Genomic DNA, 144,179 nt, shown 5'->3' with positions numbered 1-144,179 from the left:
TTCTAACACTATCAACATAGTGACACTGAATTCATGTCTTCGTTAAATAGAGCACTATAACAGATTTCTGAATCAGTCCACTCAATCTAGTTTTATGGAAAGGGTCAAATTGTGTTACCCCTCTCCTTATATCAAATCACATTTTATTTGTCACATGCGTCGAATACAACAATTAGACCTTACCGTGAAATGCTTACTTATAAGCCCTTAATCAACAATGCAGTTAAGAAAAATATTGACTAAATTCTTTTTTTTTTTAAGAAAAAAAAAGACCAACATAAAATAACAATAACGAGGCTACATACAGGGGGTACCAGTACCAAGTCAATGTCCAGGGGTACAGGTTAGTCAAGGTAATTGAGGTAATATGTGCAGTAACAGTCCAAAGTTTGGACACACCTAATTAAAGGGTTTTTCTTTATTTTTACTATTTTCTACATTGTAGAATAATAGTGAGATATCAAAACTATGAAATAACACATACATATGGAATCATGTACTAACCAAAAAAGTGTTAGACAAATCAAAGTATATTTGAGATTTTAGATTCTTCAAAGTTGCCACCCTTTGCCTTGATGACAGCTTTGCACACTGTTGGCATTCTCTCAACCAGCATCATGAGGAATGCTTTTTCAACAGTCTTGAAGGAGTTCCCACATATGCTGAGCACTTGCTGGATGCTTTTCCTTCACTCTGCGGTCCAACTCATCCGAACCATATCAATTGGGTTGAGGTCAGGTAATTGTGGAGGCCAGGTCATCTGATGCAGCACTCCAACACTCCCCTTGGTCAAATAGCCCTTATACAGCCTGTAGGTGTGTTGGGTCATGTGTTGGGTCATTGTCCTGTTGAAAAACAAATGATGGTCCCACTAAGCACAAACCAGATGGGATGGCGTATTGCTGCAGAATGCTGTGGTAGCCATGCTGGTTAAGTGTGCCTTGAATTTTAAATAAATCACAGACAGTGTCACCAGAAAAGCACCCCCACGCCATCACACCTCCTCCTCCTCCATGCTTCATGGTGGGAACCACACATGCAGAGATCATTCGTTCACCTACTCTGCATCTCACAAAGGTAAGGCAGTTGGAACCAAAAATCTCATATTTGGACTCATCAGACCAAAGGGCAGATTTCCACCCATCCATTGCTTGTGTTTCTTGTTCCAAGCAAGTCTCCTCTTATTATTGGTGTCCTGTAGAATGTAGAAAATAGTAAAAATAAAGAAAAACCCTGAAATGAGTAGGTGTGTCCAAACTTTTGACTGGTACTGTACATGTAGGTAGGGGTAAAGTGACTATGCACAGATGATAAACAGCGAGTAGCTGCAGCATAAAAAAACTTAGGTTAGCTATTTGATTAGCTGTTCAGCAGTCTTATGGCTTCTTGGTGACAGAGGGCAGTATTTTCACATCCGGATTAAATGCGTGCCCAAATTCAACTGCCTGCTACTCATCCCCAGAAGATAAGATATGCATATTATTAGTTTGGATAGAAAACACTCTGTAGTTTCTAAAACTGTTTGAATCATGTCTGTGAGTATAACATAACTTATTTAGCAGGTGAAACCCAGAGGACAAACCATTCAGATTTTTTTTATTTTTAGGTCACTCTCTTTTCAATTTGTTTTCATTGGGAATCCAGATTTCTAAGGGACCTTCTTGCAGTTCCTACCGCTTCCACTGGATGTCACCAGTCTTTAGAAATTGGTTGAGGTTTTTCCTTTGAGTAATGAAGAAGTAGCCCTGTTCAGAACGGGGGTCACTTGTAGTGTACTGTTAGATAGAGGCGCATGACCAGAAAGCTAGCTACAGTTTGTTTTCCTCCTGTATTGAACACAGATCATCCCGTCTTCAATTTTATAGATTATTTACGTTAAAAATACCTACAATTGTATTACAAAAGTAGTTTGAAATGTTTTGGTAAAGTCTACAGGTAACTTTTGAGATATTTTGTGGTCACGTTGCGCAAGTTGGAACCGGTGTTTTTCTGGATCAAACGCACCGAATAAATGGACATTTTGGATATATATCGACGGAATTAATCGAACAAAATGACCATTTGTGATGTTTATGGGACATATTGGAGTGCCAACAAAAGAAGCTCATCAAAGGCATGAATTATATTTTTATTTCTGCATTTTGTGTCGCGCCTGCAGGGTTGAAATATGCTTTTCTCTCTTTGTTTACAGAGGTGCTATCTTGCATGTGTGATTTAATGAAAGTTAAATTTTTATAGTAATTTCTTTGAATTTGTCGCTCAGCATTTTCCCTGGCTTTTGGCCAGGTGGGACGCTAGCATCCCACATATCCCAGAGAGGATTTAAGAAGCCTTTTGGACCTAGACATGGAGCGATAGCAGAGAGAACAGTCTATGACTAGAGTGGCTGGAGTCTTTGGCACTTTTTAGGACCTTCCTCTGACACTGCCTGGTATAGAGGTCCTGGATGGCAGGAAGCTTGGCCCCGGTGATGTACTGGGCCGTACGCACTACCCTCTGTAGTGCCTGGTGGTCGGAGGCCGACCAGTTGCCATACCAGGCAGTGATGCAACCGGTCAGGATTCTCTCAATGGTGCAGCTGTATAACTTTTTGAGGATCTGAGGACCCATGTCAAATCTTTTCAGTCTTCAGATGGGGAATAGGTGTTGTCGTTCACTCGTCATGACTGTCTTGGTGTGTTTGGACCGTGATAGTTTGTTGTTAATGTGGACAGCAAGGAACTTGAAGCTCTCAATCTGCTCCACTACAGCCCCGTTGATGAGAATGGGGACGTGCTCAGCCCTCCTTTTCCTGTAGTCTACAATCATCTACTTTGTCTTGGTCACGTTGAGGGAGAGGCTGTTGTCCTGGCACCACATTTCCAAGTCTCTGACCTTCTCACTATGGGCTCTCTCATCGTTGTTGGTGATCAGGCCTACCACCGTTGTGTCATTGGCAAACTTAATGATGGTGTTGGAGTCATGCCTGGCCACGCAGTCATGGGTGAAAAAGGATTCAGCAGGGGACTAAGCACGCACCCCTGAGGGGCCCCAGTGTTGAGGATCAGCATGGCAGATGTGTTGTTGCCAACCCTTACCACCTGGGGGTGGCCAATCAGGAAGTCCAAGATCCAGTTTGCGAGGGAGGTGTTTAGTCCCTAGGTCCTTAGCTTAGTGATGAGCTTTGAGGTCACTATGGTGTTGAATGCTGAGATGTAGTCAATGAACACCATTCTCACGTCAGTGTTCCTTTTGTCCAAGTGTGAAAGGGCAGTTGATGTGAGCCATGACCAGCCTTTCAAAGCACTTCATAGCTACAGATGTGAGTGCTATGGGGCAGTAGTCATTTAGACAGATTACCTTGGTGTTCCTGGGCAACAGGGACTATGGCGGTCTACTTAAAACATGTAGGTATTACAGACTTGGTCAGAGACAAGAAAATGTCAGTGAAATCAAATTGTATTGGTCACATACACATGGTCAGCAGATGTTATTGCGAATGTAGTGAAATGCTTGGAGTTCACATCCTGGTAATCCGTCTGGCCCTGCGGCCTTGGCAACGTTGACCTGTTTAAAGGTCTTACTCATATCGGCTATGGTGAGCGTGATCACACAGTCGTCCGGAGCAGCTGGTGCGCTCATGCATGCTTCAATGTTGCTTGTCATAATCTAAACTGCATCCTTCTCCTTAAACATTTATCATAACTGCAGTTCTGTATTTCCTAAGCCTCGTCTTTGTGACAGTGTTAGGGCTGGTTCCAGCAGGGTCTATGTTTCAAGGTTATAATTGAAAAAATCTGCCATAATACAATGGCAAGGTCAGGGGCCATGAAACCCATGAAATAGTGATGATGCTCATTGCCATTGTTGCAAATTTGGGAATAACCAACCGCGATGAGGCATCGCTAGCTGTGAACAAGCGTTGCGATACTGTTGCATGTAGGATGATCATTTAGACATTTCAATACATTATTTTAACAACTCCAAACCAATTGAATGTGGCGCAGGAACTGACACGCTGCATTTTTCTATTACAGTTTTTCTCAATTGCTAAAACACTAAAACCCATTGGCTGAACAAAGTTCTCAGTTGCCTGGACTCATTTAGCTAATTATGCAGTATGTTGTCAATACCTTAAACCATTTCACATGATAAAACACAATTTTCAGATCTCACTTAGACTTTTCAGCAAAACTCTAAACACATTCTGCACTCTAATACACATGCACAGGGCCATACAATTCATCCATTGTACAGTATACAGCCTACAATGCACTGTACTACAGTATCCATTCTCAGACTTTCTCCTTCCCACCTTCAACAACCTGTTTGCTCTCTGAACTGGCTTATACTGGTTGTGTCGCATCATTTGAAACAGGTTAAATACATTTTGAGTGGGTGTGTTCAATCAATGACTTATGTTCTCTATTTGTATTTGATTGTTGCCACTTGTGTTTACCAGTATGGATGACAAGTGCATTAGAGTGCAGAATGTGTTTTGAGAATTAGAATGTGTTTAGTTTTGCTGAAAAGTCTAAGTGAGATCTGAAAATTGTGTTTTACCATGTGAAATGGTTTAAGGTATTGACAACAGACTGCACAATTAGCTAAATGAGTCCAGGCAACTGAGAAATGTGTTCAGCCAATGGGTTTTAGTGTTTTAGCAATTGAGAAAAACTAACAGTACTGACTGCTCAATAGATTTTGACTGGTTGCAGGTTCATATCAACAAAGAACAAGAATTACAGTATCACAGAGACAAAGGACAAGATTGTGAGATGCAGGGTACAGTACTGTAAAATAGGGGTACAAGGAGGAGGAAGAACAAAAAACAAATTGCAAAGAGCAAAGCAGAGTAGTAATTTCTGATCAATTTTGAGCTACTATGATAAAACATGTTTTCGTTCATCAAAAGACAATGATGGAAAAATATGCATTTTTTTTTAGATTAAAAATGTACTTCTCCCTGAGAATTGTATGTTTTGAACAATGTGTTTACTATTTTTCGGTGTATTGTTTACTGACTGCTTGAGAGTGTTTATCATTTTGATCACTTTGTTTATGATTTGAGAGCAGTGTTTGATTTTGAACACAGGTAAAACTGTTTTGAGGTGAATGTTTCATTTTGCTAGAGGAGTCAGAGGTTATGTAAATAGTGCTTGAAGATGAGGTTTTGTGTTTAATGTTTTCAGGAAATGGAGCAAGGTTTCAGAAATGGTGTTTTAGCAATTGAGAAAAACTGTAATAAAGACACCTGCTGGTAACTCTTACAAGTTTTCATAACAATCGGAGATCTGTAATTTTGGATGCCGATTTAAATTATTATTATTTTTTTTACACCTAATCTTATTTTACTAGGAAAATCAGTTAAGAACACATTCTTATTTTCAATGACGGCCTAGGAACGGTGGGTTAACTGCCTTGTTCAGAGGCAGAACGACAGATTTTGACCTTGTCAGCTCAGCGATTCAATCTGGCAATTTTACGGTTAACTAGTCCAACGCTCTAACCACCTGCCTCACAAGGAGCCCGCCTGTTACTCGAATGCAGTAAGAAGCCAAGGTAAGTTACTAGCTAGCATTAAACTTAATCAATCATAATCACTAGTTAACTACACATGGTTGATGATATTACTAGTTTATCTAGCGTGTCCTGCGTTGCATATAATCGATGCAGTGCGTATTCGTGAAAAGGGACTGTCGTTGCTCCAACATGTACCTAACCATAAACACCAATGCCTTTCTTAAAATCAATACACAGAAGTATATATTTTTAAATCTGCATATTTAGCTAAAAGAAATTCAGGTTGGCAGGCAATATTAACTAGGTAAAATTGTCACTTCTCTTGCGTTCATTGCACTGCAGAGTCAGGGTATATGCAACAGTTTGGGCCGCCTGGCTCATTGCGAACTAATTTGCCAGAATTTTACGTAATTATGACATAACATTGAAGGTTGTGCAATGTAACAGGAATATGTAGACTGATGGAGGCCACCCGTTAGATGAAATACGGAACAGTTCCGTATTTCACTGAAAGAATAACCTAAGGCTCACATTTCTGTGTGTTATTATGTTATAATTAAGTCTATGATTTGATAGAGCAGTCTGACTGAGCGGTTGTAGGCACCAGCAGGCTCATAAGCATTCATTCAAACAGCACTTTAGTGCGTTTTGTCAGCAGGTCTGCTGTTTATGACTTCAAGCCTATCAACTCCCGAGATTAGGCTGGTGTAATGATGTGATGTGAAATGGCTAGCTAGTTAGCAGGGTGCGAGCTAATAGCGTTTCAAACGTCACTCACTCTGAGACTTGGAGTAGTTGTTCCCCTTGCTCTGCATGGGTAACGCTGCTTCGAGAGTGGCTGTTGTCGTTGTGTTCCTGGTTTGAGCCCAGGTAGGAGCGAGGAGAGGGACGGAAGCTATACTGTTACACTGGCAATACTAAAGTGCCTATAAGAACATCCAATAGTCAAAGGTATATGAAATACAAATGGTATAGAGAGAAATAGTCCTATAATTCCTATAATAACTACAACCTAAAACTTCTTAACTGGGAATATTGAAGACTCATATTAAAAGGAACCACCAGCTTTCATATGTTCTCATGTTCTGAGCAAGGAACTTAAACGTTAGCTTTCTTACATGGCACATATTGCACTTTTACTTCTCCAACACTTTGTTTTTGCATTCTTTAAACCAAATTCAACATGTTTCATTTATTTGAGGCTAAAATGATTTGATTGATGTATTATATTAAGTTAAAATAAGTGTTCATTCAGTATTGTTGTAATTGTCATTGTTACAAATACATTTTTAAAAATCGGCCGATTAATCGGTATCTGCTTTTTTTTTTTGTCCTCAAATAATCGGTATCGTATCGGCATTGAAAAATCATAATCGGTCGACCTCTAATGTCTACTGTGTATTCATGTGCTATTTGAGTGACCTAAAAATGACAATAATATCTATGGGCTTAAAAAATAAAATAAAAAACATTAGCTGACATGGGCTAGTTGATCCAGAAGTTATAAACAGTTCTCTAAGGTTTGCAATGACTAACATGACAAAAGGAATTGATTACGCACTACCCAATTTCGAAATTGCACCTTGTTCTACTACTACAACTTTCAAGAGTAAGTTTAAAGCCAGACTGAGTTCCTTTAAAAAAAAGTATAAACAATTTGGAAACCATTGTCCTAAATATCTGTCGACTTGGTGTGACTCTTATGATTAAAGAGGCTCCATGCAACACTTTTATTTTGACCCATAAGAGTAGAAGTAAAATGGCTCTATTCTCAGCACAACCAATTTTCTACTCTGAGACGCTTTGTGGATACGGGCCATGACTACGACAAGAGGGCCCCAGGTCTCCTAAAAATAGACTAGACAAGGGCAGGATGGGATGGAGATGGGGATGGATGCTAGAACAAAGCCCTTTCATCAGAACTTTTAACAGACTATTGGTCACAATGCCAAAAACAAACTGCTTTAAGACCATAGGCTGAATAAGAACTACATGCACTGAGAATACTTGTGGCATCATGATGTGTGTCATTATCGAGAGAGATCACACAAACATTTCAGCATCAACAGCCTGTAACAATCAGTATTGATATACAGGATTCCATTTCAAAGGAAACATTTTTAAAGTCTCAAATTAAATTAAATCAAAGGCAATTGCCTGTCTGTCTTTTAAAAGGGCCACCTACTGAAATGAAAAGGTCCGGTGTGGCTCAATTGGTAAGAGCATGGTGCTTGCAATGCCAGGGTTGTGGGTTTGATTCCCACGGGGGACCAGTACAAAAAAAGTATGAAACTGTATGAACTCACTACTGTGAGAGTTACACACACTACTGGATAAGAGTGTCTCCTAAATTACTCACATGTAAATGATTCAGTGAGTATTATAACATTGTAACATGTCCACCAAATCCCACTAGATGGCAGACTTCACCAGTGAATCCAAACAGGCACAGTCATTCTGAAAGTCCCAAGAAGTCACTCTGGCAACAGAATGACACGTTGTGTTATTTGATACTATTGATTACAGGGGTCATTACAGCTGGTCAAGTTGTGGGTTCAAATAGATTGAGGGAGACAAAGGCAGGGAGGAGGAAAATAAACAACAATAAATAACAGATATGTCATACCCTATATCAGCTGAGAGAAGGAGCATAGAAAGAGACAGATTAGGATAATGTGATTTGTGTGGCCGTGCGTAATTGGCGACTCCGACCACGGTAAAGGAGGTGCAGTGCTTCTTAGGGTTTGCCAATTACTACTGGAGGTTTAGCCGGGGTTTTGGCCAGGTGGCAGCTCCCAGTACCTCACTGCTGAAGGGTAGGCCGGTGGTCAGCAGAGGCAAGCAGAGCTTTTAGACATCTGAAGGCGCTGCTTACCCGAAATTATGACGTGGGGGACCGGGAGTTGCTGGCTGTGGTAAAAGCTCTGAAGGTGTGGAGACATTGGCTTGAGGGGGCTAAACACCCTTTTCTCATCTGGACTGACCACCGCAATCTGGAGTACATCCGGGCAGCGAGGAGACTGAATCCTGGCAAGGTGGGCCAATTTTTTTTAACCAGATTTTGTTTCACCATCTCTTATAGACCAGGTTCCCGTAACACTAAGGTCGACGCACTGTCCATACGTCCGGCCTCATGTCTGGTGGCACCGGTGGTATGGGAGGTGGGCCGGAAGTACGTGCTGCTTGGTGTTCGTGACAAATTGATCCGGTGGGCCCACACGCTACCCTCCTCGGGTCATCCGGAAATTGAGAGGACGTTGCAGGGAGTCTTAGGGGAAGGTACTGGTGGCCCACTTTAGCTAAGGACGTGAGGTTTTATGTCTCCTCCAGTTCAGTGTGCGCTCAGAGTAAGGCTCCTAGACACCTGCCTAGAGGGAAGTAAGACACCTGCCTAGAGGGCAGCCCCCTTCCATTCCACAACAGCCTTGGTCACATCTGTCGGTGGACTTCCTCACCGACCTTCCCTCGTCTCAGGGGAACACCACGATCCTGGTCGTTTTCGAAGTCCTGCCGTCTCCTTTCGTTTCCGGTCTCCCTACGGCCCTGCAGACTGCGGAGGCCGTGTTTACCCACGTCTTCCGGCACTACGGGGTGCCTGAGGACATAGTTTCTGATCGGGGTCCCCAGTTCATGTCCCGGGTTTGGAGGGCGTTCATGGAGCATCTGGGGGTCTCAATCAGCCTGACCTCAGGTTATTACCCCGAGAGCAATGGGCAGGTAGAGAGAGGGAACCAGGATGTGGGTAGGTTTCTGCGGTCGTATTGCAAGGACCGGCCAGGAGAATGGGCGAGGTACGTCCCATGGGCGGAGGTGGCCCAAAACTCACTCTGCCACTTCTCCATGAACCTGTTGCCTTTCCAGTGCGTGTTGGGCTACCAGCTGGTCCTGGCACCTTGGCATCAGAGCCAAACCGAGGCTCCTGCGGTGGAGGAATGGGTGCAGCGCTCAAAGGAGACCTGGAGAGCCATCCAGGAATTGCTCAAATGGGCTTGTGGGCAGCAGAAGGTGAGCGCTGACCGCCACCGCAGTGAGGCCCCGTGTTCGTACCGGGGGATCGATCCGAAACCTGCCCCTCCGTCTGCCCTGCCGGAAGCTGGGGCTGGCCGCGGTGTGTGGGGCCATTTAAAGTCCCGAGGAGGATAAACGAGGTGTGTTATAGGTTACAGCTCCCTTCTCACTATCGTATTAACCCCTCGTTTCATGTGTCTCTCCTCAGGACGGTGGTAACCAGTCCCCTGCAGGAAGGTAAGGTGCCAGAGGTCCCTCGGGCCCCTCTGGACATCGAGGGGCCCCCGGCATACACGGTACGTTCCATCCTGGACTCTAGACGCCGGGTGAGGAGCCTGCAGTACCTCGTGGATTGAGAGGGGTACAGTCCGGAGGAGAGGTGCTGGGTACCGGTGGAGGACATCTTGGATCCATCACTGCTGAGTGATTTCCACCGCCTCCATCCGGATCGCCCTCTGGGTCGTCCTCGAGGCCATTGTCGGCTCGCTGCGGGAGCCGCGCATCGGGGGGGGGGGGGGGGGGGGGGGGGGTGGGGGGGTACTGTCACGACTTCCACCGAAGGTGGCTCCTCTCCCTGTTCAGGCGGCGCTTGGCGGTCGTCGTCACCGGTCTACTAGCTACTAGCTGTCTTGATTGTTTTCACCTGTTGCTTATTTTAGTTCATCAATGGTCTATTTAAACTTACAGTGCCCGCCGGGCTTATTCCTACTGTCAGCGGTGAAGTTGTTTTTCTCCTGCGTAATTTGTTGTATGTTATTTCCTGGTTTTTGGAGACATACCTGATTTATGGTCATTGCCTGTTGGCTAGACCAAGCGAAATAAACGCATCCATTGGAAGTATTGCTCTCTGCGCCTGACTCTACACCCACCACTCCTAGAATTCCGTGACACTTATTGATCATGATTTAAAAGGCAAAACTGATTGCAGCACTCCTACTCTACTCCTTCTTAGTGACTAGAACCCATATCCCAATGCTGTGGAAACACATTCTGCCATTCCCAATGCCTTGAGGGTAGCTGCAGCTGAACTAATTATGTTCCTCCATTTCCTGTTTTAATTAGAGGGCTACTGAGGGCTGGTTCAACATTGTCCTCTAACAAAAAATAAGACCATCAGCTGATTGATCAGCCAGTCTATAGAGCGAAGAGTTTCTCCAGATAGATACCCCATCAGCTTGATCTGTAGACATTTGTACACACACACGCACGCACGCACGCATCTGCCAGTCTAAAGGGAGAACCTCCCTAGGTACCCCCAGAAATTGAGCCCATCAGCCTACAGTACTAAGCCCAGTAGTCTACATTTACATTTTAGTATGTACCTTCATTCAACTAAGGTAGGTACTGTAAAACAACCACAATTCACCATAATTGCAAGTAAAACCTTCAAAATAGCCGCTATCTGCCAACTCATATCCTGGACTGGCTGGTCTCTGCACTGCTGCACTAGGGTTGGGAGGGAGAATGGATTCTCTCTAAACATTGATGCGAGGCTATGTCCCAAATGGCACCCTATTCACTATATGATGCACTGCTTTTGACCAGAGCCCTATCAGCACTGGTCAAAAGATCTGCACAATATAGGGACTAGGTTGCCATTTGGGACAAACCCTGAACATTGAGTCTGACTGCAGACCTCGCTAAGTCACAACAACAGACCAGTCCAGCTCCAAGGCTACTGAGAAGGTACAGCTCCCCTCATTATATCTAATCACCTCTTCCTCCTACAGGGTCATTATACTGGGATCTGATGTTGGACAATTCTGCATCTGACGGTGTTCTTTGCTATGCTGGTCCCAGATCAGTTTGTGCTGTCTCTTGTCTGGCAATGACAATGACCTCAGGACCAAAACAAATATGGGTCAATATTCACAAAGGATCTCAGAGAGTGCTGATTGTCATCAGGTACTCCATGTCAATATAATCTTTTTTTTTTTACCCCTTTTTCTCCCCAATTTCGTGGTATCCAATTGTTGCTACTATCTTGTCTCATCGCTACAACTCCCGTACGGGCTCGGGAGAGACGAAGGTTGAATGTCATGCGTCCTCCGATACACAACCCAACCAGCCGCACTGCTTCTTAACACAGCACGCATCCAACCCGGCTACACCGTGCACCTGGCAACCTTGGTTAGCGCGCACTGCGCCCGGCCCGCCACAGGAGTCGCTGGTGCGCGATGAGCCAAGGACATCCCTACTGACCAAGCCCTCCCTAACCCGGACGACGCTAGGCCAAATGTGCGTCGCCCCACGGACCGGCCGGTTACGACAGAGCCTGGGCGCGAACCCAGGGACTCTGATGGCACTGCAGTACAGCGCCCTTAACCACTGCGCCACCCGGGAGGCCATGTCAATATAATCTTATTGAAAAGGGAAAACCACTTGTAGATTAGAGCTGCTATTCAAATCAAAATCATATCACATTTTATTGTTCACATACACATGGTTAACAGATGTTATTGCGAGTGTAGTGAAATGCTTGTGCTTCGACAGTGCAGTAATATCTAACAAGTAATCTAACAAATTCACAAATACTACCTTGTACACACAATGTAAGGGGATGGAATAAGAATATGTACATAAAAATATATGGATGAGCGATGACTGAGCAGCATAGGCAAGACGCAATAGATGGTATAAGGTACAGTATATACAGTGGGGCAAAAAAGTATTTAGTCAGCCACCAATTGTGCAAGTTCTCCCACTTAAAAAGATGAGAGGCCTGTAATTTTCATCATAGGTACACTTCAACTATGACAGACAAAATGAGAAAAAAAAATCCAGATGTATCGTGGAAAATAAGTATTTGGTCAATAACAAAAGTTTATCTCAATACTTTGTTATATACCCTTTGTTGGAAATAACAGAGGTCAAATGTTTTCTGTAAGTCTTCACAAGGTTTTCACACACTGTTGCTGGTATTTTGGCCCATTCCTCCATGCAGATCTCCTCTAGAGCAGTGATGTTTTGGGGCTGTTGCTGGGCAACACGGACTTTCAACTCGCTCCAAAGATTTTCTATGGGGTTGAGATCTGGAGACTGGCTAGGCCACTCCAGGACCTTGAAATGCTTCTTACGAAGCCACTCCTTCGTTGCCCGGGCGGTGTGTTTGGGATCATTGTCATGCTGAAAGACAGAGCCACGTTTCATCTTCAATGCCCTTGCTGATGGAAGGATGTTTTCACAAAAAATCTCACGATACATGGCCCCATTCATTCTTTCCTTTACACGGATCAGTCGTCCTGGTCACTTTGCAGAAAAACAGCCCAAAAGCATGATGTTTCCACCCCCATGCTTCACAGTAGGTATGGTGTTCTTTGGATGCAAGTCAGCATTCTTTGTCCTCCAAACACGACGAGTTGAGTTTTTACCAAAAAGTTATATTTTGGTTTCATCTGACCATATGACATTCTCCCAATTTTCTTCTGGATCATCCAAATGCTGTCTAGCAAATTTCAGACGGGCCTGGACATGTACTGGCTTAAGCAGGGGGACACGTCTGGCACTGCAGGATTTGAGTCCCTGGCGGCGTAGTGTGTTACTGATGGTAGGCTTTGTTACTTTGGTCCTAGCTCTCTGCAGGTCATTCACTACGTCCCCCCGTGTGGTTCTGGGATTTTTGCTCACCGTTCTTGTGATCATTTTTTGCCCCACTGTACATATGAGATGAGTAATGCAAGATATGTAAACATTCTTAAAGTGACAAGTGATCCATTTATTAAAGTGGCCAATGATTTCAAGTCTGCATGTAGGCAGCAGCCTCTCTGCGTTATTGATGGCTGTTTAATAGTCTGACGGCCTTGAGATAGAAGTTGTTTTTCAGTCTCTAGTCCCCAGCTTGGATGCATCTGTATTGACCTCGCCTTCTGGATGATAGCGGGGTGAACAGGCAGTGGCTCGGGCTGTTAATGTCCTTGACGATCTTTTTGGCCTTCCTATGACATCGAGTTCTGTATTCTGAGACACTTTGTGATCACGGGCACCGGGTAGTTCTTTGCTACTAGGCCCTTTGAAATCATAATATAATCATTATAACAATATGCGATGAGAGCCTATAGAGTGTCTAGTCCCTCTTACCTTGAGCTGCACTAGGTGTACATCCAGGTGTTTGTTGACTGAGTCCTGGTGGACAGAGTGGGAGAGATCCCGGACCCTGTCAGTGGTGGCCCTCAGCCACGTCTCAATCTCAGGCAGGTGCAGCACCACCTTCCAGTCCGCCCCTGTGTGCAGGGGAGGGGGCTTCTGGTTCTGATACCTCCGGGCCGGGTCCCTCTCCTGGGCCAGCCCTTCTCTACAGAGACCACCCTGGCTGAGGCTGGGGCCTGCCTCCTCCTCCTCAAAGCTGGGCGTGACGGAGGTGATCATGGGTGAGGCAGCCTCTCTGGCCATGGGAGACACCGCAACGTTCATGGTGAATAACAGCTAGATTCTATAGTTGATCGGGCCGTTCTCAAATCAGCTGCAGAGAGACAGAGAGGGAAAGAGGGATGAAGGGAAGGAGGACAGGGCGGAAAGAAGGACAGAAACATTCATTAATAACTGTACAGCTGCCAGAGAATATTTTATTTATACAGAGGGAAGCCAACTGGGTATTTTCGGGTGCAACACTATAAATAGTCCCATTCATGCTCGTCTGGGGAAGAAATGAGTCGTTGTTCTACAGAGACGACTAATATTAGCAGAGCTACAGTGGCTTGAGGAAAGTATTCAACCCCTTGACATTTTTTATATTTTGTTGCCTTACAACCTGGAATTAAAATAGATTTTGGGGGGGTTGTATCATTTCATTTGCACAACATGCCTACCACTTTGAAGATGCAACCAGAAATACAACAAGAAATAAGACAAACAACAGAAAACTTGAGCTTACATAACTATTCACCCCCCCCAAAGTCAATACTTTGTAGAGCCACCTTTCACAGCAATTACAGCTGCAAGTCTCTTGGGGTATGTCTCTATAAGCTTGGCACATCTAGCCACTGGGATTTTTGACCTTTCTTCATGGCAAAACTGCTCAGCTCCTTCAACTAGGATGGGTTCCACTGGTGTACAGCAATCTTTAAGTCATACCACAGATTCTCAATTGGATTGAAGTCTGGGCCTTGACTAGGCCATTCCAAAACATTTAAATGTTTTCCATTAAACCATTTGAGTGTTGCTATAGCAGTATGCTTAGGGTCATTGTCCTGCTGGAAGGTGAACCTCTGTCCCTGTCTCAAATCTCTGGAAGACTGAAACAGGTTTGCCTCAAGAATGTCCCTGTATTTAGTGCCATTCCTTCAATTCCAACCAGTTTCCCAATCCCTGCTGATGAAAACATCCCCACAGCAGGATGCTGCCACCACCATGGGATGGTGTTTTCGGGGTGATGGGAAGTGTTGGGTTTGCGCCAGACATAGCTTTATCCTTGATGGCCAAAAAGCTCAATTTAAGTCTCATCTGACAAGGGTACCTTCTTTCATATGTTTGGGGAGTTTCCCACATGCCTTTTGGCGAACACCATGTGTTTGCTTATTTTTTCTTTAAGCAATGGCTTTTTTTCTGGCCACTCTTCCATAAAGCCCAGCTCTGTGGAGTGTACGGCTTAAAGTGGTTCTATGGACAGATACTCCAATCTCCGCTGTGGAGCTTTGCAGCTCCTTCAGGGTTACCATTGGTCTCTTTGTTGCCTCAGATTAATGCCCTCCTTGCAGCCCTCTCTTGGCAGGTTTGTTGTCGTGCCATGTTCTTTACATTTTCTAATAATGGATTTAATGGTGCTCAAAGTTACGGATATATTTTTTTATAACCCAACCCCGATCTGTACTTCTCCACAATTTCGTCCTTGACCTGTTTGGAGAGCTCCTTGGTCTTCATGGTGCCCCTTGCTTAGTGGTGTTACAGACTCTGGGGCCTTTCAGAACAGGTGTATATCTACTGAGATCATGTGACACATATTGCAGACAGGTGGACTTTATTTAACGAATTGTGACTTCTGAAGGTAATTGGTTGCACCAGATCTTATTTAGGGGCTTCATAGCAAAGGGGGTGAATACATATGCACGCACCACTTTTCCCTTATTTATTTTTTTAAACAAGTATTTTTTTTTACTTCACTTCACCAATTTTGACTAGTTTGTGTATGTCCATTACATGAAATCCAAATAAAAACCATTTGTCATTGGGTTATTGTGTGTAGATTGATGAGGGGGGAAACAACAATTGAATCAATTTTATAATGTGGCTGTAACGTAACAAAATGTGGAAAAAGTCAGGGGGTCTGAATACTTTCCGAAGGCACTGTAAATTAGACCCAACAACGTCCACAAAATACCACCGACATGAACTGCTTAAACCAGACAGCATTCTCTGTCTGCACACACTTTTACTTTTTTAATTTGGCTATGACAGTCTATTTAAAATCAGTCTTACAGTATTTAAATCTGAAGACAGTATGGTTTGAAGTGACTGTAATGCATTAGAAGAGTATTGGGCAGTTCAGAATAACATCAGGCAATCACTTTGTATGATATTCTGTATAGAAAAGAACATCACTAACCACGTTACCATCCAGCCATGTCATGTGGATTAATTACCTGATGCATGAAAAAAGTAACGGCACTGGGCTGATGGAAAACATGAAATGCCGGTACAATTTTATAAATGACTACAGACTATTTGTTTGTTCGACATGGATCTTTTTGTGTCCGTAAAATTAATTATGTGAGAAATGGTGGTTGAAACGCCTTTATGCGCAAATATTTATATAATAACTATTAAATCGAAGTAAATTTGGAGTCACGCTGTGTGGTCCTCCTACTATGACTCGAGAAACGATGCAGTTTATTAGGCTCCAGATTAAATAAATGATGATGAACTTCACAGGGTGGTGAAAGTGCAAGGTGATGGGCTTGATGCTCCTTTCCCATAAATATCGAAGGCCTTATTCTGTGAACATGATGATCGATGCTTGGCTGAAGTTTGACAAATACAAACAATATCGCTCTCATCCATAATAATTTCATAATATAGGTAGCCTACCCGCGAGATGTTGGCTAGGGGGCATGTGCCAAGACCAAACTGAGCACATTTTCTATATAACGCAACAGTTTGCGACAAAACCCTCAATAAAGTTGAAAATGCCATGGAAACTCATTTAACTTCTATTTCTAATTTGATACTGTACATGGGAATTTAACCACAGGAAAGTTATTTTTATGTGCACTGTCATCACGCGCAACATTGCATATGCAAAAAGTAAGCTTGACAGAAAAAACATCTCTGGTGTGAAAATGCGCATATTCTTTTATGCAGATTTTAGAATATTCATATTAAAATCTATCCCAAATTGGATGGAAACCTAGCTACTACTAACCAGTGGTGTAAAGTACTTAAGTAAAAAATACTTTAAAGTACTACTTAAGCAGTTTTTTGGGGTATTTGGCAAGTTTTACTTCACTATATTCCTAAAAAAATAATGGACTTTATACTCCGTACATTTTCCCTGACACCCAAAAGTAGTCGTTACATTTTGAATGCTTAGTATGACAGGAAAACGGTCCAATTCATGCACTTAAAGAGAAAAGTCCTGGTCATCCCTACTGCATCTGATCTGGCGGACTCCCTAAACACAAATGCTTTGTTTGGGAGTGTTGGAGTGTGCCCCTGGGTATCCGTAAATATTTCAAGAATCGTGCTATCTGGTTTGCTTAAAAAAAAGGAATTTTGAAAGATTCATACTTATATTTTTGATACTTAAGTATATTTAAAACCAAATACTTTTTTACTTTTACTAAAGTAGGATTTTACTGGGTGACTTTCTATTAAGGTTTATTTTATTCAAGTATGACATTTGAGTCATGACAGGACTGACGGTAAAGTCATGACAGAACTGATGGAAACATGTTTTGGTAGACTGTTGGTCAAATGAATCATGTGAGAAATGGCGGTGGAAACACATGCGCTAATATTAATAACCATTAAAGTTAACTTGGAGTTACGCTATGACATGTTGTGTGGTCCTCCCACTATGACTCATCAGGAAAACATGCAGTTTATTAGGCTACAGATGAAATCAATTATGATGAACTTCACAGGGTGGTGAAAGTTAGCTCCTTTCCCATAATTATCAAAGGTCTTATTTTGGTAACATGATAATTGACACCTGGCTGCCATTTGACAAATAACAATAATCTATCTACTTTGTCTATATTAACAGTTCGCAGATACAGTGTGAGTAGACAACAGCCTACATGATGATTTTATTATGGACATTATTTGTATTTTTGTCAAAAGGCAGCCAAGCATCAATCATCGTGTCATCAGAATAAGGAGAATCAAACTTATCACCACAATGTGAAGTTCATCATAATTTATTTAAAATCAGTAGCCTAATAAACTGCATGCTTTCCCGGGAGGACCACACAACATGTCATGGCGTGACTCCAAGTTTACTTTAATATTGTAACGACCTGACTAGATCATAAAGGAACAATTGTCCAGACAGAGGGTTGAGTTTACGAATTGACGGTTTATTACCCAACTTTACACAGGCTACTGTTTGGCCGTAGCCCACGCCAAATAAACAAAAGATACCCCACAAGCCAACCGTAACCTTCTCTTGTGAAGGCCAGACGTAAGAGAGAGAACAAAGGCTAAACCTGGTCTTAACTTCCAATGCTCCATCCCCCTGCCCAACCCCCATCCACGCCAGTCCGCCAACTGCAAGGATGCCCGGCATCAGAACATTCCAGGCATTCCCGTGATTGGCAGCTAGCAGGTTGATTGGCATGTCGGACCCCGCGAACACTGGGTACTGGTAAGTACAACACAACCACCTACTAGCCTAACACATAACACACAGCTGTCTGTGCGGGTCGCTACAATATGATGGTTATTATATAAGTATTTGCACATAAAAGCGTTTCCACCGACATGTCTTGCATAATAAAATTTTACCAACACAAAAAGATCCCACCTTTGGAAAGTTACACAAAGGCTCTCAAGGGGTGGTCACAAGAGTGCTCAGGGAGGTGTGTGGGGGTTTCCATCGGTGCGACCACGGTGGAGAGTCCAGTCTCCACCATGCGCATCCACTCAGAATATGCTGATTTGGCTCTCGCCTTCTGTAAGAAGAGGTCGAATAAATTACCACCCCATCGATGGGGGGATTGTGCAATACATCTCCTGGTAGACGCTGCACTTCCCAGGAGTCACGTGTATCCTCTGTCACAGATGGCGGCTATGGAAACATATGTCTCAGAATCAGATACATTCGGCCCTGCACTTCACCTGCCTCCTCGAGTTTCTTTTTTGTGAAGAAGAAGGATGTGGGTTTGCGCCCGTGTATTGACTATCGAGGGATCAATCAGATCACAGTGAGGTATAGCTACAAGCTGCCTCTCATCGCCAGTGCGATCGAGTAAATGCACGGGGCGCGCTTCTTCATAAAATTGGATCTCAGGAGCGCTCACTGCGTATCAGGGAGGGGGATGAGTGGAAGACTGCATTTAGTACCACCTCAAGGCACTATGAGTACCTCATCATGCCGTACGGGTTGATGAATGCTCCATCAGTCTTCCAGGCCTTTGTTGACAAGATTTTCCGGGACCTGCACGGGCCGAGTATGTGTCCCTGGTGCGCAGGGTGCTTGGTCGACTGTTGGAGCTTGACTTGTACGTCAAGGCTAAGAAATGTCTGTTCTTCCAACAGTCCGTCTCCTTCCTAGGGTACTGCATTTCCACTTCAGGGGTGGAGATGGAGAGTGACCGCATTTCAGCCGTGTGTAATTGGCCGAATCCCACCGCGGTAAAGGAAGTGCAGCGGTTTTTAGGGTTTGCCAACTACTACCGGAGGTTTATCCAGCGTTTTGGTCAGGTAGCAGCCCCATTACCTCACTCGGCTCCCATGCCGGCTCATCCGGATCCCTCTTTGGCGTTCATAGTGGAGGTGGACGTGTCCGAGGCTGGGATAGGAGCTATGCTCTCTCAGCGCTCTCTCAGCGCTCGGGCACACCACCAAAGTTCCGCCCCTGTGCTTTCTTTTCGAAGAAGCTCAGCCCGGCGGAGCGGAACTATGATGTGGGGGACCGGGAGCTGTTGGCTGTTGTCAAGGCTCTGAAGGTATGGAGACATTGGATTGAGGGGGATAAACACCCTGTTCTCATCTGGACTGACCACCGCAATCTGGAGTATATCTGGGCGGCGAGGAGACTGAACCCTCGCCAGGCAAGGTGGGCCATTTTTTTTACACGTTTTGTTTTCACTCTATCCTACAGACCAGGTTCCCAGAACGCTAAGGCAGACGCACTGTCCCAGGTGCATGACACAGAGGAGCTGTCCATAGATCACACTCCCATACTTCCAGCCTCTTGCCTGATGGCACCGGTGGTGTGGGAGCTGGACGCAGACATCGGGTGGGCGTTACGCACAGAGCCCACTCCCCCCCAGTGTCCAGCTGGGCGCCTGTACGTTCCGTCTGCTGCCTGCGACCGGTTGATCTATTGGGCCCACACGTCACCCTCCTCTGGTCACCCTGGCATCGGTCGGACGGTGCTTTGCCTTGGTAGGAAATAATGGTGGTCCACCTTGGCCAAGGACGTGAGGGTTTATGTTTCCTCCTGCTCAGTGTGCACCCAGTGCAAGGCTCCCAGGCACCTGCCCAGAGGGAAGTTACAACCCCTACTCGTTCCACAACGGCCATGGTCGCACCTGTCGGTGGACTTCCTGACGGATCTTCCTCCCTCACAGGGCAACACCACGATCCTGGTCGTTGTGGATTGCTTTTCTAAGTTTTGCCGTCTACTTCCTTTGTCCGGTCTCCCTACGGCCCTACAGACTGCAGAGGCCCTGTTTACACATATCTTCCGGCACTACAGGGTAACTGAGGACATAGTTTCTGATCGGGGTCCCCAGTTCACGTCCAGGGTCTGGAGAGCGTTCATGGTACGTCTGGGGGTCTCGGTCAGTCTCACCTCAGGCTTTCACCCCGAAAGTAACGGGCAGGTGGAGAGAGTAAACCAGGATGTGGGTAAGTTTCTGCGGTCATATTGCCAGGACCGGCCGGGGAGTGGGCGGCATTCATCCCCTGGGCAGAGATGGCCCAAAACTCACTCCGCCACACCTCCACTAACTTCTTTCCTTTCCAGTGCGTACTGGGGTATCAGCTGGTTCTGGCACCATGGCATCAGAGCCAGATCGAAGCACCTGCAGTGGACGAATGGTTTAAGCGCTCGAAGGAGACCTGGGACGCCGCCCATGTGCACCTACAACGAGCCATGAGGCGGCAAAAGGCGAGCGCCGACCACCACCGTAGCGAGACCTCGGTGTTCGCACCAAGGGACCGGGTCTGGCTCTCGACCCAAAACCTGCCCCTCCGCCTGACCTGCCGGAAGCTGGGCCCGCGGCCATTCAAAGTCCTGAGGAGACTGAACGAGGTATGAAACAGATTACAGGTTCCCCAGATTACTGTATTAATCCCTCGTTCCATGTGTCTTTCCTCAGGCCGGTGGTGGCTGGTCCACTCCAGGAGTCTGAGGTGCAGGAGGTTCCTCTGCCCCCTCTGGACATCGAAGGGGCTCCGGCGTATGCTGTTCGAGCCATCCTGGACTCGAGGCGTCGGGCGAGGGGCCTTCAGTACCTCGTGGAGTGGGAGGGGTACGGTCCAGAGGAGAGATGCTGGGTGCCAGTGGAGGACGTTTTGGACCCTTCGTTGCTGCGGGAGTTCCACCGTCTCCACCCGGCCCTGTGCCTCGTTCTCCGGGTTGTCCCCGAGGTCGGTGTCGGCGCGCTGCTGGAGCCGAGCATCAAGGGGGTGGGGGGAGTACTGTCACGACTTCTGCTAAAGTCGGTCCCTCTCCTTGTTCGGGCGGTGTTCGGCGGTTGACGTCACCGGCCTTCTAGCCACCGCCAATCCACTTTTCATTTTCCATTTGTTTTGTCTTAGTCTTACACACCTGGTTTCACTCACCCAATTACCTGTTTATTATTTAACCCTCTGTTCCCCATGTTTGTTTGTGAGTGATTGTTCTTTGTAAATCGGTCCGTTATTGTGGGCTCGTATATTTTCCTTGTATTTTTGTCTATTGAGTAAAGTACGTTGATTACTCATTTCTGCTGTCCTGCGCCTGACTCTCTACACCAGCTACACACAGGACCCCATTACAGTCAGGGTATATGCAACAGTTTGTGTCGCCTGGCTTGTTGAGAACTGTGTGAAGACCATTTCTTTCTAACAACGACCGTAATTAATTTGCCAGAATTTCATGTAATTATGACAGAACCTTGAAGGTTGTGCAATGTAACAGCAGTATTAAGATTTACGGTTGCAACCCTTTCGATAAAATACAGAACAGTTCCGTATTTCACTGAAAGAATAATGTTTTGTTTTCGAAATGATAGTTTCTGGATTTTACCATATTAAATGACCCAAGGCTCGTATTTCTGTGTGTTTATTATATTATAATTAACTCTATGATTTGATATTTGATAGAGCAGTCTGACTGAGCAGTGGTAGGCAGCAGCAAGCTCTTAAGCATTCATTCAAACTGCACTTTCCTGCGTTTGCCAGCAGCTTTTCGCAATGCTTGAAGCACAGCTCTGTTAATTTTATTTGTTCACCTTTATTTAACCAGGTAGGCTAGTTGAGAACAAGTTCTCATTTGCAACTGCGAACTGGCCAAGATAAAGCAAAGCAGTTTGACACATACAACAACACAGAATTACACATGGAATAAACAAAACATACAGTCAATAATACAGTAGAAAAATCTATATACAGCATGTGCAAATGAGGTAGGATAAGAGAGGTAAGGCAATAAATGGGCCATGGTGGCGAAGTAATTACAATATAGCAATTTAACACTGGAATGGTAGAATGTGCAAAAGATGAATGTGCAAGTAGAGATACTGGGGTGCAAAGGAGAAAGATAAATACATAAATACAGTATGGGGATCAGGTAGATTGGATGGACTAATTTACAGATGAGCTATGTACAGGTGCAGTGATCTGTGAGCTGCTCTGACAGCTGGTGCTTAAAGTTAGTTACGGAGATATGAGTCTCCAGCTTCAGTGATTTTTGCAGTTCGTTCCAGTCATTGGCAGCAGAGAACTGGAAGGAAAGGCGGCTGAAAGAAGAATTGGCTTTGGGGATGGCCAGTAAGATATTCCTGCTGGAGTGCATGCTACCGGTGGGTGCTGCTATGGTGACCAGTGAGCTGAGAAGGCGGGGCTTTACCTAGCAGAGACTTGTAAATGACCTGGAGCCAGTGGGTTTGGTGACGAGTATGAAGCGAGGGCCAGCCAACGAGAGCATACAGGTCGCAGTGGTGGGTAGTATATGGGGCTTTGGTGACAAAACGGACAGCACTGTGATAGACTGCATCCAGTTTGTTGAGTAGAGTGTTGCAGGCTATTTTGTAAATGACATCGCCGAAGTCGAGAATGTTTATGACTTCAAGCCTATCAACTCCTGAGATTAGGCTGGCAATACTATAGTGCCTATAAGAACATCCAATAGTCAAAGGTCTATGAAATACAAATGGTATAGAGGGAAATAGTCCTATAATAACTACAACCTAAAACCTCTTACCTGGTAATATTGAAGGAAAGGATATTAAAAGGAATATCAAGCTTTAAAACCTCTTCATCCTACCCCCTCCTTTTTCGAACATTCTGTTAAAAATCGCGCAACTTTTCAGCGTCCTGCTACTCATGCTAGGAATATAGTATATGCATATGATTAGTATGTGTGGATAGAAAACACTCTGAAGTTTCTAAAACTGGTTAAATCACGGCTGTGACTATAACAGATTGTGTGTTTCATCGAAAAGCGCAAGAAAAACTGCTCACTGGAAGCTAAAAATAATATCCATGCGTCACTTTCATGGATTGTTAAAAAGGCACAAAATTAATTATGGACCTGCATGCAATTCCTACAGATTCCACACGATGTCGCCATTGTCGTCATTATCCGGGGAGTTTTTTGTTGGTAAATCCAACTAACTGGATTCCATTTCTTCCGGTCTCCGCCAGGATGTTTTGAAGTGCACATTTTCAGCCATTGATTTGAAGACGAGGAGCTATTGAATACACATCGCCCTGTAATCATTTTGATAGATTATAAACGTTTACTAATACCTAAAGTTGGATTACAAAAGTATTTCGAAGTGTTTTGTGAAAGTTTATCGTCGACTTTTTTAATTTTAAAAAATGACGCTGCGTTTTAAAACGATGTTTTTTTCTGATTTACACAGCTTCCATAGATGGCTATTTTGGGTATATATGGACCGATTTAATCGAAAAAAAGACCCAATAGTGATGTTTATGGGGCATATAGGAGTGCCAAGAAAGAAGCTCGTCAAAGGTAATGAATGTTTTATATTTTATTTCTGCATTTTGTGTAGCGCCGGCTACGCTAAATCTTTGTTTACGTCGCATTCAGGCATTTTGGGGTGTTGCATGCTATCAGATAATAGCTTCTCATGCTTTCGCCGAAAAGCATTTTAAAAATCTGACTTGTTGGCTAGATTCACAACGAGTGTAGCTTTAATTCAATACCCTGCATGTGTATTTTGATGAACGTTTGAGTTTTAACGAGTACATTTAGCATTTAGCATTTAGCGTAGTGCATTTGCATTTCCAGGTGCCTACTTGAGACATCTGCGTCTCAAGTAGGAGCAAGAAGTTTTTAATATGTCCCCTTGTTTGGAGCAAGGAACTTAAATGTTAGCTTTCTTACTTTCTTCTCCAACACTTTTGCATTATTTAAACCAAATTGAACATGTTTCATTATTTATTTGAGGCTAAATTGATTTTATTGATGTATTATATTAAGTTAAAATAAGTGTTCATTCAGTATTGTTGTAATTGTCATTATTACAAATAAATAAATAAAAATGGCCGATTAATCGGCATCGGTTTTGTTTGGTCCTCCAATAATCGGTTGAAAAATCATAATCTGTCGACCTCTAATCCAGACACCCATTCCTCACACACACCTTCAACACTGACTCAATATCCAGACACCCATTCCTCACACACCTTCAACACTGACTCAATATCCAGACACCCATTCCTCACACACACCTTCAACACTGACTCAATATCCAGACACCCATTCCTCACACACCTTCAACACTGACTCAATATCCAGACACCCATTCCTCACACACCTTCAACACTGACTCAATATCCAGACACCCATTCCTCGCACACCTTCAACACTGACTCAATATCCAGACACCCATTCCTCACACACACCTTCAACACTGACTCAATATCCAGACACCCATTCCTCGCACACCTTCAACACTGACTCAATATCCAGACACCCATTCCTCACACACACCTTCAACACTGACTCAATATCCAGACACCCATTCCTCACACACCTTCAACACTGACTCAATATCCAGACACCCATTCCTCACACACCTTCAACACTGACTCAATATCCAGACACCCATTCCTCACACACCTTCAACACTGACTCAATATCCAGACACCCATTCCTCACACACCTTCAACACTGACTCAATATCCAGACACCCATTCCTCACACACCTTCAACACTGACTCAATATCCAGACACCCATTCCTCACACACCTTCAACACTGACTCAATATCCAGACACCCATTCCTCACACACCTTCAACACTGACTCAATATCCAGACACCCATTCCTCACACACACCTTCAACACTGACTCAATATCCAGACACCCATTCCTTTTCTTTTACATGGAACATATTGCACTTTTGCTTTCTTCTCCAACACTGTGTTTTTGCATTATTTAAACCAAATTGAACATGTTTCATTATTTATTTGAGACTAAATAGATTTTATTTATGTATCATATTAAGTATTAATAAAAGTGTTCATTGTTCATTCAGTATTGTTGTAATTTTCATAATTACAAATATATATAAACAAAAATCATCCGATTAATTGGTATCTGCTTTTTTTGGTCGTCCAATAATCGGTATCGGTTTCAAAAAATCATAATCGGTCGACCTCTAGTCGGGACCCCTAGGTTTTGGCCTTTCTAGGGAGTTTTTTCTAGCCACCGTGCTTCTACACCTGCATTGCTTGCTGTTTGGGGTTTTAGGCTGGGTTTCTGTACAGCATTTTGAGATATCAGCTGATGTAATAAGGGCTATATAAATACATTTGATATGATTTGATTAATCCATCTGGTGCTTCATCCTCACCCTCTCTCTCCTGTAACCAAAGCTGGTTTCCCAAACCACATCCTAGATGTCCTGCAGTGGTTCTTCAACAGATAATACTGTACATGTGATATGGTAATACTGGAATTGATGAGTTATTTTCTCTGCTTCCCGAAGCAAAGACATGCTATCTAAAGGAAAGCTTAGTTGGGAACCGGTGTGCCCTTTAAGCATTTCTGATTCCTCCATGTTGACATTGTTTTGGAATCCTGAGGATAAAGCATTGAAGAACCTGTAATATTATGGCTTCAGGCCTCCGTCTATAAAGCTTGGTGAATCAGAGGCAGAGAAAATGTCACTCTCTTACATCCCATTAAACCCTTCTAAAGCTCAGCAATATGACTCAGTGGAAGCTGATATTCCTGCAGTGGTCTAATGCGCCTAGTCTCCCTTTGAATTAGGACAGGCTTAACAACCCAATATGTTTTACCATACAGTAGACACTAAATGATATCACCCTGAACAATCTGCTCCTTGCTTTACATTAAACATATTACCTTGTATTACAAAACCAATGAAACTTAACAGAGTTCTGTGATTTGAGATATTTACTCATTCACACCGACCCCTTAAGAAGTTAGAACCATAGGCCTGGACTTAGAATGAGATTCATTCTACTTCTATGGCTGGTACATTGAATGAAGAGATGCAGTAGAAAATAAATCACATTAAGCCAACCCCTTCCCCATGGCTTTTGTGGGTTAGCCTTCCTGTTGCAGCTATTAACAATGTTGCCTCTACACTCCAGTACAGCAGAGCAGTGTGAGTGGAAACACAACATTCGCTGATAGAGTGATGAGGCAGTGAAGTATGTCATTGGAAATCAATGGCTTGGATGAGGCATTGCATCCTGCTGCTTTATTATGACACTATGACAGTGAGAGGCCTCCATCTACCAATGAGAAGTCATGATTCCCTGACTGATGGCTCCATCTACCAATGAGAAGTGGCCCACACAATGACATTTAACTAAATTCTGCATCTGTATTACCTCCTGACCTTTCTGGCTCATCTGGGCTCATTCTGGAGATGATAAAGCCTTTATTAACTGCTGCTACAAATAGTTCACACACACACACACACACCTTGTAAATATAATCAATTCCACCCACCAGGAGCACATTCTCAAGGTTTGTCTGAATGTTTCTTCCCAGTAAATGCTGAGCAGGTGGGGAGGGCACGCCTTAATATCTTCTTCATCATGGCTTTGGCCTGGCTAGCCTCCCTCAGTGTCAGAAGTAGTGCACTAAATAGGGAACAGCGTGCCATTTGCAGCTATGCCGTTCCAAGTTAAACTCTCTCCTGACAAAATAATTACAGGCCAACGATAATGGATCACCTACTACAGATGAAGTCCACAGACAATATCCCCCAGCATTCCTGATCCCGATCCCTCGGCCCAAAAAAGGAAATCCCATGATGCTAAGTAGCGAAGCCGAGCCAAGGCTAGGGAAATAGAAGCCAATTGATAAGAGTAAATCCAATCAACCTGTGCATCTGTTTGTCTGACTGACAGTCAGCCTTCCACAGCCATGTGATTGTGTGTGTGTGAGAGAGTGGGAGAAGCGCTGTAAGTCCAAGCCACTCCCATTTGAAATCTCCATGAGGTGTGTTGTTGTAGGGGTAGCCTATGGTAGATATTGACTGTTAAAGAGAGCGTGGAAGAAGTAAATGGAGCACCGACACATCTATTCTCTAATCATTGGCCAGGCGCCTAGATCCCGCCTGCCTACAGGACCTCATCTTTTAAGTTGTATTATCATCTTACTAGGGTTGCAAAGGGAGGGTATATTACTGGAAACTTTCTAAGTTTACCAGTAAACTACCAGAATGTGTGTCTTTTAAGGATTTTATGTCATCTATAAGAAGACATCTAGTGGCCCTTTTGGGCACTTAAGGTGCCTAATGAGCTCTGGCCCTGTGTGGCCTTTTCACATGTAAAATATATAAAATAAAATGATTTTAAAATTTACAAAAATAGAATGACAAAGATGCAAAACATGATCCTAAATATAAATTATCAACTTCGTGAATACCATTGATGTTTAATATGGTTTCAGCAGGAAATATCCTTTATAATGTTTTGCGTCAAACTGGTGGCAGTTGTGAAAAATGTAAATAGTTGGAAGAGTTGCAGAGTTCGTTGAAAATAATGCCACTGTTGATTTGATGCTTTTTTTCATTAATTAGGTTGTTTTAGGATGAGAAAAGGGACCACTTTGACTCTGTCCCAGTGAGTCATGTGGATGTCTATGAGCCAAGACTTGCATCATCATGTGCATCGTCACCATCATGTGCATCATGTTCACCACCACTATCATCATCACCACCACCACCACCACCATGCGTGGTTTGCTGAATGAGGCCTTGTCTATTACAGAGCTATTACATCACTCTTGGCTGTATGCGGCTAATGACCCTCCTCAGCCTCTTAAATGGCCCATAAACACTGATCTAGCATCAGATTACCCTACCACCAATCTAAATCTTAACCATTAAAGACTGAAAACAACATCTGGCCTTAGATCAGCATCTAAAGGCAACTTCATCTTGATACTATGTAGTAGGATACCTGATGCCAGCCATACATTTTGAAACAAAGGAAAACATAGATAGAACCAGTGTGAGCACTGCAGCATAGAAGCCTTCAGGGCAATCAGTGGGCACGGTCAGTAAAAATAATGGCTTATCCTCATTATTAGGAAAATACAAAAGGCTTCTGTTTATGGTGACATCATGCTTATTTCCCCACACATATTGAACAAACTACTTTCATAGAGATTATGCTTTTGCAGGCTACGAGTCATCCAAAACGAACAATCTTTGTGTGTGTGTGTGTGTGTGAGAGAGCTGGGACCAAAGTAACAAAGCCTACCATCAGTAACACACTACGCCGCGAGGAACTCAAATCCTGCAGTGCCAGACGTGTCCCCCTGCTTAAGCCAGTACATGTCCAGGCCCATCTGAAGTTTGCTAGAGAGCATTTGGATGATCCAGAAGAAGATTGGGAGAATGTTATATGGTCAGATGAAACCAAAATATAACTTTTTGGAAAAAACTGCGTCATGTTTGGAGGACAAAGAATGCTGAGTTGCATCCAAAGAACACCATACCTACTGTGAAGCATGGGGGTGGAAACATCATGCTTTGGGGCTGTTTTTCTGCAAAGGGACCAGGACGACGGATCCGTGTAAAGGAAAGAATGAGTGGGGCCGTGTATCGTGAGATTTTGAGTGAAAACCTCCTTCCATCAGCAAGGGCATTGGATATGAAACATGGCTGGGTCTTTCAGCATGACAATGATCCCAAACACACCGCCCGGGCAACGAAGGAGTGGCTTCGTAAGAAGCATTTCAAGGTCCTGGAGTGGCCTAGCCAGTCTCCAGATCTCAACCCCATAGAGAATCTTTGGAGGGAGTTGAAAGTCCGTATTGCCCTGCAACAGCCACAAAACATCACTGCTCTAGAGGAGATCTGCATGGAGGAATGGGCCAAAATACCAGCAACAGTGTGTGAAAACCTTGTGAAGACTTACAGAAAACGTTTGACCTCTGTCATTGCCAATAAAGGGTATATAACAAAGTATTAAGATAAACTTTTGTTATTGACCAAATACTTATTTTCCACCATAATTTGCAAATAAATTCATTAAAAATCCTACAATAGGATTTTCTGGAATTTTTTTTCTAATTTTATCTGTCATGGTTGAAGTTTGCCTATGATGAAAATTACAGGCCTCTCTCATCTTTTTAAGTGGGAGAACTTTCACAATTGGTGGCTGACTAAATACTTTTTTTGCCCCCCTGTACCTAGTAAATAAAGATTAAATAAAAATTAATTTAAAAAAGCATTGTAAGACATTGCCCAGTTTCAGTGATGATGAATATCTTCAGAAAATATCTACACAGTCAAGCATCTCATTTCAGTCTCTCTCTCAAACAGCCGTTTCCAAACTATGCCAAGGCTATGTCATATGACAACACAGCCATAACATATTCATCTATTCTATTTGTATTTATTTAGCCAGGATAGTTGAATCAGTAACACCTGTCACTGTTTTCCTAAACCAAAGCACCATGGTGGGAGTTGAATCACCCATGCATCTGATGACTTCAATAACAGCAGAGTGCTTTACAGTAAAACCTGTAACATTTTTATTTTATTTATTTCACCTTTATTTAACCAGGTAGGCAAGTTGAGAACAAGTTCTCATTTACAACTGCGACCTGGCCAAGATAAAGCAAAGCAGTTCGACACATACAACGACACAGAGTTACACATGGAGTAAAACAAACATACAGTCAATAAGACAGTATAAACAAGTCTATATACGATGTGAGCAAATGAGGTGAGATAAGGGAGGTAAAGGCAAAAAGGCCATGGTGGCAAAGTAAATACAATATAGCAAGTAAAACACTGGAATGGTAGATTTGCAATGGGAGAATGTGCAAAGTAGAAATAAAAATAATGGGGTGCAAAGGAGCAAAATAAATAAAAAAATTAAATACAGTAGGCTAAATTATAGGTGGGCTATGTACAGGTGCAGTAATTTGTGAGCTGCTCTGACAGTTGGTGCTTAAAGCTAGTGAGGGAGTGTTTCCAGTTTCAGAGATTTTTGTAGTTCGTTCCAGTCATTGGCAGCAGAGAACTGGAAGGAGAGGCGGCCAAAGAAAGAATTGGTTTTGCGGGTGACTAGAGAGATATACCTGCTGGAGCGTGTGCTACAGGTGGGAGATGCAATGGTGACCAGCGAGCTGAGATAAGGGGGGACTTTACCTAGCAGGGTCTTGTAGATGACATGGAGCCAGTGGGTTTGGCGACGAGTATGAAGCGAGGGCCAGCCAACGAGAGCGTACAGGTCGCAATGGTGGGTAGTATATGGGGCTTTGGTGACAAAACGGATTGCACTGTGATAGACTGCATCCAATTTGTTGAGTAGGGTATTGGAGGCTATTTTGTAAATGACATCGCCAAAGTCGAGGATTGGTAGGATGGTCAGTTTTACAAGGGTATGTTTGGCAGCATGAGTGAAGGATGCTTTGTTGCGAAATAGGAAGCCAATTCTAGATTTAACTTTGGATTGGAGATGTTTGATATGGGTCTGGAAGGAGAGTTTACAGTCTAACCAGACACCTAAGTATTTGTAGTTGTCCACGTATTCTAAGTCAGAGCCGTCCAGAGTAGTAATGTTGGACAGGCGGGTAGGTACAGGTAGCGATCGGTTGAAGAGCATGCATTTAGTTTTACTTGTATTTAAGAGCAATTGGAGGCCACGGAAGGAGAGTTGTATGGCATTGAGGCTTGCCTGGAGGGTTGTTAACACAGTGTCCAAAGAAGGGCCAGAAGTATACAGAATGGTGTCTGCGTAGAGGTGGATCAGAGACTCACCAGCAGCAAGAGCGACCTCATTGATGTATACAGAGAAGAGAGTCGGTCCAATAATTTAACCTGTGGCACCCCCATAGAGACTGCCAGAGGTCCGGACAGCAGACCCTCCGATTTGACACACTGAACTCTATCAGAGAAGTAGTTGGTGAACCAGGCGAGGCAATCATTTGAGAAACCAAGGCTGTCGAGTCTGCCGATGAGGATGTGGTGATTGACAGAGTCGAAAGCCTTGGCCAGATCAATGAATACGGCTGCACAGTAATGTTTCTTATCGATGGCGGTTAAGATATAATTTAGGACCTTGAGCGTGGCTGAGGTGCACCCATGACCAGCTCTGAAACCAGATTGCATAGCAGAGAAGGTATGGTGAGATTCGAAATGGTCGGTAATCTGTTTGTTGACTTGGCTTTCGAAGACCTTAGAAAGGCATGGTAGGATAGATATAGGTCTGTAGCAGTTTGGGTCAAGAGTGTCACCCCCTTTGAAGAGGGGGATGACCGCAGCTGCTTTCCAATCTTTGGGAATCTCAGACGACACGAAAGAAAGGTTGAACAGGCTAGTAATAGGGGTGGCAACAATTTTGGCAGATAATTTTAGAAAGAAATGGTCCAGATTGTCTAGCCCGGCTGATTTGTAGGGGTCCAGATTTTGCAGCTCATTCAGAACATCAGCTGAGCAGATTTGGGAGAAGGAGAAATGGGGAAGGCTTGGGCGAGTTGTTGTGGGGGGTGCAGTGCTGTTGACCGGGGTAGGAGTAGCCAGATGGAAAGCATGGCCAGCCGTAGAAAAATGCTTATTGAAATTCTCAATTATGGTGGATTTATCAGTGGTGACAGTGTTTCCTATCTTCAGTGCAGTGGGCAGCTGGGAGGAGGTGTTCTTATTCTCCATGGACTTTACAGTGTCCCAGAACTTTTTTGAGTAAGTGTTGCAGGAAGCAAATTTCTGCTTGAAAAAGCTAGCCTTGGCTTTTCTAACTGCCTGTGTATAATGGTTTCTAGCTTCCCTGAACAGCTGCATATCACGGGGGCTGTTCGATGCTAATGCAGAACGCCATAGGATGTTTTTGTGTTGGTTAAGGGCAGTCAGGTCTGGAGAGAACCAAGGGCTATATCTGTTCCTGGTTCTAAATTTATTGAATGGGGCATGTTTATTTAAGATGGTTAGGAAGGCATTTAAAAAAAATATCCAGGCATCCTCTACTGACGGGATGAGATCAATATCCTTCCAGGATACCCCGGCCAGGTCGATTAGAAAGGCCTGCTCGCTGAAGTGTTTCAGGGAGCGTTTTACAGTGATGAGTGGAGGTCATTTGTCCGCTGACCCATTACGGATGCAGGCAATGAGGCAGTGATCGCTGAGATCTTGGTTGAAAACAGCAGAGGTGTATTTAGAGGGCAAGTTGGTTAGGATGATATCTATGAGGGTGACCGTGTTTAAGACTTTGGGGAGGTACCTGGTAGGTTCATTGATAATTTGTGTGAGGTTGAGGGCATCACGTTTAGATTGTAGGATGGCTGGGGTGTTAAGCATGTTCCAGTTTAGGCCGCCTAGCAGCACAAGCTCTGAAGATAGATGGGGGGCAATCAGTTCACATATGGTGTCCAGAGCACAGCTGGGGGCAGAGGGTGGTCTATAGCAGGCGGCAACGGTGAGAGACTTGTTTTTAGAGAGGTGGATTTTTAAAAGTAGAAGTTCAAATTGTTTGGGTACAGACCTGGATAGTAGGACAAAACCCTGCAGGCTATCTTTGCAGTAGATTGCAACACCGCCCCCTTTGGCAGTTCTATCTTGTCTGAAAATGTTGTAGTTTGGAATTAAAATGTCTGAATTTTTGGTGGTCTTCCTAAGCCAGGATTCAGACACAGCTAGAACATCCGGGTTGGCAGAGTGTGCTAAAGCAGTGAATAGAACAAACTTAGGGAGGAGGCTTCTCATGTTAACATGCATGAAACCAAGGCTATTACGGTTACAGAAGTCGTCAAAAGAGAGCGCCTGGGGAATAGGAGTGGAGCTAGGCACTGCAGGGCCTGGATTCACCTCTACATCGCCAGATGAACAGAGTAGAAGTAGAATAAGGGTGCGGCTAAAAGCAATAAGAATTGGTCGTTTAGAACGTCTGGAACAGAGAGTAAAAGGAGGTTTCTGGGGGCGATAAAATAGCATCAAGGTATAATGTACAGACAAAGGTAAGGTAGGATGTGAATACAGTGGAGGTAAACCTAGGTATTGAGTGATGAAGAGAGAGATATTGTCTCTAGAAACATCATTGAAACCAGGAGATGTCATTGCATGTGTGGGTGGTGGAACTAATAGGTTGGATAAGGTATAATGAGCAGGACTAGAGGCTCTACAGTGAAATAAGCCAATAAACACTAACCAGAACAGCAATGGACAAGGCATATTGACATTAAGGAGAGGCATGCTCAGTCGAGTGATCAAAAGGGTCCAGTGAGTGGAGAGGTCGGTTGGGGGTCACGGCGATTCAGACAGCTAAATCGGTAGCAAGCTAGCATAGGAGCAAGCTAGCATAGGATGGAGGTCTGTTATTAGCCAACTCTTGCGTTCCGTCAGTAGATTAGTGGGTTTCCGTGTGGTAGAGGGGATTAATCCAAATCACACAACAACAACAAAAATAAAAACAATAGATATAGTTATAGAGGCCCAAGAAGAAAAATAAATAAATAAAAATAAAATAGAAATTGTCCGATTGTCTATTCAGATAGCAGCCGATAAGATAGCCAACGGCTCGCAGGCCGCAGATGGGCGCCCAGGCAACGTTGCGCCGGAGGAGCCAGCCGGACAATTCCCTCGGGTAGACAACGTCGGCAGTCCAGCCGTGAAGGCCCGGTGGGGCGCCGCGTAGGCAGCAAAACGGGTCCGGATAGTTGACTGCAGCCCAGGAGTGACTGATGGAACTCTTCAGCTGGCTAGCTCCGGAACAATTGATGTTAGCTCCGGAATCGACGAAAGCCGATAGTCACACGGACAGCAGCTAGTCAGCTGCGAGATCCAGGCATGGACGTCCAGAGCCAGCGGCCGAAATCCAGGGACATGGAGAGAAAAATTGGTCCGATATGTTCCGCTCCGAGCTGCGCTGCGCTGCACCGCGCCGTACAAAAACTGGCGATAGATTCTCGAGCCAAAGGACAGCCGATGACCACAAACCGTGGTCAGCTGAGTACCAACGATTAGCCAGTAAATAAGCTAACTAGCTTCTGAACTAGCCCCTGAACCAGCTTCAAAGTAGCTTCTGGACCAGCTTCTGGCTAGCTCCCGGCTAGCTTCTGGCTAATTTCTGGCTAGCCTCTCGGAGGATCACAGATCTGAGGTAAATAATACTTTTTTATATACATATAAATTGGTGAAGCGGATTGCAGGAGAGTGTTCTGAAGATGAGTTTTTGGAAAATTAAAAATGTATGTGAAAAAAAAGTTATATATATATATATATATATGGGACACGACAGGACGAGGACAAAAATACATCTGAACTGCTATGCCATCTTGGGAGAAGAACATTGACATCAACCACATTTAAAAATCTATTTCCAGCCCAGCCATGATTCCCAATAGCCTGGCTATAGCATCATTTTTTTGATTTGGGGCTTCTTCCCAGAGCACTGCCCTGAGATGTATGGATCATGGTGGGTAAGGCAAGCCTTATTCTAAAAAAAAAATCTTCATCAACCTACAGTCGTGGCCAAAAGTTGAGAACGATACAAATATTAATTTTCACAAAATTTGCTGCTTCATTGTCTAAAATTTGCTGCTTCATATTTTTGTCAGATGTTACTATGGAATACTGAAGTATAATTACCAGCATTTCAAAAGTGTCACAGGCTTTTATTGACAATTACATGAAGTTGATGCAAAGAGTCAATATTTGCAGTGTTGACCCTTCTTTTTCAAGACCTCTGCAATCTGCCCTGGCATGCTGTCAATTAACTTCTGGGCCACATCCTGACTGATGGCATTTCATCTGACCATATGACATTCTCCCAATCTTCTTCTGGATCATCCAAATGCTCTCTAGCAAACTTCAGATGGGCCTGGACATGTACTGGCACTGCAGGATTTGTGTCCCTGGCGGCGTAGTGTGTTACTGATGGTAGGCTTTGTTACTTTGGTCCCAGCTCTCTGCAGGTCATTCACTAGGTCCCCCCGTGTGATTCTGGGATTTTTGCTCACCATTCTTGTGATCATTTTGACCCCACGGGGTGAGATCTTGCATGGAGCCCCAGATCGAAGGAGATTATCAGTGGTCTTGTATGTCTTCCATTTCCTAATAATTGCTCCCACAGTTGATTTCTTCAAACCAAGCTGCTTACCTATTGCAGATTCAGTCTTCCCTGCCTGGTGCAGGTCTACAATTTTGTTTCTGGTGTCCTTTGACAGCTCTTTGGTCTTGGCCATAGTGGAGTTTGGAGTGTGACTGTTTGAGGTTGTGGACAGGTGTCTTTTATACTGATAACAAGTTCAAACAGGTGCCATTAATACAGGTAACGAGTGGAGGACAGAGGAGCCTCTTAAAGAAGAAGTTACAGGTCTGTGAGAGCCAGAAATCTTGCTTGTTTGTAGGTGACCAAAAACTTATTTTCCACCATTTTTTGCAAATAAATTCATTAAAAATCCTACAATGTGATTTTCTGGATTTTTTTTGCCCCACTGTATATGCAAATTGCCGTCATACAAACCGAGGCAGCAGACTTTGTGAAAATTAATATTTGTGTCATTCTCAAAACTTTTGGCCACGACTGTACACACAACACCCCATAATGACAAAGCGAATACAGGTTTTTATAAATGTTTGTTGTGAGCCTTGAAATTGAGCAAAACATGATGTCACCTTTTGCACACACTGCTTCAAAAGTGGATACTCTGTGTCTGACACGAGGCTCCAGAAATGGGAAACACCTGATCTTAGTTCACCTTGCAATGTGTCATTTGCCTGCAGCTCCACTATCGCACTCTCTATTCCAGCACGGTCAGGACAGAGGGCTGTGATGACTGGGGTCAGAGATGACACTGGCACATGAAAGAGGTTCTCAATGAAGTTGAAAAAGTGCTTGTACTCCATGATACCACTGAATCTTGACTCAAACTTCAACTCTTCCAACACACGCACAAATGCATCAGAGCTAAATGTTGCAGTTTGTCTGGGTTGGATGTGGTGACTGCTCTGAGTTTTGGGAAATTAACAAAATGTCAGGTATGAACAGTGTGGTGACTTTATTTGGAAATGCTGTGACCAGACGCAGCATTTTGCACTGAATTTGAACTTTCCCTTGGAGCTGGAGATTCACCGTGTTCAGGTGGCAGGGACTTAAAAAAGAAAGCTTTAATATTCCTTGTGGATCATCCATTTCTGGCTCCTCTCTCCCCTGGCTTGCAATAAATTCACGGATTTGACTACTTGCTGCATCACATTCTAAGTCACAGTCTGAGTGTAGCCACAAGTGCTTCCTGAGGAATGATACAATGAAACGTAACACATTTGCCAATATCCTCTTTTTCTCATCAGGCCTATGAGTCCCGTCTCCTTCCCTCGCATGTTTGGGGCGCCGTCAGTGGACACAGATCCCAGATTTGACCAGTCAATATTATTATCAGCAAAAAAAAGTAACAAGGGCTTTCAGAATATCCTTTCCTCGTGTTTGTCCCTGAAGGGGCAGTAAACATAAGTTCCTCTCTGAACGACTCATTTTGAGGGAAACGGACCCAAACACATAATTGGGCAATGTCCCTTACATCAGTGCTTTCATCAAGTACAATACTAAAAGCAAGGCGCCACGGATATGTCAGTAATCAGTTGCTAACCGATGTCCTCGCTGATGTCTTCTACTGTATGTGTCTTGTTATGGTCGAGTCTGAGAGTTGCAGTCCCTTAATTTGCTTTAAAAGATCTTCCTTGTTTGTAAAATTGGCTGAGGCCAAAAAACATTCTTTGACAATCTCTACGTCTGTGATGGTCTTCTTGTTACTCGCGAGTATCCAAGCAATCTCATGTGTTGCCTCTGTCGTTTTCTCTGCAACACTGCTAGATCTGTCCATCATTTGTTGTTGTCCTTCGAGCTGTCTTTTGAGTTGCGCTATTTTGTTGTCTCTGAGGTTGCTTTGAGGTGGATATGTTTTGTCAAAGTGGGCATGGTGTGACTGGAAATGTTGCTCTCAATTGACTGTCTTCTGGCAAATTAGACAAAGTGAGCTAGTCCCATTATGCAGTACAAAAAAATATTTTTCTGTCCATTTCTCTTGGAACTATCTGTGTTCTTCTTGAATTGACCGTATCCTTCTCTTAGCCACCAGAGCCACGTTTGCTAGCTGCATTTCCCCCGCGCCATCTTCCTGATTTTCCTGGTTCTCCAGTGGTTGTTGGTTCATACTGTAGCTGTCACATTGTTCTGCAGCTCTTCCCCCTCATTTTCATTGTCAATAGATTTAGACTGCAAAATTAGCTAGTAGCAAACTGACATGTGTCAGTCGCTGTAGCTGAGCAGTTTGCCTTCTATTTCGGCCTTTCTGTTCAACAGCTGCGCTATACTGCCATCTATCTGCCGTCCAGAGAACAATCGATATATTCAATGAAGTGATTCAGCCCTGCATTAAACACCTTGAATTGAAACTGTATCATTATTAAGAATGGAAAATCCCAGCGAGCTGCAAATTAAGGGCTCATGCGGCCTGCGGGCCACGCAATGAGTACCCCTGGTATAGGCCAACAGCTAAACACAGAAGAATTTGTTCAATGTCAATTATTTAGTGTAAAACACTAGCAACTTGAATTAGTTTCATTGGTTACTATAAAGTTTGTGATTTTAGCTATTATTCTTCCATTCCATAAAACCAAACTTTCTATTTCCTTATAAGTCAATATAATTGGTTGTGCTGATGAAAAGTAATATATTGAAATAGGAAAGAAGGGTCATGAAAGCTAGAAATGGGAAAGGTCCTCTCTGTGACCTTCATCACACTCTAGTTCTGGCAGCAGCAGCAGTTCTGCCGGAAGCAGTGTTCTCCCCCACAATGGTTCAGGTTGAGTAGTTCCAGCTGTCTCTCTCTCTCTCTTTCTCCCCCTCTCCTCATATCCTCTCTCTCCCTACAGTGGGACAGATAGATCTCCTCTGATCAGGGCTGAGGTATCATGGTCATAGTATGACAAATTTCTCTGTATGCACAGTGGTATCTAGTTACTGTTAAGACAATGATAGGTAGAGATGATACAATTGGCTAACAATGTGCTAGCAAAGGAAGGCTTTAACCTTGAGTGCACTCTCCCTCTCTCTCTGACATCATTAACGCTTGTGAATGGATGCTTGTCTTTTTATGTGGCACAACATTGTTTTCTCTGGCTTGGCATTACTGAATGAGCCAGCCCGCTTTTAAAATGCATGCTTACATCTATTTTTCATAATACTGTATTTGGTTGAATAGCAACCTCTTTCAGTAATAGGAAGTCTCTCCTAACAAAGTAAAATATTGGAATGTTCTGTCGGGAGGCTAAAGTTCAAGAGGGTTCTCAGGAACAACATTTGGTTCTGGATTGCCAAGATTAGTTTAGAATCAATGTGGATAATTGAAGTCATGCTACACCAGCATTCAACTGAACAGTGTAAACCCCTTCAGCCTCCCAGCAGGCCTCAGCTCAGCAGAGGGAGCCTGGCAGGCTGGGGAGAGGAGAGGGAAGGAGTGGAGGAGGAGGGAGGGGCTCACTGTGACATGGCGTAGAAGAGACCATATGAAAGTCAGACAGACACACACACACCTGCTATGTCTAGGTCGGACTCAATCAGAGGCATGCATGCCTGTGTCTGCTTTGCGCAAGATCAGTCAGTCACTGTTCAATAATTCATTGGTCAGAGATAATGGTGGCCAGTCAGTCCTTCCTGCTCTGACATGGGCCATTTTGGAATCATTCTGATTGGATACCCATGCTCACTGTACTGTAAAGCTGCAGAAATAAACAGTATAGCTGCTATTGGTATGTCCTGTACATACAGGATAAATATTCATGTTGCATGTTTGAACATGTTTTAGTAAATACCAGGGTTGGGGTAAATTCCTTTTTAATTCCAGTCAAATCAGGATGTACACTGAAATTCCAACTCTTCAATGCTCTTCAAAGAGGACATTTGGAATTGCGTTTACTTTCTGAAATTGAAATGGAATTGACCCCAACCCTGGTAAATACTTACTTGACCAAACTATTGACCAGAACCAGACAAATCTGACTCAAATAGTAGATAGGCTAGCCACTCACTTGAGACCCTATTTACATACTCATAATTTGTATTGTGTGTACATGTGTTTTTATTACTCCTGTTGTTTATGTATCCCGACAGAATGTCACCAGGCTCTCATTTCGTGGCCCGAGGTCTTACCTTTACTGTATTCATCTCAATCAATAGTTTGTTAACCCCTGAAATCATCAATCAATCACCCCTTCCTGTTAGCTAGTATCCAGCTGTTATTATACTAATGTATCCTGACACACATCACGTGACTAACCTAACCCAGTCAAACCAGAACAAGCTGTCCTGAGCTGGCCTGGTTACACATCCACCACACCGATGTAGGATTTTCATTTTATCACTTTTGTTGCTGAGAATTTTCCTTCAAAACATGAAATGCAAACTTGTAGTGTATTTGAGGTAAGTCTTATAAAGTTTGTAATTAACACTGAAAGATGCATCAACCACTAAAAAAATATACATTAATTATAATGGGTTGGACTGAAAACCTAGAGGAGGGCAGCTCTCCAGGAACAGGGTTCGACTGAAATCCTAGAGGAGGGCAGCTCTCCAGGAACAGGGTTCAACTGAAATCCTAGAGGAGGGCAGCTCTCCAGGAACAGGTTTGGACTGAAATGCTAGCTCTCTGGGATCAAGGTTGGACAGAAAACCTACAGGAGGATAGCTCTCCAAAAACATGTTTGGAGTGAACCTAGAGGAGAGAGTAGCTTTCCAGAAACATGTTTGGAGTGAACCTAGAGGAGGGAGTAGCTTTCCAGGAATAGGGTTGGAGTGAACCTAGAGGAGGGAGTAGCTTTCAAGGAACAGGGTTGGAGTGAGCATAGAGAGAGTAGCTTTCCAGAAACAGGGTTGGAGTGAACCTAGAGAGAGTAGCTTTCCAGAAACAGGGTTGGAGTGAACCTAGAGGAGGGAGTAGCTTTCCAGAAACAGGGTTGGAGTGAACCTAGAGGGAGTAGCTTTCCAGGAACAGGGTAGGAGTGAACCTAGAGGAGGGTAGCTTTCCAGAAACAGGGTTGGAGTGAACCTAGAGGAGGGTAGCTTTCCAGGAACAGGGTAGGAGTGAACCTAGAGGAGGGTAGCTTTCCAGAAACAGGGTTGGAGTGAACCTAGAGGGAGTAGCTTTCCAGGAACAGGGTAGGAGTGAACCTAGAGGGAGTAGCTTTCCAGGAACAGGGTAGGAGTGAACCTAGAGGAGGGTAGCTTTCCAGAAACAGGGTTGTAGAGAACTGCTCTATACAGTGCGAAAGGAAAAACAACAAATGTGTTACAGAGGGATACAATAACAACCTGTTCTCAGTACAGGCACATTTAGTATTGAAAACAAACTACCCTTATAACTGATAAATAGCATGCAGCTATTGCATGACAGAGCAAAATGTGTAAAATATATTTTATTCAGTTGTATGAGGTCATTATGAAACAAATCATGAAACGGCTAATACCAGTAAGGATACTTAACAACAAACAAATCATACAAGGATTCAAGGCAAGTGCTGCGTTTATGAGATAAATAGGCCCAACCTCAACCAATCTGCTCAATGAACTCCAAACAACCTCCGAGTGTTTCTTTCCTGTGAGATCTAAAGCATCAATAATAACAGAAAGCTTCAAAGAGGATTCTGGGGCTGAGAGCGCGAGAGAGAGATAGAATCCGCATCTCATCCTCCTCCTCACCTGAGACAGCACCAACACACACACACACCTCCCGTCGTGAACAGGGGTGGGGAATAGGACACAGGGGACGTGCTCCAGTAATGGTTCCTGAATCTAACACCACACCTCCAAAACACATCATACAGTCCTGGACCAGGCGGTAACATAAGGAAACTCGAGAGACTGCAGCTAATACTGTAGGCACAACAGGCTAGCTAGGCTAATCATAACATACAGTACCAGGCCATAACATGGACATTGGACAACATATTACAAAGACTGCATGCAGCACATGGCCAAGGCACAACAGGCTAGCTAGGCTAATAATAACATAAAGGCCTAGCAAGGATAGTGAGCCAAGTCCCATACTAATCCCATGCTGTCATAATGAAAAGGACAGATTTCGTGGCTGTGCTGGATGTTGTTGGATGGTGGATGATGTTAAGGAGGTCCAGTTCGCATCCCAAATGGCACCCTGTTCCCTATTTAGTGCACTACTTCTGACACTGAGGGAGGCTAGCCAGGCCAAAGCCATTATGAAGAAGATATTAAGGCGTGCCCTCCCCACCTGAAACATTCAGACAAACCTTTTTCTTCCCTTTCAGGGTGGGATTAAAAAACAGCAATGTAGGAGGAGAGGAAAGGGTGGGATGAAAGGGTTGTGTGGCTGGGGTATTAACTAACTAACGCTCCCTGGGCATTTTGTTTCGTCATGCTCATGCAAAAGGGAAGGGAAACTACCTGACACATCCTAGACCTAGAGAGATGGGTGGAGAACATGACAATCACATCCCATAAAAGGAGCAACAGCTATGGCTGGTAAAAAGAGGTAATGATCCAGCCATCCCAGCTGGGGGCTGGGGAGTTTGTGTATGCGGCAGGCAGACCCTTAGCTCTGCAGGCCGCCTGGCCCCTTTAGCAAAGCTGCCTCTCTCATTCTAATGGTGTTAGCATCAAACAGCCCATTAAATCAGCCTGCTTGAGAGGATTACACACACACCCTCCCACTGCCTGCTTGTAAAACACACAACACAACAGTCAAACACAGAGAGCACAGAAAACCCAGCACCTACCTACCATATCCCTTTTCGCGTCCACATCATTTTCCTTTTACTGAGTGTTGGAGTCTGTGCTGCAGCGCGACATGAAGCAAGAGAAGGAGGTGCTTGATGTTACCCACTGCTGGGCTGATAGCTCCTGCTTCCTCTCGACCAGACCTGCGTGGATGATAATGATGATGATGCGGTGCCTTTCAGGAGAAAGGCCCTGCCCGTTGCCTTGGAAACTACAAAGTGATGGAGAGGTGGTGCTGCGTGGCAATTGGTCCCCCCCCCCCCAATGAGGGGCTCCCTTGCTGGGACTGGGAGGGTCATGGCTCGAAGGGATCCATCTTTTGTCAGAATTGACCTTTCGTAGCAGGTTTAAGACAATTTACGCAGCAAATTAATAAACATGGCAGGTTAGGAAAGGAGTTAAGGTTAGCTAAAATGCAAAAAAATACAGAAAGAAGCTGGATCCCATCTAGACATGACCGGTGGGAGGTGCTGTTGCTGTAGATGAGAGCCAGGGCAGGCTGAGCAATGAAAAGAGCTTGGATGTAGAGGAGAAAGTGATCTCTGCTAAAACAACAACCTCATCTAGTAGCAGCATGGAACAAAACACTAGGGAAAGATTCTGCATATTGTTAGGGTTGCGTCAATTCGAATCTGGTATCAGGATAAATATGACATTGAGTCATATTATGTACTATGTATTTATTACATAAGCAATAAGTGGTAAATGCAATTTTCGTAAATACGGGCTCTCTATCCCACCTCGCAGGGCAAACAGAGAACTGACTTGTCCCTGACAAAGATATTATAAATATATTCTGACAGAGGTAGTTTCAGCTTCCGAGCCGGCCTGTCAGAGTAGAGACAGGCTGGGTGAGACTAAACCACACCCAATCGTTGATTGTTGGCGCAGAGGCTGGTCCCAGCCCCCTAAGCGCTTCAGCGGTCAGTCATTGTAACTGTGTAGAATATACAGTTATCAGGCACCTGGCTCCTGTTATCTAACAAAAGACTGTGATGGCTTTCTTCCTGGGAAGGCAGAACCAAGAGGCGGACCAAAACGCAGCGTGGTTAGAGTTCATGTTAATTTAATAAGGTAACTCAAACATGAACAGGATACAAAACAATAAACGTGAAAACCGAAACAGTCCTAACTGGTGCATAAAACACAAAGACAGGAAACAACCACCCACAAATCCCAACACCTAAATATGGTTCCCAATCAGAGACAATGACTAACACCTCCCTCTGATTGAGAACCATATCAGGCTAAACATAGAAATAGACAAACCAGACACACAACATAGAATGCCCACCCAGCTCATGTCCTGACCAACCCTAAAACAAGGGGAAAACACACAAGAACTATGGTCAGAACGTGACAGACTGTTTGTTCTCGCAACACTACGTTCTGAATGTGCCCCCCCTAACTCATTGCACAGTTCCTGTCTTCATGTTATTCTGTATTTTTCCATCATGAGAAAGGCCCATGACCCTGAAACTGTTAACAATGTTTCAAGTCAGCTATGTTGCATAACACATACATCCACACAAGCCAACAGCAGATAATATTCAATCACATATATGGTAACGGGCTATAGTGCATAACACAGAATCCTCGTAATCTGGGTTCTACTTCTAAAACTTATTCAAATTAAGCATAGATTGATTTATCCAAATTATTAAAATATCGTTTTGTCTAATGTAACTGTTGAGTTAGAAATGGAGCTATTGCACAGTGCAACATGCCTACATGAGCACAATAAGATAAAGTTAGTGTTATTTCAGATTGTGGCAAGGTGGGCACCTTGAAGTAAGGAACAGTTTTACTCCAATGGATCATTTATTTGAATAAATAGAGTGGTTAAAATCAGGACATAAACTAAAACTATAAAACAAGGCAAAAAAGTTAAAAGCATAAAATCTAGCCAATTTACTCTTGCTTTCCACTCCAAACTGCCTCTCTTCCCAAACACATATACACCTGCATTCAATCAACTCAAATTGGTGGGAGGGGCTTAGCATACACAATTGAGTACCACAGTATCAGCCATAATACCCATAAAACCTAGCGATAAAACACAAAAATGGTTCCAATAGTTTTTATGTCATTTTTCCATAGGGGATTTTAGAACTTCTTCTTATAAGGCCTGCGTTTTAGCATACGCTTACCCTGGTGTGACGTTTTGATCATGCGCAGATCTCACTTGGACAAGGTAATATATTTGCCTGTAATTACCCCCCCCCCCCCCCCCCTCCAAAAAAAAAAGAAACCTAGTTAGCTGTTAATGTGGCTATCAGAACTGCACATCCTGTCACAAGTTTTGACATCATCGCTCAAGGCAGAGTGTGGGGAAAACCTCCACATTTCTCCATACAAACTCATCGACATGTAGTAAGTATATATTATAGCCTTTTTGTTTTTCATGTAAATAATTGATATTGTGTGTATTCTTGTTTAGAGTTTATCAAATGACCTAGCTAGCTATCTTAGCATGTTTTAATTACCCCCAAAAATGAATTAGCCTGGCCTTTTGTAGCTAACTTAGGTCTCTGCATCAATCAGAAGCAAGTATGGCTCTGTGCTATGGATTGTAACCAGTACCCCAACAAGCACACTTGCATTTGATTGTTTTCCAACCTCGCTGGAGATGTGGAATAAGGTAAACCCTGTTTGCTAGCTGCAAACATGCTATTTTGGTTAGGTCAAAGATATGTGGTTAGCTAGATGCTTATGAAAATGTGCAAGATAACCACCGACTGTAGTTGTGTACAGTGCACTTTACCTACCTTACAGCTAAAGTTGTACCGTATCTCACAGTGGTTTCCTGACAGGCGGTGGTGATATGCTAGTGAATGTGCCTAAATATCCCTGCCCCGGGGGACATGTTCCATTCCTACACGTCAGTCTCTTTCAGATGATCCCTCTATCACTGTTGGTCCTCCTCAGTGACCTCATGGCTGAGGGTTTTAACTTTCCTCTTGAAATAGAATCAGAAGTACAGTCGTATAGCTCATCGCAATACTTCACCTCTATGGGAAAATAGCATCCTGGACTGTCCTGATCATTTAGTTCAGCAACCAGATAATTCCTCCATCCCAGCAGAAATGTCCCATCCACAATGTAGGATTTTAGATGTTTTTGTATTTATTAGGGATCCCCATTAGCTGCTGCCTAAGGCACTTACATTACATAACAAACAAAATATAAAACGGTACATCCTGTAACATTATTACTCCACTACAAATCTACAGTACAAAATGTATAATACCACCATACAACAATATTACAATGTACGTGTGTGTAGAGTGCATGTGCTAGCGCTTGTGTGCGTATGTGTGTGTCTGTACGTGTGTCTCTTCACAGTCCCCGTTGTTCCATAAGGTGTATTTTTACCTGTTTTTTTCAAATCTGATTCTACTGCTTGCATCAGTTACGTGATGTGGAATAGAGTTCCATGTACTCATGGGTCTATGTAGTACTGTGCGCCTCCCATAGTCTGTACCTTTGGTGACATGTCTTGTGGGGTATGCATGGGTGTCCGAGCTGTGTGCTAATAGTTTAAACAAATAGCTCGGTACATTCAGCTTGTCAACACTTCTTATAAGTAGTGATGAAGTCAATCGCTCTTCTAATTTGAGCCATGAGAGATTGACATGCATATTGTTAGGTTCTAATTCTCGGAGTAAAAACTCTACGGACACTATGAAAGCTCAAACCAAGTTTATTCTTCCAGAGAGTCAATACAGCTGCATTAGACCAAGAAATATTCACACAAGCACTGATATTTAACCCTTTGTCCAATGCTGAGTCTCCTTATACACATCTGAACAAACATTGTATCTCATATTGCTAGGCAGGAAACTAAGTGATACTGGCCATAATCTTTTCTTTCTCCTTTAACGTGACCTGACCTCAACCCCCTTCATCACTAATCCATGGCTCTCTCACCTTATCAATGCCTGTCACATGTGATTGCTTTCCCTACATTCCAAGCTTAACCATTAACCTCTGGTGTAGCCTCTCGGCTATGGCACCCTTTAGGCCTCTATTACAACTAATGATTAATAACATTTTAAAGTTCGGAAATCCAAACCTATCAGTCCCCCCTTTTTGAACAATTGACATCATACTGTTCAACATTACATAAACTTGAAAATGACTTATAAATTGACAAACAATGATAATAAAACATGAACACAAACAAATAAACGCGATTAACATTCACCGTGAGGTTTACAAACTCAGACTTATGGCCTCTGTTCTATGATCACACCTTATTTCCATTTCTCATAGAACACTGAGCCGTTGACTTCTTCCATTTCAACTTTCTTCTTCTGTTTCCTGAGAGAGTGATAGCACAAGACTTTAAAAGCAACGAGAAACACAAAACAAAACAGTATTAACAATGTGGTAAGCTATGCATAATTATATGTGCATTAAAACCCAAAGTCTGATAGCATGACAATTCCCACTCTCTTTGCCTGACTCTATGCCTCCAGGATACTTTTCTACGGAGTTTGGCAAAAATGAAATCCCTAAAAAGCCTCCTCATGCTTTCACCCAGTCTTCCCCTTCCCGGCCACAGGTTCCGAGAGGTGTACCCAGGCCATGTCATTTTCACTTTGTTCCCCATCTCCTCCATTGTCACCTGATAGGCATGTCACCTGATAGGCATGTCACCTGATAGGCATGTCACCTGTTAGGCAAGTGAGTAGCCCTAATCACCGCTACACTACGTTTCACATCAATTCCTTCAGAATGTTGTCCAGAGTACAATTACCCAACATCTGTCCTTTTATATGACGCATTAAGCAACAAACCCAACTATGGCGGTTAAAGTGGCTCCCAGACCCAACCATCTGCATGTCTACAGTGGAATTTAGTCTTTTTTCTCTCTTATCTCTGCTTCCTCTGTCATGGCATCTTCAAGCTCACCCATTAAGCAGCTGGATCTTACTTCACGTGAGAAGTGTGAACCCACCGAGGAGAGATGTGACAGTCTTTACCGCAGAAGGTGCTGTAAGGAGTACTGTGTGTGGACCAGACCAACGCTGTCCCAACATCCCCGCCTGGTGTATCTTGATGTACACACAATCTCCAGAATTCAGCCCGTGCCCTCAGTTATCTCCTGCTCCTCATATGCTTCATGTGTGCTGCAATGCATGGGTCATTTCCTGACAACATAGACTCTCTCATTATGGCAAGATCACTAATTTGCGCCGTGAATAACAGCCCCCGATTCTCCCATCAGTCTCCCAGTTACCATCTACCAAGCCATGTGGCACTAGTCCTCATTAATGTTATCCCAACAATGCTACTAAAGTAACCCCTGCTACTACTAACATGGCCCATAACTATAGCCTCGTTCAATTGCTGTCCCTACAGCGACTGCTGTTAACTACTGCATGGAATCTGTCAAGTGTTCACTGGCTGTTTGAAATTGGGAAAGAGATTAATGACGTTGGAATAATATCCAACCTAACAAAACTCTGAGTCACAGGTTTCTTGAAAGTTGACAATCGTGTCTGAAATGCCAGCACTATCTCTGCTACTTTCACCATGATCTGGGTATGTGTAATGTTCCATTTAACTTCACAATAGTCCCTATATTGTGCAGTTAGCTGTCCTACCTCTGCTGCGAGTTATCTCCTGTAACAACATACAGAGTCTCTGGGAATGACACCACTCTATTCCCACAACCTGAGCCCCCACAGATCTACACCCCAGTCACTACGGGGTGCCGGAGGACATCGTCTCTGATCTGGGTCCCCAGTTCACGTCCCGGGTATGGAGGGCGTTCATGGAGCGTCTGGGGGTCTCGGTCAGCCTGACCTCCGGTTATCACCCCGAGAGTAATGGGCAGGTGGAGAGAGTGAACCAGGAGGTGGGTAGGTTTCTGCGGTCGTATTGCCAGGACCGGCCTGGGGAGTGGGTGAGCTGGCACCATGGCATCCGAGCCAGACTGAGGCTCCTGCGGTGGAGGAATGGGCACAGCGCACCAAGGAGACCTGGAGGGCCGTCCAGGAATCCCTCCAACTAGCGCGTGGACGGCAGAAAAGGAGTGCTGACCGCCACCACAGTGAGGCCCCCGTGTTTGTACCGGGGGACAGGGTCTGGCTCTCGACCCGAAACCTACCCCTCCGCTTGCCCTGCCGGAAGCTGGGGCTGCAGTGTGTAGGGCCCTTCAAAGTCCTGAGGAGAATAAACGAGGTGTGTTATCGATTACAACTCCATTCCTATTATCGTATTAACCCCTCGTTTCATGTGTCTCTCCTCAGGCCGATGGATATCGAGGGGTCCCCGGCGTACACGATACGGGCCATTCTGGACTCGAGACGCCAGGTGAGGGGCCTGCAGTACCTTGCACGGTCCGGAAGAGAGGTGCTGGGTACCGGTTGGGGACATTTTGGATCCGTCAACGTTGAGGGATTTCCATCACCTCCATCCGGATCGCCCTGTGCCTCGCCCTCGAGGCCGGTGTCGGCGCGCTGCTAGTGTCGCGCGTCGGGGAGGGGGGGGGGGGGGTACTGTCACGACTCCTACCGAAGGTGGCTCCCCTTCCCGTTCGGGTGGCGCTCGGCAGTCGTCGTCGCCGGCCTACTAGCTGCCACTGATTCTTTCCTCCCCCTCCTTGTCTGTTTATTGGTTACACCTGTTATGTATTGTGGTGATTAGTTGGGCTTTATTAGCCAGCCGGCCTGCCTGTTCTTTGTGCGGGATTGTTTTTGTGACATTTGTGCATGTTTGAGACAAACGTGTTTTTTCCTGTTCGTGGGTTTTTCTGGACTGTTTTAGTCCCCGTGTTTGGGGCATTTGTTTTTGTGAGCGCCCAGTGTTTCGTGGGGTGGCCTATGTTCACCGTGTGTGCATTAAAGAGCACTACCTTGAACTCTCTGTTTCTGCGCCTGACTTCGCACCCACCACACCCAGATCGTTACATCAGCAGACCCAATCTGGTGAAATTTGTATCAAAAAATGAAATCAGCAATACACATCACAATCCATTTGGAGTCACTGCCAACCCTCATTAACATATTTTTCCTTCTATATGCAGACTGAACAAAATACATTTGTATATTTACCCAAAGCCCAGGGAACTGGTCATTTTCCCTTCGAACACGATTCACATTGATTCAAAAACCTGTTAAATCAAAAAAACATATTGTTTGCCTTCATTAGACAACTTTGTTCCAATATTTCTGTAAATAACTGACATTTATTTCCATAGTAATTTGTTATGGATCCATAACTAAATCAACATCTGCATTTTGAAAGTGTTTTTTTTATCATTATTTTATTAACAAAATTAGTTTATTAGGCTACTGTGCAGTCTAGAATACATACTGTAGTAAACATGGAAGTGCCGAATTCCTTATATAAAGGACAGCAGGTCATGTCTGTACTACAGAATGTGGTGCACTCGAGAGACCGGTGATATTTCATAATTGTGATGTCTTCCCTAATATTCTATAATGTATAACAACCTATTCTAGAAGCCTATTGTTTGTGTATGATCTTTATTCATTGTTCAATGTCAGGTACAGGCAGGGATGAATAGGGCCTTCAGCAAGTAAGACACAGTAAGAAATCATTTGAATTTCACAGATATAAATATAAGCAAAACTTGAATGTATTATAAGCTATTATGGGAGCCTAATGGGTGGGTGTGAACTACAGCGCATTCGAAAAGTATTCAGACACCTTGACTTTTTACACATTTTAAATTACAGCGTTATTCTAAAATTGATTAAATTATTTATTTTTCATCAATCTACACACACTACCCCATAATGACAAAGATAACTGGTTTTTAGAAATGTTTGCAAATGTCTAAAAAATCATAGAGAAATACCTTATTTACATAAGTATCCAGACCCTTTGCTATGAGAAGGGCATCCAAATGACTCTGACCATGAGAAACAACATTCTCTGGTCTAATGAAACCAAGATTGAACTCTTTGGCCAGAATGACAAGTGTCACGTCTGAAGGAAACCTGACACATCCCTACGGTGAAGCATGGTGGTGGCAGCATCATGCTTTGGGGATGTTTTTCAGTGGCTCCAGAGCATTCAGGACAGACTGGGGCGAAGGTTCACCTTCCAACAGGATAACGACCCTAAGCACACAGCCCAGACAACGCAGGAGAAACTCGCCAAATCAGGTTTGCCAAGCTTGCAGCCTCATACCCAAGAAAACTTGAGGCTGTAATCGCTACCAAAGGTGCTTCAACAAAGTACTGAGTAAAGGGTCTGAATACTAATGTAAATGTGATATTTCCGTTTTTTTATTTGTATGTTGCAAAAATGTCTAAACCTATTTTTGCTTTGTCATTATGGGGTATTGTGTGTAGATTGATGAGGGGGGGGAATCTATTTAATCCATTTTAGAATGAGGCAGTAATGTAACAAAATGTGTAAAAAGTCAAGGGGTCTGAATACTTTCCACATGTATGTGGAATATTTTTGAACCATTGTCTTCCCTGACAATAGGTACTGACAGGAGGAGTACTATGAGTCTGTCAGAGTTTCACGCTGGATGGGGAGGCTTTAGTGGTCCACAAAACAAAGAAGCAGGTGTCCCTTCCAGTGATGTGGAGCTGATGTAATGTGGAGCTGACCATCCTTACTCGACCTGGTGCTAGTGAGGATGGTGTTCATGGAGACTGTAAGCCCTCCGTCCTTTGACTTCACAGCCTCTTCAATGGTACGGTCCCTTGCACCATATGGACACTTGACCTCACCACTGCTGTGGTGTCCACTAGACCATCCGGTGAGGCACCCAGGATCACAGACCCTGTGACGCAAAGTCCTGACTCTTGCACATCCATCCCTGTAGCCAATTTTAATTCCTTGTTGCCCCCCTCTTCGTTATGTGCCCCACTTTACAGACTCACCCCATCCAACGACTGTGATCAGAGGACACTTTTTTAGAAGCAACGGAGTACCACGCTTGGCCCTAACCACTGCTCCATAATTGCTGTACCGTCAACCTCCCTCTCCTCATGGTGTGCCAGTTGGGGTTGGTGCGCTGTCCAACTATTGCCTGCCTCCAGCTGCTCCACCGACAGCGCCATGCCAGATTGCCCCAGGTGCCCTTGTTTTTTAGCAATGTCCGGTACAGACAGGGATGGCAGGAAGGGTAGTGGTTGTTCTAGCTCAGGTTCAAGGAGACATGCCATTCCACTGAAGCTGCCCCGGAGACTGTTCCTTATCCACGGAAGATGTTGTAGTCTTTGAGCCAGGTCAGGTCCTCCACTGACTGCACCTTGTTGGGCACGGCTGGTTTCCTCCACTCACATTCCATATCCGTACTGCAGATATTGTGAACCACAAATAGGCTGCATGGCTACACTCATGTGGTAGAGAGAATGCTCTGGTCAACTATAGAGACCTGCCAAGAGGAAGGATGTTAAGTGACACAAGCCTTTCAATGCATGACTTTGAACACCTTGAATTGTAATTTATTTGATGACATTACAGCTGTAGAATATTTCATAAATTGTAATTTTCATGAGGACAAGTGGTTTTTCCATAAACTTTGAATTGATAACTTGGGATTTTATCACTTGACATATCAATTATATAGTGGGAAGGATCCTATAAATGAAGACTGTGTTATTGCATGTACCACTCCGAATAAATAAATACTGTGCCTTTTTAAGATTTATCTGGTCGTGCAGCTATACTGAAAAAATATAAATGCAACATGTAACAATTTCAAAGATTTTACTGAGTTACATTTCATATAAGGAAATCAATCAATAAAAATAAATGAATTTGGCCCTAATCTATGGATTTCACATGACTGGGCAGGGAAGCAGCCATGGTGAGCCGATGCCTTCCCAGGACCACCCCACTGGGGAGCCAGGCTCAGCCAATCAGAATTAGTTTTTCTCCACAAAAGGGCTTTATTACAGACAGAAATACTCCTGTTTCATCAACTGTCCGGGTAGCTGGTCTCGGATGATCCCGCAGGTGAAGAAGCCTGATGTGGAGGTCCTGGGCTGGGGTGGTCTACGGTTGTGAGGCCGGTTGGAGGTACTGCCAATAACATTGGAGGTGGCTTATGGTAGAGAAATAAACATTGAATTCTCTGGCAACCGCTCTGGTGGACATTTCTGCAGTCATGACAATTGCACGCTCCCTCACATCTGTGGCATTGGGTTGTGACAAAATTGCACATTTTAGTGGCCTCTTATTGTCCCCAGCACACGGTGCACCTGTGTAATGATCATGCTGTTTAATCAGTTTCTTGATATGCCATGCCTGTTAGGTGGATGGATTATCTTGGCGAAGGAGAAATGCTCACTAACTGGGATTAAACGAATTTGTGAGAAACATTTGCGAGAAAAGTTTCTGGGAACTTTTATTTCAGCTCATGGAACATGGTACCAACACTTTGAGTTCATATATTTTTTCAATTATGAATATATATATATACACACACACAGTACCATTCACAAGGGTTTTTCTTTATTTTTACTATTTTCTACATTGTAGAATAAACTATGAAATAACACACATAGAATCATGTAGTAACCAAAAAAGTGTTAAACAAATCAAAATATATTTTAGATACTACAAAATAGCCACCCTTTGCCTTGATAGCTTTGCACACTCCTGGCATTCTCTCAACCAGCTTCACCTAGAGTTACCACATATGCTGAGCACTTGTTGGCTGCTTTTCATTCACCCTGTGGTCCAATTCATCCCAAACCATCTCAATTGGGTTGAGGTTGGGTGATTGTGGAGACCAGGTCATCTGATGCAGCACTCCATCACTCTCCTTCTTGGTCAAATAACCCTTACATAGCCTGGAGGTGTGTTGGGTCATTGTCCTGTTGAAAAACAAATGATAGTCCCACTAATCGCAAACCAGATGGGATGGCGTATTGCTGCAGAATGCTGTGGTAGCCATGCTGGTTAAGTGTGCCTTGAATTCTAAAAAATCACCTACAGTGTCACCAGCAAAGCACCATCACACCACCTCCATGCTTCACGTAGTGTTCACACATGAGGCGATCATTCGTTCACCTACTCTGCGTCTCACAAAGACACGGCGGTTGGAACCAAAAATCTCAAATTTGGACTCATCAGACCAAAGGACAGATTTCCACCGGTCTAATGTTCATTGCTTGTGTTTCTTGGCCCAAGCAAGTCTCTTCTTCTGAGGCCTGATTTATGCAGTCTCCTCTGAACAGTTGATGTTCAGATGTGTCTGTTACTTGAATTGCGTGAAGCATTTATTTAGGCTGCAATCTGAGGCGGTTAACTCTAATGAACTTATCCTCTGCAGCAGATGTAACTCTGGGTCTTCCTTTCCTGTGGCGGTCCTCAAGAGAGCCAGTTTCATCATAGCGCTTGATGGTTTTTGCAACTGCACTTGGAGAAACGTTCAAAGTTCTTACTTTCTGGATTGACTGACCTTCATGTTTAAAGTAATGATGGACTGTCCTTTCTCTTTGCTTATTTGAGCTGTTCTTGCCATAATATGGACTTGGTCTTTTTCCAAATAGGGCTATCTGAATACCTACCCTACCTTGTCACAACACAACTGATTGGCTCAAATGCATTAAGGAAAGAAATTCCACAAATACATTTTTAACAAGGCACACCTGTTAATTGAAATGCATTCCAGGTGACTACCTCATGAAGCTGGTTGAGAGAATACCAAGAGTGTGCAAAGCTGTTTGGCAAAGGGTTGCTACTTTGAAGAGACAAATATAAAATATATTAAAATTAGTTATTTTCTGTATCTCCTTGCTAATGTAGGTAGGATTAATTTGTACAATACCATATTCTGTGATAATTGACAAAGTTTCAAAAAGTAAAAACTTGAACTCATTGCAATATCACATCTATTTTAGTCTACTCTCCTTGTATTTTACAGTGCCTTGCGAAAGTATTCGGCCCCTTTGAACTTTGCAACCTTTTGCCACATTTCAGGCTTCAAACATAAAGATATAAAACTGTATTTTTTTGTGAAGAATCAACAACAAGTGGGACACAATCATGAAGTGGAACGACATTTATTAGATATTTCAAACTTTTTTAACAAATCAAAAACTGAAAAATTGGGCGTGCAAAATTATTCGGCCCCCTTAAGTTAATACTTTGTAGCGCCACCTTTTGCTGCGATTACAGCTGTAAGTCGCTTGCGGTATGCCTCTATCAGTTTTGCACATCGAGAGACTGAAATTTTTTCCCACTCCTCCTTGCAAAACAGCTCGAGCTCAGTGAGGTTGTATGGAGAGCATTTGTGAACAGCAGTTTTCAGTTCTTTCCACAGATTCTCGATTGGATTCAGGTCTGGACTTTGACTTGGCCATTCTAACACCTGGATATGTTTATTTTTGAACCATTCCATTGTAGATTGTGCTTTATGTTTTGGATCAGTGTCTTGTTGGAAGACAAATCTCCGTCCCAGTCTCAGGTCTTTTGCAGACTCCATCAGGTTTTCTTCCAGAATGGTCCTGTATTTGGCTCCATCCATCTTCCCATCAATTTTAACCATCTTCCCTGTCCCTGCTGAAGAAAAGCAGGCCCAAACCATGATGCCGCCACCACCATGTTTGACAGTGGGGATGGTGTGTTCAGGGTGATGAGCTGTGTTGCTTTTACGCCAAACATAACGTTTTGCATTGTTACCAAAAAGTTCAATTTTGGTTTCATCTGACCAGAGCACCATCTTCCACATGTTTGGTGTGTCTCCCAGGTGGCTTGTGGCAAACTTTAAACAACACTTTTTATGGATATCTTTAAGAAATGGCTTTCTTCTTGCCACTCTTCCATAAAGGCCAGATTTGTGCAATATACGACTGATTGTTGTCCTATGGACAGTCTCCCACCTCAGCTGTAGATCTCTGCAGTTCATCCAGAGTGATCATGGGCCTCTTGGCTGCATCTCTGATCAGTCTTCTCCTTGTATGAGCTGAAAGTTTAGAGGGACGGCCAGGTCTTGGTAGATTTGCAGTGGTCTGATACTCCTTCCATTTCAATATTATCGCTTGCACAGTGCTTCTTGGGATGTTTAAAGCGTGGGAAATCTTTTTGTATCCAAATCCGGCTTTAAACTTCTTCACAACAGTATCTCGGACCTGCCTGGTGTGTTCCTTGTTCTTCATGATGCTTTCTGCGCTTTTGACGGACCTCTGAGACTATCACAGTGCAGGTGCATCTATACAGAGACTTGATTACACACAGGTGGATTGTATTTATCATCATTAGTCATTTAGGTCAACATTGGATCATTCAGAGATCCTCACTGAACTTCTGGAGAGAGTTTGCTGCACTGAAAGTAAAGGGGCTGAATAATTTTGCACACCCAATTTTTCAGTTTTTGATTTGTTAAAAAAGTTTGAAATATCCAATAAATGTCGTTCCACTTCATGATTGTGTCCCACTTGTTGTTGATTCTTCACAAAAAAATACAGTTTTATATCTTTATGTTTGAAGCCTGAAATGTGGCAAAAGGTCGCAAAGTTCAAGGGGGCCGAATACTTTCGCAAGGCACTGTATATTCTATTCTATTCATCCCAAAAGCATCAACCCACTGGACATACTGGTTGAATTAATGAAATTACGTTGAATTGACGTCTGCACAACGGGACGCTTTTCTACCCTAACGGGGCACTACCAGGCCTATATAGAAGATGGCGTATGTGTGCTATCGTCAAGGAATATCATGGTGGACGGCAGAGAAGCTTCCATTATCCTGCTTGTCGTTCATGGTGTATATTTCAAAACTGGAGTTGATTTTGATAGTGTTGATGAAACATGTCTAGTTGCATTGTATTCCCCGAAGGCTAATTGTAACCTTTTGTATCAACCATCTTCACCTGTACCCAAGTATCCTCTGACTGGTCTCCGATTACCATCCCATATGTTTACCAGGAGGAAAGACAAGTTTACAACAGATGTTAAGAGTATTTTTATTTTGGTCCTTGCTATGCGGGATCCTTGTGACGTCCCAACTCTGACGTCATTGAATTGAAGTGGTTTATCTAATCTAATGGTTTAAGGTTAGGGCAGGGTTCAAACGATCCCGGATAGCACTAGACTTTTCCTTTTGGTGCATATTTCTGAGGACAATTCTATTGAAATACATACATTTAAATAATATATTATATGTCTGTGCAAATATGATTACACATTTTGAACAAAAAATACAGAAAGAAAATTTTAAAAAACGTTCTACAAACATGAGCAGGCCAGGCTGCAATACATTTTTCTGAATATAAAAATACATATTTTCATGTTGCGGCTAGGACATGTTTCCCCACCAGGTGGTGTACTTTCATCACTTCTCGCCTGAGGGGGGTTGTGTGACTGGGACATCGAATTAATTGAACTGAACAAACTGTTCTCGAAACTACTGCAGATCCTGTAATTTAGGTTTCAAGCAGATATGAGCTTAAATAATTAATTCATGTGACAAATAGGTTCTAGTCCTGTCACATGAAATGTTGATTGTGTTGTATTGCTCTTTAGCGACTCTTTTACTTTCATACTACACCATGTCAATCAGAGGAGGCTGGTGGGAGGAGCTATAGGAGGACAGGCTCATTGTAATGGCTGGGATGGTATGAATGCAACAGAGTCAAACATGTCTCCATGTTGTTTGTGTTTGATATCATTCCATTAATTCCATTCCAGCCATTGCAATGAGCCCATCCTCATATTGCTCCTCCCACCTGGCTCCACTGATGTCAATGCAGTCCAACAATGACTAAACCCTGTAATCATATTCCCAGCTGTATAAGAAACGAGAGCATATTTCAACACCATTTAGACTCAAGCTTGGAGAAATAAAAAAAATAAAAAACTTTATTATGAAACAATTATGGAGTAAACCAAACTCTCGATTTTTTTCTTCTTCTCAAAATCATTTATTTACTATAATACATAGCAGATGTTAAAATATTTAGAGTTTGTACACCGGCTTGAATGAGGCAGATCTTATGAATAAAATTGAAACTACACAAAAGGTATATTCTATCTAGCAGCTGCACACTCCTTTCTCCCCTTCCACCACATTATCTGGAGTGTCTCTATAGAGACGAATAACAATAATAGGTTGTCTGAACTGGCATCCTATTCCCTATATAGTGCACTTCTTTTGACCAGGATCCATAGGGCTCTGGTGAAATGTAGTGAACTACGTAGGGAATTAGGGTGCCATTTAAGTCACAGGCATAGTCTTGAGTCTTAAAAATGTCTTCGATCTGTCAATCTGTTTCCCCCTTCATCCCACCAAGCTCCTCTCTCCCTCTACTTACACTTTTCCTTTCCAGAACTTTCTAAGCAGCATCTTTTACTTACAGCAAAACAGAATTCCGTACCATTTACAAAGAAGCAATGGTTCTTTATTCATAAGATGAATGGCATTAAGTACACAGTCAATTAATCTAGCCCAAACATTTTTGTACATCATACCACAAATAAATCTGATTATAGTAGGTTTTACAAGATTATACAGAATTTCAGTACCCCATGGTATTTTGCTAATAATAATAATCATATCTGCTGATAAATATATATATATATATATATATATATATATATATATATATATATATACTTACACACACACATATATATATATATATATACACACATACACTTATATATAATTTCCCCCCCTCTATTTAAGGGAAACAATTAGACAGATAACCAAAATATGATATTAAGAGTTAACTTGCATTGCAAAAAGAATGAATGAACAATAGATACAATTTCAGCCCTGTTTCAATGTTTCCCTCAATCAAGTTAGATAAAAAAATATCATCTGAATGAAAGCGGTTAATGTTGAGTTGTAAATTCAGTCTTTTTTTTTATTGTTCATTTTTTGGAGGCAAAAAAATACATGCAAATTTAGTTGAACAAACAGAGGAAAACAAAGGTCTCTTATTGGTGAGTATCAAGACCGCCAAGACATTTCATCAATGAAACAAAACAAGAGAGACCGAGACTGCTTTGCAATGAGTTCATTTCAGAGTTAACACAGAGATGTGCCAGTAGGGTTCTAGTAGTGGGATGCTTCCTTCATAAGCTTCAGGAATTGCATGAGTTCTGCTCCAATAGGAGGCCAGTCTGTCTTATGTCCCGGTCTGGTGCAGTACAGCATCAGTCTTTCACGTAGAGTCCCCTCCCTCCCAAACAGTGCGAGGCGTTGGGAGCAGGTAGACACAAAGCCTGCCAACGTTCACTGTCTTTCTGTCCCTCAAACCGTTCAGATAAAAATGTAAATCATACTGGTAAAAATACAAGAATCCATCATCATCGCCAAATCATACAAAAAGAAACAAGCAGAAGAATGTCTACGCTGGTAGAAGTATCATAACAGATGATGCCTCATCTAACGTCAAGTTCACTTGAATGAATAAAGGGTTTAAAAAAACAAAACACAACTAGTATAAATATATTTTCCTTATATTTTGCAAGGTGTTGTAGAATTTAGCAAATCATTTTTGCATCGCATGTTTTTGTCCGTCTGCTGGAGGCATACAGCATCTTTATTACTGTGTATTACTGTACAGCACTGAATGAAGAAAAATGCATTTGTTTTGATGTTGTTTTTTGTTCCTGGGGGAGAGCTCGATGAGTCAGTCACCCCTGAATCCAGTCAGTCACCCCTGAATCCAGTCAGTCACCCAGAAAGGGGAGCAGAGAACAAAGTTGATCATTTAGTAATGTTGTTGTTTTGCAGTCAGAGGGACACCAAAGGGAGGGGAAAGGAGGACACATCACCCTATGTCCCCCCACCAGCCCAGCCTTTCCCCTACCCCACCTAGGTCTATATGAGTGGTTCAGGCTGCAGGGACATACTGTGCTGGATCTGCTGGGGCTGAAGAGGAGGGGGCAGCTGCAGGGGCCTCAGGGCCTCCACCATGCTGTGACAGTGGTGGGGTGGTGGGGTGCTCTCGGTGCTGGAGCTCTCCTGGATGTCTCCGCTGTAGAAGAAGTAGTGGCTCTGCTGGATGAAGGACTCGATGACAGACTGGTTGAGCTTGGTGGTGGAGAGTGTGTCCTTGTTCTCAAAGTCGGGACGCATCAGCGTGGGCCAGAAGCAGATGGATAGATTGTCGGCTGTCATCAGGGTGGTCTTACTCTGCTGGCTCACCCTGGGGAAACACACAATTTCCCTGATTTATTCCAACCATACTTATTTTGTACTTTATTTCAAAAATAAATAATTAGGTACTCAATTAGAGGGGAGTGCAGATAACTCTGGTCTCCAGAACAGTAGCTGTACACTAAATATACCTTCCTAATATTGAGTTGCATTCTTGATACACACGGGAAACTGTTGAGCATGAAAAACCCAGCAGCATTGCGGTTTTGACACAAACCGGTGCGCCTGGCACCTACTACCATACCCTGTTCAAAGGCACTTAAATATTTTGTCTTGCCCATTCACCCTCACCTCAATTGTCTTAAGGCTTAAAAATCCTTCTTTAACCTGTCTCCTCCCCTTCATCTGCACTGATTGAAGTGGATTTAACAAGTGACCTTAATAAGGGATCAAAGCTTTCACCTGGTCAGTCTGTCATGGAAAGAGCAGGTGCTCTTAATGTTTGTATACTCCGTGTATATCACAACAGAACGGAATTATGTTCATGTAGCATCTCCACGTATCACTACGTTTTCTCCCTACTGAACACGGCCCGGTCCAACTACACAACTGTATGACATGCTTGTTTCTATGACAACTATCACATAACAAACATCATGTATACTTTGCAGCTTACTTCAGACATACTTCAAATTGCACCCAGTATCAGTCAGCTGAAGGCCTGAGACTGTTTCTGATCTAGGGTCACAGGGTTGTCTCTTACCTGTTCAGGTGAGTGATGATGTATTTAAACACCTCGTAGTTCACTGCAGGGAACTTCCTCACTATTTCTTTCAGCACTTGGAGTCTTTCTATGTGGTCCACAATTTCTGAAAGGAGGAGAACAGAGTTTTTACTCATTCCTTCCCTTGGGAGAAGAAGAAACAATTAAAGGAGGAAAACAGAGTTTTTACTGATTCCTTCCCTTGGGAGAAGAAGAAACAATTAAAGGAGTATCACGAAGCCGACAGGGCTGCCAATGACCTCCCACACAAGAAACACATTCAAATACCAGCTAGACCTTTGGCAGATACAACACCAGCCCAGTACGTTGACAGTACTACATACCAAAATACATAGTCCATGAGCCGGCCCCCCAGATTGGGGCTGTCGGTATCATCTGGGGGCACAATGTCTCATAGTGATTTTCTTGTCACTCTTTCTCTAATGAATAACAGCATCAAATGCACTCCTGTGTTGGATGAGAAGCTCTAACTCCACGTCAAGGCATTTAACATATCATCTAATATTAGACCAATCAGATACACTTTATCACAGCCTGCCAATTAACTGACCAAAGTGCTATTGTCAAGGTCAACCGGCCGAGACTACTGGGCTAATCAATAGTTAGAACGTCATATGAGTGTGAGTGTTGTGTCCCAGAGCAGAGCACTGGGCACCAAGGCTGGCCAGGGCCTGAGACCAACGCTGCATCCCAGATGGCAATAGTGCACTACTTTTGACCAAAGTACTACACTCCATGTATTTGGGACGCAGTCTGAGACTTGGAGGTCCTAGTCCAAACACCTCCACATTCTGCTGCTTGCAGAATGATCATTTCTACAGAGCTGCTCCAAACTCTTAGAGTCAAGCTCCAGGGCTCTGTCTCTTCCTCCGCCCATCTCCCTCTCTCTCTCCTTCCTTCCCTCCATCCAGGGGACAGTAGATGGAGGCCTATTTCTGGGACATTAATCTGCAGCAGTGAGCCAGAAAGGAGGCCGACAGCTGGCTTGGTTTCAACACTGATCCAGGATCACATGACTCCAGCTCGGAGATCATACAGAACTACACAGGCTGGGGCCTCCAGCGACCGGGAGACCCATGGGGCGGCGCACAACTGGCCCAGCGTCGTCCGGGTTAGAGGAGGGTTTGGCCGGCAGGGATGTCCTTGTCCAATCAAGTTCTAGCGACTCCTGTGGCGGGCCGGGTGCAGTGCACGCTGACACGGTCGCCAGGTGTATGGTGTTTCCTCCGACACATTGGTGCGGCTGGCTTCCGGGTTAAGCGAGCAGTGTGTCAAGAAGCAGTGCGACATGGTTGGGTTGTGTTTCAGGGGACGCACGGCTGTCGACCTTCGCCTCTCCCGAGTCCGTACGGGAGTTGCAGCGATGAGTCAAGACCGTAACTACCAATTGGATACCATGGATTTGGGGAGAAAAAATTGGGTTAAAAAAATATATAAAAATTAAACACACAGGTTGTGTCCCAAATGGCACCCTTCTCCCTATATATTGCACTATCCTATGGGCCCTGGTAAAAAAAAAAAAAAAAAAGTAGTGCACTATTTAGGGTGCCATTTGGGACACAGAGAGCCAGGCAGGCAGGGGAAAAAGATGCAGATGCATGAACATCTTGGCATCCTTGGGCAGGAATTTGTCTTTCAGGAAGACGACTGTGAGCTGAGTGTGATGTGACTTAGAGGTGTGAATTATAACTGGGGTTGAAATGTTAATGCAGGCTTGCAGTTCTACAGCAAAAACACAGAGATAAGTGTGTATACAGTCGTGGCCAAAAGTTGAGAATGACACAAATATTTATTTTCACAAAGTCTGCTGCCTCAGTTTGTATGATGGCAATTTGCATATACTCCAGAATGTTATGAAGAGTGATCAGATGAATTGCAATTAATTGCAAAGTCCCTCTTTGCCATGCAAATGAACTGAATCCCCCAAAAAGATTTCCACTGTATTTCAGCCCTGCCACAAAATGACCAGCTGACATCATGTCAGTGATTCTCTCGTTAACACAGGTGTGAGTGTTAACGAGGACAAGGCTGGAGATCACTCTGTCATGCTGATTGAGTTTGAATAACAGTCTGGAAGCTTCAAAAGAAGGGTGGTGCTTGGAATCATTATTCTTCCTCTGTCAAACGATGGTTACCTGCAAGGAAACATGTGCCGTCATCATTGCTTTGCACAAAAAGGGCCTCACAGGCAAGGATATTGCTGTCAGTAAGATTGCAGAGAGAGAAGTGTGTACACATACAGAGAGAGAGAAGTGTGTATATATACAGAGAGAGAGAGAAGTGTGTATACAAACAGAGAGAGAGAGAAGTGTGTATACATACAGAGAGAGAGAGAAGTGTGTATACATACAGAGAGAGAGAAGTGTGTATACATACAGAGAGAGAGAAGTGTGTATACATACAGAGAGAGAGAGAAGTGTGTATACATACAGAGAGAGAGAAGTGTGTATACATACAGAGAGAGAGAAGTGTGTATACATACAGAGAGAGAGAGAAGTGTGTATACATACAGAGAGAGAGAAGTGTGTATACATACAGAGAGAGAGAAGTGTGTATACATACAGAGAGAGAGAAGTGTGTATACATACAGAGATAGAAGTGTGTATACATACAGAGAGAGAGAGAAGTGTGTTTACATACAGAGAGAGAGAGAGAGAAGTGTGCACACATACAGAGAGAGAGAGAAGTGTGTATACATACAGAGAGAGAGAGAAGTGTGTATACATACAGAGAGAGAGAAGTGTGTATACATACAGAGAGAGAGAGAAGTGTGTACACATACAGAGAGAGAGAAGTGTGTATACATACAGAGAGAGAAAGAAGTGTGTATACATACAGAGAGAGAGAAGTGTGTATACATACAGAGAGAGAGAAGTGTGTATACATACAGAGAGAGAGAAGTGTGTATACATACAGAGAGAGAGAGAAGTGTGTACACATACAGAGAGAGAGAGAAGTGTGTACACATACAGAGAGAGAGAAGTGTGTATATATACAGAGAGAGAGAGAAGTGTGTATACAAACAGAGAGAGAGAGAAGTGTGTACACATACAGAGAGAGAGAGAAGTGTGTACACATACAGAGAGAGAGAGAAGTGTGTATACATACAGAGAGAGAGAGAAGTGTGTACACATACAGAGAGAGAGAGAAGTGTGTACACATACAGAGAGAGAGAGAAGTGTGTACACATACAGAGAGAGAGAGAAGTGTGTACACATACAGAGAGAGAGAGAAGTGTGTACACATACAGAGAGAGAGAGAAGTGTGTACACATACAGAGAGAGAGAGAAGTGTGTATACATACAGAGAGAGAGAAGTGTGTACACATACAGAGAGAGAAAGGTGACTGACTGGTACTAAGAGAGGCACTATGAGGGGCATGGAGGAAACGGCACAAAGGCTGTTCAAACTAAATGTGTAACTAAAGACAAACGCTTTCAGATGGGGGGAGGAGGGGACAGAGCTCATCCTAATTTATATACTGGGGCGAAGGTTCACCTCCCAACAAGACAATGACCCTAAGCACACAGCCAAGACAATTCAGGAGTGGTTTCGGGACAAGTCTCTGAATGTTCTTGAGTGGCTCAGCCAGAGCCCGGACTTGAACCCGATCGAACATCTCTGGAGAGACCTGAAAATAGCTGTGCAGCAACGCTCCCCATCCAACCTGACAGAGCTTGAGAGGATGTGTAGAGCAGAATGGGAGAAACTCCCCAAATACAGGTGTGCCAAGCTTGTAGCGTCATACCCAAGAAGACTCAAGGCTGTAATCACTGCCAAAGGTGCTCCAACAAAGTAAAGGGCCTGAGTACTTATGTAAATGTGATATTAGTGTTGCCATCCCCACGGCCTCCACAATGGATCAGTCCACTCAGACAGGCTCCAATCACACAGGTGTCTTGTACACCATTCATTAAAAAAAATGTTTTGATAATGCTTGACTAACGAAATCTCGGTCGACCAACAGCATATTGATTAAACAATCGACCAATCGACTAAAGGGCCCTACAGTAAAATAAACAACACAGAAATGAACCAAGCAGGAAAAGCACAAGGACAGACTGGGGCACTGTAAAGTAAAATACCTTCTATTTAGTAGTACTTTAGAGAGAGAGGGGGAAAGGCAGAGAGGGGGAGGGAGGGAGAGAGAGAGAGAGAGAGGGGGAGAGACAGAGAGGGGGGAGAGAGAGAAAGAGAGAGAGAGAGAGAGGGAGAGAGATAGAGGGGGGAGAAAGAGGGAGAAGCAGAGAAAGAGAGAGAAAGAGGGGGAAGAGAGGGAGAGAGAGAGGCAGAGAGATAGAGAGAGAGAGGGGGGAGAGAGGGAGAGGCAGAGAGATAGAGGGGGGAGAGAGAGGGAGAGAGGGGCAGAGAGATAGAGGGGGGAGAGAGGGAGAGAGAGGCAGAGAGATAGAGGGGGGAGAAAGAGGGAGAGGCAGAGAAAGCGAGAGAAAGAGGGGGAGGAGAGGGAGAGAGAGGCAGAAAGATAGAGTGGAGAGAAAGGGAGAGGGGGAGAGAGAGATAGAGAGAGAAAGGGGGGAGACAGAGGGAGAGAGAGAGGGAGAGAGGGAGATAGAAGAGAGAGAGAGAGAGAGAGAGAGAGAGAGAGAGGGAGATAGAAGAGAGACAGAGATAGATAACTGGTTGAACCCCTCTTCTCTAGCTGCTGTTTGTGATTTAAGGGGGAGGTCTGAGGCGCTGGGTGTCAACCCTCCCCACAGCTAGTAGTTATTGAGTCAGGACACTGGCCTCTATAGACAAGACATGGGTTGATAAAATATATTTTTTCTTTCAATAGCATTTTGTTGAGCCTGCCTGAGAATGCCAGATGGGCAGGGTTTGTGCTGCCACTGTTGGGAGTATTGCAGTGGGCAAGCTTAACCAAGCGTAGCTAAAAGCATTTGAAAGAGACACAATACTATCTGAACCCAGGTCAGGCCTCCAGAGAATGTGTAGCTAACAGTACAGTATAGTACTCACTGGCTGCCTCCACCAGCTCTGGGTGCAGGGTGTAGGGGATGAGAGGGTCAGGTAGGTCAGAAAAAAAGGCCTTCAGAGCCCCCGCCACAGCATTCACAGCCACATCCATCACTATCAGGTCCATACTGTGGTCTGTAGGGAGAGAGAAAGGGAGGGTTAGATTGGGGGGGGGGTACAGAGACAGAGAGAGGGGAGAGAGTAAGAGGGAGAGAGAGAGGTGAGGGAAGAGAGTAAAGTGAGAGAGTAAAGGGAGAGCGAGGGAAGAGAGAGAGGAGAGGGAAGAGAGTAAAGGGAGAGCGAGGGGAGAGAGTAAGAGGGAGAGAGAGAGGAGAGGGAAGATAGTAAAGGGAGAGCGAGGGGAGAGAGTAAGAGGGAGAGAGGAGAGGGAAGAGAGTAAAGGGAGAGCGAGGGGAGAGAGTAAGAGGGAGAGAGAGAGGAGAGGGAAGAGAGTAAAGTGAGAGAGTAAAGGGAGAGCGAGGTGAGAGACAGAGGAGAGGGAAGAGAGAAAAGGGAGAGAGAAGGAGAGAGTAAGAGGGAGAGAGAGAGGAGGGAAGAGAGTAAAGGGAGAGAGAAGGAGAGAGTAAGAGGGGGGAGAGAGTAAAAGGGAGGAGGGAGAGTAAGAGGGAGGGAGAGAGTAAAAGGGAGGAAGGAGGGGAGAGAGTCAGAGGGAGAGGAAGGGTTAGAGAGTAAGAGGGAGGGAGAGTAAGTGGGAGGGAGAGAGTAAAAGAGAGGAGGGAGGGGAGAGAGTAAGAGGGAGGGGAGAGAGTAAGAGGGAGGGAGAGAAAACGAGGGAGGGGAGAGAGTAAGAGGGAGGGGAGAGAGTAAGAGGGAGGGGAGAGAGGGAGTAAGAGGGAGGGGAGAGATGGGAGTAAGAGGGAGGGGAGAGAGGGAGTAAGAGGGAGGGAGAGAGTAAAAGGGAGGAAGGAGGGGAGAGAGTCAGAGGGAGAGGAAGGGTTAGAGAGTAAGAGGGAAGGAGAGTAAGTGGGAGGGAGAGAGTAAAAGGGAGGAGGGAGGGGAGAGAGTAAGAGGGAGGGGTGAGAGTAAGAGGGAGGGGTGAGAGTAAGAGGGAGAGGAGAGAGTAAGAGGGAGGGGAGAGAGTAAGAGGGAGGAGGGAGGGAGAGAGTAAGAGGGAGGAGGGAGGGAGAGAGTAAGAGGGAGGAGGGAGGGAGAGAGTAAGAGGGAGGGAGAGAGTAAAAGGGAGGGAGAGAGTAAAAGGGAGGAGGGAGGGAGAGAGTAAGAGGGAGGAGGGAGGGAGGGAGAGAGTAAGAGGGAGGGAGAGAGTAAAAGGGAGGAGGGAGGGAGAGAGTAAGAGGGAGGGAGAGAGTAAAAGGGAGGAGGGAGGGAGAGAGTAAGAGGGAGGGAGAGAGTAAAAGGGAGGAGGGAGGGGAGAGAGTAAGAGGGAGGGAGAGAGTACAAGGGAGGAAGAAGTGGAGAGAGTAAGAGGGAGGGGAGAGAGTAAAAGAGAGGGAGAGAGTAAGAGGGAGGAGGGAGAGTAAGAGGGAGGGGTGAGAGTAAGAGGGAGGGGTGAGAGTAAGAGGGAGAGGAGAGAGTAAGAGGGAGGGGAGAGAGTAAGAGGGAGGAGGGAGGGAGAGAGTAAGAGGGAGGAGGGAGGGAGAGAGTAAGAGGGAGGAGGGAGGGAGAGAGTAAGAGGGAGGGAGAGAGTAAAAGGGAGGGAGAGAGTAAAAGGGAGGAGGGAGGGAGAGAGTAAGAGGGAGGAGGGAGGGAGGGAGAGAGTAAGAGGGAGGGAGAGAGTAAAAGGGAGGAGGGAGGGAGAGAGTAAGAGGGAGGGAGAGAGTAAAAGGGAGGAGGGAGGGAGAGAGTAAGAGGGAGGGAGAGAGTAAAAGGGAGGAGGGAGGGGAGAGAGTAAGAGGGAGGGAGAGAGTACAAGGGAGGAAGAAGTGGAGAGAGTAAGAGGGAGGGGAGAGAGTAAAAGAGAGGGAGAGAGTAAGAGGGAGGAGGGAGAGTAAGAGGGAGGGGAGAGAGTAAGAGGGAGGAGGGAGGGAGAGAGTAAAAGGGAGGAGGGAGGGAGTAAAAGGGAGGAGGGAGGGAGAGAGTAAGAGAGAGGCGAGAGAGTAAGAGGGAGGGAGAGCGTAAGAGGGAGGGAGAGAGTAAAAGGGAGGAGGGAGGGAGGGAGAGCGTAAGAGGGAGGGAGAGAGTAAAAGGGAGGAGGGAGGGAGGGAGAGAGTAAGAGAGAGGGGAGAGAGTAAAAGGGAGGAGGGAGGGAGAGAGTAAAAGGGAGGAGGGAGAGAGTAAGAGAGAGGGAGGGAGTAAGCGGGAGGGGAGAGAGTAAGAGGGAGGGAGAGAGTAAAAGGGAGGAGGGGGGGAGAGAGTAAGAGAGAGGGGACAGAGTAAGAGGGAGGGAGAGCGTAAAAGGGAGGAGGGAGGGGGGAGTAAGAGAGAGGGGAGAGAGTAAAAGGGAGGAGGGAGGGAGAGAGTAAAAGGGAGGAGGGAGAGAGTAAGAGGGAGGGAGAGAGTAAGAGGGAGGGAGAGAGTAAAAGGGAGGAGGGAGGGAGAGAGTAAGAGAGAGTAAGAGGGAGGGAGAGCGTAAAAGGGAAGAGGGAGGGGAGAGTAAGAGAGAGGGGAGAGAGTAAAAGGGAGGAGGGAGGGAGAGAGTAAAAGGGAGGAGGGAGGGAGAGAGTAAAAGGGAGGAGGGAGAAAGTAAGAGGGAGGGAGAGAGTAAAAGGGAGGAGGGAGGGAGAGGGAAGAGAGTAAAGGGAGAGCGAGGGGAGAGAGTAAGAGGGAGAGAGGAGAGGGAAGAGAGTAAAGGGAGAGCGAGAGGAGAGAGTAAGAGGGAGAGAGAGAGGGAAGAGAGTAAAGTGAGAGAGTAAAGGGAGAGCGAGGTGAGAGACAGAGGAGAGGGAAGAGAGAAAAGGGAGAGAGAAGGAGAGAGTAAGAGGGAGAGAGAGAGGAGAGGGAAGAGAGTAAAGGGAGAGAGAAGGAGAGAGTAAGAGGGGGAAGAGAGTAAAAGGGAGGAGGGAGAGTAAGAGGGAGGGAGAGAGAGAGTAAAAGGGAGGAAGGAGGAGAGAGAGTCAGAGGGAGAGGAAGGGTTAGAGAGTAAGAGGGAGGGAGAGTAAGTGGGAGGGAGAGAGTAAAAGGGAGGAAGGAGGGGAGAGAGTAAGAGGGAGGGGAGAGTGTAAGAGAGAGGGAGAGAGTAAGAGGGAGGAGGGAGGGAGAGAGTAAGAGGGAGGAGGGAGGGAGAGAGTAAAAGGGAGGGAGAGAGTAAAAGGGAGGAGGGAGGGGAGAGAGTAAGAGGGAGGAGGGAGGGAGAGAGTAAGAGGGAGGAGGGAGGGAGAGAGTAAGAGGGAGGAGGGAGGGAGAGAGTAAGAGGGAGGGAGAGAGTAAAAGGGAGGAGGGAGGGAGAGAGTAAGAGGGAGGGAGAGAGTAAAAGGGAGGAGGGAGGGAGAGAGAGAGTAAGCGGGAGGAGGGAGGGAGAGAGTAAAAGGGAGGAGGGAGGGGAGAGAGTAAGAGGGAGGAGGGAGGGAGAGAGTAAGAGGGAGGAGGGAGGGAGAGAGTAAGAGGGAGGGAGAGAGTAAAAGGGAGGAGGGAGGGGAGAGAGTAAGAGGGAGGAGGGAGGGAGAGAGTAAGAGGGAGGAGGGAGGGAGAGAGTAAGAGGGAGGGAGAGAGTAAAAGGGAGGAGGGAGGGAGAGAGTAAGAGGGAGGGAGAGAGTAAAAGGGAGGAGGGAGGGAGAGAGAGAGTAAGCGGGAGGAGGGAGGGAGAGAGTAAAAGGGAGGAGGGAGGGGAGAGAGTAAGAGGGAGGAGGGAGGGGAGAGTAAGAGGGAGGGAGGGAGAGCGTAAAAGGGAGGAGGGAGGGAGAGAGTAAAAGGGAGGGAGACAGTAAGAGCGTAAAAGGGAGGAGTGAGGGGAGAGAGTAAAAGGCAGGAGGGAGGGAGAGTAAAAGGGAGGAGGGAGGGGAGAGTAAGAGGGAGGGAGAGAGTAAGAGGGAGGGGAGAGAGTAAGAGAGAGGGAGAGAGTAAAAGGGAGGAGGGAGGAAGAGAGTAAGAGCGTAAAAGGGAGGAGGGAGGGGAGAGAGTAAAAGGGAGGAGGGAGGGGAGAGTAAGAGGGAGGGAGAGAGAGAGTAAGAGGGAGGGAGAGAGTAAGAGGGAGGGGAGAGAGTAAGAGGGAGGGGAGAGTAAAAGGGAGGGAGAGAGTAAAAGGGAGGAGGGGGGAGAGAGTAAAAGGGAGGAGGGAGGGAGAGAGTAAAAGGGAGGAGGGAGGGGAGAGTAAGAGGGAGGGAGGGAGAGAGTAAGAGGGAGGGGAGAGAGTAAGAGGGAGGGGAGAGAGTAAAAGGGAGGAGGGAGGGAGAGAGTAAAAGGGAGGAGGGAGGGGAGAGAGTAAAAGGGAGGAGGGAGGGGAGAGTAAGAGGGAGGGAGGGAGAGAGTAAGAGGGAGGGGAGAGAGTAAGAGGGAGGGGAGAGTAAGAGGGAGGGAGAGAGTAAGAGGGAGAGAGTATGAGGGAGGGAGAGAGTAAGAGGGGGGGAGAGAGTAAGAGGGAGGGAGAGAGTAAGAGGGAGGGGAGAGAGTAAGAGGGAGGGGAGAGTAAAAGGGAGGGAGAGAGTAAAAGGGAGGAGGGAGGGAGAGAGTAAAAGGGAGGAGGGAGGGAGAGAGTAAAAGGGAGGAGGGAGGGGAGAGTAAGAGGGAGGGAGGGAGAGAGTAAGAGGGGGGGAGAGAATAAGAGGGAGGGAGAGAGTAAGAGGGAGAGAGTATGAGGGAGGGAGAGAGTAAGAGGGAGGGAGAGAGTAAGAGGGAGGGGAGAGAGTAAGAGGGAGAGAGGAGAGGGAAGAGAGCAAAGGGAGAGCGAGGGGAGAGAGTAAGAGGGAGAGAGAGAGGAGAGGGAAGAGAGTAAAGTGAGAGAGTAAAGGGAGAGCGAGGTGAGAGACAGAGGAGAGGGAAGAGAGAAAAGGGAGAGAGAAGGAGAGAGTAAGAGGGAGAGAGAGAGGAGGGAAGAGAGTAAAGGGAGAGAGAAGGAGAGAGTAAGAGGGGGAGAGAGTAAAAGGGAGGAGGGAGAGTAAGAGGGAGGGAGAGAGAGAGTAAAAGGGAGGAAGGAGGAGAGAGAGTCAGAGGGAGAGGAAGGGTTAGAGAGTAAGAGGGAGGGAGAGTAAGTGGGAGGGAGAGAGTAAAAGGGAGGAGGGAGGGGAGAGAGTAAGAGGGAGGGAAGAGTGTAAGAGAGAGGGAGAGAGTAAGAGGGAGGAGGGAGGGAGAGAGTAAGAGGGAGGAGGGAGGGAGAGAGTAAAAGGGAGGAGGGAGGGAGAGAGTAAGAGGGAGAGGAGAGAGTAAAAGGGAGGGAGAGAGTAAAAGGGAGGAGGGAGGGGAGAGAGTAAGAGGGAGGAGGGAGGGAGAGAGTAAGAGGGAGGAGGGAGGGAGAGAGTAAGAGGGAGGGAGAGAGTAAAAGGGAGGAGGGAGGGAGAGAGTAAGAGGGAGGGAGAGAGTAAAAGGGAGGAGGGAGGGAGAGAGTAAGAGGGAGGAGGGAGGGAGAGAGTAAAAGGGAGGAGGGAGGGGAGAGAGTAAGAGGGAGGAGGGAGGGGAGAGTAAGAGGGAGGGAGAGCGTAAAAGGGAGGAGGGAGGGAGAGAGTAAAAGGGAGGGAGAGAGTAAGAGCGTAAAAGGGAGGAGGGAGGGGAGAGAGTAAGAGCGTAAAAGGGAGGAGGGAGGGGAGAGAGTAAAAGGGAGGAGGGAGGGGAGAGTAAGAGGGAGGGAGAGAGAGAGTAAGAGGGAGGGAGAGAGTAAGAGGGAGGGGAGAGAGTAAGAGGGAGGGGAGAGTAAAAGGGAGGGAGAGAGTAAAAGGTAGGAGGGGGGAGAGAGTAAAAGGGAGGAGGGAGGGAGAGAGTAAAAGGGAGGAGGGAGGGGAGAGTAAGAGGGAGGGAGGGAGAGTAAAAGGGAGGAGGGAGGGAGAGAGTAAAAGGGAGGAGGGAGGGAGAGAGTAAAAGGGAGGAGGGAGGGGAGAGTAAGAGGGAGGGGGGGAGAGAGTAAGAGGGAGGGGAGAGAGTAAGAGGGAGGGGAGAGTAAGAGGGAGGGAGAGAGTAAGAGGGAGAGAGTATGAGGGAGGGAGAGAGTAAGAGGGAGGGAGAGAGTAAGAGGGAGGGAGAGAGTAAGAGGGAGGGGAGAGAGTAAGAGGGAGGGGAGAGTAAAAGGGAGGGAGAGAGTAAAAGGGAGGAGGGAGGGAGAGAGTAAAAGGGAGGAGGGAGGGAGAGAGTAAAAGGGAGGAGGGAGGGGAGAGTAAGAGGGAGGGAGGGAGAGAGTAAGAGGGGGGGAGAGAATAAGAGGGAGGGGAGAGAGTAAGAGGGAGGGAGAGAGTAAGAGGGAGAGAGTATGAGGGAGGGAGAGAGTAAGAGGGAGGGAGAGAGTAAGAGGGAGGGGAGAGAGTAAGAGGGAGAGAGGAGAGGGAAGAGAGTAAAGGGAGAGCGAGGGGAGAGAGTAAGAGGGAGAGAGAGAGGAGAGGGAAGAGAGTAAAGTGAGAGAGTAAAGGGAGAGCGAGGTGAGAGACAGAGGAGAGGGAAGAGAGAAAAGGGAGAGAGAAGGAGAGAGTAAGAGGGAGAGAGAGAGGAGGGAAGAGAGTAAAGGGAGAGAGAAGGAGAGAGTAAGAGGGGGAGAGAGTAAAAGGGAGGAGGGAGAGTAAGAGGGAGGGAGAGAGAGAGTAAAAGGGAGGAAGGAGGAGAGAGAGTCAGAGGGAGAGGAAGGGTTAGAGAGTAAGAGGGAGGGAGAGTAAGTGGGAGGGAGAGAGTAAAAGGGAGGAGGGAGGGGAGAGAGTAAGAGGGAGGGAAGAGTGTAAGAGAGAGGGAGAGAGTAAGAGGGAGGAGGGAGGGAGAGAGTAAGAGGGAGGAGGGAGGGAGAGAGTAAAAGGGAGGAGGGAGGGAGAGAGTAAGAGGGAGGGAGAGAGTAAAAGGGAGGGAGAGAGTAAAAGGGAGGAGGGAGGGGAGAGAGTAAGAGGGAGGAGGGAGGGAGAGAGTAAGAGGGAGGAGGGAGGGAGAGAGTAAGAGGGAGGGAGAGAGTAAAAGGGAGGAGGGAGGGAGAGAGTAAGAGGGAGGGAGAGAGTAAAAGGGAGGAGGGAGGGAGAGAGTAAGAGGGAGGAGGGAGGGAGAGAGTAAAAGGGAGGAGGGAGGGGAGAGAGTAAGAGGGAGGAGGGAGGGGAGAGTAAGAGGGAGGGAGAGCGTAAAAGGGAGGAGGGAGGGAGAGAGTAAAAGGGAGGGAGAGAGTAAGAGCGTAAAAGGGAGGAGGGAGGGGAGAGAGTAAAAGGCAGGAGGGAGGGAGAGTAAAAGGGAGGAGGGAGGGGAGAGTAAGAGGGAGGGAGAGAGTAAGAGGGAGGGAGAGAGTAAGAGGGAGGGGAGAGAGTAAGAGGGAGGGGAGAGTAAAAGGGAGGGAGAGAGTAAAAGGGAGGAGGGAGGGAGAGAGTAAAAGGGAGGAGGGAGGGGAGAGTAAGAGGGAGGGAGGAAAAGAGTAAGAGGGAGGGGAGAGAGTAAGAGGGAGGGGAGAGAGTAAGAGGGAGGGAGAGAGTAAGAGGGAGAGAGTATGAGGGAGGGAGAGAGTAAGAGGGAGGGAGAGAGTAAGAGGGAGGGGAGAGAGTAAAAGGGAGGAGGGAGAGTAAGAGGGAGGGAGAGAGCAAGAGGGAGAGAGTAAGAGGGAGGGAGAGAGTAAGAGGGAGGGGAGAGAGTAAAAGGAAGGAGGGAGAGTAAGAGGGAGGGAGAGAGCAAGAGGGAGGGAGAGAGTAAAGGGAGGAGGGAGAGAGTAAGAGGGAGAGAGGGGGAGAGTAAGAGGGGAGAGAGGGGGGAAAGCGAGAAGGAGAGCGGGAAGAGTAAGAGGGAGAGAGTTGGTGAGAGAACAAGATAAAGAGTGGTGAGAAGAGGAAGAGGCTGAGAGAGAACGAGCTGGTGAGAGCAGGACAGGGCCTAAGATGAACTGACAGCTGTCAGAGTAGATCTCTCTCCCAGAGAACGGAAAGGGAAAGAGGGAGAAAAATGCACTTAATTCCCCAAATTCCTGTGGTGAAAGAAGTGAGAGAGTGAGTGAGAGAGAGAGAGTGAGAGAGAGTGAGAAAGAGAGAAGGCAGTGGCTAGTGGCTTCGGTAAACAGTGTCTCGTGGATAGGAAGTCATTTGGCCACTTGATGGAAGGAAGATCTTTCCACCCAGCCCCTTTACACAGCTCGATGGCTCCCCCCCGGGGAAATACAGCCAACCAGATAGCTTACTCAGTAATTCAATTCCAGGCTAAATAAAATAACATCAAATTGATTGCTTGTGTAAGTCAAGCTATAAGGCAAATTGGAGTCATTTTGACTTGGTCGGGCGTATTTAGAGACCATATTTACTGCACTACACCGCAACCAGTATTTATAACTTCTAAATGTATAACAAGAGGGAGGGGAGGATCCCTCTGCAGCTGAGTGGAGATTACATCCTTGTCTAAATCATATTATAGGACATACCCAGAACTCCTTCATTAGCAGGTTAATACAATCAGCCATCCCCTGTATGTTATAAAAGTCCCATTGACAGTCATTCAGATATATTTGTGTCTGAAATGAAACAGTTAGGAGGAAAAGAGTCATTCTTCGTTTTCCCAAACAATCACTTTCGCTCTCTGACGTCTTACTGAACCAGTGTGTTCCTGTTCAGTTTCGGGTGAGTGAGCTTGTAAAGATAATAAGGACAACACTGAGCTTGTAAAGATAATAAGGACAATGGAGAGCTTGTAAAGATAATAAGGACAATGGAGAGCTTGTAAAGATAATAAGGACAATGGAGAGCTTGTAAAGATAATAAGGAAAACACTGGCTTGTAAAGATAATAACGAAAACAGAGAGCTTGTAAAGATAATAAGGAAAACACTGGCTTGTAAAGATAATAAGGAAAACAGAGAGCTTGTAAAGATCATAAGGAAAACACTGGCTTGTAAAGATAATAACGAAAACAGAGAGCTTGTAAAGATAATAAGGAAAACACTGGCTTGTAAAGATAATAAGGAAAACAGAGAGCTTGTAAAGATAATAAGGAAAACACTGGCTTATAAAGATAATAAGGAAAACAGTGAGCTTGTAAAGATAATAAGGACAATGGAGAGCTTGTAAAGATAATAAGGACAATGGAGAGCTTGTAAAGATAATAAGGAAAACAGTGAGCTTGTAAAGATAATAAGGAAAACACTGAGCTTGTAAAGATAATAAGGAAAACAGTGAGCTTGTAAAGATAATAAGGAAAACAGAGAGCTTGTAAAGATAATAAGGAAAACAGAGAGATTGTAAAGATACTAAGGAAAACACTGAGCTTGTAAAGATAATAAGGAAAACAGTGGCTTGTAAAGATAATAAGGACAATGGAGAGCTTGTAAAGATAATAAGGAAAACACTGAACTTGTAAAGATAATAAGGACAATGGAGAGCTTGTAAAGATAATAAGGAAAACACTGAACTTGTAAAGATAATAAGGAAAACACTGGCTTGTAAAGATAATAAGGAAAACACTGAGCTTGTAAAGATAATAAGGACAATGGAGAGCTTGTAAAGATAATAAGGAAAACACTGAACTTGTAAAGATAATAAGGAAAACACTGGCTTGTAAAGATAATAAGGAAAACACTGAGCTTGTAAAGATAATAAGGACAATGGAGAGCTTGTAAATATAATAAGGACAACGGAGAGCTTGTAAAGATAATAAGGACAATGGAGAGCTTGTAAAGATAATAAGGAAAACACTGAGCCTGTAAAGATAATAAGGAAAACAGAGAGCTTGTAAAGATAATAAGGTAAACAGTGAGCTTGTAAAGATAATAAGGAAAACAGAGAGCTTGTAAATATACTAAGGAAAACACTGAGCTTGTAAAGATAATAAGGAAAACAGTGAGCTTGTAAAGATAATAAGGAAAGCAGAGAGCTTGTAAAGATACTAAGGAAAACACTGAGCTTGTAAAGATCATAAGGAAAACACTGAGCTTGTAAAGATAATAAGGACAATGGAGAGCTTGTAAAGATAATAAGGACAATGGAGAGCTTGTAAAGATAATAAGGAAAACACTGAGCTTGTAAAGATAATAAGGACAATGGAGAGCTTGTAAAGATAATAAGGACAATGGAGAGCTTGTAAAGATAATAAGGAAAACAGAGAGCTTGTAAAGATAATAAGGTAAACATTGAGCTTGTAAAGATACTAAGGAAAACACTGAGCTTGTCAAGATAATAAGGAAAACAGAGAGCTTGTAAAGATAATAAGGTAAACACTGGCTTGTAAAGATAATAAGGAAAACAGAGAGCTTGTAAAGATAATAAGGAAAACACTGGCTTATAAAGATAATAAGGTAAACAGTGAGCTTGTAAAGATAATAAGGACAATGGAGAGCTTGTAAAGATAATAAGGACAATGGAGAGCTTGTAAAGATAATAAGGAAAACAGTGAGCTTGTAAAGATAATAAGGAAAACAGAGAGCTTGTAAAGATAATAAGGAAAACACTGAGCTTGTAAAGATAATAAGGAAAACAGTGAGATTGTAAAGATACTAAGGAAAACACTGAGCTTGTAAAGATAATAAGGAAAACAGTGGCTTGTAAAGATAATAAGGACAATGGAGAGCTTGTAAAGCAAATAAGGAAAACACTGAACTTGTAAAGATAATAAGGATAATGGAGAGCTTGTAAAGATAATAAGGAAAACACTGAACTTGTAAAGATAATAAGGAAAACACTGGCTTGTAAAGATAATAAGGAAAACACTGAGCTTGTAAAGATAATAAGGACAATGGAGAGCTTGTAAAGATAATAAGGAAAACACTGAACTTGTAAAGATAATAAGGAAAACACTGGCTTGTAAAGATAATAAGGAAAACACTGAGCCTGTAAAGATAATAAGGAAAACAGAGAGCTTGTAAAGATAATAAGGTAAACAGTGAGCTTGTAAAGATAATAAGGAAAACAGAGAGCTTGTAAATATACTAAGGAAAACAGTGAGCTTGTAAAGATAATAAGGAAAACAGTGAGCTTGTAAAGATAATAAGGAAAGCAGAGAGCTTGTAAAGATACTAAGGAAAACACTGAGCTTGTAAAGATCATAAGGAAAACACTGAGCTTGTAAAGATAATAAGGACAATGGAGAGCTTGTAAAGATAATAAGGACAATGGAGAGCTTGTAAAGATAATAAGGAAAACACTGAGCTTGTAAAGATAATAAGGACAATGGAGAGCTTGTAAAGATAATAAGGACAATGGAGAGCTTGTAAAGATAATAAGGAAAACAGAGAGCTTGTAAAGATAATAAGGTAAACACTGAGCTTGTAAAGATAATAAGGAAAACACTGAGCTTGTCAAGATAATAAGGAAAACAGAGAGCTTGTAAAGATAATAAGGTAAACACTGAGCTTGTAAAGATACTAAGGAAAACACTGAGCTTGTCAAGATAATAAGGAAAACAGAGAGCTTGTAAAGATAATAAGGACAATGGAGAGCTTGTAAAGATAATAAGGACAATGGAGAGCTTGTAAAGATAATAAGGTAAACACTGAGCTTGTAAAGATAATAAGGAAAACACAGAGCTTGTAAAGATAATAAGGACAATGGGGAGCTTGTAAAGATAATAAGGAAAACACTGAGCTTGTAAAGATAATAAGGACAATGGAGAGCTTGTAAAGATAATAAGGACAATGGAGAGCTTGTAAAGATAATAAGGTAAACACTGAGCTTGTAAAGATAATAAGGAAAACACAGAGTTTGTAAAGATAATAAGGACAATGGAGAGCTTGTAAAGATAATAAGGAAAACACTGAGCTTGTAAAGATAATAAGGAAAACACTAAGCTTGTAAAGATAATAAGGAAAACAGAAAACTTGTAAAGATAATAAGGAAAACAGTGAGCTTGTAAAGATAATAAGGAAAACAGTGAGCTTGTAAAGATAAGGAAAACAGAAAACTTGTAAAGATAATAAGTAAAACACTGAGCTTGTAAAGATAATAAGGAAAAGAGAAAACTTGTAAAGATAATAAGGAAAACACTGAGCTTGTAAAGATAATAAGGAAAACACTGAGCTTGTAAAGACAATAAGGAAAACAGTGAGCTTGTAAAGATAATGAGGAAAACAGTGAGCTTGTAAAGATAATAAGGAAAACACTGAGCTTGTAAAGATAATAAGGAAAACACTGAGCTTGTAAAGATAAGGAAAACAGAACACTTGTAAAGATAATAAGGAAAACACTGAGCTTGTAAAGATAATAAGGAAAACACTGAGCTTGGAAAGATAATAAGGACAATGGAGAGCTTGTAAAGATAATAAGGAAAACACTAAGCTTGTAAAGATAATAAGGACAATGAAGAGCTTGTAAAGATAATAAGGAAAACACTAAGCTTGTAAAGATAATAAGGACAATGAAGAGCTTGTAAAGATAATAAGGAAAACACTGAGCTTGTAAAGATAATAAGGACAATGGAGAGCTTGTAAAGATAATAAGGAAAACACTGAGCTTGTAAAGATAATAAGGACAATGGAGAGCTTGTAAAGATAATAAGGACAATGGAGAGCTTGTAAAGATAATAAGGAAAACAGAGAGCTTGTAAAGATAATAAGGTAAACACTGAGCTTGTAAAGATAATAAGGAAAACACTGAGCTTGTCAAGATAATAAGGAAAACAGAGAGCTTGTAAAGATAATAAGGTAAACACTGAGCTTGTAAAGATACTAAGGAAAACACTGAGCTTGTCAAGATAATAAGGAAAACAGAGAGCTTGTAAAGATAATAAGGACAATGGAGAGCTTGTAAAGATAATAAGGACAATGGAGAGCTTGTAAAGATAATAAGGTAAACACTGAGCTTGTAAAGATAATAAGGAAAACACAGAGCTTGTAAAGATAATAAGGACAATGGGGAGCTTGTAAAGATAATAAGGAAAACACTGAGCTTGTAAAGATAATAAGGACAATGGAGAGCTTGTAAAGATAATAAGGACAATGGAGAGCTTGTAAAGATAATAAGGTAAACACTGAGCTTGTAAAGATAATAAGGAAAACACAGAGTTTGTAAAGATAATAAGGACAATGGAGAGCTTGTAAAGATAATAAGGAAAACACTGAGCTTGTAAAGATAATAAGGAAAACACTAAGCTTGTAAAGATAATAAGGAAAACAGAAAACTTGTAAAGATAATAAGGAAAACAGTGAGCTTGTAAAGATAATAAGGAAAACAGTGAGCTTGTAAAGATAAGGAAAACAGAAAACTTGTAAAGATAATAAGTAAAACACTGAGCTTGTAAAGATAATAAGGAAAAGAGAAAACTTGTAAAGATAATAAGGAAAACACTGAGCTTGTAAAGATAATAAGGAAAACACTGAGCTTGTAAAGACAATAAGGAAAACAGTGAGCTTGTAAAGATAATGAGGAAAACAGTGAGCTTGTAAAGATAATAAGGAAAACACTGAGCTTGTAAAGATAATAAGGAAAACACTGAGCTTGTAAAGATAAGGAAAACAGAACACTTGTAAAGATAATAAGGAAAACACTGAGCTTGTAAAGATAATAAGGAAAACACTGAGCTTGGAAAGATAATAAGGACAATGGAGAGCTTGTAAAGATAATAAGGAAAACACTAAGCTTGTAAAGATAATAAGGACAATGAAGAGCTTGTAAAGATAATAAGGAAAACACTAAGCTTGTAAAGATAATAAGGACAATGAAGAGCTTGTAAAGATAATAAGGAAAACACTGAGCTTGTAAAGATAATAAGGACAATGGAGAGCTTGTAAAGATAATAAGGAAAACACTGAGCTTGTAAAGATAATAAGGAAAACAGTGAGCTTGAAAAGATAAGTAAAACACTGAGCTTGTAAAGATAATAAGAAAAACAGAAAACTTGTAAAGATAATAAGGAAAACACTAAGCTTGTAAAGATAATAAGGACAATGGAGAGCTTGTAAAGATAATAAGGACAATGGAGAGCTTGTAAAGATAATAAGGAAAACACTGAGCTTGTAAAGATAATAAGGACAATGGAGAGCTTGTAAAGATAATAAGGACAATGGAGAGCTTGTAAAGATAATAAGGAAAACAGAGAGCTTGTAAAGATAATAAGGTAAACACTGAGCTTGTAAAGATACTAAGGAAAACACTGAGCTTGTCAAGATAATAAGGAAAACAGAGAGCTTGTAAAGATAATAAGGTAAACACTGAGCTTGTAAAGATACTAAGGAAAACACTGAGCTTGTCAAGATAATAAGGAAAACAGAGAGCTTGTAAAGATAATAAGGACAATGGAGAGCTTGTAAAGATAATAAGGACAATGGAGAGCTTGTAAAGATAATAAGGTAAACACTGAGCTTGTAAAGATAATAAGGAAAACACAGAGCTTGTAAAGATAATAAGGACAATGGAGAGCTTGTAAAGATAATAAGGTAAACACTGAGCTTGTAAAGATAATAAGGAAAACACAGAGCTTGTAAAGATAATAAGGACAATGGAGAGCTTGTAAAGATAATAAGGAAAACACTGAGCTTGTAAAGATAATAAGGAAAACACTAAGCTTGTAAAGATAATAAGGAAAACAGAAAACTTGTAAAGATAATAAGGAAAACAGTGAGCTTGTAAAGATAATAAGGAAAACAGTGAGCTTGTAAAGATAAGGAAAACAGAAAACTTGTAAAGATAATAAGGAAAACAGTGAGCTTGTAAAGATAATAAGTAAAACACTGAGCTTGTAAAGATAATAAGGAAAAGAGAAAACTTGTAAAGATAATAAGGAAAACACTGAGCTTGTAAAGATAATAAGGAAAACACTGAGCTTGTAAAGACAATAAGGAAAACAGTGAGCTTGTAAAGATAATGAGGAAAACAGTGAGCTTGTAAAGATAATAAGGAAAACACTGAGCTTGTAAAGATAATAAGGAAAACACTGAGCTTGTAAAGATAAGGAAAACAGAACACTTGTAAAGATAATAAGGAAAACACTGAGCTTGTAAAGATAATAAGGAAAACACTGAGCTTGGAAAGATAATAAGGACAATGGAGAGCTTGTAAAGATAATAAGGAAAACACTAAGCTTGTAAAGATAATAAGGACAAGAAGAGCTTGTAAAGATAATAAGGAAAACACTAAGCTTGTAAAGATAATAAGGACAATGGAGAGCTTGTAAAGATAATAAGGAAAACACTGAGCTTGTAAAGATAATAAGGACAATGAAGAGCTTGTAAAGATAATAAGGAAAACACTGAGCTTGTAAAGATAATAAGGACAATGGAGAGCTTGTAAAGATAATAAGGAAAACACTGAGCTTGTAAAGATAATAAGGAAAACAGTGAGCTTGAAAAGATAAGTAAAACACTGAGCTTGTAAAGATAATAAGAAAAACAGAAAACTTGTAAAGATAATAAGGAAAACACTAAGCTTGTAAAGATAATGAGGAAAACACTGAGCTTGTAAAGATAATAAGGAAAACAGTGGGCTTGTGAAGATAATAAGGTAAACACTGAGCTTGTAAAGATAATAAGGAAAACACAGAGCTTGTAAAGATAATAAGGACAATGGGGAGCTTGTAAAGATAATAAGGAAAACACTGAGCTTGTAAAGATAATAAGGACAATGGAGAGCTTGTAAAGATAATAAGGACAATGGAGAGCTTGTAAAGATAATAAGGTAAACACTGAGCTTGTAAAGATAATAAGGAAAACACAGAGCTTGTAAAGATAATAAGGACAATGGAGAGCTTGTAAAGATAATAAGGAAAACACTGAGCTTGTAAAGATAATAAGGAAAACACTAAGCTTGTAAAGATAATAAGGAAAACAGAAAACTTGTAAAGATAATAAGGAAAACAGTGAGCTTGTAAAGATAATAAGGAAAACAGTGAGCTTGTAAAGATAAGGAAAACAGAAAACTTGTAAAGATAATAAGGAAAACAGTGAGCTTGTAAAGATAATAAGTAAAACACTGAGCTTGTAAAGATAATAAGGAAAAGAGAAAACTTGTAAAGATAATAAGGAAAACACTGAGCTTGTAAAGATAATAAGGAAAACACTGAGCTTGTAAAGACAATAAGGAAAACAGTGAGCTTGTAAAGATAATGAGGAAAAAAGTGAGCTTGTAAAGATAATAAGGAAAACACTGAGCTTGTAAAGATAATAAGGAAAACACTGAGCTTGTAAAGATAAGGAAAACAGAACACTTGTAAAGATAATAAGGAAAACACTGAGCTTGAAAAGATAATAAGGAAAACACTGAGCTTGGAAAGATAATAAGGACAATGGAGAGCTTGTAAAGATAATAAGGAAAACACTAAGCTTGTAAAGATAATAAGGACAATGAAGAGCTTGTAAAGATAATAAGGAAAACACTAAGCTTGTAAAGATAATAAGGACAATGGAGAGCTTGTAAAGATAATAAGGAAAACACTGAGCTTGTAAAGATAATAAGGACAATGAAGAGCTTGTAAAGATAATAAGGAAAACACTGAGCTTGTAAAGATAATAAGGACAATGGAGAGCTTGTAAAGATAATAAGGAAAACACTGAGCTTGTAAAGATAATAAGGAAAACAGTGAGCTTGAAAAGATAAGTAAAACACTGAGCTTGTAAAGATAATAAGAAAAACAGAAAACTTGTAAAGATAATAAGGAAAACACTAAGCTTGTAAAGATAATGAGGAAAACACTGAGCTTGTAAAGATAATAAGGAAAACAGTGGGCTTGTGAAGATAATAAGTAAAACACTGAGCTTGTAAAGATAATAAGGAAAACAGAGAGCTTGTAAAGATAATAAGGAAAACACTGGCTTGTAAAGATAATAAGGACAATGGAGAGCTTGTAAAGATAATAAGGAAAACAGTGAGCTTGTAAAGATAATAAGGAAAACACTGAGCTTGTAAAGATGATAAGGAAAAGAGAAAACTTGTAAAGATAATAAGGAAAACACACAGCATGTAAAGATAATAAGGAAAACACTGAGCTTGTAAAGATAATAAGGACAATGGAGAGCTTGTAAAGATAATAAGGACAATGGAGAGCTTGTAAAGATAATAAGGTAAACACTGAGCTTGTAAAGATAATAAGGAAAACACAGAGTTTGTAAAGATAATAAGGACAATGGAGAGCTTGTAAAGATAATAAGGAAAACACTGAGCTTGTAAAGATAATAAGGAAAACACTAAGCTTGTAAAGATAATAAGGAAAACAGAAAACTTGTAAAGATAATAAGGAAAACAGTGAGCTTGTAAAGATAATAAGGAAAACAGTGAGCTTGTAAAGATAAGGAAAACAGAAAACTTGTAAAGATAATAAGTAAAACACTGAGCTTGTAAAGATAATAAGGAAAAGAGAAAACTTGTAAAGATAATAAGGAAAACACTGAGCTTGTAAAGATAATAAGGAAAACACTGAGCTTGTAAAGACAATAAGGAAAACAGTGAGCTTGTAAAGATAATGAGGAAAACAGTGAGCTTGTAAAGATAATAAGGAAAACACTGAGCTTGTAAAGATAATAAGGAAAACACTGAGCTTGTAAAGATAAGGAAAACAGAACACTTGTAAAGATAATAAGGAAAACACTGAGCTTGTAAAGATAATAAGGAAAACACTGAGCTTGGAAAGATAATAAGGACAATGGAGAGCTTGTAAAGATAATAAGGAAAACACTAAGCTTGTAAAGATAATAAGGACAATGAAGAGCTTGTAAAGATAATAAGGAAAACACTAAGCTTGTAAAGATAATAAGGACAATGAAGAGCTTGTAAAGATAATAAGGAAAACACTGAGCTTGTAAAGATAATAAGGACAATGGAGAGCTTGTAAAGATAATAAGGAAAACACTGAGCTTGTAAAGATAATAAGGAAAACAGTGAGCTTGAAAAGATAAGTAAAACACTGAGCTTGTAAAGATAATAAGAAAAACAGAAAACTTGTAAAGATAATAAGGAAAACACTAAGCTTGTAAAGATAATGAGGAAAACACTGAGCTTGTAAAGATAATAAGGAAAACAGTGGGCTTGTGAAGATAATAAGGTAAACACTGAGCTTGTAAAGATAATAAGGAAAACACAGAGCTTGTAAAGATAATAAGGACAATGGGGAGCTTGTAAAGATAATAAGGAAAACACTGAGCTTGTAAAGATAATAAGGACAATGGAGAGCTTGTAAAGATAATAAGGACAATGGAGAGCTTGTAAAGATAATAAGGTAAACACTGAGCTTGTAAAGATAATAAGGAAAACACAGAGCTTGTAAAGATAATAAGGACAATGGAGAGCTTGTAAAGATAATAAGGAAAACACTGAGCTTGTAAAGATAATAAGGAAAACACTAAGCTTGTAAAGATAATAAGGAAAACAGAAAACTTGTAAAGATAATAAGGAAAACAGTGAGCTTGTAAAGATAATAAGGAAAACAGTGAGCTTGTAAAGATAAGGAAAACAGAAAACTTGTAAAGATAATAAGGAAAACAGTGAGCTTGTAAAGATAATAAGTAAAACACTGAGCTTGTAAAGATAATAAGGAAAAGAGAAAACTTGTAAAGATAATAAGGAAAACACTGAGCTTGTAAAGATAATAAGGAAAACACTGAGCTTGTAAAGACAATAAGGAAAACAGTGAGCTTGTAAAGATAATGAGGAAAAAAGTGAGCTTGTAAAGATAATAAGGAAAACACTGAGCTTGTAAAGATAATAAGGAAAACACTGAGCTTGTAAAGATAAGGAAAACAGAACACTTGTAAAGATAATAAGGAAAACACTGAGCTTGTAAAGATAATAAGGAAAACACTGAGCTTGGAAAGATAATAAGGACAATGGAGAGCTTGTAAAGATAATAAGGAAAACACTAAGCTTGTAAAGATAATAAGGACAATGAAGAGCTTGTAAAGATAATAAGGAAAACACTAAGCTTGTAAAGATAATAAGGACAATGGAGAGCTTGTAAAGATAATAAGGAAAACACTGAGCTTGTAAAGATAATAAGGACAATGAAGAGCTTGTAAAGATAATAAGGAAAACACTGAGCTTGTAAAGATAATAAGGACAATGGAGAGCTTGTAAAGATAATAAGGAAAACACTGAGCTTGTAAAGATAATAAGGAAAACAGTGAGCTTGAAAAGATAAGTAAAACACTGAGCTTGTAAAGATAATAAGAAAAACAGAAAACTTGTAAAGATAATAAGGAAAACACTAAGCTTGTAAAGATAATGAGGAAAACACTGAGCTTGTAAAGATAATAAGGAAAACAGTGGGCTTGTGAAGATAATAAGTAAAACACTGAGCTTGTAAAGATAATAAGGAAAACAGAGAGCTTGTAAAGATAATAAGGAAAACACTGGCTTGTAAAGATAATAAGGACAATGGAGAGCTTGTAAAGATAATAAGGAAAACAGTGAGCTTGTAAAGATAATAAGGAAAACACTGAGCTTGTAAAGATGATAAGGAAAAGAGAAAACTTGTAAAGATAATAAGGAAAACACACAGCATGTAAAGATAATAAGGAAAACACTGAGCTTGTAAAGATAATAAGGACAATGGAGAGCTTGTAAAGATAATAAGGACAATGGAGAGCTTGTAAAGATAATAAGGTAAACACTGAGCTTGTAAAGATAATAAGGAAAACACAGAGTTTGTAAAGATAATAAGGACAATGGAGAGCTTGTAAAGATAATAAGGAAAACACTGAGCTTGTAAAGATAATAAGGAAAACACTAAGCTTGTAAAGATAATAAGGAAAACAGAAAACTTGTAAAGATAATAAGGAAAACAGTGAGCTTGTAAAGATAATAAGGAAAACAGTGAGCTTGTAAAGATAAGGAAAACAGAAAACTTGTAAAGATAATAAGTAAAACACTGAGCTTGTAAAGATAATAAGGAAAAGAGAAAACTTGTAAAGATAATAAGGAAAACACTGAGCTTGTAAAGATAATAAGGAAAACACTGAGCTTGTAAAGACAATAAGGAAAACAGTGAGCTTGTAAAGATAATGAGGAAAACAGTGAGCTTGTAAAGATAATAAGGAAAACACTGAGCTTGTAAAGATAATAAGGAAAACACTGAGCTTGTAAAGATAAGGAAAACAGAACACTTGTAAAGATAATAAGGAAAACACTGAGCTTGTAAAGATAATAAGGAAAACACTGAGCTTGGAAAGATAATAAGGACAATGGAGAGCTTGTAAAGATAATAAGGAAAACACTAAGCTTGTAAAGATAATAAGGACAATGAAGAGCTTGTAAAGATAATAAGGAAAACACTAAGCTTGTAAAGATAATAAGGACAATGAAGAGCTTGTAAAGATAATAAGGAAAACACTGAGCTTGTAAAGATAATAAGGACAATGGAGAGCTTGTAAAGATAATAAGGAAAACACTGAGCTTGTAAAGATAATAAGGACAATGGAGAGCTTGTAAAGATAATAAGGACAATGGAGAGCTTGTAAAGATAATAAGGAAAACAGAGAGCTTGTAAAGATAATAAGGTAAACACTGAGCTTGTAAAGATAATAAGGAAAACACTGAGCTTGTCAAGATAATAAGGAAAACAGAGAGCTTGTAAAGATAATAAGGTAAACACTGAGCTTGTAAAGATACTAAGGAAAACACTGAGCTTGTCAAGATAATAAGGAAAACAGAGAGCTTGTAAAGATAATAAGGACAATGGAGAGCTTGTAAAGATAATAAGGACAATGGAGAGCTTGTAAAGATAATAAGGTAAACACTGAGCTTGTAAAGATAATAAGGAAAACACAGAGCTTGTAAAGATAATAAGGACAATGGGGAGCTTGTAAAGATAATAAGGAAAACACTGAGCTTGTAAAGATAATAAGGACAATGGAGAGCTTGTAAAGATAATAAGGACAATGGAGAGCTTGTAAAGATAATAAGGTAAACACTGAGCTTGTAAAGATAATAAGGAAAACACAGAGTTTGTAAAGATAATAAGGACAATGGAGAGCTTGTAAAGATAATAAGGAAAACACTGAGCTTGTAAAGATAATAAGGAAAACACTAAGCTTGTAAAGATAATAAGGAAAACAGAAAACTTGTAAAGATAATAAGGAAAACAGTGAGCTTGTAAAGATAATAAGGAAAACAGTGAGCTTGTAAAGATAAGGAAAACAGAAAACTTGTAAAGATAATAAGTAAAACACTGAGCTTGTAAAGATAATAAGGAAAAGAGAAAACTTGTAAAGATAATAAGGAAAACACTGAGCTTGTAAAGATAATAAGGAAAACACTGAGCTTGTAAAGACAATAAGGAAAACAGTGAGCTTGTAAAGATAATGAGGAAAACAGTGAGCTTGTAAAGATAATAAGGAAAACACTGAGCTTGTAAAGATAATAAGGAAAACACTGAGCTTGTAAAGATAAGGAAAACAGAACACTTGTAAAGATAATAAGGAAAACACTGAGCTTGTAAAGATAATAAGGAAAACACTGAGCTTGGAAAGATAATAAGGACAATGGAGAGCTTGTAAAGATAATAAGGAAAACACTAAGCTTGTAAAGATAATAAGGACAATGAAGAGCTTGTAAAGATAATAAGGAAAACACTAAGCTTGTAAAGATAATAAGGACAATGAAGAGCTTGTAAAGATAATAAGGAAAACACTGAGCTTGTAAAGATAATAAGGACAATGGAGAGCTTGTAAAGATAATAAGGAAAACACTGAGCTTGTAAAGATAATAAGGAAAACAGTGAGCTTGAAAAGATAAGTAAAACACTGAGCTTGTAAAGATAATAAGAAAAACAGAAAACTTGTAAAGATAATAAGGAAAACACTAAGCTTGTAAAGATAATAAGGACAATGGAGAGCTTGTAAAGATAATAAGGACAATGGAGAGCTTGTAAAGATAATAAGGAAAACACTGAGCTTGTAAAGATAATAAGGACAATGGAGAGCTTGTAAAGATAATAAGGACAATGGAGAGCTTGTAAAGATAATAAGGAAAACAGAGAGCTTGTAAAGATAATAAGGTAAACACTGAGCTTGTAAAGATACTAAGGAAAACACTGAGCTTGTCAAGATAATAAGGAAAACAGAGAGCTTGTAAAGATAATAAGGTAAACACTGAGCTTGTAAAGATACTAAGGAAAACACTGAGCTTGTCAAGATAATAAGGAAAACAGAGAGCTTGTAAAGATAATAAGGACAATGGAGAGCTTGTAAAGATAATAAGGACAATGGAGAGCTTGTAAAGATAATAAGGTAAACACTGAGCTTGTAAAGATAATAAGGAAAACACAGAGCTTGTAAAGATAATAAGGACAATGGAGAGCTTGTAAAGATAATAAGGTAAACACTGAGCTTGTAAAGATAATAAGGAAAACACAGAGCTTGTAAAGATAATAAGGACAATGGAGAGCTTGTAAAGATAATAAGGAAAACACTGAGCTTGTAAAGATAATAAGGAAAACACTAAGCTTGTAAAGATAATAAGGAAAACAGAAAACTTGTAAAGATAATAAGGAAAACACTGAGCTTGTAAAGACAATAAGGAAAACAGTGAGCTTGTAAAGATAATGAGGAAAACAGTGAGCTTGTAAAGATAATAAGGAAAACACTGAGCTTGTAAAGATAATAAGGAAAACACTGAGCTTGTAAAGATAAGGAAAACAGAACACTTGTAAAGATAATAAGGAAAACACTGAGCTTGTAAAGATAATAAGGAAAACACTGAGCTTGGAAAGATAATAAGGACAATGGAGAGCTTGTAAAGATAATAAGGAAAACACTAAGCTTGTAAAGATAATAAGGACAAGAAGAGCTTGTAAAGATAATAAGGAAAACACTAAGCTTGTAAAGATAATAAGGACAATGGAGAGCTTGTAAAGATAATAAGGAAAACACTGAGCTTGTAAAGATAATAAGGACAATGAAGAGCTTGTAAAGATAATAAGGAAAACACTGAGCTTGTAAAGATAATAAGGACAATGGAGAGCTTGTAAAGATAATAAGGAAAACACTGAGCTTGTAAAGATAATAAGGAAAACAGTGAGCTTGAAAAGATAAGTAAAACACTGAGCTTGTAAAGATAATAAGAAAAACAGAAAACTTGTAAAGATAATAAGGAAAACACTAAGCTTGTAAAGATAATGAGGAAAACACTGAGCTTGTAAAGATAATAAGGAAAACAGTGGGCTTGTGAAGATAATAAGGTAAACACTGAGCTTGTAAAGATAATAAGGAAAACACAGAGCTTGTAAAGATAATAAGGACAATGGGGAGCTTGTAAAGATAATAAGGAAAACACTGAGCTTGTAAAGATAATAAGGACAATGGAGAGCTTGTAAAGATAATAAGGACAATGGAGAGCTTGTAAAGATAATAAGGTAAACACTGAGCTTGTAAAGATAATAAGGAAAACACAGAGCTTGTAAAGATAATAAGGACAATGGAGAGCTTGTAAAGATAATAAGGAAAACACTGAGCTTGTAAAGATAATAAGGAAAACACTAAGCTTGTAAAGATAATAAGGAAAACAGAAAACTTGTAAAGATAATAAGGAAAACAGTGAGCTTGTAAAGATAATAAGGAAAACAGTGAGCTTGTAAAGATAAGGAAAACAGAAAACTTGTAAAGATAATAAGGAAAACAGTGAGCTTGTAAAGATAATAAGTAAAACACTGAGCTTGTAAAGATAATAAGGAAAAGAGAAAACTTGTAAAGATAATAAGGAAAACACTGAGCTTGTAAAGATAATAAGGAAAACACTGAGCTTGTAAAGACAATAAGGAAAACAGTGAGCTTGTAAAGATAATGAGGAAAAAAGTGAGCTTGTAAAGATAATAAGGAAAACACTGAGCTTGTAAAGATAATAAGGAAAACACTGAGCTTGTAAAGATAAGGAAAACAGAACACTTGTAAAGATAATAAGGAAAACACTGAGCTTGTAAAGATAATAAGGAAAACACTGAGCTTGGAAAGATAATAAGGACAATGGAGAGCTTGTAAAGATAATAAGGAAAACACTAAGCTTGTAAAGATAATAAGGACAATGAAGAGCTTGTAAAGATAATAAGGAAAACACTAAGCTTGTAAAGATAATAAGGACAATGGAGAGCTTGTAAAGATAATAAGGAAAACACTGAGCTTGTAAAGATAATAAGGACAATGAAGAGCTTGTAAAGATAATAAGGAAAACACTGAGCTTGTAAAGATAATAAGGACAATGGAGAGCTTGTAAAGATAATAAGGAAAACACTGAGCTTGTAAAGATAATAAGGAAAACAGTGAGCTTGAAAAGATAAGTAAAACACTGAGCTTGTAAAGATAATAAGAAAAACAGAAAACTTGTAAAGATAATAAGGAAAACACTAAGCTTGTAAAGATAATGAGGAAAACACTGAGCTTGTAAAGATAATAAGGAAAACAGTGGGCTTGTGAAGATAATAAGTAAAACACTGAGCTTGTAAAGATAATAAGGAAAACAGAGAGCTTGTAAAGATAATGAGGAAAACACTGAGCTTGTAAAGATAATAAGGAAAACACTGGCTTGTAAAGATAATAAGGACAATGGAGAGCTTGTAAAGATAATAAGGAAAACAGTGAGCTTGTAAAGATAATAAGGAAAACACTGAGCTTGTAAAGATGATAAGGAAAAGAGAAAACTTGTAAAGATAATAAGGAAAACACACAGCATGTAAAGATAATAAGGAAAACACTGAGCTTGTAAAGATAATAAGGAAAACACTGAGCTTGTAAAGATAACAAGGAAAACACTGAGCTTGTAAAGATAATAAGGAAAACACTGAGCTTGTAAAGATACTAAGGACAATGGAGAGCTTGTAAAGATAATAAGGAAAACACTGAGCTTGTAAAGATAATAAGGAAAACACTGAGCTTGTAAAGATAATGAGGAAAACACTGATCTTGTAAAGATAATAAGGAAAACAGAGAGCTTGTAAAGATAATAAGGAAAACACTGAGCTTGTAAAGATAATAAGGACAATGGAGAGCTTGTAAAGATAATGAGGAAAACACTGATCTTGTAAAGATAATAAGGAAAACACTGAGCTTGTAAAGATAATGAGGAAAACACTGATCTTGTAAAGATAATAAGGAAAACACTGGCTTGTAAAGATAATAAGGACAATGGAGAGCTTGAAAATATAATAAGGAAAACACTGAGCTTGTAAAGATAATAAGGAAAACACTGAGCTTGTAAAGATAATAAGGAAAACAGAGAGCTTGTAAAGATAATAAGGAAAACACTGAGCTTGTAAAGTTAATAAGGAAAACACTAAGCTTGTAAAGATAATAAGGAAAACAGAGAGCTTGTAAAGATAATAAGGAAAACACTGAGCTTGTAAAGATAATAAGGACAATGGAGAGCTTGTAAAGATAATAAGGAAAACACTGAGCTTGTAAAGATAATAAGTAAAACAGTGAGCTTGTAAAGACAATAAGGAAAACACTGAGCTTGTAAAGATAATAAGGAAAACAGAACACTTGTAAAGATAATAAGGAAAACACTGAGCTTGTAAAGATAATAAGGAAAACACTGGCTTGTAAAGATAATAAGGAAAACAGAGAGCTGGTAAAGATAATAAGGAAAACAGTGAGCTTGTAAAGATAATAAGGAAAACAGTGTGCTTGTAAAGATAATAAGGAAAACACTGGCTTGTAAAGATAATAAGGAAAACACTGAGCTTGTAAAGACAATAAGGAAAACACTGAGCTTGTAAAGATAATAAGGAAAACAGAACACTTGTAAAGATAATAAGGATAATGGAGAGCTTGTAAAGATAATAAGGAAAACACTGAGCTTGTAAAGATAATAAGGAAAACAGAGAGCTTGTAAAGATAATAAGGAAAACAGAGAGCTTGTAAAGATAATAAGGAAAACAGAGAGCTTGTAAAGATAATAAGGAAAACACTGAGCTTGTAAAGATAATAAGGACAATGAAGAGCTTGTAAAGATAATAAGGAAAACACTGGCTTGTAAAGATAATAAGGAAAACACTGAGCTGGTAAAGATAATAAGGAAAACAGAGAGCTTGTAAAGATAATAAGGAAAACACTGGCTTGTAAAGATAATAAGTAAAACAGAGAGCTTGTAAAGATAATAAGGAAAACACTATGCTGGTAAAGATAATAAGGAAAACAGTGAGCTTGTAAAGAAAAAATACATTTTGAGGAGAGGACCGCAAGTAAAATAGTGAGTTGACAATTGCAGCTGTGTTTTACCTTGATCAAACTGCTTCTGAATATTGTCTTGATCAGTCTTGTTCCCACTCACGCGATACAGGCCCTCTGTTGTAAGTCCTGGAGGACAAAAGAACAGACATATTTAGAGCATAAGTACAGGCATTGTGAAGCTACTACTTGACCTGCTATCAACATGGTTCCACTGTGAAAAGGGCAGGAGAAGTTAAAAGACACTTTTCCATTTAGCAATGATTTTTGATCAGAGAAAAATAAAACACAGACACAACCACCGTGATATTAAGCATGGCCCGAGACGATTTTTATACACACACACAGACACACACACACACGGACGAACGGACGGACGGACACACAGACGGACGGACACACGAACGGACGGACGGACCGACAGACAGACAGTGTGTAGGGGGTGGAGGAAGAGGCTATCAGGGGTAGAGGAAAAACAGGCCTTGGGATACAATAAGCAGCAACTCCAAACCTAATCTAGTACTCTATGTAGGAGGGAGGGGAGATAGGACCAGGGATTGACCATATAATTGGACAGTACTCTATGTGTGACAGAACCAGGGATTGGCCATATAACTGGACAGTACTCTAAGTGTGATAGGACCAGGGATTGACCATATAACTGGACAGTACTCTAAGTGTGATAGGACCAGGGATTGACCATATAACTGGACAATACTCTAAGTGTGATAGGACAGGTTGGATGTTTAGGAACAAAACAGCAACTATGGGGCAAAACAGACGGGGTTGGCTTAGACTGTTGACAACATGTAAATAATATTTAGTCTCCAATGTTTATTGTAAACAAGACATTGAATCAAGAACAAGATAAAAACTAAGTGAAATGAGCCACCTACTATTCTCCACATGGCAGTTTGTTGTCATTGTTGCTAGCTATCTGGCCATCCAGAATCACAGCAGCACACAGCCTTCTGCCCCACTTAAGCGTGCGCATCGTTTTCATGACGTTGTCAGCTAATCTGGCTAGACCATCTGAACTCCCCTCACATTGTCCACAATATATTAATGGTTCATGTTTCTATCCATCATTGCATGATGAGACACAATAGCATGTTTGCAGCATCAGTTCGCCGGTTGGATGGTTGTCAGTCACACCAGTTGATCTGGGGACAGCACTTGGGGAGCATCTGACCAGCAGAATAATGCAAATGCAGGCACTGTGTGTGTGTGTGTGTGTGTGTGTGTGTGTGTGTGTGTGTGTGTGTGTGTGTGTGTGTGTGTGTGTGTGTGTGTGTGTGCGCGCGCATCTCAGACACAGAGCTGAGCAGCGCTGAGCCAGTTTATAGTACACACACACAGGCACGGACACACAGGCACGGACACACAGGCAAACACACACACACACACGCACACGCACACACACACACACACGCACACACACACACAGGCACGGACACACAGGCAAACACACGCACACATACACACACACAGGCACGGACACACAGGCAAACACACAGGCAAACACACACACACACATACACAGGCACACGCACACACACACACACACACACACACACACAGGCACACACACACAGGCACGGACACACAGGCAAACACACACACACATACACAGGCACACAAACACACACGCATACACACACACACACGCATACAGGCACACACATAGTGTGGGACTAGCTAGCTACAGTACACATTCCTGAGATGCTGTAACATGTCAGAGCAGGTCCTCTCTTAGACTACTGATGTGATGGCAGTGTGTTTATATAATCATTTTATATAGTAAAGCACAGGGGTGCAGGTAGAGGGGAACGGTAGGAGCTGAATTTAATATATAGTAAAGCACAGGGGTGCAGGTAGAGGGGTAGAGGGGCAGGTAGAGGGGAACGGTAGGAGCTGAATTTAATATATAGTAAAGCACAGGGGTGCAGGTAGAGGGTTAGAGGGGCAGGTAGAGGGGAACGGTAGGAGCTGAATTTAATATATAGTAAAGCACAGGGGTGCAGGTAGAGGGGTAGAGGGGCAGGTAGAGGGGAACGGTAGGAGCTGAATTTAATATATAGTAAAGCACAGGGGTGCAGGTAGAGGGTTAGAGGGGCAGGTAGAGGGGAACGGTAGGAGCTGAATTTAATATATAGTAAAGCACAGGGGTGCAGGTAGAGGGGTAGAGGGGCAGGTAGAGGGGAACGGTAGGAGCTGAATTTAATATATAGTAAAGCACAGGGGTGCAGGTAGAGTTGAACGATAAATGGCAGATGAAATCCAAATGAATCCCACACTCCCTACTCCCTATAGGTCTGTTCAACGCTGGTCCGACCAATCTGATTCCACACTCCAAGACTGCTTCCATCACGTGGACTGGGATATGTTTCGTATTTCATCAAACAACAACATTGACAAATACGCTGATTTGGTGAGCGAGTTCATTAGAACGTGCGTTGAAGATGTCATTCCCATAGCAACGATTAAAACATTCCCTAACCAGAAACCGTGGATTGATGGCAGCATTCGCGTGAAACTGAAAGCGCGACCCACTGCTTTTAATCAGGGCAAGGTGACCGGAAACATGACCGAATACAAACAGTGTAGCTATTCCCTCCGCAAGGCAATCAAACAAGCTAAGCGTCAGTATAGAGACAAAGTACAGTCGCAATTCAACGGCTCAGACACAAGAGGTATGTGGCAGGGTCTACAGTCAATCACGTATTACAAAAGGAAAACCAGCCCCGTCACGGACCAGGATGTCTTGCTCCCAGGCAGACTAAATAACTTTTTTGCCACTGACACGGCCCGCAACCAAAACATGCGGACTCTCCTTCACTGCAGCCGACGTGAGGAAAACATTTAAACGTGTTAACCCTCGCAAGGCTGCAGGCCCAGACGGAATCCCCAGCCGCGCCCTCAGAGCATGCGCAGACCAGCTGGCTGGTGTGTTTACGGACATATTCAATCAATCCCTAACCCAGTCTGTTGTTCCCAAGAGGGCCACCATTGTTCCTGTTCCCAAGAAAGCTAAGGTAACTGAGCTAAACGACTACCGCCCCGTAGCACTCACTTCCGTCATCATGAAGTGCTTTGAGAGACTAGTCAAGGACCATATCACGTCCACCCTACCTGACACCCTAGACCCACTCCAATTTGCTTACCGCCCAAATAGGTCCACAGACGATGCAATCTCAACCACACTGCACACTGCCCTAACCCATCTGGACAAGAGGAATAACTATGTGAGAATGCTGTTCATCGACTACAGCTCAGCATTTAACACCATAGTGCCCTCCAAGCTCGTCATCAAGCTCGAGACCCTGGGTCTCGACCCCGCCCTGTGCAACTGGGTACTGGACTTCCTGACGGGCCGCCCCCAGGTGGTGAGGGTAGGCAACAACATCTCCACCCCGCTGATCCTCAACACTGGGGCCCCACAAGGGTGCGTTCTGAGCCCTCTCCTGTACTCCCTGTTCACCCACGACTGCGTGGCCACGCACGCCTCCAACTCAGTCATCAAGTTTGCGGACGACACAACAGTGGTAGGCTTGATTACCAACAACGACGAGACGGCCTACAGGGAGGAGGTGAGGGCCCTCGGAGTGTGGTGTCGGGAAAATAACCTCACACTCAACGTCAACAAAACTAAGGAGATGATTGTGGACTTCAGGAAACAGCAAAGGGAACACCCCCCTATCCACATCGATGGAACAGTAGTGGAGAGGGTAGTAAGTTTTAAGTTCCTCGGCGTACACATCACAGACAAACTGAATTGGTCCACCCACATAGACAGCATCGTGAAGAAGGCGCAGCAGCGCCGCTTCAACCTCAGGAGGCTGAAGAAATTCGGCTTGTCACCAAAAGCACTCACAAACTTCTACAGATGCACAATCGAGAGCATCCTGTCCGGCTGTATCCCCGCCTGGTACTGCAACTGCTCCGCCCACAACCGTAAGGCTCTCCAGAGGGTAGTGAGGTCTGCACAACGCATCACCGGAGGCAAACTACCTGCCCTCCAGGACACCTACACCACCCGATGTCACAGGAAGGCCATAAAGATCATCAAGGACAACAACCACCCGAGCCACTGCCTGTTCACCCCGCTATCATCCAGAAGGCGAGGTCAGTACAGGTGCATCAAAGCTGGGACCGAGAGACTGAAAAACAGCTTCTATCTCAAGGCCATCAGACTGTTAAACAGCCACCACTAACATTGAGTGGCTGCTGCCAACACACTGACTCAACTCCAGCCACTTTAATAATGGGAATTGATGGGAAATTATGTAAAATATATCACTAGCCACTTTAAACAATGCTACCTAATATAATGTTTACATACCCTACATTATTAATCTCATATGTATACGTATATACTGTACTCTATATCATCTACTGCATCTTTATGTAATACATGTATCACTAGCCACTTTAACTATGCCACTTTGTTTACATACTCATCTCATATGTATATACTGCACTCAATACCATCTACTGGATCTTGCCTATGCCGCTCTGTACCATCACTCATTCATATATCTTTATGTACATATTCTTTATCCCCTTACACTTGTGTCTGTCTATAAGGTAGTAGTTTTGGAATTGTTAGCTAGATTACTTGTTGGTTATTACTGCATTGTCGGAACTAGAAGCACAAGCATTTCGCTACACTCGCATTAACATCTGCTAACCATGTGTATGTGACAAATCAAATTTGATTTGATTTGATATAGTGCATTACTTTTGATCATTTGGCACACGGCCCTAGTTTAGTTATGAAATGAACAGCAGTGTCTTATGGGAATGGGAAGCGTAAATTTCCTCCCCAAACGGCCCTTGTGCAATCTGTTTGAAAGAGTGTGTATTTGTGTGTGTGTATGTGTATGTGTATGTATGTGTGTGTGTGAGTGTGAGTGTGAGTGTGTGTGTGTGTGTGTGTGTGCGTGTGCGTGTGTGTGTGTGTGTGTGTGTGTGAAAATACTACACAAGAGCAGCTGCTTTACGAGAGGCACTGGGGACATTTCCATGCATGATAAGATAGAGATAAGAGCTTCTACTTTATAGGGCAGAGTGTAACACTGACTCCCCCTTAAAGCTGTCATTCATGACTTATGTTCATATTTCCTGTAACTACTATTTCATTAGAAGCCAGTTAAGCTATGTTTCCTGTAACCACTATTAGAAGCAAATAAAAAGCCATTCAAGGTCTATTCTGAGAAGCGACCGAAGGCATCATACTAAGACAGTGCTAGGGCTAAATAGCCCAGTCTAACGACTTACTGTACATACAGACATGCAGGTCACAGCCATAGAATCTATCTAGCCTAATCTTGTTCTACTCATTCTATTTCTATGTTCACAGCACCTGTCAGTTCTAGAGGTCGACCGATTATGAATTTTCAACGCCGATACCAATACTGATTATTGGAGGACCAAAAAAAGCCGATACCGATTAATCAGCCGATTTATTTATTTGTAATAATGACAATTACAACAATACTGAATGAACACTTTTATTTTAACTTAATATGATACATCAATAAAATCAATTTAGCCTCAAATAAATAATGAAACATGTTCAATTTAGTTTAAATAATGCAAAAACAAAGTGTTGGAGAAGAAAGTAAGAAAGCTAACATTTAAGTTCCTTGCTCCGAACAAGGGAACATATTAAAGCTTGATATTCCTTTTAACATGAGTCTTCAATATTCCCAGGTAAGAAGTTTTAGGTTGTAGTTATTATAGGACTATTTCTCTCTATACCATTTGTATTTCATATACCTTTGACTATTGTATGTTCTTATAGGCACTATAGAATTGCCAGTGTAACAGTATAGCTTCCATCCCTCTCCTCTCCCCTACCTGGGCTCGAACCAGGAACACATCGACAACAGCCACCCTCGACGCATCGTTACCCATCGCTCCACAAAAGCCGCGGCGAACAACTACTTCAAGGTCTCAGAGCGAGTGACGTCACCGATTGAAACGCTATTAGCATGCACACCGAACGCTAATAGCTAGCCGTTTCACATCGGTTACACCAGCCTTATCTCGGGAGTTGATAGGCTTGAAGTCATAAACAGCTCAATGCTTGAAGCACAGCGAAGAGCTGTTGGCAAATGCAGGAAAGTGCTGTTTGAATGAACGCGTATGAGCCTGCTGCTGCCTACCACCGCTCAGTCAGACTGCTCTATCAAATATCAAATCATAGACTTAATTATAACACAATAACACACAGAAATGTGAGCCTTAGGTCATTAATATGGTCGAATCCGGAAAGCATCATTTCGAAAACAAAACTTTTATTCTTTCAGTGAAATACGGAACCATTCCGTATTTTATCTAACGGGTGGCATCCCTAAGTCAAAATATTCCTGTTACATTGCACAACCTTCAAAGTTATGTCATAATTATGTACAATTCTGGCAAATGAATTACGGTGCTTGTTAGGAAGAAATGGTCTTCACACAGTTCTCAATGAGCCAGGCAGCCCAAACTGCTGCATATACCCTGCCTCTGCTTGTACAGAACGCAAGAGAAGTGACACAATTTCCCTAGTTAAAAGAAATTCATGTTAGCAGTCAATATTAACTAAATATGCAGGTTTAAAAATATATACTTGTGTATTGATTATAAAGAAAGGCATTGATGTTTATGGTTAGGTACATTGGTGCAACGACAGTGCTTTTTTCGTGAATGCGCTTGTTAAATCATCACCCGTTTGGAGAAGTAGGATGTGATTCGATGAAAAATTAACAGACATTAACAGATTATATGCAACGCAGGACACGCTACATAAACTAGTAATATCATCAACCATGTGTAGTTAACTAGTGATTATGTTAAAATAGTTTTTTATAAGATAAGTTTAATGCTAGCTAGCAACTTAACTTGGCTCATTGCTGCACTTGCATAACAGGTGGTCAGCCTGCCACACAGTCTCCTCGTGGAGTGCAATGTAATCGGCCATAATCGGTGTCCAAAAATGCAGACTACCGATTGTTATGAGAACTTGAAATCGGTCCTAATTAATCGGCCATTCCGATTAATCGGTCAACCTCTAGTCAGTTCCACCCCACATCATGACTTCTCCGACCGTTGTCATGACATTGCTGAAACAAACACGTTTTTTTGCTTGTGTGCGTGTGCGTGTGTGTGTGTGTTGATGCTGATGGGCCAAGGTTTTTGACTGGAAGTGACCCTGCCTGCACTTTAGTCAAATAACTGGGAAGAAGGTTGCAGCCAAAGACAATAAGAACAAAATGAACTCAACTGAGGGAGGGAAGCACAATAGGGAAGTTATCCGAATTTAGATGTGTTCTACAAGCCGGATGTTCCATTGTCCTGCTCCCTAACTACACATTAACTGAACATCACCTCCACTACATCTACCACCTCCACTACTACAACCACTACCTCCACTACTACTACCACCACTAATACCACTACTACTACCACTAATACCACCACCTCCACTACTACTACCACCACTAATACCATTACTACTACCACCACTAATACCATTACAACTACCACTACTACTACCACCAATAATACCATCACTAGTACTACCACCACCTCCACTACTACTACCACCATTACTACCACTACTACTACCACCACTAATACCACTACTACCACTAATACCACTACAACTACTACCACCACCATTACTACCTCCACCACTAATACCATTACTACTACCACTACTACCACCACCTCCACTACTACTACCACCATTACTACCACTACTATACCACTACTACCACTAATACCACTACTACCACTAATACCACTACTACTACCACCACTAATACCACTACTACTACCACCACTAATACCATTACTACTACCACCACTAATACCACTACTACTACCACCACTAATACCATTACTACTACCACCACTGATACCACCACTAATACCACTACCACCACTAATACCACCATTAATACCATTACTACTACCACCACTAATACCACTACTACTACCACCACTGATACCACCACTGATACCACTACTACTACCACCACTAATGCCACTACTACTACCACCACTAATACCACTAATACCACCACTATTGCCACTACCACCACTAATACCACAACCCCTACCTCCACTACTACCACCACCACGACCACCACTTTAAAAAAAAAAGTATTTACCTAGGAAAGTCAGTTAAGAACAAATTCTTATTTATAATGACGTCCTAGGAACAGTAGGCTAACTGCCTTGTTCAGGGGCAGAAATACAGATTTTTACCTTGTCAGCTCAGGGATTTGATCTAGCAACCTTTCGGTCACTGGCCCAATGCTCTAACCACTAGACTACCTGCCGCCCCACTAGGCTGCTGTTGCCGCTGCCGCTACCATCACCAATACTACTACCACTACCACTACTACTACCAATACTACTACCACTACCAATACTACTACACTACCAATACAACTACCAATACTACTACCACTACCAATACTACTACGACTACCAATACTACTACCACTACCAATAGTACTACAACTACCAATACTACTACCACTACCAATACTACCACCACTACCAATACTACCACCACTACCAATACTACTACCACTACCAATAGTACTACGACTACCAATACTACTACCACTACCAATACTACTACGACTACCAATACTACTACCACTACCAATACTACTACCACTACCAATACTACTACGACTACCAATACTACTACCACTACCAATTCTACTACGACTACCAATACTACTACCACTACCAATACTACTACGACTACCAATACTACTACCACTACCAATACTACCACCACTACCAATACTACCACCACTACCAATACTACTACCACTACCAATAGTACTACGACTACCAATACTACTACCACTACCAATACTACTACGACTACCAATACTACTACGCTACCAATACAACTTCCAATACTACTACCACTACCAATACTATTACGACTACCAATACTACTACCACTACCAATACGACTACGACTACCAATACTACTACACTACCAATACAACTTCCAATACTACTACCACTACCAATACTACTACGACTACCAATACTACTACCACTACCAATACTACTACGACTACCAATACTACTACCACTACTACTACGACTACCAATACTACTACTCCCATTATGTCTTTGTCTGGGAGTCAGAGCACTTGATTAAGTGATTAGCATCATGTTATACATATCACTATACAAAGTTAACCTGGTCCCAGATCTGTTTTTGCCATATTGCCAATGCTAACTCCTATGGTCATTGTCAGGAGTTGGTAGGTGCAAGACAGCACAAACAGATCTGGGACCAGGCTAGTACAGAACATAAGCTCTCTTTACAACTACAACTTTCGTAAATAGTGTAGCAGACTGATGTCAGCACTAGAATCTTTGCATTTCAAAATCTGACCTCCAGCGGTAGATAAACTTCTGATATCCTTTTGGATGGGCGTGACCGGTAGTTCCTCACGACGTCATAACGTCCTAGAAACAGTGGAACAATCCACTAAAGCGTTTAGTTTAACTGCCGGGCAGCTGCCTGGATTGTTTTATGACTAACTTTTATCTGCTGCAACGGAAACAATAAAATCCACTAACCTGGCCAGTGCTTGTCACATGATGCTAGTACAAAAGGTCAGCAGTTAGCTAGAGTTGTACTCTACCACCGCTTCCATAATGTTGTTGAACACAAATATACACTGCTCAAAAAAATAAAGGGAACAATAAAATGACACATCCTAGATCTGAATGAATGAAATATTCTTATTAAATACTTTTTTCTTTACATAGTTGAATGTGCTGACAACAAAATCACACAAAAAATATCAACCCATGGAGGTCAGGATTTGGAGTCACACTCAAAATTAAAGTGGAAAACCACACTACAGGCTGATCCAACTTTGATGTAATGTCCTTAAAACAAGTCAAAATGAGGCTCAGTAGTGTGTGTGGCCTCCACGTGCCTGTATGACCCTCCCTACAACGCCAGGGCATGCTCCTGATGAGGTGGCGGATGGTCTCATGAGGGATCTCTTCCCAGACCTGGACTAAAGCATCCGCCAACTCCTGGACAGTCTGTGGTGCAACGTGGCGTTGGTGGATGGAGCGAGACATGATGTCCCATATGTGCTCAATTGGATTCAGGTCTGGGGAACGGGCGGGCCAGTCCATAGCATCAATGCCTTCCTCTTGCAGGAACTGCTGACACACTCCAGCCACATGAGCTCTAGCATTGTCTTGCATTAGGAGGAACCCAGGGCCAACCGCACCAGCATATGGTCTCACAAGGGGTCTGAGGATCTAATCTCGGTACCTAATGGCAGTCAGGCTACCTCTGGCGAGCACATGGAGGGCTGTGCGGCCCCCCAAAGACATGCCACCACACACCATGACTGACCCACCGTCAAACCGGTCATGCTGGAGGATGTTGCAGGCAGCAGGACGTTCTCCACGGCGTCTCCAGACTCTGTCACGTCTGTCACATGTGCTCAGTGTGAACCTGCTTTCATCTGTGAAGAGCACAGGGCGCCAGTGCCGAATTTGCCAATCTTGGTGTTCTCTGGCAAATGCCAAACGTCCTGCACGGTGTTGGGCTGTAAGCACAACCCCCACCTGTGGACGTTGGGCCCTCATACCACCCTCATGGAGTCGGTTTCTGACCGTTTGAGCAGACACATGCACATTTGTGGCCTGCTGGAGGTCATTTTGCAGGGCTCTGGCAGTGCTCCTCCTGCTCCTCCTTGCACAAAGGCGGAGGTAGCGGTCCTGCTGCTGGGTTGTTGCCCTCCTACGGCCTCCTCCACGTCTCCTGATGTACTGGCCTGTCTCCTGGTAGCGCCTCCATGCTTTGGACCCTACGCTGACAGACACAGCAAACCTTCTTGCCACAGCTTGCATTGATGTCCCATCCTGGATGAGCTGCACTACCTGAGCAACTTGTGTGGGTTGTAGACTGCGTCTCATGCTACCACTAGAGTGAAAGCACCACCAGCATTCAAAAGTGTCCAAAACATCAGCCAGAAAGCATAGGAACTGAGAAGTGGTCTGTGGTCACCACCTGCAGAACCACTCCTTTATTGGGGTTGTCTTGCTAATTGCCTATAATTTCCACCTGTTGTCTATTCCATTTGCACAACAGCATGTGACATTTATTGTCAATCAGTGTTGCTTCCTAAGTGGACAGTTTGATTTCACAGAAGTGTGATTGACTTGGAGTTACATTGTGCTGTTTAAGTGTTCCCTTTATTTTTTTGAGCAGTGTATATATAGAGTTTAGGCTTAAATAATGTAGCCTGTGGGCTGTCAGTAATTCCCCTAGTTTAAATTCCAGGACAAACAAGTGCGGCATCAAAACTGTTATGTCACGCCCATGCCATAGAGAGGCTTTTATTCTCTATTTTGGTTAGGCCAGGGTGTGACTAGGATGGGCATTCTATGTTCATTTTCTATGTTTTGGATTTCTGTGTTGTTTGGCCGGGTGTGGTTCTCAATCAGAGGCAGCTGTCTATGATTGAGAACCCTACTTAGGTAGCCTGTTTTCCCACTATTAGTTGTTGGTGGTTGCACCTTGCAGAACTGTTTTGGCTATTCGTTTGATATTTTGTATTCAGTGTTCAGTCAGTTAAGCTAATAAAGATGAACACGTACCCCGCTGCATTTTGGTCCAATGACTCCTCTTCTTCCGACGAAAGCCGTGACATGTTAATTGAAACCAAATAGAAGCCAAATACTCCTTGGTAACAATGGTATGAGAAATATGCTGTGTTAAACCAGTCAGGGGGCAGGGTTGAGCAAATTGGGGTCTTCATTATCACTGCCTGTGTTCCCCATCCTCCTGATCTAATGCTATCCTACACCAGTAGCAGCAGCAGCCCACAGATTCCCATCCACACTCCACAGGAAATTGGTTTAAAAATAAAACGTGTTTTATTAAATCCATTCATCACAAGGCTAATTCAGTCAGAGAAATAAAACAAAGAATCTACTATCGCCCAAATGACCTTGACTGTTGTGCTGGTGACTGAACCCAAACATCACAGCCAAATCTATTGTAATGTTCTGGTCGTTTGTAGCTAGTATCTACTCTGTCATCTATCCTGTGTGGAATAGTCTAGGAGCCCTATTCCATCCTCAGCAGTGAGAGACGGAGGCTCAGGCTAGTGCACTGTGCATCCTAAATGGCACCTTATTTCATATACTTACTTCTGACCAGGGCCAAAAGGCCTGGCAGGCGTAATTACAGTAGTAGCCCATCCTCCAGCAGCTGTAACAGTTACTGCACTGTGTCAAGAGACCAGAGCATCCGAGCCAACTCATCAATTTCCAGCCTAGTGCGTTAACTGTCCTTCCTTGCAGCCCTCTGTGCCCATAAATCACCAGCCCTAGATGCAATGCGGGGGAGGGACTAGTCTGTGTCCCAAATGGCACCCTATTCCCTATGTAGTGCACTACTTATGACGTAGTACTAGGACTTGGGCAACAGTAGTGAATGTTAAAGGGAATAGATGAGCAACCAGACACCCATTCCTCACACACACCTTCAACACTGACTCAATATCCAGACACCCATTCCTCACACACACCTTCAACACTGACTCAATATCCAGACACCCATTCCTCACACACACCTTCAACACTGACTCTATATCCAGACACCCATTCCTCACACACACCTTCAACACTGACTCAATATCCAGACACCCATTCCTCACACACACCTTCAACACTGACTCAATATCAAGACACCCATTCCTCACACACACCTTCAACACTGACTCAATATCAAGACACCCATTCCTCACACACACCTTCAACACTGACACAATATCAAGACATCCATTCCTCACACACCTTCAACACTGACTCAATATCCAGACACCCATTCCTCACATACACCTTCAACACTGACTCAATATCCAGACACTCATTCCTCACACACACCTTCAACACTGACTCAATATCCAGACACTCATTCCTCACACACACCTTCAACACTGACTCAATATCCAGACACTCATTCCTCTCACACACAACTTCAACTGACTCAATATCCAGACACTCATTCCTCACACACCTTCAACACTTACACAATATCAAGACACCCATTCCTCACACACCTTCAACACTGACTCGATATCCAAACACTCATTCCTCACACACACCTTCAACACTGACTCAATATCCAGACACTCATTCCTCACACACACCTTCAACACTGACTCAATATCCAGACACTCATTCCTCACACACACCTTAAACACTGACTCAATATCCAGACACTCATTCCTCACACACCTTCAACACTGACTCAATATCAAGACACCCATTCCTCACACACCTTCAACACTGACTCAATATCCAGACACCCATTCCTCACACACACCTTCAACACTGACTCAATATCCAGACACCCATTCCTCACACACACCTTCAACACTGACTCAATATCCAGACACCCATTCCTCACACACACCTTCAACACTGACTCAATATCCAGACACCCATTCCTCACACACACCTTCAACACTGACTCAATATCAAGACACCCATTCCTCACACACCTTCAACACTGACTCAATATCCAGACACCCATTCCTCACACACCACTTCAACACTGACTCAATATCCAGACACTCATTCCTCACACACACCTTCAACACTGACTCAATATCCAGACACTCATTCCTTACACACCTTCAACACTTACTCAATATCCAGACACCCATACCTCACACACCTTCAACACTGACTCAATATCCAGACACTCATTCCTCACACACCTTCAACACTGACTCAATATCCAGACACTCATTCCTCTCACACACAACTTCAACTGACTCAATATCCAGACACTCATTCCTCACACACCTTCAACACTGACTCAATATCCAGACACCCATTCCTCACACACCTTCAACACTGACTCAATTTCCAGACACCCATTCCTCACACACCTTCAACACTGACTCAATATCCAGACACTCATTCCTCACACACCTTCAACACTTACTCAATATCCAGACACCCATACCTCACACACCTTCAACACTGACTCAATACCTAGACACTCATTCCTCACACACTTTCAACACTGACTCAATATCCAGACACCCATTCCTCACACACCTTCAACACTTACTCAATATCCAGACACCCATACCTCACACACCTTCCAACACTGACTCAATACCCAGACACTCATTCCTCACACACCTTCAACACTGACTCAATATCCAGACACCCATTCCTCACACACCTTCAACACTGACTCAATTTCCAGACACCCATTCCTCACACCCACCTTCAACACTGACTCAATATCCAGACACCCATTCCTCACACACACCTTCAACTCCACTAAAGCCACACTGACTCAATATCCAGGACCAGCCAGACAGGACACTTATAGTAGGCACAATTAGAACTAAGCTTCATAGCTGGAGTCTTTTGTCATCCGAGCGAGGCAAGATTACCGCATCATTGATCCCCTTATCAAATGTAATTTGGTCTCTACCGTTTGCAGTGAAATGGTCAAATAACCCAGCAGGACAGTGTTGAAACAATTTGAACTTGGACCACAAGCTTGGATAGACAAGACACATGACTGCTTCTCTCCTCGCTGGGGCTGAGTGAGCACACCCTAATCCAGTTTGCATTCCATATGGCACTCTATTCCCTATATAGTGCACTACTTTTATCCAGAGCCATTTGGGTCCTGGTTAAAAGTAGTGCACTAAATAGGGAATAGGGAGCATTTGGGAGGTAGCAGCAGAGTAAAGGAGTGAAGGATGAGCTCATAGACGTCAGGCCCAGGTGCCAGAGCAGAGCGCTGTCTGTCTGAGTGTCTGTCTGTCTGTGGACGTAAGGTGTTATCACACAGGAATGTGTACAGATACAGCAGAGCGGGCTGGAAGAAAGCAGCAACTCTTATCTGGGGCCTGCAGCACAGTGCTGTCCCTCATGCTGCTACTGCTCTGACTAGAAGAGAGGAGGCAGTCATTATCATTTACTTCTTCTCTCTCCCTTTCTATATCTCCCCCTATCCTCTCTTCATCTCTCTCCCTCTACTTGTCTCTCTCTCTCCCTCCCTCTCTCCGTCAGGGATGATAGAGGGCTGTCTGAACTGACTCAGCTATACAGGAAACCTGGGCAGAGACTGGCTAATCATGAGAGGAAGGAAGAGAGATGGGTATTGGAATCCATAATGAGAAGTCTGGTAACCTGACCATGTTATCTAAATTCACCACTGACGTACAGTGAACAGGGTAAAGAACTGAGCAAATTGTTGAGCTCCAGGCCAGCCGTCAGTGTAAAATCATATTCTAGTTGCTGTATAGGCTGTGTCATAGGGCTCTGGTCAAAAGTAGTGCACTATGTAGGGTATAGGGTGCCATTTGGTATCAAGGCATAGTCTATCAATTAACTAAGACCCTTAGTATTAACAGAGCAATAATAACCACAAATTGTCAGACTGATATTGATGGCAAAATGATCTCTACAACAGCCTAACATAAGTGTTCATTAAGTTTTCCGGTGGCTTGTTGTTGTGTGTTGTTGTGATCACTGGAGCTTGTCTGAGGTGTTAGCCTGGGACCAATCCTCAAGTGAGACTACGGTCAGTCAGACCCTATTCCCTATACAGTGCACTACTTTTCATTATGGTCAAAACCCTATGGGCTCTGGTCAAAAGTAGTGAGAGCACTTTGTAGGGAATAGGGTTCGATTTAAGATGCATGCAGTCAGACAGCTCCTCCTCCTCCTGTCACAGACGGTAGTGGTGGACATCTGTCCCTCTCTGAGCCAAACTGACACAACCACCATCGCATCATATGATTCAACTCATCTCAAATTTATCATGAACAGATGGGGCACATTTTAAAAATAGACCCTTTACTTCTCAAACTGTAGCAATTGCATAATAATTTGCATTGTGTGTGTGTGTGTGTGTGTGTGTGTGCCTATGCTAGCAACAAAAAGGCTTGTAATAAGACAAATCTGAATTCCTCTAAACAGTGTATTAAAGTTGACCTAATAGGAACACAGTGTATGATAAAGCCGTGCTGATAATCTACTGGGGAATATACCTCTTCGTGTTTTGATGACATTAGCCATAGATATTGACGTTGACGTCACATTGACAGAATGACTTTCTGATCAACAGCTAGGCCATATTATTTTGCTTTCTTAAACTTTCTCAGTACTTGTCTTTTTTGCTGGCAGGTTAGAAAAGTATGAGCCTGTAAGTAAGTATTTCACTTTGAAATACTTATGTTAAACTGTGATTTGATTTGAGTAGTTTGGTGGATTTGTCTGGAAAGTGCCAAATGTACTCTCTCATTCACACACACACACACACACACACACACACACACACACACACACACACACACACGTCTAACGCTAATCACGCTAGGAGTGTTAGAGAGGCGTATAACACAATGATCCGCACATTCAAACACTTCACTCCAGCATCCCTGAGAAGCATTCCTACCTGGGGTGAAGTAGCTATGCTGGCTAACTGTGTGATCTGTGGAGGACTACAAGTCAAGCCACGATGCCAGGGCCCCTCAACTTCAAGCATAGAGCCATGAAAACTGTTACAAACAAGAATACATGTTCTATAGTGTAACAGTGTGTGTGTGAGCGTGGGTTAGTACATCGCTCAGGGTTATTTAGCCCTGGCTGACATACCAACAGTTGTTGAAGAACAGAGAACAGGAACTCTAGTGAACTCTGTGCTATGGGTGGGTAGGGCTGGCTGATGACTGATGGAGCCACAGTACAATTACTGCGTCCCAAATGGCACCCTATTCCATATGTAGTGCACCACTTTCGACCAGGGCTCTGGTTATAATTAGTACACTATGTAGGGGATATGGTGCCATTTGGGACACAAGCCAGTGTTTAGCGCCTGCTGGCAGGGAGTATTCTGTTCAGGCAGTGTTGTGTTGTTCTGCCATTGTGAGGCTGACGTCACGGGCAGCAGAAGAGGCACCCCCCCCGGTGCCTGTGGTGGGGAATCACTAGGGAGGGACGGTGGCTCTGGCAGGCAGCTCTGAACAGGGTTGTGTTCCGTAGGGAGAAAATGTTTTGAATAGGTGTGAAACAAGGAGGCACCACTTGATCTTGTCCAATAAGAATATTGATTTTTGTTTTGCGTTGCGTGTTCTACTGAACAAGACCCATGCCTGCTGTTATACACCGGGGCCTCCTAGGGCCGGCACCAGGCTAGAGGAGGTGGAGGAGTGCTTATCACCAGCCAGCCCAGCCTGCTTGCAGCCACAGCTAGAGAAGAACGGGACCTGATTCGCGTAGAGTCGACAGCTCTGTCATATCCAACTCACTCAAGCTCCCTCTGTGACATCCCCTGGCCCCACACTGAGGGGAGAAAGCAGAACACACTGCCAAAGGGAATAACAGGAGATTGTTTTGTTCAACATGGACAGCTAAGCGTTCGCCCTATCTGCCAAGACCTTGATGAAGCAGCCTGCCTACCGCATCATCACAAACTTCCCCGGCTGCAGCTGGTCTGTAGCAAGGTGCTTGAGTCACATCCGTCAGGGGAAGAGAAGAGATAACACAACAGCAGCAAAGCAGGGGTCAGATCCTCAGTTCCAGTATTAGTTTAGAGAGAGAGAAGCCCCTACAATCAATTATCTGGAGCACAGGGCCTGACATGTCATGCATCCACAGAGCAGAGCCCAGCCCCACAGAGCAGAGCCCAGCCCCACAGAGCAGAGCCCAGCCCCACAGAGCAGAGCCCAGCCCCACAGAGCAGAGCCCAGAACCACAGAGCAGAGCCCAGAACCACAGAGCAGAGCCCAGAACCACAGAGCAGAGCCCAGCCCCACAGAGCAGAGCCCAGCCCCACAGAGCAGAGCCCAGCCCCACAGAGCAGAGCCCAGAACCACCGAGCAGAGCCCAGAACCACCGAGCAGAGCCCAGCCCCACAGAGCAGAGCCCAGAACCACAGAGCAGAGCCCAGAACCACAGAGCAGAGCCCAGCTCCACAGAGCAGATCCCAGCCACACAGAGCAGAGCCCAGCCCCACAGAGCAGAGCCCAGAACCACAGAGCAGAGCCCAGAACCACAGAGCAGAGCCCAGCCCCACAGAGCAGAGCCCAGCCCCACAGAGCAGAGCCTAGTCCAACAGAGCAGATCCCAGCCACACAGAGCAGAGACTAGCCTCAGTACCAGAGCACAAAGCCTGCAATGAAGCTTAACAAGCCCCAGAGGCTAATGCTGGAGCTGGATGGAAGGGAGGCTTGGCAAATAGATCTGATCATGGCCCTACTACAGCTCCTCCCTCCTCTCTCTCATCCTGGGCCTGGCTCACCACTAACCAGGAAACATGACTCTACAGCTCCTCTCTCTCCTCCTGGGCCTGGCTCACCACTAACCAGGAAACATGACTCTACAGCTCCTCCCTCTCCTCCTGGGCCTGGCTCACCACTAACCAGGAAACATGACTCTACAGCTCCTCCCTCCAGCGCTCTCCTCCTGGGCCTGGCTCACCACTAACCAGGAAACATGACTCTACAGCTCCTCTCTCTCCTCCTGGGCCTGGCTCACCACTAACCAGGAAACATGACTCTACTGCTCCTCCCTCTCCTCCTGGGCCTGGCTCACCACTAACCAGGAAACATGACTACAGCTCCTCCCTCCAGCTCTCTCCTCCTGGGTCTGGCTCACCACTAACCAGGAAACATGACTCTACAGCTCCTCCCTCCAGCGCTCTCCTCCTGGGCCTGGCTCACCACTAACCAGGAAACATGACTACAGCTCCTCCCTCCAGCTCTCTCCTCCTGGGTCTGGCTCACCACTAACCAGTAAACATGACTCTAGAGCTCCTCCCTCCAGCTCTCTCCTCCTGGGCCTGGCTCACTACTAACCAGGAAACATGACTCTACAGCTCCTCCCTCTCCCCAGCTATTCTCTCTCTCCCTGGGCCTGGCGCACCACTAACCAGGAAACATGACTCTACAGCTCCTCCCTCTCTCCAGCTCCTCCCTCTCCCCCTGGGTCTGGCTTACTGGGCCCTATCTGAAAACTCTTGCCTGGATGGGCCGTAACAAATCACCTGAACATCTAATTCCACCGAGGCTCAACGGCAATGTGCTGCAGGGCATTATGGGAGAGAGAGAGAGAGAGAGAGAGAGAGAGAGAGAGAGACAGAAGAAGTCTAACAAAATATATAATATAATAAACCTAGATAAGAATAAGTTAGAATATATATTTAAAACATTTGACTATTTCCTATTCAATATTGACTGTAGTACAGTGAGTATCCTTGAGGGCGAAATCTATTGTTTGACATTGACGGCTAGCGTGAGTAACTCAGAGACTAGCATGACTGGGGCCTGACAATCATTGACCCATTGAGGAGCAGAGTAATCCCTGAGGCTGAGGAGAATGCTAAACAGGAAGCCGCAGCCCCATCTTCAGATCCAGGGGCTAAGTGTGCACACACTCATGCATACACTATTGTGAAGAGCTGACTGATGCTTTTCCACTCAGCATGAAGTCACTTTGAATCCTGAAAAGGCATATGGTCATTTTAACTGCATCAAATCAAGCTTTATTTATACAGCACATTCCAGAAATGGAATGCAACGCAAAGTGCTTCACATGAAAAAAACATGAAATATTTGCTACTCAACAAACATAAAATAAAATGCAAAAGAATGATAAAAACTGAACGATTAAAAGCACCCTAAGGAAAAGCAAAGCTAAAAATATATGTTTTAAGATCTCTTTTATATATGTCCACAGTTTGGGCCCCCCTCAGATTCTCTGGCAGGCTATGCCAGAGGCTGGGGGCATAATAACTAAAGGCTGCCTCTCCATGCCTCTTGGTCCCCCTCAGGTTCTCTGGCAGGCTATTCCAGAGGCTGGGGGCATAATAACTAAAGGCCTCTGCAGGCCTCTTAGAAGATTCTTAAAATTAATTCTAAAACTCAAAGACAGCCAGTGCAGAGACCTTAAAACCGGTGTAATATGTGCTCACCATCTGGTCTTGGTCAGTACCCGTGCTGCAGCATTCTGTATGTTTTGCAATTGACCAATGGCTTTCTTGGGTAGGCCAGACAGGAGAGCATTACAGTAGTCAAGCCTGCTTGTAATAAAAGCATGGATGTGTCTCTCTATATCAGCATGAGAGAGAAACGGCTGCACCGTGGCAATGTTCCTCAGGTGGTAAAAAGCTATTTTGTTCACATTCCTAATGTGGGATTCGAAATTTAGTTCAGAATCTAAAATAAAACCTAGGTTTTTTTAACGAGTGTTTTATCTTTATTGCCTGTTAATTAAAATGTGCGGCAGATTCTCTCTCTGTGCTTTGGCTCCGACAATAAGTACCTTGGCCTTGTCTTGATTTATTTGGAGGAAGTTGTGAGCCATCCAAGTATTTAAAACACTACTACAGTCTAAAAATGTATCCGTGAGCTGTTCTGAGTCCTCTCTCTGCTTAGCCTCTGTTAGTAACGTTAAAGCACCAGTGATCTGTTCTGAGACCCTACTGATCAGCATCTTGCCTGGTGTCCATTAGTAACATTACAATACCAGTGATCTGTTCTGAGACCCTACTGATCAGCATCTTGCCTGGTGTCCGTTAGTAACATTACAATACCAGTGATCTGTTCTGAGACCCTACTGATCAGCCTCTTGCCTGGTGTCCATTAGTAACATTACAATACCAGTGATCTGTTCTGAGACCCTACTGATCAGCCTCTTGCCTGGTGTCCATTAGTAACATTACAATACCAGTGATCTGTTCTGAGACCCTACTGATCAGCCTTTTGCCTGGTGTCCATTAGTAACATTACAATACCAGTGATCTGTTCTGAGACCCTACTGATCAGCATCTTGCCTGGTGTCCGTTAGTAACATTACAATACCAGTGATCTGTTCTGAGACCCTACTGATTAGCCTCTTGCCTGGTGTCCAATAGTACCATTACAATAGCCGTGATCTGTTCTGAGACCCTACTGATCAGCCTCTTGCCTGGTGTCCATTAGTAACATTACAATACCAGTGATCTGTTCTGAGACCCTACTGATCAGCCTCTTGCCTGGTGTCCATTAGTAACATTACAATACCAGTGATCTGTTCTGAGACCCTACTGATCAGCATCTTGCCTGGTGTCCGTTAGTAACATTACAATACCAGTGATCTGTTCTGAGACCCTACTGATTAGCCTCTTGCCTGGTGTCCATTAGTAACATTACAATACCAGTGATCTGTTCTGAGACCCTACTGATCAGCCTCTTGCCTGGTGTCCAATAGTAACATTACAAGACCAGTGATCTGTTCTGAGACCCTACTGATCAGCCTCTTGCCTGGTGTCCATTAGTAACATTACAATACCAGTGATCTGTTCTGAGACCCTACTGATCAGCCTCTTGCCTGGTGTCCATTAGTAACATTACAATACCAGTGATCTGTTCTGAGACCCTGATCAGGACATACTGAGGTGAGGCCTCAACATGCAGGCTGACACAGAAGTGCTAACCAGGTCAATATTTCCAAATATAATTTGGTCTCAGTTACTTGTGTGTGACAAATGTAGGAGTAAATCCGTTATGCTCACGGAATACCAATGCACTCATCTCCTTTACTTACTGTATAACCTACATTTTATGTACACAAATGTTACTTAGAGAAGACAGGTGTCCTGTATTGTGACCCCTCCATCTGTTGTGGGTTAGGGGAATAAGGGGAATAAGGGGAATTTTACATCAAATAAATGTTCATGTGTATTTGTAGTCTCCAAATATCATAATTTACTGTACGGTTGCATCATAGCTATCGAAACACCCCGTCTGTAAAATAAAGTTGCATAGCCTCGTTAAATCACCATACAAGACTTTGCACTTCGAACCTGCCCTTCTATGCCAGTGATTCTCAGAAAGCTGCACACTCTAGCTGACTCCACCTCTTGCTCTGTACAACCGACGGTGAGCGTGTAGTTAAAATGATCTTCTATGTTTAGTAGAGCCCATGCCCGCGATGTTCAGACCTAGACCCACTTCAATTGCTTCTGACCGAAAACCTAAATTTGAAATAACCGCATTAGTAAATCCATTCGCTGGTCCTCACTATGTCACCCACTCCCTGCAGACTGCATGTGCTCTGTGTGTGTGAACAACGGCTCCGCTTGGGCTGCTCAGTGACGAGACATGAGAGCACAGAGCATGGCTGGCTGTAAGCTACTTTTCATCACTTTAAACTATGACAAAACTCAACAAACATTATTTTCTGTGAAATAATCTCTCCTGTGTTATATAACACAGTGCACCGAGGCAGGACTGTGGGCTCTCATTCTCCGAGGCCAACGTAAGTAAGATATTTAAGCATGTTAACCCTCGCAGTGCTGCCAGCCCAGATGGAATCCCTAGCCGCGTCCTCAGAGCATGTGCAGACCAGCTGGCTGGAGTGTTTTTCAGACATATCCCAGTCTGCTGTCCCCACTTGCTTCAAGATATTCCACCATTGTTCCTGTACCCAAGAAGGCTAAGGTAACTGAACTAAATGTCATCATGAAGTGTTTTGTAAGTCTAGTTAAGGATCATATCACCTCCACCCTACCTGACACCCTAGACCCACTTCAATTTGCATACGTCCAAATAGATCCACAGATGATGCAATCGCCATTACACTGCACACAGCCCTAACCCATCTGGACAAGAGGAAAACCTATGTAAGAATGCTGGTCATTGACTACAGCGCAGCCATCAACACCATACTACCCTCCAAACTCATTAAGCTCGAGGCCCTGGGTCTGAACCCCGCCCTGTGCAACTGGGTCCTGGACATCCTGACGGGCCGCCCCCAGGTGGTGACAACACCACTTCGCTGATCCTCAGCACAGAGGGCATACAGGGGTGCGTGCTCAGCCCCCTCCTGTACTCCCTGTTCCCCCATGACTGCGTGGCCATGCACGCCTCCAACTCAATCATCAAGTTTGCAGACGACATAACAATAGTAGGCCTGATTACCAACAATGACGAGAGCCTACAGGGAAGTGGTGAGGGACCTGACAGAGTGGTGCCAGGAATATAACCTCTCACTCAACGTCAACAAAACGAAGGAGCTGATCATGGACTTCAGTGGACCACCGAGGGAGCACGCTCCATCCACATCGACGGGGCCACAGTGGAGAAAGTGAAAAGCTTCAAGTTCCTTAGCGTACACATCACTGATAATCTGAAATAGTCCACCCACACAGATAGTGTGGTGAAGAAGGCGCAACAGTGCCTCTTCAACCTCAGGAGGCTGAAGAAATTCAGCTATGCCCCCTCAGACCCTCACAAACTCTTACAGATACACCATTGAGAGCATTCTGTTGGAATGTGTCACCGCCTGATAAGGCAACTGCACCACCCACAAACGCAGGGCTCTCCAGAGGGTGGTGCGGTCTGCCCAAAGCATCACCGGGTGCAAACTACCTCCCCTCCAGGACACCTACAGCACCTGATGTCACAGGAAGGACACATCAACCACCTGAGCCACGGCCTGTTCACCCCGCTATCTTCCGGAAGGCGAGGCCAGTACAGGTGCATCAACGCTGGGGACGAGAGACTAAAAAACATATTCTATCTCAAGGCTTCAGACTGTTAAATAGCCATCACTAGCTGGCTACCGCCCGGTTACTCAACCCTGCTACTGCCTCTAAGGTGGAATCACTGGTCACCTTAATAATGGAACACTGGTCACTTTAATAATGTTTACATGCTGTTTTAATAATTTCATATGTATATACTGTATTCTAGTCAATGCCATCCTATTCAACTATTGCTGTGTATATACACTATTCTATCCTATGTATTCTACAGATATACTAAATATTCTATCCACGTAGTGTCCATTATGTCTATAATTTCTATACATCCCATCACATATATACACTACCTTTCCAAAGGTTTGGGTTCACTTTGAAATGTCCTTGTTTTTGAAAGAAAAGCTCATTTTTTGTCCATTAAAATAACATAAAATGAATCAGAAATACAGTGTAGACATTGTTAATGTTGTAAATGATTATTGTAGCTGGAAAAGACTGATTTTTTAAATGGAATATCTTCATCGGCGTACAGAGGCCCATTATCAGCAACCATCACTCCTGTGTTCCAATGGCACGTTGTGTTAGCTAATCAAAGTTTATCATTTTAAAAGGCTAATTGATCATTAGAAAAACCTTTAGCAATTCTGTTAGCACAGCTGAAAACTGTTGTGCTAATTAAAGAAGCAATAAAACTGGCCTTCTTTAGACTAGTTGAGTATCTGGAGCATCAGCAATTATGGGAACCCTCACAAGTCCTTCATTAAATAGTACCTGCAAAACATCAGTCTCAACGTCAACAGCGAAGAGGCGCCCATCTTAATCTTTTCTTTCTATTGGCCAGTCTGAGATATTGCTTTTTCTTTGCCTCTTCACTGTTGACGTTGAGACGTTGATTTGTGAGTACTATTTAATGAAGCTGCCAGTTGAGGACTTGTGAGGCATCTGTTTCTCAAACTAGACACTCTAATGTACTTGTCTTCTTGCTCAGTTGTGCACCAGGGCCTCCCAATCCTCTTTCTATTCTGCTCTCTCTCTATGTGACCCAAGCCTAAGTACTAGTCTGCGTGTCAGTCTGAACATGCTTCTTATGCACATATGTGCAGTCAGTCATTATTTAATTATCTTTTCCTATCCTCCATTTTGTGATGTGGAGATGAGAACGTCCATAGCGGCAGGAGAGCGAGAAAGTGCAAGAGAGAGCGAGAGAGAGACATGGAGAGAGAAAATGGGAAGAAACGGGTGTCTGTTAATTGAATGTGATTGCTCAGCATTCCTCAGAATCTTGATGAAGCCAGCTGCCCTCTTCCTGCACTCTGCAGCACTGTGTATGTTATGTTCAGTGATCCGATGATAGCCTAATACCTATAAGAACTATTTTATTAGCACAGAAACTCCAGTCCAGTTGAAACTAAGGCCCCCAGAGCAAAATCCAGGCCCTGTCTGAGTCATGTCAGGCAGACATGCAGATAAATTATGAAAACATTCAATGAAGATGGTGAATCCTACTCACTGCAAGGGACAAAATGTAGGCTAGTTTAGAGCGCCTCACTGGTCCAAATTACGATACAAAAAAACTGATTGAATTGTTTTAAAAGCTAATGTTACTTCTATGGTATTTTCTAAAATATTGATATAAAGTAGGTGTACTGATTTAATCAACGTGTTGACAATGCAGAAGTCAACAGCTGCTTTCTGTGTAGCAAGGCTCATGATTAACACCTGCTTCATTCTTCAATCATACCTGTATCATAGATAGCTGAGAAAATGCCTCTTAAAAGAAAGCTTGAAGCCTGTGGAAGTCAGCAGACTCTTAGAAGATTCTTTAAGAAGAAACCTGTGGGTCAGTTGTTAAACAAGTACTTTTTGGAATAAATGATATACTGCAATTCACAAAGAGAGTTGCAAACACTTGTTGAAATCTATTCACTAATTTAACTCATGTCGTTCTATCTTCTCTTAACATGTATGGAACTTATTTGAGCACCCGTTCCTTTTATTTTAGAGACCAATTTTTTCATTTGAAAAAGTGGCCATCACACATATTGTTTTGTGGCACACACACACAATGTAACCTTTTATTTTTTATTCAAGATCATTTAGGCAATTTAAATTGTTCCGTTTAAATAAAATACATCATTCGAAGAACAAATATAATTGTGGGAAGTCATATCTTGTTGTAAAATACATGAATCTCAAGAGAAGATGGGTTAAATGATTAAAAGGTTTAATGTTCTCTTACTTAGAAAATAGTCCTGATCATATAGGCCTAGTTCAAGATTATCTAAAAATTTAAAAAACAATACACTGAATTCATACATTTTCAGTCATTTAAATTGTAAACACAATACCACAACAATGTTTTCCAATCTGTGTATTTCAGATGGAATCAAAGCAATAGAATGTAACAGAGAACACCAAAATAGAGCTTGTTCGGCAAAACAATCTTAACTGGCTGGCTACTTTTTCTATTAGGCTGGGTACTCCATGTGCTGTGGGAAACACTGGTATAATGATGATGATAACATGGCAATGATTTCTGAAGTCTGACGGTGACGCAAGATGGTTGTTGGCATAGCCCTGCGTGCACAAAGGGCAACATGGAGCCCTGGCCTGGCTTGCAACTACACACGGTGAGGCTAGCAATCTCTCCCAGGCAGATACAACTGGCTCCCGAAGCAAATGACTCAAACACTTCATCACTGTCAGTGTGCATCAGCCATTAACTACTCTGTGGTTCAACACACACGCACATGTACACACATGGTCAAAGAAAAAATACACACACACACAACATGGTCAAAAGAGAGAAACACACATACAGTCACACACACACATGCACCAGTCTCTAACCATCGCCACCACAGAACACACACCAGTCTATAGCCATCGCCAACACAGAACACACACCAGTCTATAACCATCTCCACCACAGAACACACACCAGTCTATAGCCATCGCCAACACAGAACACACACCAGTCTATAGCCATCGCCACCACAGAACACACACCAGTCTATTACCATTGCCACCACAGAACACACACCAGTCTATAACCATCGCCACCACAGAACACATACCAGTCTATAACCATCGCCACCACAGAACACACACCAGTCTATAGCCATCGCCAACACAGAACACACACCAGTCTATAGCCATCTCCACCACAGAACACACACCAGTCTATAGCCATCGCCAACACAGAACACACACCAGTCTATAACCATCTCCACCACAGAACACACACCAGTCTATAGCCATCGCCAACACAGAACACACACCAGTCTATAGCCATCGCCACCACAGAACACACACCAGTCTATTACCATCGCCACCACAGAACACACACCAGTCTATAACCATCGCCACCACAGAACACACACCAGTCTATAACCATCGCCACCACAGAACACACACCAGTCTATAGCCATCGCCAACACAGAACACACACCAGTCTATAGCCATCTCCACCACAGAACACACACCAGTCTATAGCCATCTCCACCACAGAACACACACCAGTCTATATCCATCGCCAACACAGAACACACACCAGTCTATAGCCATCTCCACCACAGAACACACACCAGTCTATAGCCATCGCCAACACAGAACACACACCAGTCTATAACCATCGCCACCACAGAACACCAGCGGCCAATCGTTGAGTACAGAAATAGGCTCCCACCATCAAACATAACCACAGGATCCAGTCTGGTACCATTTCTGCACCACCAGAATGTGCCCTACTTCCATCTCCAAACATCCACAGGCACCACAAACAGGAACTGTTTCATCCAACCACACAGCAGTGTGCTGGGCTTGGCTCATTGCCACACAGCAGTGTGCTGGGCTTGTCTCATTGCCACACAGCAGAGTGATGGGCTTGTCTCATTGCCACACAGCAGTGTGCTGGGCTTGTCTCATTGCCACACAGCAGAGTGCTGGGCTTGTCTCATTGCCACACAGCAGTGTGCTGGGCTTGTCTCATTGCCACACAGCAGAGTGCTGGGCTTGTCTCATTGCCACACAGCAGAGTGCTGGGCTTGTTTCATTGCTACACAGCAGAGTGCTGGGCTTGTTTCATTGCCACACAGCAGAGTGCTGGGCTTGTTTCATTGCCACACAGCCCACTGCTTCAAAGGCATGTAAACCTGCCACAAACTAGGCTACTCAGATCCGTGTGAAATTCACCTCTTTGATATTCACCACAATGTTGGCTTGTCTGGGACCTCAGGCTTCTCACTTACTGGGTATTGAGTCAATACCAGTCAATGTTTCCCGTGAACACGGCGGTCATGTTCAGGTTTCAAGTGAGTTTTTTCGTCATATACACATGATATGCATGGGGCACACAGTGCAATGAAAGATGCCCCTGATACCAATAGCCTAGCAAGCAGGAAGTTTCCAATGACTACTACTGGAATGAACTTACTCTATTCCATTGACTTCATAGCAAACAAAAATAATCCACTTTTTTTACTGAGCTTGTTGGTTTAACACATATTTATGTTCAACTCCCCAAAAATAAACATTTTAAATTTAGAAAATTCATAAAAAATGAATGCTGCATTGAGGGTTCACTGCAGTCAGAGATGATATAATTTCCAGTTCCAGACACTAAGGTAAACTGCATATTTACAAATCAGATATCATTACGAATAACCTAGAGGGAGATTTCTGCTGCTGCATTCAAAATATTGGTCGGCATTAGCATTAGGCTAAGTGAGAGAATAATGGCCAATGAGATTTCCAAATGCATCAACATCAAATTCCAGTTAATCATTCACCCTGCCCAGTCATCGCCCTCCCCTCTTCTGCCCCCATTAAACACCATTTATTAGTGGGGGAAAAGGAAGCAGTTAATGAAATCCTCAATTGAATGTGTAAGCAGTTAGAGGAGTCTTCTCTCCCCAGTCATGGCTTACATCTGGCGACTGATGCACTTTGCAGAAACTAAGGCGATTCAAACCCTTTGATTCACTGCAAGGGGAAACAATATTGCTACAATGCTACGTTTGACAACTAAAGGATTGTGAACAAATGTAGCTTGGCATGTCAGTGAATAAGCTTGTTTAAAACCCATGGGCCGAATGAATCACTAGATTAACCCCTAACATTACATGAGATCCAACAATTAAAAAGATCAAGTGCGCTAAGTAAGAGCTTAAGCACATGTTAAGCAGGTTAAGTCGATACAAACAGGCGGGGAATCTAAGAAGGAATCATACTATACCTGTAATAAATGAATCCTCTCTTCTTTCTGGAAATCCGTGGTTTGTAATGCAATAACAGTAAACTCAACCACAATGACGTTCTGTCATAAAGGTCATGCCAGTCAGTTGGAGCAGAGGGGTTATCATATTATCACACAACTGAAATCCCAAGAACTGTCAGCTGATAGTGAAAAGGCAGCATGACTGAATGACACATTTTGTTAGCAGCAGCCACAAAAGGCTCAAGTGAATTCCGACCAAATAGCATACATATTTGGGGTAGCCTATGTTTTCACACACACACACACACACACACACACACACGCACACAGTCAAATAGTAACAACAACTCAAATCAGGGATGAGGGAGAACTGATATAAAATAACCTACCAGTGCGTTCAATGTAGTCCACACACTTCTCAATGAACAAGGGGATTGGCCGGTCCGGGGTGACCAGATTCTGTAGGGGAACACCAAAGTAGTGGCTCTCCCAATTCCTCCGTGTGGGAGGGTACAAAGGCTTTGTGGGCTTGGATTTTGGCTGTGAATTGAAGGAAAACATAATAGCATCGTTTTCAAAACAAACTACAGAAATAAAGTTCATCCTTTCAATTTCAATTCTTCAAAAGAGTTGTCATTCCCCACAAGACTTAAGCTCTAATTGAAAAAGAAAAGTGTAAAACACCTTCCAAGAACTAACATTTAGTTTTTTGTTAATGTTCTGTTGCCTGATTATCAAAGACAGCAAAATGTTCAAACAACAAGAGTATACTTAATGGCAGTGGTGCTACTGTAGAGAAAACGATTCACGATGCTAATATATGAAGTTTGGCTTTCAACCAAAACATTTGTGTATGATTGTCCTGTTATGTGCAGACAAAATCATTTTACAAAATGAAGAATGAAGCAAACTCCTTGAAACGTCATTGTGACTGTGGACCTACTGTCCAGTACTGTAGTGAACATGTGAAGTGGACAGCTTTTATGTCCCAAATGTCACCCTATTCCCTATATAGTGTACTACTTTTGACCAGAGACCATAGGGCTTTGGTCAAATGTAGTGCACTATATAGGGAATAGGGTGCCATTTGGACCATAAAAGCTGTCCACTGGTTCATGCCTCAGAGCACTTCCTCCACACACTGGAAACCCTGCCTGCCTCCAAATGCCTTTAACAGACTACAATACAGTGGGATACCCAATTCTCCTCTCACTCCTCAACTATGGCGGTCATATTTAACCGTGATTGTGTTGTCATTGCTTGTGTTATATCCCATGTTAATTGCTAAGGAATGGGAGTGCATGCTTGGCCAGGAGAAAGTAATGTTGCAACATTCAACAAAAAGTACAATTCACATTTACTCTCTGTGTGATAGTTCAAACATTGATTTTCTTCAATGCATGAGAGCAGACCATTCTGAATCTGTGTTATAGTAATCATGAGAGCAGACCATTCTGAATCTGTGTTATAGTAATCATGAGAGCAGACCATTCTGAATCTGTGTTATAGTAATCATGAGAGCAGACCATTCTGAATCTGTGTTATAGTAATCATGAGAGCAGACCATTCTGAATCTGTGTTATAGTAATCATGAGAGCAGACCATTCTGAATCTGTGTTATAGTAATCATGAGAGCAGACCATTCTGAATCTGTGTTATAGTAATCATGAGAGCAGACCATTCTGAATCTGTGTTATAGTAATCATGAGAGCAGACCATTCTGAATCTGTGTTATAGTAATCATGAATCAGAATGCCTACCTTTTTAGGTTCCTTTGTCTTTGGCGTTTTCTTCTTTTTCTTCTTCATGTCATCCTGCTCTGGATCGGAGGTGATGGCAGGGTTGTCTATCCCTCCCTTCCAGGGGTCCGCAGGGGACAGCAGGGGGTCTTCCTCACTGCCCCGATGGGCCCTGCCCTTCTTCTTCTTCTGCATGGCCGGCCCAGACTCATCATCGCTGACGTCGGAGTGGACACGTCTGTGGTACATCTTGGTTTTGCTGAAGAGTATTTTGGAGCGGTGCTTATACTTGGTGGGCCTCCTGCTGGCCTGCGCCTTGTGGTCGAAGCCGTTCTCCTCGTCCCCGTGTGAGACGTGAAGCCCCTCAAACGAGTTGAGCATTTTGAGGGTCCTGCTGTGGGTGTCCTCCGGGACAGCGTAGATGTTGTCGGTAAAGCCCTTTGATTTCAGGAGAGTGTCTACAGGGTCTGCGTAATTGTCGGACGCCTCGATGTCTTCACCTTGGGCCATGGGGCTGCGTTGTCGTCTGTTGCTCCTCATCCCAGCCTCAATGGTCTTCAGGAGATTGGGGTCCAACTTCTTGACGTTGGGCTTGGATAGTATAGGTTTGGGTCTAACCGGGGGAGGCACTCTGTGGTTGCGCTCTTGGTCACCGATAGGTGTGCTATGGACAGGGTACTCGTTCCCCTCCAGATCGATCCTGCACTTTCCACGTTCGCTAAGCGTTGGAAGAAGCTGCACGTCGTCCCCGATGGGGCTGTAAGGCGGAGGAGCCTCGGTGTCGTCCTCTGAGTCAGGGTAGTAACTGTAAGCAGGGGAATGGCTGTGGGGAGACTGGGGGAAGACATCTTCACTCGCACCCGTGCAGTCTCGAGAGCTGTCAAACATGAAGGCGCTCTCGATGCTGCTCTTCTTCTCTAGCACCTCGTTGAAGAACGGCGTGAAGACTTCCGTCTGACGATGGTACTGAGACAGAGAGTAGAGAGCTGTGAATTTGGCGGTTATCTCTGTAGCGATGTGCTCTCCTTCAGTCATGAGGTCTTTGATTGGGTCATTCTCAAAGAAGTCTGCTTGACTGTCTGTGACGGCCACCATTTGAACAGGGATGACATCTTGGACCTCCGCCAGGAAAGCTCTGAGCATTGCCATGGAGGACTTGCGTTTTGCTGAGTAGACCAGGATGTATCCATGGACGAGCTCGTCCTTCCTGATTCCGATGGAGGAGTGGTAGGAGAGGACAGTAACCTGTATTCTTCTGCGACTGTCGCCAATGATTTTGTTGAGGATCAGAGTGTTACTTTGGCCAGGTTGCCCTGCGCTGCAGGAATGTGAATCCAGGAAAGGTGAGAGGATGAGGTCTACGCTAAATGGATCCCCACACATGGCACACATAACAATCCTCAAGTCGGTCTCTGACATGTCTTTGATGGACGGCAGAGGGCTCATCACATCAAAGTTGTGCTTTAGTCCTTCTAATACTCCTCTGAGAGCCTGTTTAATTTGGAACTCGTTAAACTTCCGTGGAAAGGTAGCAGAAGGTATATCTACAAAGGTGCACTGTAGCTTATTTGCAAGCTGTTGGCCCTGATGCCTTAATATAGGCATATTTTTGCAAACGCTGTCTCTCTGGTTTGCTAGGATTAGAATGAATGGCAATGGCGGAGCGTATCTCTCCCTCCTGTTCTGTGCAATCTCTGCCCTGATTCTCCCTACGCAGTCACCAATACAATTTAGCGACTCTATGGAGCTGAAGACACAGAAGATTCCGTGAGGTTTGAAGGTCGACGCCCACGTATGACTAAAGAGCAAGGTTGAGTTGACATCAACAGGCAGAAGCTCCAGTTCATAGATTTTCCCATCCAGGGTGTACTCGTCGTCTGTGGACTGGGCTCGGATTTCATTTGCAAGTTCTTGTGCGAGACCCTCCCTTCCCAAGAGACACAAATTGACTTTATCAATGTTGGCACTGTTATAGTAGAGATTAGAGCGACCATGGTCCAGCTGAACTAGCCTGTTAGCCAGTACCTGCTCGACATTCATGTCAACGCAGCTCTGTCCGCTCAGACACGTCTCCTTCGTGGGGTGGTAGACGAACCCGATGTGCTTGAGAAGAAGTGACTCCCTGTCAGGGGCCAGTTTCTGCAGAGCTCTGTATCTGGGCTCCTCGTTGAGCACAGTGTGGATCTCGCTCATTTTGTCACAGCTTGGGGTGGCATTTAAATCAAGGTCATAAAACAGCTCTGCGTGTTCAAAAAGCATTTCCTGAAATTCCTCTTTGGCCCTTTCAACTATTTCCTGCTGATGCTGGCTGTAAACATCTCTGTGATCAGATTCACTGATATACTTGTAGGCCTCGTCCTCCATGACAAAACACATGACCTCTTCCCAGGGTTGTCCAGGGCTGATGAAATGGACTCTATCCAATGTCTTCTTGAATCTATTCTTCATTTCTAACCGCATTTTCTCTGAGAACAGATGCTGGACATGGTTCTGAAAAATCTTCTCCCCTTCCAACGTTTTAAGGAGATCAAAGGGCACTCTTCTGTCGTTGACTTTGTCAATTTGGTCCGTCTCATCCCACGGAGTGTGCTCCAGCACCACAAACCAGAAATGAAACTCAGCCCTGCTCTTCAAGATACCTTGAGCCTCCGACCAGCTCAGGTTCTCGAGTTCTTCCAAGTTGTTGAGCAAGTTATTGAGAATTTTTGGCAGGCTCGAGAGGTATTCTTCCCTCCTTTTCCTGATATGTTCCTGCTTCAGCTGTTCGATGTGCTTGTTGAGGGTGTTTCTAGCTTTTCGGGTGCCTTCCAAGTTGATGTATTCCTCATAGTCGGGGTGGTTTTTCAACATGTTACTCACTGTTTTCCAACTTGTGTGATAATCTCTGACGGTTTGTACAATCCTTTTTTCAAACTTGTCAGACACTGTGGCTACTAATTGTCGCTGAACTTTATAGGCCTCCAAATAAGGAATGATTTTAGGTTTGCCTCGTGTTTTGTCCATCTGCTGGGTCAACGCGTTAAAACAGAGGTCTACATTGATTCTCGATCGAGCTGACGTTTCTACCACCAGGAGGTTCTTTTTGCTTGCAGCGAACACCTGAAGGTCCCTTAGATACTGCTCCATGCACTCGTCACATTTAGTTGCAGCAATGACGATGGGCTTTTTCGATTTGACCATTTGAGAATAAAGGCTGTTGACAAATTTCATCTGATCCTCAAATTTCCTATTGCAGCCTTTGCTCACGTCTATACACAATAAAAAACCGTCAATGTTCAGTTTCCCATCGGCCATCTGCTTCTGATCAAAATCCTGTTCCAGGCCAAGCTGGTCGGTGCAAATGTACATCAGCTTCTCAGCAGACTGTAGCTTGAAGGCTGCAGCCCGTTTACTATAGGGCTGCAGGTTTGTGCTGCGATGTGGCAAGAAAGTCTGATCATCAATGAACTCTGTTTGTTCAATGATTTGAATTTTACACTCGAGCCCGTCATCGCTTCGGTGTGGCACTTCACCCCAGTAGAGGAAGTGATCATTGTTCACCACACGACCTCCAAAGTCAATTGTGCTCAACACAGAAGTGTGCTCAGTGTAGTAGCCGTCAGCATTGGAACACACATATCTGTTGCATAGGCAGGACTTGCCCACGCCACAATTGCCCTTCTCCTTCTCTGTCCCTGAGAGGCCGACAACACTAACAGCATATGTTGGGGGGCGTGCCTCCTTGTTCTTGGCCATTATATTCCCCCTGTCATTGCTTTGTCAATTTCAAGAAAGGCTTCTAACAGCACAGCTATCATTCCACTCCAATTGGTTAGATAGGGTGCTGGTGCACGTTCATGGCTTTCTCCCTTTAGTGGTGAATCGCTCTATCCTCCTAGATCCTCGAGCTGGGATAGGGCAGCTGGTTCTCCATTATTATGACCTCCCTGAAAAAGAAAGAGTGTATAATTGAACTACACACACATAGGAACACAAAAAAACAGATCATATAGGCCTAATATGGTCTACGTACCAAATGGCACCGTCTTCCCTTTATAGTGAACAACTTTTGCAAACAGGCCACAGGACTAATGATACAATCTGAACAGTTACAGTAGGCTATTTCCGCTCTAGAGACTGTCAGTCATATGAGGCAATAACCTACAACAGAGGTTAACCTGCAAAAAAAAATTGATAAACTGCAAATAAAAATGTTGATAAATCCTGTACTGTCTGCAGGAGTGTAACAAATAAGTTCCTTGTTCAGTGTCAGTGACTCTTTTCATTAGTAATTTTCCCCCACAGATATTGGCCATTCCATTAAAAAATAATAATTTTATCCAATTTGTGCAGAAGATAAAAAATGTTATGCAACTTCAGACTTGGAGGCAGTGACCTAGAAATAATGAAAAAGGCGTAAGTAGACAAGATCATAATTTAGTTATTTATCAAATCCCAGAAACCTACTATTCATCATCATTCAATATGGATTATATTTCAGTTTACTCCAGCAATACTATTGTTGCAGATGTTACTAGAGAACTATTGCACCTGTCATCATTGAACCTTTTGACAACAATACTGGCTATTATTTGTTGCACTTCGCATGTTCGTCACCTAAGAATCATGCAACACACCCCATCATGACATCTTACAAAGCAAACAGTCCAGTTTTGACGGCCGATTTATAATACTGTAGTTACACCGGTCCCGCGCTTCTAGTATTAAACAGGAATTTAGTTATTGCATATCTACTGCATTTTTTGTTATTATCGAGATGTGTGACTAGTATTGCCCAGGTGAGAAGGTAGCCTATCACTAGCAAACCATTGTAGTGCCTGGCTGTGGTTACATTTCTTTCTGATCTGCTACGTTCTGAACGGTGCGCCCTTCTAAACCCCAGTCATTAATTAATGATAATGGTATTCAACCAAGAATGTCATTGCCAGGGAGGCACATCAATCAAAACTCAAAAGCAATCCTCTACCACGAGATGTAGAGGTTATTCAAAAGCACGACGCTGCTCTGGACAACTTGTCAGTAACAATTATCATCTTGCAACAATCCGAGGTTCATTAGTTAGCTAGCTAATGTACCTGTCCTAGCTAGCTAACATTAACTGCGTGCGAACTATCAAGCAAGAAACGTCCAGCAAGTGAAACTGTCACACTTCCAATTAGGTTGCTAGCAAACGTGGTTTGCTTTATCTGCACATGGTAACAATTATAATAACCCATGCAAGAAAAGGTTATGTCTGGCTATGCCATTGTAATCAGAAACTATGACAATGATAACCCCATCATCAATGGCATTTGGTTGGAAGAATGACTTGTATAGCCAACTCAAGGGCCTAAGCTAAAATCGCTTGCTTCCAGAGCAGTCTCTGGCTGAGCTTAGCCCACTAGCTAGCTGTAGCTAACACTGCCTAGTTAGATAGCAAAATAGTGGTAGCAGGTCGAACAATAATACATTTCACTCAGCGCAAAATACAAACGAATGACCTTGCCGGAATATTTCGTTACGTCCCTTGATCCTTAATTGATTTTTTTTTAAATTTATTTGACACAGACAATTTTATCCAGGGTGTAGCTAATGAAGAAATTCGATTCAGTACATTCCAAATACATTCCCCTACCTAACATGGTCGCTCCCAGCTCCGAGACCACGAAAAAAGGTAGCATTCCAAGTGTATTATTTTACTCCAGCAAATTCCATTTTTCAACGGCTCGTGCACTGCAATTCACGGGGAACGTTCCGTGTATCCTCTTTCTATTCCAAATGTGTTTGTTTTTATATATTTTGTTTAATTGGTGGTATGTGTGTAATCGGAGACCTGCTCCCTCCTCTCTCTCATCCCAGTCAGTAATGGCGACTGATACATCCTGCTCTCACCCACTCTCTCTCTCTCCAGTAACTTTTCCATTAGGGCTCAAAGCAGGGGCGCGACGCTCGTGCATGGTTGCTATGTAATTGTGTGAATTAATCATGTCTGGAAATAGTATTCGCTAATGCCTGAACATTTGGTGGCTTATTTTTGTGATAGTGATTAGAGACCAGTGATTAGGGATCATGTCCACGAGATGGCACATTGTCAACCAGAATAAACATCTACTTAGAGAATGTAATAACCTACATTGTTCAATCGTACATAAGGTTGGACCATCTAGTTTTGCAAATACAGGAGGCTACTGACAGATCTTTGTGGTTACTTGTAGTGTGGAGCCAAACCAAGTTAGTACATGGTTATAGCAAGTTTATTACAGGGATATGCACATCTGAAAGAAGCCATCTGAAGAATTTCAGTAACATTCATGTGAATTACAATAATATTCCATGAGGGTTTTATATGACAGACAAACCTAGTTTTTTATTCAAAATAGTGTACAGCTCTCTGGAGAAATTCAACTGCAGGTTTTTAATACTACACAATATGCTGCTCACCCTAAGGCCTTTACTTCCAATGCTCCGCTAGTGGATTCTAGGCACATTTGCAAAACCTTGTTTGTTAAGCTCTTGCTTTTATCTTGACTTAGAGGGAAGGGGGAATCCCTACAGCTTGTCTCTCACTCAACCATAGTCTACACTTCTACACATTTTTTACACTGTTCTATACACATTAGTGTCTTCTGTTGATGATTAATTTGTCATTGAAGTGGAAATTCATTGTAGAATACATTCCAACCTGATTTGGTTCTATCCAGGAGGTACAGTTAATTTCAACCTGATTTGGTTTTATCCAGGAGGTACAGTTAATTTCAACCTGATTTGGTTCTATCCAGGAGGTACAGTTCATTTCAACCTGATTTGGTTTTATCCAGGAGGTACAGTTAATTTCAACCTGATTTGGTTCTATCCAGGAGGTACAGTTAATTTCAACCTGATTTGGTTCTATCCAGGAGGTACAGTTAATTTCAACCTGATTTGGTTTTATCCAGGAGGTACAGTTAATTTCAACCTGATTTGGTTCTATCCAGGAGGTACAGTTAATTTCAACCTGATTTGGTTCTATCCAGGAGGTACAGTTCATTTCAACCTGATTTGGTTCTATCCAGGAGGTACATTTAATTTCAACCTGATTTTGTTTTATCCAGGAGGTACAGTTCATTTCAACCTGATTTGGTTTTATCCATTAAGATTGACAGAGCCCTAGTAGATAAACTATGCATATGCAATGATGGTACATGATGATGTTCAACTTACATGTTGTAATGTGCATGTAAAATATCTACCTTTTCTACATTGAGTTGGAAATCCAGACATCGCTGTGCTGTTTTATTGTTAGTCATCATAATGCAATCAGTGAAGCTGAGAGTCCAAGCTCCATTGTCTGGGTCTGTTTTGGGCTCAACTGTCCCTCTTCAATTGTTGCGACATTAAACACCAGGGACGAGCTGGAAGGCTCAGGGAGCTTTGTCCAATTGTTTGTGTCACTTAATTGTTCATATTTTCATGTTATCCTTCAAACTAAAATCGTGTTTTTAATAGTTCTATGCACTGTTGTTTTGATGATGGCACACTGAAACAGAGTGTAAATATTCTAGTGAGAGTGGGCATTCTCTCCCAACCAACGCTGAATGTGGAGAGAAAGTGGGAGTTGTTTCACACAGGATCCCAGTGTTCTGGGTTGGCATCTATAAATATGAACATGAACAAGGCATTGGAATCAGAGCCTTAGTTTTATTTTACATTTTTTATTGAACCTTTATTTAACTAGTTAGTTACAAACTTAACAGACTCAGAGCCAAAAGGCTCATTGCCTCTCTCTCTCTCTTTCTCTCTCTCGCTTTCTCTCTCTCTCTCTTTCTCTCTCTCTCTCTTTATTTTTTTCTCTCTCTCTATTTTGTTCTTTCTCAGTGCTTTGCAGCTTACATGTCAAAGGTCAATCAATATAACTTTCGCACAGTGTCATCAGTGTCATTGTTGTCACAAGTGATGCAGTAAAAAGAGGAGGAGGAAACGTATTTATTAGCCAATGGTTTCATTCAAATCAGTTCCAAGAGCAGACTATGTGTGAAGTTGCCATGCCATGCAAGTGTGAAGCTTGTGATGGAACAAGAACAACCTGTAAATAGATGTGATGATTCCTAGCAACAGGCAGTAAGTAGTGTGTTCTCATCTGATGTAAGTGTTGGTTGAGAATCTCAACTATTGGTCCTTACACCCTCCTTGTCCTCAGAACAATAAGGTAATTAATTGCCTTCTCTTTCAACTACCCTGCACGATCAGTATAGTCTGAGTCTACCGCCGCCCTGACTCAGGGGTGTGAATACTTATGTAAATAGATATTTCTGTATTTCATTTTCAATACATTTGCAAAAGATTCTAAAAACATGTTTTCACTTTGACATTATAGGGTATTGTGTGTAAATGTTTGAGAGAAAAATATATATTTAATCCATTCTGTACAGGAGAAAACTCACAACATCCACATGGTTCTGTCATTGTCAGCAACAGGTCTTAGTCTGCATTATAAAACATATGTTTTTATAGGTTTGAAACAGATGACAAATTAGTTAGGAAAATAAAAAGGGCCTCAATGAAAACAACTCACAACAACCCTTTGATGTTCAGTTGTGCTTAAGGCTTCATTTGTATTATGTGGCGGGGAGGGGGGTGGCACTAAGGGCTGTAGCTACTACCAGCTTCAAGTCTGTCTGTGTTAGTGAGTGTTTGTGTTCAATTCACAACAATGGTGTCTTCATGCTCTCTGTCTGCAGGTTAAGGTGTCGGTGAGACTTCACTATCAATTGGACCCTTGATCACCTGAGAGAAATCGTATGTCGCCTCCATTTAACCTCAGTCTGCCCTGCTTGTGTAGATTGCAAACAGGGAGGTAGCTGCTTGTAGCCACCAAGCCACCTGTCACATCCATGTATTTATATGTCCTTTTAGCTAACAGGTGGACGGAAACAAGACTAAAAAGTTTTTTTCTGTGCATTAGCCAGGAAGGCCACAGCATGTGAATAGAAAGCAGTGTTCAGCCGAGGAAACAGTCTCACAGTGGAAACAAAGCTTGATTAATCCCTGTAGCTTTGTGTTGTGGTGATGCTGATTTCTAATGGTCAATGTTCTGATCTATAACTATTATCTCCTTAAGTTTCAAAAGGCTATAGCTTCCTGTGAGAGATGGGGGGCATTTATTGTAACATCCAACACAGCACTTATGGTGCATTAGTATTTTGGCTGAAACATAACATACTGTAGGCCTTAGACAAGGAACTCCTAGAATAACCACCACCATCATATCTGTCTTAGATATGTAAGGTCCATCTGTCTCAAGAATAGGCCTTAAAACATTGCAGAACACTTCATACTATATTGACTGCCTTCTTGCTATCGCTATTGAAACTACAGTGACTATGTGGGTAAATGATTAATCTGAAGATAGTGATGTCATTTACGGCAAGTGTGTGCTATATCTCTTTAACTATGGGCTTGAAAGGTTGTCAAACAAACAATCACAAATACAATTCCCCTCAAATCGATGTACAGTGTATCATCACCTCTACGTTTTGGGAAAAATAAAGGCATATTGGATTTCTTTTTTTGCTTGGATCAAGTCCTGGTACAGAAGCGAATGTTCTTGAGAGCTGATGGTGAAGTTGCTACATATTTCTATAGCAGCCTAAGCTTAATTTTTAATGGAACCCTGAGGTCGAGGCAACATTAGTGTTCTCCTCCATTTCATCCATCCCCACCACTGGCCCATGCCTCAGACACACGTCCTTCAGCAGCAGACACAGAGAGCAAGGTAAAGACGTTGATGCGCCCAGACCAAGTCTCACACACCACCCAGCCATGCCCATTGACACAACGTTCCTATAATGGACTTAGCCCCTCAGACCACATCAATTTTAATGCCTCCTCAGCACCCACTGAAATGGGGGTCCCCATTCTAAGAATGACATTTCTATGGGCATGCCCGCCCAGACATCAAAAACCCAGCTGCAGGCCAATACCCCAGCTTTCTTCTGTCTGTCTCTCTAGGGCTGTTTTCCTAAAAAAAGTCACATCCACTTTCTGTTTTGTTTCCTTGCCACAATACTAATGACTATTGCAATACTGGTATGGTCCCGGCTCTACACAGTACCCCTGCTTCATCTAAAATCTCCTTCTCCACAATCATGAATTATTCACCTCCCCAACCCTCAAATCTCTCTCTTTATCTCCTCAGATCTACAGTCTCCTGCCAGTTGTGTTTGAGAGTCCCTCTACATCCCTCTACATCTTTGGTCTCTTGTTTACTCTGGAGCTGCAGGGGAAGAGGTGAGCCCTAATAAGCTCCAAACCAGGCTTGACACTGAAATAAAGAACTCCAAACTGAAACAACTGAATCAAATCTGACTCAAAGGAGAATAAAAAATGTGTATCCTGATACCAAAGAAAGCAGTATTTGTATTTCCAATGTGTATCTGACACTGCTGTGTCCTAGGCCTAGGATATCATCCAATTTACATGGATGGTTTCCCCTGTTGTGCACTGAACAGAGATCCTAGGCTCTGAAAGCAAGTCGTTTTTCAGCTCTGCTAGCAGTGTGTTGAGTCTGCATGTCGTTTTTCATCTCTGTTAGCAGTGTGTTGAGTCTGCATGTCGTTTTTCATCTCTGTTAGCAGTGTGTTGAGTCTGCATGTCGTTTTTCAGCTCTGTTAGCAGTGTGTTGAGTCTGCATGTCATTTTTCAGCTCTGTTAGCAGTGTGTTGAGTCTGCATGTCGTTTTTCATCTCTGTTAGCAGTGTGTTGAGTCTGCATGTCGTTTTTCAGCTCTGTTAGCAGTGTGTTGAGTCTGCATGTCGTTTTTCATCTCTGTTAGCAGTGTGTTGAGTCTGCATGTCGTTTTCCTCTCTGTTAGCAGTGTGTTGAGTCTGCATGTCGTTTTTCCACTCTGTTAGCAGTGTTGAGTCTGCATGTCGTTTCTCAGCTCTGTTAGCAGTGTGTTGGGTCTGCATGTTGTTTTCAGCTCTGTTAGCAGTGTGTTGAGTCTACATGTCGTTTTCAGCTCTGTTAGCAGTGTGTTGAGTCTGCATGTCGTTTTTCATCTCTGTTAGCAGTGTGTTGAGTCTGCATGTCGTTTTCATCTCTGTTAGCAGTGTGTTGAGTCTGCATGTCGTTTTTCATCTCTGTTAGCAGTGTGTTGAGTCTGCATGTCGTTTTTCTACACTGTTAGCAGTGTGTTGAGTCTGCATGTCGTTTTTCCACACTGTTAGCAGTGTGTTGAGTCTGCATGTCGTTTTTCATCTCTGTTAGCAGTGTGTTGAGTCTGCATGTCGTTTTTCAGCTCTGTTAGCATTGTGTTGAGTCTGCATGTCGTTTTTCCACTCTGTTAGCAGTGTGTTGAGTCTGCATGTCGTTTTTCAGCTCTGTTAGCAACGTTGAGTCTGCAAAGTTCTAGAGCTCTCAGCAGTAAGCAGAGAGCAGAACAGGAAGACAGATGACTGGGGTGTGTGGGGGCGCTGCTGCAGTCCCCCCTCCGCCTCCTTCCACCCTACCTCCCCCACCCCTTCACTCCTGTTCTGAGCCAACACATGCCCTCCCAGTGACACAGCACAATTGCAACCAGCTGCTGCTGTTTACCCAGAGCCTTGCCGTAGCTGCATTGGCATGGCAATGGATCAACGCTAGGGCCTGCCAGGCAGGACAGGGACCCCAAGGTCAAGGGAGATGGGGCCATGGATAAGGGGGAAAGGGGGTGATGTGGGGGATAAGGAGTGGGGAGATTGCCTAGAGCTGGAGTGTGAGAGACTTCATCCACCACCACCATGAACACCAACTCCATCCTACCCTGCAGCTAAGCTTTATTTAATTGGGATGATGAGGTCTGGAGATTGTTTTATCATGATATGAATCTGTCTGATAATAAGTTCAAAGACAAGTTTTTTTTTAGGTCACGGCATACAGCAATAGCAGGGCTCTGTATTTTGAATGGCAGGTTTAGTAACTGATTTTAGAAAGTGAAAGTATCCCTGCCTGCAGAGTGCAAAAAAATCGCAGATGTTTTTTTTTGTTTTTTTTCGTCTCTGAAAATCCATTCTTCTCTAATTTTGGAATGCAGGATGTGGCTTATACAACAATAGAGAGTTATAGTTAATTTAGTTGCTGACAGAAGCAGAGTGAACTGTTGGAATGACACCCAACTGAAATCATGGGTATATTTAACGGAAAATACAAACCATCTTTTCAATCGGACTAACCATAGTGTAAAAATATATTTTTAAAAGTATAGCGCTCAAAGAAAAAAAATGACTTAACATAACCTCAATCAATAAAATATTTATGTCTCGTGTAGAATTGATGTTTTCACTTAGGATGATTTACAGCAATAAATATACAGTATACAGTATGAAGACTTTTTACATCTTAAATATTTGAGCACTTTAATTGAGTGCATAGCATGTTATGAGTTATGAGGTTATGGCGTTTTAAAACTCTTTAGACACACACATATTCATTTTATTTTCCTTACTGTCACGACTTCCGCCGAAGTCGGTCCCTCTCCTTGTTCGAGCGGCGTTCGGCGGTCGACGTCACAGGCCTTCTAGCCATCACCGATCCACTTTTAATTTTCTGTTTGTTTTGTCTTTGTTTTCTACACACCTGGTTTCAATTCCCCCATTACACGTTCATTCTTTAACCCTCTGGTTTCCCCCATGTTTGTGTGCGTGTTTGTTTTATTGTAAGGCTGTATCTGAGGGCTGGTATTATTGTTGCCGGGTTTTGTTGTTACGCCCGTTTATTTTGTGGTATCGGTATTTTTCCAGCACCATAGTATTGTGTTTATACTGGTGTTTTTATTGAATTAAATACCTTGTCCACGCATCTCAGCTCTCCTGTGCCTGACTCCTTTCACCAGTTACCCACAGCCTTGAGACTTACACTTCATAAGATTACAATTGAGAATCTGTGTACAGACATAAATTCCCCAAATCCCCCCCCCCCCATGCTTTCCCAATTTCATTATAGATTTTTCTTCAGGAAGCACCGTAGTTCATTCCTTTGTATCATGGTATGTTTATTGCAGTAAAGACTGAGGATACGTCCCAAATGACACACTCTTCCCCCTATTGAGTGCACTACCTTTGACCGAAGCCGTAAATGCCCTGGTCAAAAATAGTGCACTAAAAAGGGAATAGCTTGCAGACTGAGACAGAGAGAAATCCCCAACCTAGAGAGGGAGATCATTTAAGTAAGCTGACCTATGTTTAACTATGCTGTTGTGTTTGTATGGGAATACCTTGCTTCTCTCTGCCTAGAAAAGCACCACATGTCTGGGCAAGAGCCACTGGCAGCTGCCCATAGGGAAGAGTGCCAGTCACTAAGGAGTCACTCAGTACTGAATCAAATACTCACTGAATGGATTTCTCCCACTCTCTCACTCCCACAAATACACACACACACACACACTCTATATGTCAGAGAAAGAAATCTGGAGGAAGAACTTGGCAAACGAGGCCATCCTCTACACGTTTCATCTGTAAAGCATCCAACCTGTCCGGTGTCTGTAAAAGCCACACCAATAATTACTGTACACAGGAGTCATCATTTTGGACCCTTTGGCATTTTCCTCCTCAGTGCTGGCGTTGTCAGGTGTGACTGTGTAGCCTTGAGCTAGCAGGTCTGCCTTGCAGTATCTCCCTCATTTCATCTCATTTGTTACAGCCACCTTTCATCTTTCTCTAAGTCTCACTTCTCCATCTTCGCTTTACACCATTCCCCTTTCAGGAAGACATCTAGACTTACTGGAGGGAGAGTTTTATTTTTAGAGGAACTTGTGCTTTTCTGATGGACACAAAGCAAATGATATACTGCCGTATTTAGTTATTAATTATATGGTTGTTGTAATGATATTTTGGGGATCAACTAGCATTATACCGAAAGTTGACCTAAAGTCAATGGACGTTGGTTTGTACAGTGAAGACAGTGTGTTCGGAAAGTGTTCCGACTCCTTGACTTTTTCCACATTTTGCTCATTTTATTCTAAAATAGATTTGTTTTTAAATGTTCACTCATCAATCTACACAAAATACCCTAAAATGACAAAGCAAAAACACATTTGTAGAAATGTTTGCAAACGTATAAAAAATAATAACTGAAACATCACATTCACATAAGTATTCAGACCCTTTGCTATGAGACTCGAAATTGAGCTCAGGTGCATCTTGTTTCCATTGATCATTCTTGAGATGTTTCTACAACTTGATTGGAGTCCACCTGTGGTAAATTCAATTGATTGGACATGATTTCGAAAAGCACACACCTGTCTTTATAAGGTTCCACAGTTGACAATGTATGTCAGAGCCAAGAACCCGATGATCACTCTGAAATAGCTCCAGAGTTCCTCTGTGGAGATGGGAGAACCTTTCAGAAGGACAACCATCTCTGCAGCACTCCACCAATATTTTAATTTATTTAACCTTTATTTAATTAGGCACATTTTTTAAATACATTTTAGAATAAGGGTGTAACATAACAAAATGTTGAAAAAGTCAAGGGATCTGAATTATTTCTGAATGCATTGAATATATGGGATTAAAGACAATATCATGCTGATCAGTGTCCCTAAAAATAAAGGTCAAGTTGAGGTGAAATAAGTGCACAGAACTGAAAACAAGACTTGAATGGAAATAAATTGACCACAATACTGTTCAGTTCTTTAAACAGAACCACAAATAGATGGCTGCACTAGTGAGCCTTCCTCTTTAATGGGGACCATCTAAGCAGAAGTGCATCCTATCAACAACCAGTCTCAACCCCAGCCAGTGTCTCCAAACACAGGACAGGCCTCAGCAGTGGTGTAAAGTACTTAACAAAAAATACTTTAAAGTACTACTTATTAATACTGTATAAGACATTTGAAATGATTAATACTTTAACTTTTGATACTTAAGTATATTCTAGCAATTACATTTACTTTTTAAACTTAAGCATATTTAAAACCAAATACTTTAAAACTTTTACTCAAGTAGTATTTTACTAGGTTAAATGCACTTTTACTTGTCATTTTGTCATCAAGAACTAGTCTGAAGGGGTTTGGTAGGACCTCTCAGGCTGCGTTCACAGGCAGCCCAATTCTGATAAAAAAATTCACCAATTACATCAGAGCTTTTTCAGAGTTGATCTGATTGGTCAAAAGACCAATTAGTGAAACAAACATCAGAATTGGGCTGCCTATATAAACACAGTCATACTTTGTTCCTAAAATATAGAACAGCATGCAAATGAATAACCACAGCTACACAGGAAAAGCAGTAAATGTTCAATGCTCATTGACCTGATAAGACACTGAGCTGTCTGGCTTGGCTTTCCTGGTGGCTGGTTTGGTTGAAAGTGAAACAGCTGCTGTAGTTAGATGAGTCTAGGGAGTGACAGAAATATGCGGGAAGTAGTCCTGTTGACGCATGTCACAGAGTGCTCATCCCACTCAGGCTGAGGAAATAAATATCACCAACCTGGACTCATGGGTAGACATAACATAGTAAATGTAAATCCGAGAAAGTCCAATTAGTTTGATATGTTACGATTTGTATGGTATGTATTAATTTGTGGATGTCCATAATCCATTTAGTATATTTAACAAATTGTAAATTCGTATATGTTACGAATTGCAATTAGTACAATATGTTGTTCCGAAAACCAATTCCTGCGACATTTTTGAAATTTGCAAAACGGGATATGTTATGAATTTCTATTTGTTGTCGCTAACGTTAGCTAAGTGGCTACGGTTAGCTAGGCTAGGGGTAGCTAACATGCAAATTACTTGCAAAGTAGCTAAACAGTAGTAAGTAGTTGCAAAGTTGCTAATTAGGAAAATGCTGAAGTCGTCCATGATGAGATTCGAACATGCAATCTTTGGGTTGCTAGATGTTCACGTTATACGCCTGACCAGCCACCCTACTTTAGTTTTTGTCTTAAGTAACCTTCTGTCATATGTAACCATACCATATGTAATATATCATACTAGTTTGAGTGTACCAGATTTACATTCAATATGTTACATCTAGTCTATGAGACCAGGCTGATACGACTGGTGGTTGGGGATGTTTGATTGGATATGCAGTGCCACCAGGTGTTTATAGAGAGTAACTGCAACTCTTATTAGGCTTCCAAGTCAAGTGGGCAATAGTAGGTTGTTTATTTTCATCTCTGACTTAGTAACATGTTGCATTTCATGAAGATGGAAGATTGTTTAAATATTATTTAAAAAAAGAAAAGCACAACTCACCAGACATCAAGTAAAAATAACAACAAACAACCAAAGCATTCCTTTATTTATTTTCACCTTATGCTTTAGGACAAAATAACAACCAATGAGTTTACTGTGGACTGTACATTGTGGTCTCAAGGCTTAAATTAAACTTGTTGTATTTGAACAGACTGAACACAATCTATATATTGAATACTCACCGGTTTGAAGAGACAGATTGAAACTGAACATAATGTTATCACTGTCACAACAATGAAAGTCCAATATACTGTACATCATTCAATAGAGTAAGTATGTAATATATACACATGTAACCAGATCAGATAACATGGATTTCTGCAGACTCTGCGGCAACAATGGGGGATAAGGAGAAGTGCAGTGTTCTGGTCTATTTTCTGTAGATTACTAGTTGTCCTACACAGTAGAAGACTAGATGTCCAGTTGTCCTACACAGTAGCTGGCAGTCACTCAACCAGAGAGTTCTTCTAGACGCTGGACCACGGCAGTCGTCACTTTTCTTTTTGCCTCAGCCGAACACCATAGGCAGATACGGTGCCTTGCGAAAGTATTCGGCCCCCTTGAACTTCGCGCAGAGAGCATCATGAAGAACAAGGAACACACCAGGCAGGTCCGAGATACTGTTGTGAAGAAGTTTAAAGCCAGATTTGGATACAAAAATATTTCCCAAGCTTTAAACATCCCAAGGAGCACTGTGCAAGCGATAATATTGAAATGGAAGGAGTATCAGACCACTGCAAATCTACCAAGACCTGGCCGTCCCTCTAAACTTTCAGCTCATACAAGGAGAAGACTGATCAGAGATGCAGCCAAGAGGCCCATGATCACTCTGGATGAACTGCAGAGATCTACAGCTGAGGTGGGAGACTCTGTCCATAGGACAACAATCAGTCGTATATTGCACAAATCTGGCCTTTATGGAAGAGTGGCAAGAAGAAAGCCATTTCTTAAAGATATCCATAAGTGTCGTTTAAAGTTTGCCACAAGCCACCTGGGAGACACACCAAACATGTGGAAGAAGGTGCTCTGGTCAGATGAAACCAAAATTGAACCTTTTGGCAACAATGCAAAACGTTATGTTTGGCGTAAAAGCAACACAGCTCATCACCCTGAACACACCATCCCCACTGTCAAATATGGTGGTGGCAGCATCATGGTTTGGGCCTGCTTTTCTTCAGCAGGGACAGGGAAGATGGTTAAAATTGATGGGAAGATGGATGGAGCCAAATACAGGACCATTCTAGAAGAAAACCTGATGGAGTCTGCAAAAGACCTGAGATTGGGACGGAGATTTGTCTTCCAACAAGACAATGATCCAAAACATAAAGCAAAATCTACAATGGAATTGTTCAAAAATAAACATATCCAGGTGTTAGAATGGCCAAGTCAAAGTCCAGACCTGAATCCAGTCGAGAATCTGTGGAAAGAACTGAAAACTGCTGTTCACAAATGCTCTCCATCCAACCTCACTGAGCTCGAGCTGTTTTGCAAGGAGGAATGGGAAAAAATGTCAGTCTCTCAATGTGCAAAACTGATAGAGACATACCCCAAGCGACTTACAGCTGTAATCGCAGCAAAAGGTGGCGCTACAAAGTATTAACTTAAGGGGGCTGAATAATTTTGCACGCCCAATTTCAGTTTTTGATTTGTTAAAAAAGTTTGAAATATCCAATAAATGTCGTTCCACTTCATGATTGTGTCCCACTTGTTGTTGATTCTTCACAAAAAAAATACAGTTTTATATCTTTATGTTTGAAGCCTGAAATGTGGCAAAAGGTCGCAAAGTTCAAGGGGGCCGAATACTTTCGCAAGGCACTGTATCTTGTCTCATCGCTACAACTCCCATACTGGCTCGGGATAGAGCTGCCTCTCGGGCTGCCTCTTGGGGCTTCCTCTCGGGTTTCCTTGCTAGCTGCGTACCTTCATATCGTCGTTGTTCCTCTATTCTCCGGTATTTTTCCTCGTAGTATCGCCGTTCCGCTTTCGCTGCCTCTAACTCCTCCTTAGGACGGCGATACTCCCCCGGCTGTGTCCAGGGTCCTGCTCCATCTAATATCTCCTCCCAGGTCCATCTCCCCATTAAGCACTGTTCCTCCTTTTCATGCTGCTTGGTTCTTGTTTGGTGGGTTATTCTGTCACGTTCGTTATAACGAGGAGACCAAGGCGCAGCGTGATAAGAATACATTCTTCTTTAATAAACAAAGAACACTAAACAAACTAACAAAACGACCGTGACGCTAATTACAACAAGTGCTGACATGCAACTACACATAGACAATAACCCACAAAATGGAAAATGGCAACCTAAATAGGATCCTCATTCAGAGACAACAATACACAGCTGCCTCTGATTGGGAACCAATTCAGACCACCATAGACCTACATTTACCTAGATATACCAAAACCCCATATATATACAAAAAACCCTAGACAAGACAAAAACATACCCTGACCTAACCAAAATAATAAAGAAAACAAAGACAACTAAGGTCAGGGCGTGACATAGTGTGACTGAAAAGGCAGGTTCTCCACAAGCAAGATCTGTTCTTCAGCAGTGTCTCTATGCAATGCTTCAAGTCAAACTTGCAGATGATCAATCTGATGCTGAATGGGTGGAGGTACTACTGAATTATGTTCTACTCCTTTTTCAAATGCAAATATGGTCTATACTGAGAATGCATGCTAATAATAATAATTGCACCTTGCCTAAGATAATAATTTGGTGTTTTCATAAGATTTCATGTTTTCAGATTGACAGAGGGATGGTATATATCTGTTTTTTCAAATGTGCTACAGAGGACATTATCCCCAAAATGGGTAGGTGTTCAGCTTGTCCAGTTTTGGACAATACTGCAATAATGCACCTACCTGGGCTTCGCAAGACTGTGAACAGTAAATGTTACTGTTCTTCAATGAATCGTAAAGCAGTATTGCTACTGAGTGGTTATTAATCACTTTGCTATACTATAATCTACAGCGAACACTGTGTGAGGCTGACTCTGGGAAGTATGTGTCAGTGCTGGACTTACCTGGGAGCGTTCTCATCGTGCCTCAGGCTACACTCTCCCAAGGCCAAAGGGAAGGGCATGCAGTACCACAATAACATTGGGAAAGAAGAGGGCCTGCAGCTGTATTCTAACTTTGTCTCCTTCTTTGAGAAGGAACTTGCTTTGTCCAGTAAGAGTAGTGAGATTGCAACCATCATCAAACATGGTGCAGCTGAATACCAACGGACCATGCACACACATGATGGAGTTTTGAAACTTCCAATACTAATTACATTTCACATTGAATGACCAATTGCACTCTTGTCCCCAAAATGGTGGTACTGTATGCGTAGATCTGATGAAAGCTGCCAATAGTTTTTATTATAATTTGTGTGTTTGTATCATGTTCTTTTGTTAAATTATACAAATGTAATATGATAATGAAGTCAAAAGAAAGTCTGAACTCAATTTAAATATTTGTTTTGACATCCTTGTTGCAATTTGTGAATTGGTTTATAAATGGCAACTTGTGACATCTAGTGGGGATTATAAGCACTGCACCAGCAACACAAACATATAAATGCAACATTTACAGTTCACATAAGGAAATCAGTCAATTTAAATGAATTCACTAGGCCCTAATTTATGGATTTCACATGACTGGGAATACATATATGCATCTGTTGGTCACGGATACCTTAAAAAATGGTAAGGGGCATGGATCAGAAAACCAGTCAGTATCTGGTGTGACCACCATTTGCCTCATGCAGTGTGACACATCCCCATTCACATAGAGTTGATCAGGCTGTTGATTGTGGCCTGTGGAATTTTGTCCCACTTCTCTTCAATGGCTGTTGCTAGATATTGGCGGGGACTGGAACAATCTGTCGTACACGTCAATCCAGAGCATCCCAAACATGCTCAATCGATGGTGACATGTCAAATCAAATACACATACACATGGTTAGCTGATGTTAATGAAAGTGTTGCGAAATGCTTTTGCTTCTATTTCTGACCATGCAGTAATATCTAACAAGTAATATAACCTAACAATTTCACAACAACTAACTTTACAAGTGTAAAGGAATGAATACGAATATGTACATAAAAATATATAAATGAGTGATGGCATAACGGCATAGGCAAGATGCAGTAGAAGGTATAGAGTACAGTATATACATATGAGATGAGTAATGTAGGGTAGGAAAACATTATATGAAGTGGCATTGTTTAAAGTGGCTCGTGATACATTACATCAAGGTGGCAAGATGCAGTAGATGGTATAGCGTACCCTATATACATATGAGATGAGTAATGTAGGGTATGTAAACATTATATAAAGTGGCTAGTGATAAATTGATTACATCAATTTTTACATTATTAAAGTGGCTGGAGTTGAGTCAGTATGTTGGCAGCAGCCACTCAATGTTAGTGATGACTGTTTAACAGTCTGATGGCCTTGAGATAGAAGCTGTTTTTCAGTCTCTCGGTCCCCGCTTTGATGCACCTGTACTGACCTCGCCTTCTGGATGATAGGGGGGTGAACATGCAGTGGCTCGGGTGGTTGTTGTCTTTGATTATCTTTTTGGCCTTCCTGTGACATCGGGTGCTGTAGTTGTCCTGGAGGGCAGGTAGTTTGCACCCGGTGATGCGTTGTGCAGACCTCACTACCTTTTGGAGAGCCTTACGGTTGTGGGCGGAGCAGCTGCCGTACCAGGCGGTGATACAGCCCGACAGGATGCTCTCGATTGTGCATCTGTAAAAGTTTGTGAGTGTTTTTGGTGACAAGCCAAATTTCTTCAGCCTCCTGAGGTTGAAGAGGCGCTGCTGCGCCTTCTTCACGACGCTGTCTGTGTGGGTGGACCATTTCAGATGTGTACGCCAAGGAACTTAAAACTCTCCAACCTCTTCACTACTGTCCCGTCAACATAGATAGGGGGCTGCTCCCTCTGCTGTTTCCTGAAGTCCACAATCATCTCCTTTGTTTTGTTGACATTGAATGTGAGGTTATTTTCCTGACACAACACTCCGAGGGCCCTCACCTCCTCCCTGTAGGCCGTCTCATAGTTGTTGGTAATCAAGCCTACCACTGTAGTGTCGTCTGCAAACTTGATGATTGAGTTGGAGGCGTGCATGGCCACGCAGTCGTGGGTGAACAGAGAGTACAGGAGAGGGCTCAGAACGCACCCTTGTGGGGACCCAGTGTTGAGGATCAGCGGGGTGGAGATGTTGTTACCTACCCTCACCACCTGGGGGCGACCCATCAGGAAGTCCAGTACCCAGTTGCACAGGGCAGGGTCGAGACCCAGGGTCTCGAGCTTAATGGCGAGTTTGGAGGGTACTATGGTGTTAAATGCTGAGCTGTAATCGATGAACAGCATTCTCACATAGGTATTCCTCTTGTCCAGATGGGTTAGTGCAGTGTGCAGTGTGGTTGAGATTGCGTCGTCTGTGGACCTATTTGGGCGGTAAGCAAATGGGAGTGGGTCTAGGGTGTCAGGTAGGGAGGAGGTGATATGGTCCTTGACTAGTCTCTCAAAACAATTTAGCGTACACGTCAATCCAGAGCATCCCAAACGTGCTCAATTGATGGTGACATGTCTGGTGAGTATGCAGGCCATGGAAGAACTGGGACGTTTTCATCTTCCATGAATTGTGTACAGATCCTTGCGACAAGGGGTTGTGCATTATCATGCTGAAACATGAAGTGATGGTGGCGGAAGAATGGCACGACTATGTGCCTCAGGAATTTGTCACGGTGTCTCTGTGCAATTGTGTTTGTTGTCCATAGCTAATGCCTGCCCATACCATAACCCCACCGCCACCATGGGGGCACTCGGTTCACAACGTTGACATCTGAAAACTGCTCTCCCACACTGCGCCATACATGCTGTCTGCCATCTGCCCGGTACAGTTGAAATGAGGATTCAACCGTTTACAGCACACTTCTTTAACGTGCCAGTGGCCATCGAAGGTGAGCATTTGCCCACTGAAGTCGGTTACGCCGCCAAACTGCAGTCAGGACAATACCCTGATAAGGACGACGAGCACACAGATGAGCTTCCCTGTGTCGGTTCCTGACAGTTTGTGCAGAAATTCTTCAATTGTGGAAACCCAAAGTTTAATCAGCTGGCTCGTCTCACACCATCCCGCAGGTGAAGAAGCCAGATGTGGAGGTCCTGTGCTGGCGTAGTTACACGTGGTCTGCGATTATGAGGCTGGTTGTGGGTACTGCCTAATATTCTAAAATTACGTTGGAGGAGCCTTATGGTAGAAAAATGTACATTAAATTCTCTGGCAACAGCTCTGGTGGACATTGCTGCAGTCAGCATGCCAATTGCATGTTCCTTTAACTTGAGACATCTGTGGCATTGTGTTGTGTGACAAAACTTCACATTTTACATTTTAGAGTGGACAAAGACACGGTGGTTGGAACCAAAAATCACAAATTTGGACTCATCAGACAAAAGGACAGATTTCCACTGGTCTAATGTCCATTGCTCGTGAT

The 144,179-nt window shown here is 42.9% G+C and overlaps 2 protein-coding genes and 1 pseudogene across 3 annotated transcripts in view; 1 reads left to right on the top strand and 2 right to left on the bottom strand.

Annotated features, from left to right (window-relative positions):
* LOC110505775 (A-kinase anchor protein 6) overlaps nucleotides 1-42,247 on the bottom strand; it is a 238,281-nt gene extending 196,034 nt beyond the window's left edge. The window contains exons 1-2 of the mRNA XM_036962725.1: nucleotides 42,086-42,247; nucleotides 13,588-13,969 (exon numbers count right to left, since the gene is read on the bottom strand). Of these exons, the coding sequence (XP_036818620.1) occupies nucleotides 13,588-13,920 (333 nt within the window). The 5' untranslated portion in view covers nucleotides 13,921-13,969; nucleotides 42,086-42,247. The remainder of the gene's footprint in view (nucleotides 1-13,587; nucleotides 13,970-42,085) is intronic.
* Nucleotides 42,248-57,407: 15,160 nt separating this feature from the next.
* Nucleotides 57,408-127,341, bottom strand: LOC110505773 (rho GTPase-activating protein 5). Of its 2 annotated transcripts, XM_021585205.2 has the most exons (7): nucleotides 127,104-127,341; nucleotides 121,511-125,415; nucleotides 120,140-120,290; nucleotides 91,009-91,086; nucleotides 64,900-65,031; nucleotides 59,902-60,007; nucleotides 57,408-59,187 (listed from the first exon to the last, which is right to left on the bottom strand). In XM_021585205.2, the coding sequence occupies exons 2-7, from the start codon at nucleotides 125,222-125,224 to the stop codon at nucleotides 58,860-58,862; spliced, it is 4,509 nt and encodes a 1,502-aa protein (XP_021440880.1). In that variant the 5' UTR covers nucleotides 125,225-125,415; nucleotides 127,104-127,341; the 3' UTR covers nucleotides 57,408-58,859. The 2 variants fall into 2 exon arrangements, with proteins under 2 accessions (XP_021440880.1, XP_021440881.1); XM_021585206.2 differs by lacking the exon at nucleotides 64,900-65,031.
* Nucleotides 127,342-138,022: 10,681 nt separating this feature from the next.
* Nucleotides 138,023-140,945, top strand: LOC110504221 (annotated as a pseudogene).
* Nucleotides 140,946-144,179: the final 3,234 nt, after the last annotated feature.

This window comes from Oncorhynchus mykiss, chromosome 25 (genome assembly GCF_013265735.2).
Source record: "Oncorhynchus mykiss isolate Arlee chromosome 25, USDA_OmykA_1.1, whole genome shotgun sequence".
NCBI classification, from domain to species: Eukaryota; Metazoa; Chordata; class Actinopteri; order Salmoniformes; family Salmonidae; genus Oncorhynchus; species Oncorhynchus mykiss.
This window is presented reverse-complemented; position numbering and strand designations above follow the sequence as displayed.

Excerpts from the sequence above, each read along its gene's own strand:
- LOC110505773 (XM_021585205.2), bottom strand. The coding sequence starts at position 125,224 with ATGGCCAAGAACAAGGAGGCACGCCCCCCAACATATGCTGTTAGTGTT. Across the intron at positions 91,087-120,139 it reads GGACTACATTGAACGCACTG|GACTTACAACAGAGGGCCTG; the intron begins GTAGGTTATTTT and ends TTTGTCCTCCAG. Across the intron at positions 60,008-64,899 it reads AGAGCTGGTGGAGGCAGCCA|AAATTGTGGACCACATAGAA; the intron begins GTGAGTACTATA and ends TCCTCCTTTCAG.